General features: G+C 47.0%; 4 protein-coding genes, 1 long non-coding RNA gene and 1 pseudogene across 6 annotated transcripts; 3 read left to right on the plus strand and 3 right to left on the minus strand.

The window, feature by feature from the left end:
* Positions 1-23540: 23540 nt before the first annotated feature.
* TBX21 (T-box transcription factor 21) lies at positions 23541-36047 on the minus strand. Its single transcript, XM_070388810.1, has 6 exons — positions 35489-36047; positions 27649-27803; positions 27157-27278; positions 26410-26559; positions 26197-26258; positions 23541-25956 (listed from the first exon to the last, which is right to left on the minus strand). The coding sequence occupies exons 1-6, from the start codon at positions 35977-35979 to the stop codon at positions 25338-25340; spliced, it is 1599 nt and encodes a 532-aa protein (XP_070244911.1). The 5' UTR covers positions 35980-36047; the 3' UTR covers positions 23541-25337.
* Positions 36048-55969: 19922 nt separating this feature from the next.
* TBKBP1 (TBK1 binding protein 1) lies at positions 55970-72911 on the minus strand. Its single transcript, XM_070389754.1, is given in 11 exon segments — positions 55970-57502; positions 58508-59244; positions 59420-59538; positions 67852-67913; positions 68108-68283; positions 69280-69460; positions 70482-70586; positions 70824-70946; positions 71329-71390; positions 71393-71587; positions 71975-72911. Coding segments are annotated over 10 exon segments (1854 nt in total). The 5' UTR covers positions 71553-71587; positions 71975-72911; the 3' UTR covers positions 55970-57373.
* Positions 72675-85663, plus strand: LOC138983944 (WAS/WASL-interacting protein family member 1-like). The gene is made up of 6 exons (XM_070357321.1): positions 72675-72684; positions 72919-73490; positions 74510-74606; positions 76574-76666; positions 77200-77280; positions 85528-85663. The coding sequence occupies exons 1-3, from the start codon at positions 72675-72677 to the stop codon at positions 74540-74542; spliced, it is 615 nt and encodes a 204-aa protein (XP_070213422.1). The 3' UTR covers positions 74543-74606; positions 76574-76666; positions 77200-77280; positions 85528-85663.
* KPNB1 (karyopherin subunit beta 1) lies at positions 79611-103997 on the minus strand. The gene is made up of 22 exons (XM_070389752.1): positions 103672-103997; positions 103510-103568; positions 101269-101451; positions 98812-99012; positions 97610-97762; positions 95926-95985; positions 95276-95365; positions 94816-94926; positions 93726-93827; positions 91972-92196; positions 90891-91082; positions 89990-90120; positions 89296-89443; positions 88895-88966; positions 87562-87706; positions 86252-86334; positions 85660-85767; positions 85150-85293; positions 84933-85038; positions 84263-84377; positions 83602-83763; positions 79611-82666 (listed from the first exon to the last, which is right to left on the minus strand). Coding segments are annotated over exons 1-22 (2631 nt in total). The 5' UTR covers positions 103712-103997; the 3' UTR covers positions 79611-82665.
* Positions 103998-104160: 163 nt separating this feature from the next.
* LOC106700926 (uncharacterized) lies at positions 104161-116379 on the plus strand. 2 transcript variants are annotated; one of them, XR_011467987.1, is made up of 4 exons: positions 104400-104885; positions 107511-107654; positions 111753-111806; positions 114654-116379. It is a non-coding gene; the product is annotated as an uncharacterized lncRNA (long non-coding RNA). The 2 variants fall into 2 exon arrangements; XR_011467986.1 differs by lacking the exons at positions 104400-104885; positions 107511-107654 and adding an exon at positions 104161-104387.
* Positions 116380-116905: 526 nt separating this feature from the next.
* Positions 116906-121070, plus strand: LOC138992108 (large ribosomal subunit protein uL11-like; annotated as a pseudogene).
* The last annotated feature ends 5768 nt before the right edge of the window (positions 121071-126838 follow it).

Genomic DNA, 126838 nt, shown 5'->3' on the forward strand with positions numbered 1-126838 from the left:
CAGGTCAAGAAGCAATAGAACCAGACATGGAACAACGGACTGGTTCAAAATTGGGAAAGGAGTACATCAATGCTATTTATTGACACCTTGCTTATTTAACTTATATGCAGAGTACCTCATGTGAAATGCTGGGCTGGATGAAGCACAAGCTGGAATCAAGACTGCTGGGAGAAATATCAATAACCTCAGATATGCAGATGATACCTCCTTTATGGCAGAAAGTGAAAGGGAATTAAAGAGCCTCTTGATGAAGGTGAAAGAAGAGAGTGAAAAAGCTGGCTTAAAACAACATTGAAAAAACTAAGATCATGGCATTTGGTCCTATCACTTCTTGGAAAATAGATGGGGAAACAATGGAAACAGTGACAGACTTTATTTTCTTGGGCTCTAAAATCACTGTGGATGGTGACTGCAGCCATGAAATTAAAAGACGCTTACTCCTTGGAAGAAAAGCCATGACAAACCTTGACAGCGTATTAAGAAGCAGAGACATTATTTTGGTGACAAAGGTCCATATAGTCAAAGCTATGGTTTTCCCAGTAGTCATATATGGATGTGGGATCTGGACAATAAAAAAGGCTGAGTGCTGAATAATTGATGCCTTCGAACTGTGGTGCTGGAGAAGACTCTTGAGAATCCCTTAGACAGCAAGGAGATCAAACCAGTCAATCATAAAGGAAATCAGTCCTGAATATTCATTGGAAGGACTGATGCTGAAGCTGAAGCTCCAATACTTTGGCCACCTGATGTGAAGAACCAACTCATTGGAAAAGACCCTGATGCTAGGAAAGATGGAGGGCAGGAGGAGAAGGGGACAACATAGGATGAGATGATTGTATGGCATTACTAACTCAGTGGACATGAGTTTGAGCAAACTCTGGGAGATGATGAAGGACAGGGAAGCCTGGCGTGCTGCAGTCCATGGGGTCACAAAGACTGGGACATGACTGAGAGACTGAACAGCAACAATTGTTGAAGATATGACCCCAGACTCTGCCTAAATTTCATTTACAAAGTTGATCAAAAAGTTGATCAAAACGTTCTAGCTGGACAAGCAGACTGCGTTCTAATGTGATAGACTCTCTCTCTCTCCATATATGTAACTGTGTTATATATTATACTATATTCTACTGTATTATATACAAATATATATTTGCATGAAATGAAGGAGAAAGAAGAACAAGTTAAATGATACCATGAAAATCCAGATCCAGAAGGTGGGATACTGATCTGGCTTCTTAGAGAGTCAATAGTATGAAAGAAAAAGTGGGGGAACTCTTCCATATTAAAACATTTTTAAGAGGAATCAATCAAATGAAAGATGTTGACTCTGGGAGCAGTGCAGGCAAATCAATCATGAAATACATTTGGGGGACAAAGAGTATGGGAACTTATTAAGAATTATTGTTTATTTTGTCAGTGTGATAATGGCATTCTGGTTATGTAAGAGAGTGTTCTTGTTTTTAAGAGATGCCAACTGAAATATTTGGAGGTGAAATATCCTAATGTTCATAATTTCAAACACATATGAAAAGGAAAGATGGAAAAAATATGGGAAAATATCAATAATGGTGGAATCTGAAGCATTTGTTGTATGTTTGAATTTTTCATAGTATAACATTTTTAAAGAATAAAGCTGTTACAGAATATAGCATCCAAGAAAACTCCTTGGCCCTGGTGATATTCAAGGGCCACCTTGGAGAGTGCCCTTGATCCCTGCCAACCTGCTGTCAGTCCCACAGGCTTGATTCCCATCCAGATGAATCTCACAGTCTTCCTTTTTAAAGGGTAACCTGCTGTTCCTCCAGAGTCACAGCATCCATCCGAAATGTACACCCACTGCTTTCTCACTGACCTGCAGCACTGGGTTTCTCTGGCTGGTATTGAACAAGAGGAGCAGGCAGACCTTGGGTGTGACTCTACATTTCAGCCTACGGTTGGGGTCCTCATCACCAAGCTAAAAGTTTTCATTGCTGGCTCTCACCTTTAACTCCATGATCAGGAATTGGCTACTAGCTAAGCTTCACAAGCTTTTGCTGCTCATATGGAACCTGTACCTCAATACTTCACGAGTCCTAGGAAAGGGGCTGTCAACCTTCTGAGGAATCAGCAAATCATTTCCACAGGGGTAAATGAGCATGTGGTCTCTATCCCCTCATTCTATCCCACCCCCACACTTTTTCATCTTGCTTCCTAATCCTCTTGATATCACTTTGGGATGAACTGGATACACAACCTCCCACTATGGGAACAGAATGTGAAACATCTTTTTCATCCTCTTACTCACAATGATACAATTTGCATATTATGACTAGGGAGGGATGTCTTAATCAATGTTCTCTTAGTCCCAGAATCCTGCTCCAAACTAAAAGAAAATTGTTGTTAGCACACGGATGTGGCTCAGAGGACAAAGAAAGGAAGTTCGAGAGGACCTTGCAAGGAACTGGAGCAAGGAGATTCTTTCTCACTCACCCTTGCTCTTGCTCTCACTCCCTCTCTCATCCTTTATTTCTGTATCTCTTTGCACATCTTCTTTCGCTCCTGTATCTACCAACTGCATTCTTTGTATTTTCATATAATTGGCTGCGTTGTTGCATTGCAGTCTACACAATCTAAATCAAGCTGTACTCCAAAGTAACTAGTAATTCTCAACTCCAGTTCCTTGATGCATCAATTCCTCTTCCAACCAGCTATGATGGGAAGGCAGGATCACGCTATATAAACATGGCCTTCAGGGTCTTATCCCTGGAGGGAAGGGGTTGTGGTTAGAGTCTGCATAAAGGAGGAGTATAATCTAAAGACACATATCTAACCTTTATTGTTCAAATACTCATTTAACTTATTTGTAGCTAATAATCCTAATTAGTAAGTTGCCTCACTCAATTATCTTGCCATTTCAAGGTCCAAAAGAAAATTCCAGGGAACTATCAGCATCATCAATTAAGTAAAAGAAATCTGGTAGGAGAGACTTTTTATCCAAGGATAAGAGGAAGATAGATAACACAAAATTAAAAAGGGAAACAAATCTAATATCAGAATTTAAACTCTCAGTGAAGGCTCTAAAGAGCACGACTGAACTGTGGGAAAACTGAATCAGTGTAGTATATGATCATACTGGTTTGTGTGTTTGGATGTGATTCAACCACATATCTATGCCACAATTTCTCTTTCATCACAGAAGGATACTTGTCATACAAGAATATGAGCACAGGCAGTTATACTTTTGTAGATATTTCTTGATGCATTTCCTGTGTCCCCTTTCCCCACTTGGAGAAACCATTGGTAATCTACATATAAGTAACTCAAACAGGCTGAGCTTTGCTAAGTCTGAGAAAAGGCTAGACTAGTGTTTAGTGTAGTTTCACATCTTCAGCCCGGCAGTTACTTTTATATCCAGCTATTTAGAAGTGTTGCCATTATCAACTCTCATAAAATAACATATAAAGACGTAGCCATAACCATACACATTCACAAAGGCATTCATGTAAATTATAAGTACAGGTTCACATAGTCACAGACATGGTTTTTCCAGAGTTATGTATGGATGTGAGAATTGGATCATAAAGAAGGCTAAGCCCTGATGAACTGATGCTTTCGAGTTGTGGTTCTGGATAAGACTCTTGAGAGTCTCTTGAACTGCAAGGAGGTCAAAGCAGTCAATCCTAAAGGAAATCTACCCTGAATATTCATTGGAAGGACTGATGCTGAAGCTCCAATACTTTGGCCAACTGATGTGAAGAACTGACTCATTGGAGAAGACCTGAGGCTGGGGAAAATTGAGGGCAGGAGGAGAAGGGGACGACACAGGATGAGATGATTGGATGGCATCACTGACTCAGCCGACATGAATTTGAGCAAACTCCAGGAGATAGTGAAAGACAGGGAAGCCTGGCGTGCTGCAGTCCATGAGGTCACAAAGAGTTGGATATAACTGAGTGACTGAACAACAACAACTGAGATAAACTTGGAAATCTCAGAGTACAGAACATAAAGTTTAAAAGATGAAAATAAAGTCACAGGGAGAGAAACAGAGAGTAGAGATCAAGTCAAAGAATGACAGATGTTCCTGAAAAGCAAATACTTGCTGGATGAGAGGTAGTCAGAGACAAAATTAAATAAAACTTTCCTGATAAGGGGGATAAAAGGCCAGCTTACAAAGAGTGAAAGGTTTATAAGTTTCTATTCATACTCAATGAAGAGTATTTAGTTTAAAAACTGTATATTAGCTTTGGCCCCCAATGTGACAATGCTCCCTTAGAATGAATACTTAAAACAGAAATAACAATAACAACCTTAAATATGGAGCAGGTTGCTAACTGTCCTCTTCAGAAGCTAAAAGAGAGGAAAAAATTAAATCTGAGGAAAATAAAAGGATGTATTAATGATTAAAACAAAAGTTAGTGAACTAAAGCATAAAAAAAAGCAACAAAAATTCAGTAGAATCAAAGTTTCTTTGAGCAGATTAATACCAATTATAAACCTCTAGCCATGGGGAAAAAAAACCCCAACAATGTCAGGCATGACAGAGGGACCTCATTTCATAGCCTATTAAAAAAATTTTTTTTAGAATTAAAAACATATTTCTTGCTACTCTCTCCATTCATCTCACAATCAATTTAAAATAAATATTTAAAATTTTTAAGCAAAATGTTTTTAAAAATTTTAAAAATATTTCTCCTTTGTCAATTTTGTGATTTTCATCATTCCCTTACTCCACATCCAGCCACCTTGGGACATAAGCTCATCACCCTAGGACATGAACCCACCCACCAGTGGGCTGGCACCGACTCCAGGACCCCTGAGATACACAGCCAGCTGCACCAGGACACAGCCCTGTCAGCCAGCATGCCTGGAGCCACTGCACACGGCAGGGCCAGCCAGCCAGCCCTGCTGAGGGCTGCCTGCCAACTTGCCCACAGTAGTCAGTCCCACCGCAACAGAAAGGACTGCACAGAACACAGAAGCAGTACTACACCTTTGGTGACCAGAGGGGAGTGTGCCGCTCAGCCCCATAGGATGCCTTCTATAGGGCTCACTTCTCCAAATCCAGGAAATGTAGTCAACTTACCTAATACATAGAAATAAACAGACTTAGGCAAAATGAGGAGACAGAGGAATATGTTCCAAATGAATAAGATAAAACCTGAGACAAAGAACTAAGTGAAGTGGAGACAGGTGATCTACCCAATAAAGAGTTTAAGATGGGACTTACCTGGTGGTCCAGTGGTTAAGACCCTACATTCCCAATGCAGGGGGCCTGGGTTCAATCCCTGATCAGGGAACTAGATCCCGCATGCTGTAACTAAGAATTCACCTGCTGCAACGAAAGATCCTGCATGCTGCAACTAAAGTTCTCACACGGTGCAATGGAGATTGAAGATACCACGTGCTACAGCTAAGACCCAGTGCAATCAAATAAGTAAATAATTTTTAAATTGAAAAAAAAAAAGAGTTCAAGGTAATGATTGTAAGGATGCTCAACAAATTCAGGAAAAGAATGGATGAATGGGTGAACACAGTGAGAATTTTAACAAAGACTTGAAAAATACAAGGAGAAACCAAACAGAGCTGAAGACTACAGTAACATATAAAAAATTCCACTAGAAGAAACTGACAGTAGGTTAGGTGATACAGAGGAACAGATCAGGATACTGGAAGAGACCAGTGGAAATCACTCAAATTGAACAGAAAAAATGAAAATAAGAATTTTTTTTAAATGAAAATAGTCTAAGAGACAAATGGTATAACATCAAGTGTACTGACATTTACATTAGAGGGGTCCCAGATGGAGAAAAAAAGAGAAAACGAGGCAGAACACTTATTTGAAGAAATAATAGCTGAAAACTTCTCTAACCTAGAAAAGGAAACAAACATCTCGATCCAGAAAGCACAGAGAGTTCCAAATAAGATGAACCCAAAGAGATTTAGACCAAGACATTAAAATTAAAATGGCAAAGATTACAGGTAAAGAGAGAATCTTAAAACCATCAAAAGAAAAGCAATTAGTTATAATACATACAAGAGAATTACCGTAAGACTATCATCTGACTTTTCAGCAGAAACTTTGCAGGCTGGAGGGAGTGGCATGACATATTTCAAAGTACTAAAAGGAAAAAACTTAAACCAAGAATACTCTACATGACAAGGTTATCATCCAGATTTGAAGAGTCTAACAGACAATCAGAAACTTAAAAAGTTTAGCAGTACTAAACTGGCTTTATAAGAAATGTTAAGAAAACTTCTCTAAGTGGAAGGGAAAAGACCATAACTAAAAATATGAAAATAATGGAAGGAAAAATCTCATAGGTAAGGGCAAGCATACAGTAAAGGTAGTAGATCAACCACTTACTAAAGGACAAAAGTAGTCTAAAATCATCTATATCCACAGTAAGTAGTTAAGGGATATACAAAACAAAATGATATTTTAAAATGACATCAAAAACATTAAATGTGGTGGGGGAGGTAAAAATGCAGGGTTTTAGTATGTGATTAAAATTTTTTTTTAATTTTTTAAATTATGAAAGTATAATAACACATTTAAGGAAATTTGGAAACTACAGAACAAAATTATACATAGTTCCACTATATATTACAATTATCTTCTAAGTAGATAAATTAAAATTTTTAGTTGGAGTTTCAGTAACAAGCTTAGAATTAGTTTGAACTGAAGAGATCATCAACTTAAAATAATCATATATATATATAAAGATATGAATATTTTAAGTTGATGATGAGATGCAGCAGGGAGCCAACTCTTTGCAACCCCATGGACTGTAGCCTACCAGGCTCCTCTGTCCATGGGATTTTCCAGGCAATAGTGCTGGAGTGGATTGCCATTTCCTTCTCCAGGGGATCTTCCCGACCCAGGGATCGAACCCCGGTCTTCTGCATTGTAGACATATGCTTTACCATCTGAGCCACCAGGGAAGTCCAATATATAAAGATATGAATATATAATATATCCTAAGCCCCAAAACAAGTCTCAATATATTTAAGAAGATTTAAATCATATCATGCCAAGCATCTTTCCCACTCACAATGGCTTGAGACTAGAAATCAACCAAAGAAAAAAACTGCAAAGAAAAAGCACAAACATGGAGGCTACACAATACACTACTAAATAACCAATGGGTCACTGAAGAAATCAAAGAAGAGTTTTAAAAATACCTGCAGACAAATAAGAATGGAAACACAACAATCCAAAATCTATGGCACATGGTAAAAGCACTTCTAAGAGGGATGTTTATAATGATACAAGCCTACCTTAGATAAGAAATAAACTTTAAAAAAAAACGACCTTACCTTATGCCTAAAGGAACTAGAAAAATAAGAACAAACAAAACCCAAAGTTAGTAAAAGGAAAGAAATAAGATCAAAGCAGAAATAACATGAAATAGAGACAAAAAAAATGGTAGAAAAGATCAATGAAATAACAGCAGTTTCTTTGAAAAGATAAACAAACTGACAAGCATTTACCTAGACTCATCAAGGAAAAAAAGAGAGCGGCCCCAAATAGATAAAATCAGAAATGAAAGAGAAGTTTCATTTCAACACCACAGAAATACAAAGGATTGTAAGAGATCACTACAAACAATTATATGCCTATAAAATGGACAATCTAGAAGTAATGGATAAATTCCTAAAATAATAATCTCCCAAGACTGAGTTAAGAAGAAATAGAAAATACAAACAGACCAATTACCAGGTATGAAATAAAACATATTGAATCATTGAATAAAACATTGAATCAGTAATAAAACAACACCCAAAAAACAAAAATCCAAGACCAGACAGTTAATAAGTGAATTCTACAAAACATTTAAAGAAGAGTTAACATTTATCTTTCTCTTAGAAAAATTTGAAGAGGAAAGAATGCTTCCAGACTCACTCTATAAAGCCAGCATCACCCTGATACCATAACCAGACAAAGATACCACACACACAGGGACAAAAAAATTTACAGGCCAATATCATGTAAAAGTCCTCAACAAAATATTAACAACCTAAATTCAATGATACATTAAAAGGATCATACACCATAGTTAAATGAGATTATACACTTGGCCATGGTATATGATGCAGAAGTGGTTCAATATATGCAAACCATAGTATGATACACCACACTAACAAATTAAAGAATACAAACTATATGACCATCTCCATAGATTAAGGAAAAGCTCTTGACAATATTCAACATCCATTTATGATTAAAACTCTCAACAAAGTGGGTTCAGAGGAAACACACCTTAACATAAAAAAAAGCCATGTATGACAAATCTACAGCCAACATCAAACCTAAAGGTCAAAAGCTGAAAGCATTTTCTTTAAGATCAGGAATAAGACAAAGATGTCCACTTTTATTCAATATAGTATTAAAAGTCATAGCCTTAGCAATCAGACAATATAAAGTAATAAAAGGAATGCAAATTGTCACTGTTTGCACATGACATGATATCAAATAGAGAAAATCTTAAAGACCCCACCAAAAAAAAACTATTAGAACTAATAAATGATTTCAGTAAGGTTGCAGGATACAAGATTAATACACACAAATCTACTGTATTTTTATATATTAACAATGCACTATTAGCAAAATAAAGAAAACAACTCCACTAATAACTGCAATAAAAAGAATAAAATACCTAGGAGTAAATCTAACTTAGGAAGTAAAAGAGGGCTTCCCAAGTGGCTCAATGGGTAAAGAATCTGCTTGTAATGCAGGAGATGCAGCTTCAATCCCTGGGTTGGGAAGATCCCTTGGAAGAGGAAATGGCAGCCCACTCCAGTATTCTTGTCAGGGAAATCCCATGGACAAAGGAGCCTGCTGGGCTACAGCTCATTGGGTCAAAAAGAGTCAAACATGACTGAAGTGACTCAGCACGAGCAGGAAGTAAAAAACTTGTACTCAGACACGGATGAAAGAAACTGTACTAATAGAGAAATTATACAATGTACTAAGACACTGATGAAAGAAATTGAAGACTATACACACAAGTGGAAAGATAAATCATGTTTATGAGCTGGAAGAATTAATATTGCTAAAATGCCACTCCCCAAGGAAATCTTAGATTCAATGCAAGTCCTATCAAAATACCAATGACGTTTTTCACAGAATTAGAATAAATAATTCTAAAATTTGTATGGAAATACAAATGACACTATTGAGAAAGAAAAACAAAGTTAGAGGTATCATGCTGTCTGATTTCAAACTATATTACAAAACTACAGTAATCAAAAAAGTATGGTACTGGCACAACACACACACACATAGATCAAGGGAATAGATTTGAGAGTCCAGAAATAAACCTGCAATTATATGGCCAATTAATATATGACAAAGGAGACAAGACTATACAATGGGGAAAAGACAACCTCCTGAATAAACGGTGTTGGGAAAACTGAACATGCAAAAGAATCAAACTGGACTAATTTTTCATACCATATACAAAAACAAACTCAAAATAGGTTAAAGACTTAAATATAAAACCTAAAAACCATAAAACTCGTAGAAGAAAACATAGGCAGGGGACATACACATACCAATGGTTGATTCACGCTGATGTATGGCAGAAACTGATACAATATCATAAAACAATTATCCTTCAATTAAAAACAAATAAATTAAAATATATATATATCCAAAAAGCTTCCCCTCCACAAAAAGGAACAAGAGAACTTTTGGGGATGATGGATGTGTTCTTTATCTTGATTGTGGTAATGGTTTCATGGATATATATGTATGTCAAAACTTTACAAACTGTATAATTTAAATATGTGCCATTTATTTTACTTCAATTATATTCAATAAAGCTGTTAAGAAAAAGAAAATATAGACAGTATGCTTTTTGACATCTATCTTGGAAATGCCTTTTTGGATATGTTTTCTCAGGCAAGAGAAACAAAAGCAAAAATAAACAAATGGTACTACACCAAACTAAAAAGCTTTTGCACAGCAAAGGAAAGTATCAACAAAACAAAAAGGAAGTCTACTGAATGGGCAAAGATATTTACAAATGATATATCTGATGATACTCAAAATATGGAAAGAACTCATACAACTCAACAGCAATAAAACAGCCAATTTTAAATTTGGCAGAGATTTGAATAGACATTTTTCCAAAGAAGGCATACAAACAACCAACAGATATAAAAAGATCACTAATCATCAGAGAAATGCAAATCAAAACCACAGTGAGATACTATCTCACACATGTCAGAGTGGCTTTCATCAAAAAGACAATAAATAACAAGTGCTGGTGAGGATGTGGAGAAAAAAGAACTTGTGCACTGTTGGTGACATTGTTAATTGGTGCAGTCACTATGGAAAACAGTAGGGAGGCTCTTTTAAAAACTTTTAAAAATTGAACTTCCATAGGATTCAGCAATTTCATTTTTAGATATTTACCCAAAGAAGGCAACAACACTTATTTGAAAAGATACATGCATGCCAACTTTCATTGGAACACTATTTACAATAACCAAGATATGGGAGCAATCTAAGTGCCCATCAATAAATGAATGAATAAAGATGTGGTATATTTATGCAATGGAATATTATCTGACCATTAAAAATGAAATCTTGACATTTCTGACAACATGTATGGATCTAGAGGGTATTACGCTAAGTGAACAGTATGACAACTGAGAACTTACAGATGAACAACCTGGATTTAGAAAAGGCAGAGGAACCAGAAATCAAATTGCCAACATCTGGTGAATCACAGAAAAAGCAGGAATTTTTCAGAAAAACACCTACTTCTGCTTCATTGATTACACTAAATCCTTTGACTGTGTGGATCACAACAAACTGTGGAACATTCTTAAAGAGATGGGAATACCAGACCACCTTACCTGCATCTTGAGAAACCTGTATGCAGGACAAGAAGCAACAGTTAGAACCAGACAGTTCTAACTAGAACAATGGACTGTTCCAAATTGGGAAAGGAGTACATCAAGGCTGTATACTGTCACCCTGCTTATTTAATTTTTCTACAGAGTACATCAAAGTACAATCACAGAAAACTAACCAAACTGATCACATGGATCACAGCCCCGTCTAGGGCCACCCAAGATGGATGGGTCACGGTGGAGAGTTCTGACAAAACCTGGGCTACTGGAGAAGGGAATGGCAAACCACTTCAGTATTCTTGCCTTGAGAAGCCCATGAACAATATGAAAAAGCAAAAAGATATGACGCTGAAAGATGAACTCCCCAGGTTGGTAGATGCCCAATATGCAACTGGAAAAAAGCTCCAGATTTAACGAAGAGTCTGAGCCAAAGTGAAAATAACACCCAGTTGTGGATGTGACTAGTAAAGCCTGATGCTGTAAAGAACAATATTGCATACAAACCTGGAATGTTAGGTCCATTCAGTTCAGCTCAGTCACTCAGTCGTGTCTGACTCTTTGTGACCCCATGAACCACAGTACGCCAGGCCTCCATGTCCATCACAAGCTCTTGGAGTTTACCTAAACTCATGTCCATTGAGTCAGTGATGCCATCCAACCATCTCATCCTCTGTCATCCCCTTCTCCTCCTGCCCTCAATCTTTCCCAGCATCAGGGTCTTTTCAAATGAGTCAGCTCTTCGCATCAGGTGGCCAAAGCACTGGAGTTTCAGCTTCAACATCAGTCCTTCCAATGAACACCCAGGACTGATCTCCTTTAGGATGGACTGGTTGGATCTCCTTGCTGTCCAAGGGACTCTCAAGAGTCTTCTCCAACACCACAGTTCAAAAGCATCAATTGTTCTGCACTCAGCTTTCTTTATAGTCCAACTCTCACATCCATACATGACCACTGGAAAAACCATAGCCTTGACTAGACGGACCTTAGTGGTGGTGTTAGGTTCATGAATCAAGGTAAATTGGAAGTGGTCAGACAGGAAATGGCAAGAGTGAGCATCGACATTTTAGGAATCAGTGAACTAAAATGGACCAGAATGGGTGAATTTAATTCAGATGACCATTATATCTACTACTGTGGGCAAGAATCCCTTAGAAGAAAGGGAGTAACCTTCATAGTTAACAAGAGAGTCTGAAATGGAGTACTTGGGCACAGTCTCCAAAATGACTCAATGATCTCTGTTTCCAAGGCAAACCACTCAATATCACAGTAATCCAAGTCTATGCCCCAACCACTAACGCCAAAGAAGCTGAAGTTGAACAGTTCTATGAAGACCTACAAGACCTTCTAGAACTAACACCAAAAAAAGATGTCCTTTTCATCATAGGGGACTGGAATGCAAAAGTAGGAAGTTAAGTGATACTGGAGTAACAGGCAAGTTTGGTCTTAGAGTACAAAATGAAGCAGAGCAAAGGCTAACAGTTTTGCCAAGAGTACGCACTGGTCATAGCAAACACCCTCTTCCAACAACACAAGAGACAACTCTACACATGGATATCACCAGATGGTCAATACTGAAATCAGATTGATTATATTATTTGCAGCCAAAAATAGAAAAGCTCTATACAATCAGCAAAAACAAGACCAGTAGCTGACTGTGGCTCAGATATTGCAAAATTCAGACTTAAACTGAAGAAAGTAGGGAAAACCATTGGACCATTCAGGTATGACCTAAATCAAATCCCTTATGATTATACAGTGGAAGTGACAAATAGATTCAAGGGATTAGATCTGATGGACAGAGTATCTGAAGAACTATGTACAGGAGGCAGTGATCAAGACCATTGCCAAGAAAAATGCAAAAAGGCAAAATGGTTGTCTGAGGAGGCCTTACAAATAGCTGAGAAAAGGAGAGAAGCTAAAGATAAAGGAGAAAAGGAAAGATACACCCATCTGAATTCAGAGTTCCAAAGAATAGCAAGGAGAGATAAGAAAGTCTTCCTCAGTGATCAATGCAAAGAAATAGAGGAAAACAATAGAATGGAAAAAGACTAGAGATCTCTTCAAGAAAATTAGAGATATCAAGGGAACATTTCATGCAAAGATGGATACAATAAAGGACAGAAATAGTATGGACCTAACAGAAGCAGAAGATATTAAGAAGAGGTGGCAATAATATACAGAAGAACTATACAAAAAAGATTGGAATGACTCAGATAACCACGACGATGTGATCACTCACCTACAGCCAGACATCCTGGACTGTGAAGTCAAGTGGGCCTTGACTTCACAAGGAAGCATCACTACGAACAAAGCTAGTGGAGGTGATGGAATTCCAGTTGAGCTATTTCAAATCCTAAAAGATGATGCTGATAAAGTGCTGCACTCAACATGCCAGTGAATTTGGAAAACTCAGCAGTGGCCACAGGACTGGAAAAGGTCAGTTTTCATTCCAGTCCCAAAGAAACGCAATGCCAAAGAACGTTCAAACTACTGCACAGTTGCACTCATCTCATACATTAGCAAAGTAATGTTCAAAATTCCCCAAGCTAGGCTTCAACAGCATGTGAACCGAGAAATTCCAGATGTTCAGGCTGGATTTAGAAAAGGCAGAGGAACCAGAGATCAAATTGCCAACATCTGTTGGATCATAGAAAAAGCAAGAGAGTTCAGAAAAACATCTATTTCTGCTCTATTGATTACTCCAAAGCCTTTGACTGTGTGGACCACAACAAACTGTGGAAAATTCTTTTTTCTTCTTTTTTTTGCTACATGAATTTTTAAAAATTTAATTATTTTAATTGGAGGCTAATTACTTTAGAATATTGTAGTGGTTTTTGCCATACATTGACATGAATCAGCCAAGGGTGTACATGTGTTCACCATCCTGAACCCGCCTCCCATCTCTCCCACCATCTCATCCCTCAGGGTCATCCCAGTGCACCAGCCCTGAGCACCCTGTCTCATGCATCGAACCTGGACTGGTGATCTGTTTCACATATGATAATATACATGTTTCAATGCTATTCTGGAAAATTCTTTAGGAGATGGAAATACCAGACCAACTTACCTGCCTCCTGAGAACTCTGTATGCCGATCAAGAAGCAACAGTTAGAACTGGACATGGAACAACGACGGACTGGTTCCAAATGGGGAAAGGAGTAGGTCAAGACTGTCTATTGTCACCCTGCTTATTTAACTTATATGCAGAGTGCAGCATGAGAAACGCTGGGCTGGAATAAGCACAAGCTGGAATCAAGATTGCGGGGAGAAATATCAATAACCTTAGATATGCATATGACACCACCCTTATGGCAGAAAATGAAGAGGAACAAATGAGCCTTTTATGAAAATGAAAGAGGAGTGTGGAAAAGCTGGCTTAATACTCAACATTCAAAAAATGAAGATCATGGCATCTGGTCCCGTCACTTCATGGCAAATAGATAGGGAAACAATGGAAACATTGCAAACTTTCTTTTCTTGGGCTCCAAAATCACTGCAGATGGTGACTGCAACCATGAAATTAAAAGACTCTTGCTCCTTCGAAGAAAAACTATGACCAAACTAGACAGCATGTTATAAAACAGACATTATTTTGCTGACAAAGGTCCATCTAGTCCAAGCTATGGTTTTTCCAGTAGTCACATATGGATATGAGAGTTGGGCCATAAAGAAAGCTGAGCACTGAAGAATTGATGCTTTTGAACTGTGGTGTTAGAGAAGACCCTTGAGTGTTCCTTGGACTGCAAGGAGATCAAACCAGTCAATCATAAAGGAAATCAGTCCTGAATATTCATTGGAAGGACTGATGCTGAAGCTGAAACTCAAATAGTTTGGCCACCTGATGTGAAGAACCGACTCATTGGAAAAGACCCTGATGCTGGGAAAGATTGAAGGTGAGAGGAGAAGGGGACAACAGAGGATGAGATGGTTGGATGGCATCATCGACTCAGGAAGCATGAGTTTGAACAAGCTCCAGGAGATAGTGAAGGACAGGGAAGCCTGGCATGCTGAAGTCCATGGGTTAGCAAAGAGTCGGACATGACTGAGCAACTGAGCAACAACAGCAGCAATGCTAAGTGAAATTAGACAGAGAAAGACAATGTTACATTATCTCACTTATATGTGGAAACTAAAAGCAAAATAAACAAAATAAAACAAAGCAAAAACAGATTCAGATGCAGAGAAAAAAACAGATGGTTGCCAGAAGGGAGAGGGTAGAGAGTGGAGAAAATAGATGAAGGAGATTAAAAGGCAGAAATCTCCAATTACATATCAGACAAATCATGGAAATATACAGCACAGAAATATGGTCAATAATATTGTAATAACTTTAGGGACAGATGGTTACTAGACTTATTGTGGCCATCATTTCATAATATATGTAAATGTCAAATTGTTCTGTAGTACATCTGAAACTAACATAATATTGTACATCAACTATATTTAAATTAAATTTTTGTATTGATTACCAAAATGATAATAGAAGAATTTTCCTAATGTATGAAACCACAGAAGCAACAGAGGTAAAGGAAGCAGACAATAAATTTCAGCAAATTTTGAGAATATAGAAAATAGAGGAATCCAAGTTCAGTCGCTCAGTCATGTCCGACTCTTTGTGACACCATGGACTGCAGCATGCCAGGCCTCCCTGCCCATCACCAACTCCCAGAGTTTACCCAAACTCATGTCCATTGAGTCGGTGATGCCATCCAGCCATGTCGTCCTGTCGTCGTCTTCTCCTCCTGCCTTCAATCTTTCCCAACATCAAGGTCTTTTCCAGTGAGTCAGTTCTTCATATCAGGTGGCCAAAGTATCGGAGCTTCAGCTTCAGCATCAGTCCTTCCAACGAATATTTGGGACTGATTTCCTTTACGATTGACGGGTTTGATCTCCTTGCAGTCCAGTATCTGATTAAGCAAGATGGAGCAACAAACTGAAATGTAGCCACACCTGAAATGCCTTCAAACAAAATCAACAAGGGTGAACTGATTTACCAACCAATAACCCTTAAGAAGGGCTTCCCTGGTGGCTCAGACGGTAAAGAATCCACCTGCAATGTGGGAGACTTGGGTTCGATCCCTGGGTTGGGAAGATCCCCTGGAGGAGGGCATGGCAACCCACTCCAGTATTCTTGCCTGGAGAATCCCATGGAGAGAAGGAGCCTGGCGGGCTACAGTCCATGGCGTTGCAAGAATCAGACATGACTTAGCTACTAAACATGAACACACAAGCACTTTCATGTAAGCTTCAGTGCCTGCTTCTTTCTAAAATTATTATCTTTATAGTGCTTTGTTCTCAAACACAGTCAAGGATTACTAAATATTTGAGCAAAGCCTCCCATATGAAAAAGACAGTCTAAAATAAATAAGCAGAAAAAGAGTTTTGAAAAAAAAAAGATACATTGCAAGAGGCAAGGGGAAAAACTCCATCTTCCATAGCGATATAAAAAGATATTTTACCCATAAGAGAAATATAGGGTGCTATAAAAACATTTGGAAGACAAGAGAGAGTTTGTAGAATTCAAAACAAGATAAGAGAAAATTTAAAGTCAATAACAGAATCAGAAGATAAAGACTAGAAACTCACTTGAAATACTAATAGAAAGAAAAACGATCAAAGTTAGGAAATAAAATTAGAGAATCACCTTGGATATCTACCATATGATTAAGACATTGAGAAACGAAAAAAGAATGGATAAAAGGGAAATTTTCTAAGAATGAAGAACAGAGTCTCTGGATTGGTAAGTCTCATTGAATGCCCCAGAATAAAAGACCAAAAAAAGGCTTCCAACCAACACATATAATCTAGAATGTTCAAAACCCTGGGGATAAAGAGAGGATCCAAAAACCCAACACAAAGGATCATGAATTGAAATGGCATCAGACTTCTTCAGAGCAATACTGAAAACTGAAAGAAAATGGAAACATGCCTTGGCAATTTCGAGAGAAAATTATTCCCAACTGAGGCTTTTATATCCAGCCAAGCCACCAACCAGACATGCAAGTGAAATAAAGATGTTTTCAGACATGTTGAACTTGTTAGTTTTACCTCCTGTGCATCATAAAACTCCTTCAGAATAAAAAATGCCCTTCAGTAAAATAACAAAATAAACAATGAAATGGAAAGACGCGATCCAGGAAACAGGAGATCCAACACCAGAGAGACAAGAAAGGAGTTCTCAGACTGATGGTGAAGGAAAGATTCCAAGAGAACTAGGCACCACATGTTACTTTCCCACCCTGAGAAGAAATAGTTCCCCTTCCTCTTGTACAAGGTCTGGTCTTAACCAATAGAATGCAGTGTGAGTGACGCCGTCCCAGTCTCAGGCTTGGCTCTTAGTGGTCTGGAAGCTTCTGTCTCACTCTTTTGGAGCCCTTAGCCAAGAAATAGAACTTTATTGCTGGAAAGAAAAGTCCAGCTGCTACTTGGTGTTCCACATCTGTTGAGTGAGAGGCAACACCTGTGTAAGAAAGTTTCCCCAAGTTAGTCTGATCAGATTTGCATGGTTTAAAAGTCAAACATGACCTTACAAAGGCCATCAAGCGTGCAAGAAGGCAAACACACTATGAGTGAGGACCTGAGGAAACAACATATTTAGTCACTATCCCTACCACCACCCCCACCAAGACAGCAGATGTTGAAAATTTCAAATATAGAATACAGAATGACTGTGTACAGAATGTTTACAGAAACAAAAAAGGCAATTATAAGGAAATTATAAAACAGAAAATCATCAGGATTGTACAGATTGGAAAAAATAGAACCTATAAAAACGCAAAGTATAACTTTGAAATAAAGCAATGGAGATATAAAATACTTATGAAAAGTCTTTTGTAAACTGTGGGGAAAAAAAGCCCTCAATGGATGGGCTAATCAATCAGCATGTTTGATATAGTTGAAAGTAGACTTTAACTTAAAAATATATCCCAGTAATTTATCCAGAATTCAGCAAAGAAAGGCGAGGGGAAAATATAATAAGAGAGTGGTGTGGCATGAATAATAATAGAATAAAAATGTCTGACATCTATCTCATTGAAGTCCCAAAGGGTGAAATTAAAGAGAATGGAATGAAGCAATATTTAAGGGGATAATGAAATAATATAAATCAACTATATTTCAACTAGAAAATTATAGTTGACTGAGAACTTTCAGAACTGATGAAAACCATGAGCACACAGATCCAGGAAGCACAAAATATCCTAAATATGAGCAAGAAAAATGAATTTATAACTTGTAACATTATAGTGAATATTTTGGACATCACACATAAATAGAAGATCTAGAAAGCAGAAAGAAAAAGATGACCTATGAAAGAATAGCAATTAGAATAGCATCCGATTTCACAAACAGCTACAGAAGCTAGAAAACGGTGGAATAACTTGTATTAAATGATAAGAAGAAAATTACTAAGCATTTAAAATCATCTTCTCAGCAAACCTCATTTATTAGTGCAGGTAAAACCAAGCATTTTTATAAGAAACAAGCACATGTGGAGTTTACAAAGAGACTCTCTCTAAAAGAACATATAAAGGAGTTAGCTCAAGAAGTAGGAAAATAATCCCAGAAAAAGGTAGAAATGCTAAAAGGAAAAATGAGCAAGATGAATAGTAACATAAAAGTAAGCCCAAACAAGTACTGTCTCAGTAAAATAGTACAGGAGTCTAATCTGTGGGGAATGAAAACTACACAATGAAATGTTCAAAATCAGTAAGTTGGGGGCCAAAAGCAATAGTGAATTAGAGGGGTAAGAGCAGAGCTGGAGTGATCTAAACATGAGTTTGAGCAAACTCCGGGAAATAGTTAAGGACAGGGAAGCTTGGTGTGCTGCAGTTTGTGGGGTGGCAAAGAGTCGGGCTTGCCTGGTAGCTCAGTTGGTAAAGATTCTGCCTGCATTGCAGAAAACCCTGGTTTGATTCCTGGGTTGGGGAGATCCCCTGGAGAAGACAGGCTACCCACTCCAGTATTGTTAGAGCTTTCTTGGTGGCTCAGACAGTAAAGAATCTGTCCGCAATGCAGGAGACCTGGGTTCAATCCCTGGGTTGGGAAGATTCCATGGTGAAGGGAGTACACTTGCCTGGAGAATTCCATGGAAAGAGGAGGCTTGCAGGCTACAGTCCATTGGGTCACAAAGAGTCAAACACGACTGAGCGACTTTCACAAAGAGTCAGACATGACTTAGACTGAACAACAGTGATCTAAAATTGTTTTATTGACCAGAATGGAGGGCAGAATATCATTCAACATTAAGTTGTTAGATTAAACGTGTATCTAAAATGTCTAGAGATACCATTAAAATGAGAGAACTAGGTAACAGAAATAGCAAACCAGCATTAAGGGGAAAAGTGAAGTACATAGGGGGAAATCATTCTCCCGAAGGCAAGGAACCAGCACTTGTAATTCTGGCCAGTACAATAGGATAAGAAGAAAACATTAGAAGGATAATGATTCAAAAGGAGGGAAAGGAGAATAACATTCTCATTATTTGAAATAACCAGGTTGCCCATAGAGAAAGTAATGAATTTATAGAAAACCACTAAAAAATCATGAGCTTAGCAAGATGGCTGGATCTTATCATCAGCATACAAAAATTAATTATAATTCTACACACCAGTAACAATTAGGAAATATATATTTTTAAAAGATGCTTTTTACAGAGAAAAAAACTTAATACCTAAGACTAAATCTAATAAAAGATATTCAAATCTATACTTAGAAATTATAAAGCTTTACTGAGAGATAGATCTTAATGATGTAAATGATGTATTAGATAGATCTAAATAAACAAAGAGGGACTTTTCTGGCAGTCCACTGGCTAAGACCTTGCACTTCCACTGGAGAAGGCAAGGGTTTGATCCCTGGTTGAGGAACTAAGATCCCACTTGTTCTGTAGCATGGCCAAAAAATTTTTAAATAAATAAATAAAGGAAGGAAGAAATATTCCATGTTCTTGCATAAAAAGATAATATAAAGATATATACATATACATATTATAAAGTTCAAAACAACAAAAAGCTAAATAACATAATAATTAGATATATAAAGTGTTAATTTTAAAAAGCAAGAAAAGGATGAACATAAAATTCAAGGTTGCTGCTAGCTGCTTAGTCACTTCAGTTGTGTCCAACACTGTGCAACCCTATGGACTGTAGTCCTCCAGACTCCTCTGTCCATGGAATTCTCCAGGTAAGAGTACTAGAATGGGTTTCCATGCCCTCCTCCATGGGACCTTCCCAACCCAAGGATCAAACCCTGGTCTCCTGCCTTGCAGGCAGATTCTTTACCACTGAGCCACCAGGGAAGCCCAAAATTCAAGGTTCTGGTTATCTATAAGGAAAAGACAGGAGATAGGATGGGGTAATATATAGCTAGCTATGATGTTATTAGTGTTTTAGTCCTTAAGTTGTGTGGTGAGTTAATGTGATCATTATATTTATAAATAAATAGAAAATATTTTGAGTCCTAAAATTTGATTTTATAGGCTTCTCTGGTGGCTCAGTGGTAAAGAATCCACTTGTTAATGCAGGAGACATGGGTTGGATCCCTGATCCAGGAAGATCCCATATGCCTCAGAGCAACTAAGCCCGTGGGCCACAACCACTGAGCCTGTTCTCTAAAGCCTGGGAGCCACAACTACAGAAGCCCACAAGCCCTAGAGCCTGTGGTCTGCAACAAGAGAAGCTACTACAATGAGAAGCCCTTGAACTGCAACTTCAGAGTCGCCCCCACTCACCCCAACTAGAGAAAAGCCCATGCAGCAATGAAGATCCAGCATAGCCAAAAATAAACAAACATTTAAAATAAAATTATAAAAAGATTATTTTTAAATTTGTTAGGTTGCTGCTTAAGAGAGACATAACTACAACAAAAATGAAACTAAAACATTATCAACTAAAAAAGAAAACTTACTAAAAAAAATAAATAAAAATTTAAAAAAAGAAAAAAATATAAAAAACAAAACTTACTAGATGAAATCAAATAAAAACACAGCAAAAATTAGCAAATTAATAGAGGCTTCCCAGGTGGCGCTAGTGGTAAAGAACCCGCCTGTCAATGCAGGAGATGCGGGTTCCATCCCTGGGTTGGGAAGATCCCCTGGAGGAGGGCATGGCAATCTATTCCAGTATTTTTGCCTGGAGAATCCCATGGACAAAGAAGCCTGGTGGGCTACAGTTCATAGGGTCGCACAGAGTTGGACACAACTGAAGCAACTTAGCACACGTGCATACATACATACATATATACACACACACACACACACACACATACACACACACATCATGTGAAATGCTGGGCTGGATGAATCACAAGCTGGAATAAAGATTGCTAGGAGAAATATCAACAACCTCAGATATACAGATGACATCACTCTAATGGCAGAAGGTGAAGATAAACTGAAGAGCCTCTTGATGAGGCTGAAAGAGGAGAATGAAAAAGCTGGTTATCATAGCATCTGATCCCATCACTTCATGCACATATAAGGGGAAAAAGTGGAAGCAGTGACAGATTTTGTTTTATTGAGCTTCAAAATCACTGCAGACAGTGACGGCAGCCATGAAATTTAAAGATTTCCTTGGAAGGAAAGCTTTGACATACCTAGAGTATATTCAAAGATATCACTTTGCTGACAAAGGTCCGTATAGTCAAAGCTATGGTTTTTCCAGGAGTCACATACGGATGTGAAAGTTGGACCAAAGAGAAAGCTGAGCACCAAAGAATTGATGCTTTTGAACTGTGGTGCTGGAAAAGACTCTTGAGAGTCCCTTGGACTACAAGGAAATCAAATCAGTCAACCTTAGGAAATCAATCCTGAATATTCACTGGAAGGACTGATGCTGAAGCTGAAGCTCCAATACTTTGGTCACCTGATGCAAAGAGCTGACTCATTGGAAAAGACCTTGATGCTGGGAAAGACTGATGACAAAAGGAGAAGAGAGCTGCAGAGGATGAGATGGTTAGATAGCATCACTGACTCAATGGGCACGAATTTGAGGAAACTCTGGGAGATAGTGAAGGACAGGGAAGCCTGGTGTGCTGCAGGTCATGGGGTCACAAAGAGTCGAACATGACTTAGTGACTCAACAACAATATACATAGGGCTTCCCAGGTGGTACTGTGGTAAAGAATCTGCCTGCCAAGCAGGAGACGCAGGGGATGTGAGTTCGATCCCTGGCTCAGTAAGATCCCCTGCAGAAGGAAATGGCAACCTACTCCAGTATTCTTGCCTGGGAAACCCCATGGACAGAGGAGCCTGGTGGGCCACAGTCCTTGGGGTCGCAAGAAGTTGGACACTACTTAGGGCCTAACTCCCACCACCATATATATGTGTGATTGTGCATCCTCAGTCACGTTCAGCTCTCATATATTATGCATGGCATGTGGGGGTCTTAGCTCCCCAACCAGGGATTGAACCCAAGCCCCCTGCATTGGAAGTGTGGAGTCCTAACCACTGGATCACCAGGGTAGTCAGACTGATAAGGTAAAATGCATTACATTGACTAAAAACTCTGTGTATGTGAATTCATATATATTCAGTAAAATCAATAAATGTATTTTGGAAAATATATAATATTTGGGAAGGTTCATCTAACAGTGAAGAAATACTAGTAATGAACTTTTGTGAGTCAAATAACAAAGCATCAAAACATCTGTAACCAGACTTCTAGAAGAAGACAGAAGACTATGACCTGATCACAACTCCTTTCACTTCATGTCTGACAAAGCAAACCAAAACCATTTAAAAAGAGTGAGGGAGAAAATTCTTGTAACTACCCACCAGAGTTCCCAAGAAAAGAAATAAGCTCAGCTTAATATCATTAACTCCAAAGAGTGAGAAGCAAGGGGTAGGGCAAGTGGAGAATTAATCTGGATTCACAGAGTGCAGTATGGCTGACTTCCTCATGTCATTTTAAAAAGATGCACTTCCAAATCCAAAGAAGATGGAACCAAGTATATGACTGTCTCCTTATCTTTTCCTTCTTCTGACTGATGATGAAAATTACCTCTGGGCAGAAACCAGTAAAAGAGTCAATGTGAACTATGAAACAAGCAAAATTTTCCAGGCTCTAAACAGAACTGGAACAACACCCCAAAGCCTGTAACATTGTTCCCACATTAGAATTGGGTATACTCTGGACTGGGGTGAGGCAAATATAGTAACTCTGACCTTTTACTGTTTCCCATAAGCTCCTTTTTTAACCTTTGCATGCTCTTTAAGGAAATATTTCTCATCTTGAAGGAAGACTTATTTTGAGTTCAGCAATTCTCTTCACTCATTTGAGAGTTTGGGAGGTCTTGATGGTTTGCTTGGTGGGTTATTATCATTATCATTAACTTCTGTTAATGAAAATTCAATAGTTTTCATTAAGAAAAAAAAGCATTTTCAGTATGATTCCAATATCATAAATATATTTCTGTCTATCCAATTCATCTATTGTTGGTGATAATTATTCATGGGTGGTAAGATTTAAGATAATTTATTGTTGTCTTCATACTTTTCTATAATGCTTTAATTCTTTAAAAGAAGCATGTATCATTTTACAACCACAACTCAGTACGTGTGCAAGGAGAGAGAAAACCAGCTAGAGGATGATAATATTGACAATGACAATAGTTTACACCTTGAGGGCTTACTACTTTTCTGGCACTGTTCTAAACTCATTACATACACTGCTGCTGCTGCTGCTAAGTCGCATCAGTCGTGTCCAACTCTGTGCGACCCCATAGATGGAAGCCCACCAGGCTCCCCTGTCCCTGGGATTCTCCAGGCAAGAACACTGGAGTGGGTTGCCCTTTCCTTCTCCAATGCATGAAAGTGAAAAGTGAAAGTGAAGTTGCTCAGCCGTGTCCAACTTAGCGACCCCATGGACTGCAGCCCACCAGGCTCCTCCGTCCATGTCTTGAGGGCTTACTATTTTTCTGGCACTGTTCTAAACTCATTACATATACTAGGTTGTATAAAATGAAACTGCCAATATTTGGCTGTTCTTGACCTACGAAAACAGCAATTTCATGTGGTCCTATTTACGTTTACTCCTCAATCTTTGAACAATCCCAAGATGAAGATGGAGATCCCAAGCTGCCAGAAGTGCACAGAAAAATCAAGTGTCATCTTTTTCTGCAGAGCCCCCATCCTCTGGTCTTGCCCTCGCACCCTGCTCTACAGTCAGGGTATCCCAAGGTACCTTAAGAGGTGGCATCAGCCGTCAACCTGAGCACCAAGGCAGGACATGTAGAATTGCTCTAATTCAGTTTATCTCCTGAATGAAATCACCTCTAGTTTCTAGGAGGGTCTTCGGAATTTCAAGTTCTGTTCTAGAGCAGAGAGAACAGTTCGGATACAGCTGCAGTTCCCAGTAGAGTCCCCACCTGTGTCCCCCCACCCAGGTACCAAAGCAGGACACGCTTGACAGTTTTGCGTTTATTTCCAGAAAGTGATGAAGACAAAAGTACTATATCTGGACACCACTCTCTGTACAATAAATAGCCTCCCCTGTTCCCCAAAAAAGAAAAATGCATCCTTACATACAACCCCCTGTCCCCTTGGCAAGTCAGTGCTTCCTTTTTAAAATAAAAAAAATTATTTTATTTATTTATTTTTGGCTGTGCTGGGTCTTCAATGCTGTGCGGAGCTTTTCTCTACTTGCGGGGCTACTCTCTAGCTGTGGTATGTGGGTTTCTCGTTGAGGAGGCGTCTTTTGTTTCAGAGCACAGGCTCTAGGGCTCGCTGGCTTCAGTAGTTGCGGCACATGGGCTCAGTATTTTCAGCTCCCGGGCTCCAGAACACAGGCTCAATAGTTGCGGTGCACGGGCTTAGTTGCTCCATGGCATATGGGATCTTCCTGGATCAAGGATTAAACCCATGTCTTCTGCACTGTCAGGCAGATTCTTCACCACCGAGCCACTTGGGAAATATCAAGACTTTGCTTCTTGAGTCATGCACAATCCCCACCCCCTTGCCAGCCCCTTCCCCGGGACTCCACTGAGGGTGGGGCTCAGGCCAGTTGTTCAAAGTCACTCGGGTCCTCTCCCTGACCCTGGCTAGCTGACTTACAAAATCCACATGTCTTTATTTCCATATCAGGGATTAACACACACACAAATGGAAATGCTGACAGTTACTCTACAGAGTGAGAGATCTGAGTCTCCAGCCGGGCCATCCCACTTGACCCTGATACCCCCACCCCCAACCCCAACCCGCAGAAGAGAGGAAGCTCTTTTGTGTCCCAGACCTTCCGTGGTCCATTTTATGTTCTCCAGCTGGGAACCCACAGCCAGAAGCAGCACCAGGTATATGACTGTAGTTGGGGCAGAGGAAGGGGCAGAGGACAGTCCTCGCAGGTTTCCCTGTGGGCCAGGAGACAGCAGGTGAACCTCAGAATCCTTCTTGGCCACCCTCTTCCTCAACCAACTACAAAAGGCTGGGGACAGAAAAGGCTGGGGACGGCTCAGTCCTGAGTTTACGTTCTTCCTGTTCCTTTCACGTCATCTGCTCAGTTGGGAAAATAGTTATAAAACTGGGCTTCAGTGTCCTTATCGAAAGGAGAAGGGGCCCCCGCAGGGGAGGAGCTGTCACCACTGGAAGGATAGGGGGACACACGCCTCCTCTTAGAGTCTCCTTCGCCCAGTCCCGAGTTGCTGGACTCTGGCCGCAGTGGGGTGATATCAGTCCACAGGGAGGGGGAGCCCTGCTCTTCTGGCCCCCGCCCCTCTGAGGCTCCAGGGCCAGGTTCCATGGGCAGAGTTCGCATGGAGCGGAACCAGTTGGCTGGGCCCACCTTGGGAGGGTACTGGGGGGCCACAGGCCAGCCCGCTCCAGGTGCCAGGACTTCCTGGCTTCGGTAGTAGGACATGGTGGGCCCGGGCGCGGAGGGCAGGAATGCAGGCTTCATGCTGACAGCTCGAAACTCGGCCTCATAGCTGTGGTCCCGGGGGGCTCCCAGCCAGTAAGTCTGGGGAACCACATCCTTGGCCTGGCCAGGAAGGTCGGGGTAGAAACGGCTGGAGACGGGATACTGGTTGGGGAAGAGAGGAGAATAATGGTCTCCCCCAAGCAGTTGACAGTTGGGTCCAGGCGGGGAGGGGACGCTGGTGTCAACGGATGCATACATGCTTTAAAAAAAAAACAGGGGGCAAAAGACAGGGGGTCATGAGTAGAACTGGTCAGTTAGGAGCCTGCCTGCTGCACGACCCTCCCCATACCTCCTTCCTGACCTGCCCGCTGCCTTTTGCACCCACCGCACACTTCCCCACCGCAGAGGCAGAGAGGGGACTGAGCACTTGTCTGGAGTCCCAGTCCCAGACAGACAAGGAAGGCCTCTGCCAACACGAGCTGAACCCAGGGGCACTTACGACTCAAAGTTCTCCCGGAATCCTTTGGCAAAAGGGTTATTATCAATTTTCAGCTGAGTAATCTAGAGAGAAGGGAAACAGAGTCATCTGAGTGCCGAGTCTGAGGCTGAGGAACTTCCAAATTCACTCCCAAGAAGTCAAGGGGCCCTGTTCTTCCCTTCTTCCCACCCAGCCCACTCAGGCTCAGCCTACCCTCGCCCAGGCAGCCCTCACCTCAGCATTCTGGTAGGCGGTCACGGCGATGAACTGGGTTTCTTGGAAAGTGAAGACGTGCGTGTTGCAGGCCGCCTCCGGCTCTCCATCGTTGACTTCGACAATGTGCAGCCGGGGCTGGTATTTATGGAGGGACTGAAGCACGATCATCTGAGGGGGGTGAGACGGCTGTGAGCGTGGGAGGAGGGAGTGCAAAGGAACCCTCCCCTCCCCCACCCCACCTATGGTCCACCCTATGGCCAAGCCACAAACGGCCCTGAAGTCATCGTGACCATTCTTCTGCCCTGCCAACATGTAACTTCTCCTAAGTCTCCAACCTCCGTCCTGAACCTCCTCAGGGCACCAGTGCTATTCTCTTGCCTCCTTTCCTATCTCCAGATGTCCACTGTGACCAAAGTATTAGCACAAACAGGGCTTCTCAGGGAATAAGGGCACCTTTAATAGGCTTGTTCAACTCAAAGAAACTCTGCACCCGCTCCCTAAGACCACCAGTACTGACTCTGTACCCAATACTAGCGAGCACAGCCGGGATTTGGTGAAGAAACCCCCAGGCTGGGTTGGCCCACGTTGGCCTGAATGTGACCCCTGTCTGCCTTGAGATTCAGCTTCCTCTCAAAGTGGGTGGAAAAGAACCAGAGTCAGAGAGGGAGAGAAGTCACTCTCATAGAACAGAATCAGCCTGCAGGACCCACTGTGGCCTCAGGGACAGGGAAAGGTGGGGGGCTTTCCCGAGGGGAGGCGTCCCACCTGGGTCGCATTGTTGGAAGCCCCCTTGTTGTTCGTGAGCTTTAGTTTCCCGAATGACACCTCCTGGCGCATCCAGTGGGCTCCGGTGTTGGGGGAATCTGGATGGACATACTGGCGGTTCCCTGTGGACAGTTAATTTTTTTGGCATGCAGCCCCTGGGACCAGGTCCCTGGTCATGTGGGGCTTCCTTTGCCTGTTCCGAGAGGCACGGCAAGAAGGAAGGAGGGGGAGGACAGCGGGGGCAGGATGGGGGAGGTGTGGGCAGAGGACCGAGCTGAAGACAGGATAGAGCAAAGTAGAAGAGATGACAGAATGAAAGTGAGAAGTGGGAGGGGAAGGGATGGGGTTGGGTGGAGTGGATGGGGTGGGGTGGAACTAGAGAACTAAATCCTAGGAGTCAGAGGCAGGGGGTTGGGGGTTCCTCTTGGCTCCACCAGGGGGCGCACAGTCTTAGAGAAAAATCATGCCCCCGGTTCCCAAGGAGGCACGTACCTGGCATGCTGCCCTCGGCCTTTCCACATTGCACCCACTTGCCGCTCTGATAACGCCAGTGGTGCTGGTCCACCAAGACCACGTCCACATACATCCGGTAATGGCTGTTGGGCTCCAGGCCAGCCACAGTAAATGACAGGAATGGGAACATCCGCCTGGGGAGAACAGAGAGACCCACCAATATCATCAGTCCCCAGTCCCCCAGACTGGTGTGCTGGAGCCGGCTCCCGTCCTCACCAGAGCCAGCTGGGGAAGTCCAGGAAGTCTGCCAGCCAGGTGTTAGACAGCAACAATTAAAAATTAAATCAGGACTTCCCTGGTGGTCCAGTGGTTAAGAATCCACCTGCCAATGCAGGGGACGTGGTTCGATCCCTGGTCGGGGAAGATTCCACATGCCGTAGGGTAATTAAGCCCATGAGCCACAACTATTAAGTCCTTCGAGCTCTAGAGCCTGAGCTCCACAACAAGGGAAGTCATTGCAATGAGAAGCTGCTTACCGAAATTAGAGAAGCAGTCCCCGCTGGTGGCAACTAGAGAAAGCCCGTGCAGCAATGAAGACCCAGCACAATCAAAAATAAATATCAATAAAAATTAAATCATATAAACTGCCATGAAGTATATTACAAGTCAAGGTAATAAATACTCAAAAAAATCACTTCTCAATATTTTTTACTACACTCTACTATTATCTCTGCTCTTGAGATTGTTTATCGGTATAGTGGAGATATACTAGGTAATATTTGCCGCCTCACGTCTCTTCCCAACTCCAAGTTCAGTGATAACATGTGGGCAGCTTGCAAGCAGCCATTATAGGGGTATTTACCATGGAAATCAGCAAACACTAGGAAGCAGGGCTTTTAAAATTTTTTTTCTTTTTTTTTATATGAAACTTTTAGTATTTTATTCATTTTCATAGTTTTACAGTATTAGTAAAACTAATGACCATTATAAATAAGTATAAAATGGAAGTTGATGAAAAAATAACCCCAAGTCTTCCTTGACTCCCACCCTCCCACCAAAAAACTAGCTAGTATATGGCAAATATCCTTTTCACATATTATCTTTAGGCATATATTCACTTTGTAGTGGTGGATGGTTTAGTCACTAAGTCGTGTCTGACTCTTGTGATCCCATGGACTGTAGCCTGCCAGGCTCCTCTGTCCATGGTGTTTTCCAGGCAAGATTACTGGAGTGGGTTGCCATTTCCTTCTTCATAAAATTTTTTTTCTTTTTGAGTGTCAGTTGCTAACATTAGCTGCACACCCGTCTCTAGCCTTAGTTTGCTCCCTGGAGGGGAGCAAAGCCACAAGCCAGCCCCAGCACAGGCTGTTCCTAGTAGGTCTTCATCTCTGAGTTCCCCGAACCCTGGTCTGGCCTCAGACTGTCATCCATCCTCTCGCTGCTGCTCTCACGGTGCTAACACACACCTAGCCCCAGAGCGGACACCCGCAGGCTTTCCCTACCCCGTCCTCCTGGGCCTGACGTCTGCAGTGCCACCTGCTCCAGGCCTGGGTCTTCAGAGAAGTAGCTGAAGTCCTAGCCTGAGCTTTCTATCCACCTGGATGAGGGACTCTATTGAGCACAGTTCTCGTGATCAAAGTCCTGGTTCCCAGGAAAAGTGGAGGAAGTTGGATTTGGGATGCTGTGCTATTGTGCTGAGTAACAGATTCAGAGGACTAAGCACTGCCGTACACAACCATCTCCATCACCTCCACCATCACCACCCCATCACCAACATCACTACAACCAGCACCTCCAGCATCACCATCACCATTACTACCACCACTACGATCATTACCTCCACTATCACTCCCCCATCCCCAACACCACATCAGTACAACCAGCACCTCCACCACCACCACCATCATTACAACCAATACCTCCACTATCAACATCACCATTACTACAACCAACACCTCCACCATCACCAGCATCACTATAAGGAACACCTCAATGATCACAACTCCCATCACCACCATCACTACAACCAGCACCTCTACCATCACCACCGCCTCTCCGGCTTAGCCTGTCTCTTCTAACTCAAGGAGGAAGAGCAGACTTTTTAAGATGGCAGAGTCAAACCCTCATCAGAATTGCTTTTCATTCCCACACACACTTCTCTCCTCCTCCTACAAGAAGCCCTGCAGGGTGGGAAGAAAGGCACTGGTCCATGAGTCAGGAAACCTGGGGGATTGAGTTCCAGGGGCCAAAGAACACTTGCAGGTGGATCCCAGTCTACAGTCCATGGGATCGCAAAGAACTGGACACAACTGAGCATGCACGTTCATGCGCGTGCACACACACACACACACACACACACACAGTCCCCAGAGGGTCCTAGAGCAACATCTCTAATAACCTTGGAAAGATCTCCCGGGAGAGTACTGTCACATTCCTGCCTTCCCCAGACTCTCCTGGGCTGAGAAAAAAGAGATTTACTGGCCCTATGGCCTTGGATAAGTTAATTCCTAAACCAAACCTCACTTTCTTCACCTATAAATGGAGATAACAATTCCTGTCCATTTTTCCTCTCAGAGCCGTTAAGAAGTTTGAAAGATGTGCGACTCAGCTCACTGTCTCCCCTTTCCCACCCTCATCCCACCTTCTCCCAGGCCCAGAGTGATCAAAACACTCTGGCCTGGCTGAAGAACCCCAAGCAAGAGTCCAGAGTTCCGGTTTGAGGCCTTGGGTCCCAGGAGCTTAGCGTGCCAGTCAACTGGAGAAATCAAAGTTAGGGATGAGGCTTTGAGCAATCGAGAGTGAGAGAATATTTTCAACCCATCGCTACCACTAACTCATTTTGCAACAGTGGTCAGGTCATTCATGCCTCCTATATTGTACCCAGTTCCTATCCAGACATGTAGTAATAAAGAGAGAGAAGGGAACTTATTCATTGTGCCTCTACTTATGCAGCAGCCAGTTCACTGAAAAAGTCCTTTGAGGTACAACATGTTTTTTTTCCAATTTTATATCTGAAGAAAATGAGGCTCAGAGAAGTTTGGTGATGGCTTCTTGGTGGAAGCACAGAGCTGGAGTCTCCCGATGGCGGGCACATGCTATAGTCTCCACCGTCTCCTCCTGCTTCTTACTAGTAGAGGGAAAAGCAGGAGACACAAGAAGACTGGGGCAGGGTAGGGGAGAGGGAGAGGAGAAGGGAGGTCTCAACTTCACCCTAAAAATCTAGACTCACCACCAGCTGGGATTCCAAAATAGCCCTTGATTTACATGACGCTTTGCTGGGAAGGAAAAGGGAGTCTGGTGCCAATCTGAGGCCCTAGAAAAGACAGCTCACCACTCCTTAAGGACCATCCACCTTGAAATGATTCGCCGAGTCATTGTACCCCTTCCCCATCCTGAACACTTCCGACAATGCTCCAATTCGCAGTTATTAGGCACAAATGTAAAGGAGATGGTTTTTATCAGTCTGGGCTTCCCTGGTGGCTCAGACGGTAAAGAATCTGCCTGCAATGCAAGAGAGTTGGGTTTGATTCCCCGCTCGAGAAGATCCCCTGGAGAAGGAAACGGCAACCCACTCCAGTATTCTTGCCTGGAAAATCCCATAAACAGAGGAGCCTGGTGGGCTACAGTTCATGGGGTTGCAAAGAGTTGGACATGACTGAATGACTAACACTTTTATCAGGCATGTTCCCAAAATGTTTCAAAATTGATAATACCTAATTGCTATTGAACCTGCAGGATAATCGGTCCTTTCCTCCACTATCTGTGGGGGTGTAAATTGAAACCACTTTTGAGGAGGGTTTTTTTTTTTTTTTTTTGGCCATGCTCCACGGGGAGTGGGGATTTTCCCCAACCAGGGATCAAACCCCCATGATCCCTGCAGTGGAAGTTTGGAGTCTTAACTACTGGACTGCCAGGGAAGTCTGAGGAGCATCTTCCGGCAATGTCTTTAGGGATCCAAATGCAAAACGCACCTGAGCATCAAGGGAGGGCCTCCTCCCACTAACCTCGGATCCATTGAACAGAAATCAGATGGCCACCAGCAAACAGGGGAAGAGAAAAAGCAAAACCATTTTCACCTATCCCATGAGAAATGAAGCCCATCGGCCCAAATTAAAGCAGGCTTAAAGCTAAAAATACTTTTTAAAGATCTAAAAAGTTCTTGGAGTTGGAATATAGAGAAGAGAACACCAAAGGGCTGAGGCCTGCGATCAAGGATAATGCGGGACTGAAATTGTTTTACCAAGCCCTAACCTCGCACATACATACACAAATACAAATAGAGCTGCTTAACAACGGAGTTATCTTAATTATAATAATCAACTAATCACACCCAGAAAAGTGGGGATTGCCGGCAATTACTGCACACCCACACACCCACACACAGAGACAGCCGCCTAGCTCTTCCTCTGCTGAGAATGTCTACCATTGACTATCAGACAGGCTGCCTCCCAGAAACAACACGAGGCCGGGCAACATGAGTGCGCTTATCAGACCACAAACTCACAAACTTGAACTCCAAACCCTCCAGTCGGCCAGTCCATCTTCCTATTGTCCATTTCCCCTCCCAGTCCCATCTGAGCCGCCTGGATCAGTCTCTGGACCCCAGAACCACCCCCCAGCCCTCTCCCCATCCCATTCCTGCCGTGGAGGAGCGCATGACTGTGTGTCCAGTCCACACTGCGGGGTGGGTCTAGGGTGGGTAGGAGAGGAAGAATCTGGGAGGGAGGGAGTGAGTCAGCCCCAAGGCGAAAGGCTACAGGGCTGTGGGTGGGCCTGCTGGAAGGATTTTTCAAAAAGGAAGAAAGTCGTGGGTGATGTGGTGGTGACTGACAGATCACTGGAAACCATGGAGGGACAAGCCAGTCTGCCAGGGCAGGAGGACAGAAAGGGAGCTGTTTTCTGAGCCCGTCTTACTTTTCAGAAGCCAGTAGCAGAAGGAAATGGCCGCCGACTTCCCAGATCACTGGAGCCTAAGTTCACAGACCCGGGTGTCGAACTGGGGGCCGCGTGTCCTCGGTCTCCTCCACCCCACCCTGGGGCCCCTGAGGCCCGATCCAAGAGGAGGCCTCAAGGGAAATGGTGAGAGGCCACTGTCCCCTTCCAACAGCTCCAACCCACAAAGTGTCCGAAGCAGTCCGTCAGGACGGATTGAAAGCGTGAGGATTGCAAAACTGGAGCTCGCGCAAGCATACAAAACAATCAGGGAAATTTTATGATATTTAAGAATTTCTTTTCAGGTTTGCTAATGGTATTGCGTTTCTTTTTAAAAACCCATTTTTAGAGGTGCATAGATAACTACTTAAGGATGAAGTAATACAGTGTCTAGGATTTACTTACTAATTACGCTATCACTAACATAGTTTCAGACCAGAGGTATGGACGTTAACAGAGAAAGGAAAAGCAGAAACAGGATTGGACTAGTATCCACAGCTAGGTAATGGGTAGATGGAGATCTGTTACATGTTTCTCTTCAGTTTTGTATATATTGGAATTTTTCATAATAAAGGAAATTAAGTGTGTGGGTTTAAATAAAAGAGAGACAACAAGGGACTTCCCTGGTGATTCAGTAGGTAAGACTCCAAGCTGCCTAGGCAGGGGGCTCAGGTTCAATCCCTAGTTAGGGAACTAAGATCCCACACGCTGCACACGAGTGCAGGACAGCCAAAACATAAAAAATTAAAATTAAAAAAAATGAAAGAGAGACAACACAACTGTCAAGGAGGATTATTCAGCAGGAATGTAAAGGAAAGAGGAGGTTATAGATGTAAAGGAGACAACCAGTACAGCAATATGGACTGCACCATACCCTAAGACCCACAGCCAGTCCTGCACCCCCAGATCCCTGAAGTTCTGCTGAAGCTCTGTCCACCCCAGCCCTCAAGACTGGAGGGGCAGGGGCCTGGCCACAAGTCTGTGGGGAGACCCCAGCAGGCCCCGGGGAGGGAAGCTTCCTGACCACTCAACGGAGTGGAGGCTTGAGTTTGGGTCTGCCGTGTGACCAAGCGAAACCCATCAGCCCCCCGCGCCTCAGCGCCCTCAGCTGCAGACGGGGAGGCTGCTTGGCCTACCTAGCGCAGTGAAATAATGGAAGTGAAAGCACGATGAATGCATCGAGGCCTTCGGACAGTGTTGGTGGCTGTTTTTACTCCTGGTCTTGGGGGAGCAGAGAAAGAAACACAGGCACATACCATCTGGGAGCTGGTGCCAGTTCTGCCAGCAATGGATGTGCTATGTGACCTCAGAAAAGTCTCTTTTACTGTCTCTAGGTCCATTTCCCTGCATGTCCAGGAAGAAGACAGAACAGGATCTTCTGGGTTCCCTCCAATTTAGACATGACAGCCTAGAAGCCTGGGCTGTGCCTAGGTGTACCCAGAAGGAGGCTAGGGTTGGGGGAGCAGAGAGGAATTACCAAATGGCCTAGAAGATGAAGGCCAGGCCATAAAAGAAAATGCCATCTTTCCTGGGTTCATCCCTGAGAAAGAACAGTTCAGCAACTTGAAGCCCATTGTGATTGGTGGACAGGTCCCTCAATCCCAAGCCATCCCACAGAAATCATTCATCAGGACGGAAAAATGTTCCAGCAATGCCCAGATATTCAGTCTACCCTGAGAGATCTAGTTCTATGGCTCAGGCTCCCCTGAGCCCAGTGCATACAGGGTAGGGTTTGGGGCCGAGGGTGCTGCTTGAATGAATGTCAACCCTCTGGCCCAGCATGGCCTCTCCCCTCTCCCTTCCCGAGCCCCACACTTCCTATCTGCTCTTCAACACCTCTCGGGTCCACTGATGACACAGTCACTCCACACAGAGGCCCTCAGTAGTTCTCTAGCCACACAAACCCCCCTTGGGAAGGGTGGCTGCACACTCTCACCCACCAGACACAGTCAGGGCCCACTCAGAGTGGAGTTTGCTACACAAATAACACACAAGCTGCAAGTTTCTCTTTCTTTCCCCACGTAGGAGACTCTCTCCGGAAGCAGCACCCTTGGCCCCAAAACTCTACCCTGCACGCACTGGGCTCAGGGGAGCCTGAGCCACGGAACCAGGGGTTCCCCAGGGTGGACTGAATGTCTGAATCAGGGTAGGGTAGGCTTTCGGGGACAGGCCTTGAAGTGTCCAGAGAGTAGGACCGGCTGCCAGCTGGGACCCTTGAGGTAGCTTCACCTGCTCAGGCCCATTGACATCTGTGCCCTCAGGCAGGGACCGTGTGGGGAAGGAATCTGTGTCCTCTCCCACTCTACCATCTCCCTCCCCCCACCACACGCACACACCAGACACATGATCTCAAAGTAACTACCGGAAAGGAAACTTGGCGACTATGTCTCCATGTCACCAAATCCCAGTTTTACACGTCTCCCTCCCCCAGAGCTGACCTGTATACAACAGCAGCAAGGGCGCTGGGAGAGGTGGGCACAGAGAGCCCCTGAGATGAGGGCTGGTTTGTTGCCCGCTCCACTGCAAGACTCTGCCGTCCCCTCGGTTTCCCAGCACGTAGGGGCGAAGAGGTGCCCTGCTCTGTCAGACCCACAGCTCACACTCCCCCTGCGCCCTGGGTGTCCCCCACTCAGGCAGAGAGCGGCACACTAGTGCCTGGGGAAACCATAGGCACCCTCGCCCTAAACCAGGACCATGGCTCCCTGTGTCTCTCTCCTTCATCACTCATGGGTTTTGGTTTGCGCCTGTCGGTGCAATGTCTTGAGAGTAAACAACCCCCAGACTGTCCCCACCTCAACTCCCTCCTTCCCCTCAAGGCCTGAGCCAAAGCTGTGAGGGACACGGAGACACTAGCAAAGTCTCGACAGAAAAAAAAGCGCGTCTCGGTCAGGGCAGGCAGGACGAAGGGGCTCCCATCGCTCGGCGCTCCGGCGCGCGCCTCACTCACCGTCCCTGCTTGGTGATGATCATCTCCGTCTGGTGCTGATTAAACTTGGACCACAACAGGTGGTTGTTGAGCGCAACTCTCAGCTTCCCGGACACCTCCAGCCCCGGAGGCAGTATATAATCCTCGCGCGGCCCCGGGTAGAGTGTGGCGCGCGGGTCCGGAGCCGAGTAGGCGTCCCCGGGCTGGTAGCCCTCGGCGCCCGGCGTCGGCGGGAAGGGCTCGCTCGCCCCGGGGAAGCCGGCGGCCTGGGGCCGGGGCGGGTAGGAGTAGGCTCCGAGGTAGCGGCCTGGCGGGGCGGGCACCAGGGCGCCCCCGGCGTAGGGCGCCCCCAGGCTGGCACCCCCGCGACGGTCGGTCGCGTCCTGCGCGCCCGGCTCCGGGTAGTAGTAGCGGTTCTGCGGGTCGGCGCCTGGCGCCCGGCCCTCGTCGCTCGCCGGCATCGGCTCGGTGCCCGTTAGCATGTCTCCGCAGCCTAGCTCCACGATGCCCATCCGGGGCGGGCTGGCACCTTCCCGCGGGCCGTCGAGGACCGGCCCCTCTCCGCGCGGGGGCGGGCGCGGGGGTCGGCTGGGCAGAAGTGGGCGGGGGGCGGGGCGGGGGCCCTGGGGCTGGGGGAGGGGCGGGGCCCCACCGGAGCCCGGGCTCGGACGCCTGGGTCCTGCGCCCGCGTTTGGCGGGCGCGCGGCAGCTCCCGGGCTCCCTCTCCAGCGGGCCGCTGTCACTAGCGTCGCGGCGCCTTTGCTGTGGCTTTATGAAGCTCTCTCGGTCACCACCCCCCCCACCACCCCGCCACTTCGGCCCCGCCCCGCCTCACCCCGCCCCTCCTGGCTAATAACTCGGCAAATTCTACACGGTTGGTGAGGACTGTAGGGCCCCCACCGTGCAGAGCAGCGAGTCTCCGGTGCGCCTTGTAGTTCACGCTCAAAGACTTTATGCTTTATGGGAGAGTCAACCCCTCCACGTGAAGCGCCAGACTATTTCTCTCCTCTGGACCCTCGTGGAAATTCCACCCGTCCTTGAAGCTTCAACTCAAAGGCTCCCTCCTACGGGAAGCCTTCGGTGATGACCCAGATGGGCTTACTCGCAGGCTCCGAGCTGCTTCGTCCATGGCCATGTGACAGATGTTCACTGATACTCGCTATGTGCCCAGGCTCCGTGCTGAGTGGCTTTGTGTGAAGTGTTGCGCTCTTCCTCTTTGCCAGAGGCCCAAGGGGGCTGTGTCCCATGAATCTGCTCCTTCAGCCCTAGGGCAGACATGGGATCTGGTGGGCAGCAAGAAGAGTTCCATTAAGCGAACTGCACAGCAGCAGCTGAGGGTTTGCGTGTGGGTGTGTCAGCCATGAGCACTGGAAGCAGCAGTGGGCTGCCAGTGCTCAGAGTCCCAGGACTGGCTCTGACCACCACTCAGGTAAATGTGATCTGGGCAAGTCACTGCCTTTGCCTGAAAGTCAGCCTCAAGTCCCCTAGGCTAGAGAAAACAAACTGATGCATTTTTCAGAGGGCCTGTGAGCCTTACATGAGAGGGGACACCTGGGAGGCACTTTACAGTCTATTATTATACCTGGATGGAAAAGCAGCTTTGAACAGACCCAGAGCCGGCTGACAGGAAGGAAACCCACCACATGTTCTGAAGGGCTGCCTTGGTGGTAGGACTCTGGGGGCTTGTCTTTCTCTGTTTTCCTTTTCTGTTGACTAATGTAGTTATATTCCTTTTATGATGATTGTTTTTCCCCAGATTGAAAATATCTTCATTAGGAGTTTTCCTGTGAATAAAGATAAAACACACTCATATAGAAAATTTAAGCAGTACAAAGAAGTAAAAATAGGACTGTATATATCACTCCAAATTCCATCCCCCAGAGGCAAATAGGATTACAATTTTGCTGAACACCCCAGACATCATTCCTTGCACACCCCCTCTTGGTTTGTCTTATGCACACACACACACACACACACACACCATACATACATATATACACGCTTTGTAATGTTTTTTCACTCAACAAGGTGTAATGGAATTTTTCACATGTCAACATATAAAGATTTACATTTGTAAGAGTGTTTTGAAAAATACCCTAACATTTTCATCATGTTAAAGGTTAACCTCTTCTCTCTCCCCTTCCACCTGAGCCCTCCTCAGTTCTCCCGTGGGAGCTGGCCCCATCTCTGCATCCCTGTCCCAACTCAACAGGGCTTCAGCCTCAGGGGCCCATGGGGACTCTCTGCTCCCAACTAGAGCTGAACCAAGAGGCAGGTTGGCAGGTGAAGGCAAAGCTGGGGACCCCAGGAGGCGGGTATGATCCAGGGAGTGGGGAGGAAAGAGCCTGAGCACATCCTCTGAGCACGGAGGCCAGCACACCGCAGCACCAGAACCCGGGACCGGCCTCCTCCTGGCCCATTACCCACCTTCTCCATCCTTACGGAAGGGGGAAGTTTCTGCCTGCTGTTCCATGTGGGCTGCATTGCTTGAAAGACAGGGTGATCTTGAGACCCTTGGCTACTTTTGGGGAAACATGAAAGATTTTAGTAAGTCTTCCTTGAATGACTGGTTTCCCCAGGAGACATGAGGCTGTGGAATGCTGATACCTCTTCTGGGAGACATTCTCGCTAAGTGCTTGGCTGTGGAGGGCCAAGTGGGGCCCTGTTCCTCCCTGTCTCTCCCCCTCCTCCTCTCCATGCTCATCCTCGGGTGAAGTGATCCATCCCCCTACCCCTGAACAGAAGAACCTAAGCCCCTGCCCAGCTTTGGGCAGGGATTATGAATCTCAGAATCAGGTGGACCTGGGGACATGTTGAAAAGGGTGGCAGGAGGCAGTCTTTGTGTAACCTGATGAACTGTTAGAGGGTCTTACAACCCGGTTCATCAACCCCAGGTTCCTCACTCACTCCCTCCAATTCCTTCCACCCAAAAAAGAAAGTGCCTGTGAAAAGTGGGGGCTGAGTAGCCCTGGTGTCACCACTGCCAGTCCCGCCTCTCTGCCAGCTTGGGTGAGAAGAAGAACCCTGGCAGTGACACCTCCTCCTCCCCTCGCCACCTCATCCTCTTCCCAGGACCGAGGACTGGAGAGGTGGGGGAGGTGGAGTAGGATACAGGGCCCCTTGGGATCCGCTCACTTCCACTGCTGCTCATCCCAGCCCCTCTCTCATGAATCTACCCACTGATCATCCAGAAGGCTGGTCTGGGTAGGGCAGGAGCAAAGGACAGGGTATGTCTCCAGGATGGGAGAGACACTGTCTCCAACAAACATCAAACGTCACAAGACAGGCTGGATGGGAAATGTGGGAAAATGAACAACTTACCAAACTCTCACACCCCACTTGTGGCAGAACCAGGGCTAGAACCCCCATCTCTTGATTCCTGATCCAGTGCTCTTCCCACAAGAGTGTTGCCTTCCCATTTTGAGGGAGAACAATCGTAATAAATGAACAGTCGTATGATCACATCAGAAAAGGTTTGGAAAACAGAAAAGTAAATTGCCCCATATCTCACCAACCTGGACAGTGGTTTTCTTCACCCTGTTCTGCCTGTATACAAGGCTTCTTTTCAAGCCATTTCCTGTCAAGACTCAAAAAGGAGCTTGGCTCCTCTGATGCCACATAGCACCTGCCATGACTATGCATCACAGGTGGTGCCTGGACGCTTTACAATGTGAATTCCTCAGACCTACCTCTGCAGATTCTGATTCCCGGGTCTGTGGCTGGTTCTCCAGTATCTGTCCAGGTGATGCTGGGCCCCCCCGGAGTCCATGCATCCCACTCTCAGGCCCACTCCCGTTTTGCCATTCTACCTCCAAATCACATCCCAACCTGAGAAAGCCTGTGCCCTGACCCTGCTTGTTGTGTGCCCCTCGGCACCTGGAAGACTGTGTGATGGTCGAGGATGGCCGCTACAGGCATTGAGCACATTTTCTTATCAAAGTGCCAGGACCAGGCAATTCCTAACCTCAGAATCTGACCATCACCTGTGTCCTCTCCTTACAAGGTGTGGCTACTTAGCACTCCCAGGACCTGGAAGGCTCTTGAATGGGCTCATGCTGCATGGTGCCAGGGTAGGGTGCTGAACGGCCCACGGGGCAGTCACAGGGGGTGGCTGTTGGTAGAGACCTAGCATATTAGGACACTAGGATTTCTGCCTCCACCCTGCTGGGCGTAACCTGAGAGGCTGTGAGAGGGTAGATGAGTGAAGCAGGGAGGGCAGCATGCTGAAGAAGAGGCAGGACAGGAACAGGGGAGAGCACAGTGAGAGGGGGCTGGGCTGGGTTTCTGAGAGAGGCAGAGATGGAGCAGGACAGGGACCACAAAGTCTGAAACCCAGAGCATGACTCCATGAGAAAGTCTCAGGCCAGGAGAGGGAGATCTGAAAAGAAGACAGGCCCAGGAGAGAGACTTGTGGCAACGGAAATGGTGTTAACTGACTTAGAGCCCCGATTCCAACTGGCTGTGTGGTCTGTTCAAGGATCTTCACCTCCCTGGCTTCCTCATCAGTAAATGGAGCTAAAAGACTTTCTGTCAGGATGACCAGGTCTCAAGTGAGGTGTGAGGCAGCGTGAAGGCCATGGGGTTCTGCCCCGAGGCCAGAGCAGAGCAGAGGCACCAGCTGTGCTAAAGTGCCTCCTCCCCTCCTCCTCCAAACTGCCTGCAGTTCCCTTCCCTCCCCTGGCATCCACTGCTTCCCCACAAAAGGCCTTTCAAATCCAGACCTCAGTCTCCACTAGGGCCATGGGCCCAAAGAGAACCTCTCTGTAAGATCCCATCCCAGGAAGGACAGTCTTCCCCTCCAGACACCCATACACCATTCCCTGGAAACCAGGACAGGCCAGACCCCAGGGACTCAGGGTCACAGAGATAAATTAGGCTCAGCCTCTGCCTCCAAAGAACTCCTAGCGAGGTGACCTTGGGATCGGAGTTCTCGAGCCCCTCAGTGCATTTGCTCTTCAGATGCAGGCTTGAAGCATTCCAGCCCGTGCACATACGATGAACAGCACCCGTGTGTGAGCAAGCACATGCACACACACAAACACACAGCAACACTAGACACATCCCTGCAGCCTCACCCCCTTCTCGTGTTCCACACGCAGCCTCCCTGAGCTCCTTGGGCATCTGCTCTGCTCACCCGCACCTGTTCTGAACCTCCTCCCGCTCTGGGCCCAGACTGCCAGTCCTTCAGATAGCATGGCCGGAACCATCAGATTAACAGCCAGGGAGGGCAGAAGGGGAGTAACAAGCACCTGTAGAAGCCCTTCCCCATGACAGCTGCGGGAGTTCCGAGTCCCCAGCACCCAGCACCAAGTGATCAGTGTGGGCTCAACACTGATCAAGGTCAAGGGCTCTGGGTTCTAACTTCCAGGCTGGTTCCCCTTCCCCACCCCCTACACCCTGCAAGGCTGGGAAGCCTTACCCTCTAGCTCCAGGCCACACCGGGTTCTCCTGTATTTCAGGCCTCCCCTGGGGGCATCCTATCTTGGATCAGCTCTTCTGTCTCTAACTGCTGTCACCCGGGGCCCCAGCTCTTCACACTAGACCCACACCCCCACACACACACCCCCACAGAGCACCCCACCTCCACTGCATTCCCAGGCTAGGGTTCCTGCCCCCTCTTGAAGGGACCTCAAGATGTTGGGTGCTTGAGCAACATCTTGGGGCATACCAGGCTATGAGTGGGCAGTCCTGAGCTTCAGGGAGGCCCTGGGGAGAGAGTGTGTCCCTCCCCTTCCTGGGGAATCTCAGCAGACAGGCCCTTAATCTCAGGCAGGAAGCAGAGTCCGGTTACCAGGAGTTGGGGTTGGGGGGGATACCCAGGGCTTTGGTTAAAGGGAGCTGGTGCTGGGGGGGGTGCAGACAAGAAAGAGCCAAGTAGTGGGATGCGGGCCAGGGGTTAACCCCTCCACAGCCAGGCTCCTCTCTGCTCCCCATCTTGTGCCTTTGGAGACCGTACAATCCCTTGGCACTGTCAGGCCTCTGCCAGGCCAGGCCTCTGGAAGGCCACTCCCCAGGGCCTCTGGCCACAGGACAGCCAAACAGCCCCTGCCTGGCCCCTTGCTCTCCAAGGCTCTCGCCTGGCTTCCTGTGAGCCGTATGTATCCCTGTTTGCCCGTGACCCTATTGGTCTCTCAGGGCCTCTGAGTCTCTGAGTTTCTTCTCTGCTATATCTATCTGATTCTGGGTCTCTTGGGGTCCCCTGTGTTCCTGCCTGGCTGGCCCTGTTTTCTTCACACCCACCCCTAGCTCTGGGATCTGTAAAGTCTTGGGGTGCTTGTCCTGAGAATAGTTTCCTTGTCACTCTCGTGGTGTCCGTCCATCTGCTTACTCCAGGGCTGAATTTGCAAACACCTCTGTATCTCCACGTCTCTGTCAGTGCCTTGAGGTCTCTCTAGGTCTCAGTGTACCTGCTGCACGTCAGTCTGTCTGTCTGGGACTGGGCCCCCATCTGCGAGTCTGCTCTGGGCCTGTCTCTGGCCCGAGGCCCTTTGGCTTGTCCATCTGGTTAACACTGTGGGGGTGGGGACTAGATGAGGCAGACTTAGGGGCTGGACCTGGGATGGACCAGAGAGAAAGGGAAAAGGGGGGCACAGGTGGTAGTAGGGGGAGGAGGTGAGGGGACAAACCCCATTCTTGAACGTTGCCTGAAGCCAGGCTGGAGCCTGCTGAAAAACCAGGCTGAAAAACCCGGCCAGTGGACAAGGGAGAGAGAGACTTGGCAGGGACCCTTCTGGTGTGGGACGAGGGTAGAGATGCACAGAAACTGAGACAGATGTTAGGTGAGGAAGACTCAGAAAGAAATGGAAAGGCAGAAGGGTTCTGACCACAGCTCCCCCACTAACTCCCGATGACCTCGGGCTAGGTGCTTTCCCTATTGTGCCTCACTTTTCTGCTCTGTAAAATGAAACAGTCAGTAGAGCCCATCCTCTCGAGCCAGGGGGAGGCAGAAGACTTCCCTAAACCCAGGGCAAGAGACTGGTTGCCCTTGTCTGTTCCCTGAGGGGTCTCCCAAGGTCCCTTCCAATACCAACATCCTCTGTGTCTGTCCCTCTGCTCCAGCAGGACAGAGAGGGGAATGTGGGTGAGATAGCAGGAAGGACTTCCTGCTGCACAGCGGGAGGGTGAGGATTCTCCTCCCAGCGGTCCTGGGGCCCCTCTGTTGGGGCTGAGGGTGGAGGGACAGGGAGGGGTTGGGGGCTCAGCAGCTGGGTAATTAGCCCTGGCTCTCAGGCCCTGGGGGAGGGGCTGGCTGGACTGAGAAACCAACGCAAAGTGACAGGGGCAGTTTTGACACGCGGTGGAGCTGACGGGCCCAGGGGGCCAAGGCTTTGGTTTGTTGGGCGGGGGATCCCATCAGATGATTAAAAAATAGGTCAGAGGGAAGAAGCCGCAGCCGGCATTGGGTCCGTAGTGAGAATGCCATGCATCTTCCCCAGGGCTGCAGGCCAAAATGGGGTGGGGGGGCGGCGCTGAGGACTGTTTGCAGGGGTGGGAGTGCTGGGAGTGGGGACAAGGAGGCTGCAGGCCCAGCAATGGCCCTCTGTCTCCCTCATCCCTGTCTCACGGGGACACTCTGAAGTCCTACCTGCAGTCTGCCTTCTGGCCTTCCTGCTGCATGTGGTCTTCCTCCTCAAAGGCAGGAAGATAGAGCTCTTCCTCTGTTTGGCCCTACCACACGCACTATATATATATACACATCCTATTCCAGAAACACTAAGACCACTGCCCACTTTGGAAGTCCTCCTTACCCTCTGCCTGTCCTTACCCTCTGCCTGTCCTTACCCTCTGCTCTGTCCCCCTCTGCAAAAGCAGCTTGCTGACTTATCCCTCATTTCTTGCCCATCTGAACAAATTCATTTACCACTGTGCTCTTTGTTCTTGCCAACTCTGCATCCTGCTTGGGGTCCACTTTGGCCCTCTAGCCTATTCTCATGGCTTTCTTTTCTCTCCTTTCCTCCTTCTCAACTCCATGAAACCTAACAGTGGCTTGGGAATGGCATAAGGAGGGAGCAGGGAGGAGTGAGGTAGGAGACCCAGGAACCCGGGACAGGTTCATCTTCCATCATTTCACCGGCAAAGGCTGAGTGACCAAGTCTGGACTGTATAATACAAAGCCCTGAGACACCTTGGAGCACTCCCTCTGTTTAAGCAGTTTAGAGTCACCTCCTACCTCATCCACTTAAGGCTGAGAAGTTGTCTGCCCACAGCCCTTTATACTGCAGCTCAGTCTCATTTCCCTTTCTGAGGTCCCCCAACTTGGAGATCTTGGAAAGATTAGCACCCGCAACTTGGGAGGAGAGCTGAGGCCTTGGCCCTCTGTGCTGTGCTCCATTCTCCTAAATCCCAGGCACAGGCAGAAATCCAGCAGCCAGCCAGCGGAAGTCCGGGGAGAGGAACAGAGCAGGCAGGAGCAGAGTCATCTCCAGCTGAGTGGACACCTGGGTCCCAGCCACTGCAATGGAGGGCACCCAAGGCCATGTTGGCACGGAAATGGATTGGCTACGTCTGACCTTGAGTTTAACCCCACTTACGATACCAGACGCAGATCTGCTCTGACACAGTAGTCTGAGATTCCCCCGGGAGCCTGTTGGCTGCTGCCCACCCTCCTCAGTTACCCAGGAAGTGTCACAAGGCATCCTGCTAACATCTTTCTACCAGAGCCATGGGCAGCTGGAAGCCCCTGGACCCTCATCTCCAAACACAGGGGTCGTGAAGCTGGTGTGACTGCTTTTAGCCTGCCCACCTCATGCCTGCCTCCATTTCTTTCCAACCACTGGCACCAGAACCTGACATGTTCTCTGGGTTGGGGAGTGATGGCTATGGCTAGGCAAGTTCTCAGCAACTGGACCAATGGCTGGGGATTGAGATACTGGGCCCATGGTCTTTGCATTTCACACACACACACATACATACACACACACGTGCACAATGACCCAGAATCACCACCCAAGGCTCAGGGCCCCAGGAATGAACTGTGTACCAGGGTCCTCGGGCTCCCGCTCTTGTGGACATAACTGCTTTTGTGCTTTTGAGTCCAGTTTGTGCTTTGTCTCGTCTATTTATGCCCAGCAAGTTGGAAATTGGAAAAACCCAAGTTCTTCCTGATGATCCCACTGCTGCTTGGGGGCACAGAGAGTGAAAAAAGAGAACATGCTCAGGCAATTCACACTCTTGATTTCATTAAGCTCCACAACACCGCAGGTCAGTGGGGCAGGGATCACTGTACCCATTTTGCAGACAGGAAAACAGAGGCATAGAGAGGTTAAGTACCTTGTGGGTGACCCCACACTGAACCCTTATGCTTGCACAGTGCCCTTCCCATGACCTCACCTGTAAAGAGGATACTATCGTTCTTCATTTTACAGATGAGGAAACTGATGCTCAGAGGGTGATTTGATTTCCCTAGGCTCTCAGCTATTTTTATCCCCTATCCTTCTCTGCTCACAAGGATCCTACTCAAACAACTCTGGCTCAGAGTCCTTTCCTCCCTCTGGAGAAAGGCAAGACCTTAGGGCCACCCCAGGTCACCCCCAGTGTGTGTTTCTCTGTCTTTGGGAAATCATTTCTAGTGTCCTATCTGATGACCTGCAGAACAGAGCTCCATCACTCAGCAAAGCCCATCCCACTTATGGGGCAAGGACTGAGAGCAGGACTGAGGAACTAAAGGGCCAGGGACTGGCTCAGCCACACAGCCCAGGCCAGGCTGGGCATGGCAGCAGTAGAGGAAATCAGGTCCAGATGGAAGAAGCCAGAAGTTCTGATTTCCAGGCGCAGGTTTCTAGAGGCGGGAGCAGGGACCTTCCTCACTTTTCTGAACTCCCAGCCCCTGAACACCGGGCCCACTGCCACACATCCAAGCCGTTTGGTGATTCTGTCTGAGTGGGGAGGAGGCCTGGGCAGCTCTTAGAGATGGGAGGAGGGCGCCACTGCCTGCCAGGCAGTGCTGCCTCCCACTCTCTGCCCACTCCGAGGTTCATCACACCTCAGCTCTGCCCTTCTGCTAATAGAATCTGTGCTCACTTTTCATCTTGCTTCTTACCTGGAGACGTGAGAAGCAAGGCCACTGTGGCATGTGCCCCCATGAGTGGGGCACAGAGCTGGCTGGAGCTGACAGTTGCTCCACCCCTCTCCATGCCTCCTGGATGGCCTGGGATTCTGGGAACCCCTTTAAGCCGCTGCTGTAGCTTCAGTAGCTCTGGGACAGCAAGTGGGGCTTAAGAGCTCCTATTCTTGGCTAGGAGGGAGGAGGGGGCTTCCTCTGACAGCTCATGTGGGGAAATCGTGGGCCTCAGACTCTTCTCCAGATCTAGACCCCCTGAAACGCCCCACCCTTCCTTAACAAACCCAGGGAAGCCTTCCAAAAAGATCAACCGAGACAGTCCTTTCCTCCCCTACACTGTAAGTTCTTCCTCGAGTCTAACTGTGACCCCTTGCAGAGGGGTGGAAGGGGGCAGAGATGAATCGCAGTTTCTTATAAACCTGGTGGCTTCTTGTTCCCCGACGACAATATAGCGGACGAGATCTGTGGTTCTGGCTCTGAGTCAGGCCCCATCACCCGGGCGTCCCCTGTGCCACCTCGCTCCGCCCCGCCCCAGACTGGAAAATCAGGCTCATGCCTCTGCCCGAGTCAGTGCTTCCCCTGCTTCCCCTCACGATCTCGCTTTCCCCTAAAGGGAGGTATTTCCTCGAAGCTGGGAAAAGTCAAGGGGGCAGAGACCTCGCCAGTTACCGGGAGGCAGGAGGCGGACGGTGGGCATGGGGCATGGGGCGGGGGTGGGGCTACCCTGCCTTCCTGTCCCTCCCCTCCCCTCCCCTCATTCAGCCCAGCTTCTCCGTCCTGCTCTTCTAGCTAGTCGGATGTGTGTGTGAGTGCAAGAGCATGGTATGTGTGTGTATGCACACTTAATGCACTTGTACAGCTGGTATTGGGGGTGGGCTCCTTAATCCCCAAGGGTGAGCGTGGGGTGAAGGAGGGGAGATGTCATGCCACTGGTGTGTCTGTGAGTGACACAGGGTTTTTCCACATGTATGTTATTCACATGTTCCTTGTCCACCATGTACTTTCCAGACCTCCCAGAATCACAAGTCTGGTCCATATGGACCCCACTGCTTGCAGCCTGGGTATTAACCATATTCCCTCCCTCTCCTTAAGTGAGAAGCCTGCCCTCCTTGAGCTTCCCCAAAGGATGAGGTATTCAGGGATTCAGTGAGGAGGTAGGCCCCTCCCTTCGCAGAAAAACGGATCCTTCTTGGTCCCACCAGGGATCCCCAGTCCTTAGCTGGTCCCGACAGGTGACAGCTAGGTCCTGCAGACCTTCAACCTTTCCACCTAGTCAGAGGCTCAAAGAGACACGAAGCTCATGAACCCGGATGAGGGCAGGATGAGTTTGGAGAAATTGAATCCCGGGGAGGGGGCAGTTAGAAAAGTCTGAGTCGGCAATCTAGGACTCACGTGCGTCCACCCGCAGGCCGGGGGCGGGGCGGGGAGAAGGAGGGAGTGAAACAGGAAGAGAGATGGAGAGACAGAGAATGAAAGCCGGAGAGAGAAACTGAGACAGTGGACAGTCAGAAAGAGATCGAAGGGCCGAACTGGGGCGGGGGGCGGGGCACTGGGAGCAGAACTGCGGCGGGGACCGTGGGCGCTTCGGCAGCAGGGGTCAAGGAAAGGGTTGCCTTTTCTTTTTCACGGGCATCACAGATGCACAAGCGGTCAGCGCGGAAAGAATGCAAGTCTTTCTTGTCAAGAAGGGGAAATCGAGGCTTAGTGATAGAGTCACTTAAACCTGCTTTCCAGATCGAGTTCTTTTTTTTTTTTTTTCGAAGCCCAAATGGGTTTCTGGAGGATACTCAGGCTCAGCCGGCATTTCCCACATTCTTTGTGGTGAGGCTGGGGGTGGGTGGCAAGGGGGGAGGGGTGGCAAGGGGGAAGGAGACTGGAGATTAGTCTTGACACGGATTTGCATGGCAAGCACACTTCTTCCTCTGAGATGTTACAGATCAATAAAAATAGCAAAACTTTCGAAAGGATGCTTTACACCACTTTACAAAACACAACATTGAGAGGAGGGAATGCAACCTCCTCCTTTGGTGCAGGAAGGAGGAGGTCAGCAAAGGGGCCAAGAGTGTCAACATCCAAAAGAAAGACAGCAACTCTGTTACCCACACACCTCCAGCCCACACACAGGATGACCTGGATTGTCTCTTCCTGACTCTGAGAAGGATGGAGAGTTAGGCCCTGTCAAACTCCAGACCATCAAACTCCAGATGGCACTGACTAGGGGCTAGGCATTCCCATTTCAGCCCGGCTTCTCCCATCTGCAGCACCCTGCCTGAAAGACCACCAGCAGAACTTGGCGCAGAGAGTGGAGGGGACTATCTGCAGGTCACACAGCCACCTGAGGGAGGTGGGAGAACGCCAACTGAGGACTCTGGTCCCAGCCCCAGCACCCAGGCCCTGCCCATGGGACCCACTGTGGCCAGTCATACCTGCAGCAGCATCTTGGCTCTTGGCTCCCTTGAGAATAGGAACTGGAATCCCAGGCTGGTTGAAGGGAGACTTGCTGGGGACCTAGTGGCCTCACCCTCAGCCCCTGTCTTCTCTCAGCTGCTGCGTGAGGCAGCCCAGGGATAACAGCTCCCTCCACCCGGTGATCACCCGAGACCTCGGGCCCACAGTCACGCTGGATACAGTGACTACAGCCATGCCACCTGGGAGCTCAGCTTCCAGCAAAAACCTCCAAAAGAAACCACTTTTCCAAGTTTGCCTCTGAAAATCTTGGGGGCTCATAGAAGGGGCTTACAACCCCCTTAGTCATCCTAGGAAGCCAAGCTGAATAGCAGTGACTGATATTCACCCAACCACAAGCCAATTTTGTGGTTTCAATTGTTTTCAGAAGGAGCAGCAGTGCAGTGGCAGGAGGCCTGGGTGGAGGAGTGGGCTGCCTGCTGGACCCCAGCCCCTGTCTGGGGCACTGATGGGGCAGAGTGGGGGCACTCTACTCTGCCTTGGCACAACTCAGTCCAAGCCCAGGAAGGCACAGAACTGCCCCCACCTCACAGATTCACAGGGCAAGGGTTCATAACAACCAGGAATACCGCCCTCCCCCATCTTCTCCACGTCCCCCCAGCAACTTGACTGGTCAGGCTGGCTGCTTCCTGGATCCAAGGTGAACCCTTTTTTTTCTTTCCTTTTTGTTTCATTTTGTTTTTCTTTCCTTTCCTTTTCCTTCCTTCTCTCTTCTTTCTTCTTTCCTTCCTTCCTTTTTCCCTTCCCTTCCTTCTTCCCTCCCTCTCTCTTCTGTCTCCCTCCCCTTTTCCTCTAATATGTGTGTGTGAGGCAGGAATAGTTCAGGAGCCATAGCAAAGTGAACAGAGGCTGCTGGAAGGTTCCCGCAAATGAATATGGCCTGCCAGGCTGCAGATCCAAACCTATGGATGCCCAGACCCAGCCTGCACCTCCTTGGGCTGTGGCACTCACTGCTTCCCCTCATCCAACCTCAAACCACATCTGATCACTTCCTTCATGAGCTGGGAAAAGATCTGGATTAGCAATAAGGGAGTAGATTTTAGAGGAATCTCAGCAATATAGAATGCCAAAATGTCAGAGCCAAGAGGGAAATTAAAACCATCCGGTTCAGTCCCTTCCTTTTTTTTTCCTAATTGGGGAGCAAAAACTCTGAGAAGTGATGCAACATTTCCAGAGCTTGAGTCGAACGAGAGGTCCTTCCTCACTGTCAGAACAGGCTCTGGGCACCTCCAGCCACTGCCCCACAGGGTGCAAACTTTCTCCCTTCTCAGCTTTTAATATGATCAACTCCTGGTCCTGATGACCAGGGAGAAGAATCAGGCAACGAGGGGTTGGCCAGAAGCAAGGGGACAGATGCAGATCAGAAGCAGCTGGGCACAGAGATTTCGCGCTTCCCTGAGAACATGCAGCATTTCCTTGCCCTCTTCCTCCAGGAAGCCTGCCTGAATTACCTTTGGTGGGTGGGGGGACCATCACCCTCCACACTTGGGACAGGAAGTGAGGTCTGCACAGGAGCAGGGGGGTTGTGTGTGGGAGAAGCTAGGGAAGGGGAGGCCCCCCAACGGGGAAAGAAGCTGCCCTAATGAGTCACTGCTGCCCAGGTGCAGCACTCCTGGGGGCTGCCCATCTGTAGCTAAGATTTATCATGTGATTTCTACAAAGGATTGTGGAGTGGTGGGCTGGAGCTGGCTGCACCAGCTCGCAGGAGGTGATTGTGTGGGTCTCTCCCCAGTGCTCAGCGCCATCCCAGTGGCAGCTCAAGCTGGAGGGCTGCTTGTTGAACATGCACCGGCACACCACTGGGCATTGGGGTCAACTGCAAAGCCCAGAGCATGCGCATGTGTTAGTGGACACTGTTCCCGGGGTCCGCATGGGTCATGTGCGAATGCATGGCAGTGCATGTCCATGTCCCCGTGGCACCTGGGATATATTGTGTGGCACCGTGGTCCTGTGAGACTCTGTGTGCATGCGTGTTGGGAGAAGCATGACTGCAGATGGGTGTCACTGGGAGCCTCGTAAGTGAGGAAGGGTGTGTGTGTGTGTGCAGTTGGGTCTTTGGAAGAGGGTGTATCTGGGGCTATGTGTGACGGGGTGAGCCTGGAGGACCAGCATGGGGAAGAGACCCATGTGCGCCGACTGTAGGGGACTAGCCGCGCCTGAGATCAGAGACACGCAAATCCCTGAGCTCAGAGACCCCCTGTGCCAAGTCCTGCTCAGGCCCCACTCTGTCCTCAGGCTTAACCACCTGCCATGCCCAGAGGGAGTGGAATGCCAGGGGAGGCAGGGGGCTCTCTGATCCCCCAGGTGAGCTCTCTGCGTGTGCTGGGCACACCATAAAGGCCAGCACCAGGGGGCACTCTCCCCTTCCCTGCCCCTCACCCATGCTTCTGGGTGACCTATCTCCACACCATCTCCTCCTCCCCCACCTCCCATCCACAGATTGCTTTTGCTGTCGGGGGTGAGGGTAAGAGAGTTCAGCTCCTGCGACACTCACAAGGTCATGGGCCCCAGGAAGGGGGAAGGACCTGATGATCATTCAGTTGGCCCCATCCATCTACTCATTGTGGGCTGAAAGCCTGGACTGGGCATCCCTCTGGAGCAGGGGGCCCCGGACAGAATAATAACACAGGCTCCTGCATCCCCGTGCCCCTCTTCTGACCGCCCCCAGCTCCTCTGCCCCAGGGAGTTTGGCTGCACAATCCCATCTCCCCCACCCCGGCCAAGAAGTCCTGCAGGCCTCCTACCCCAGGCACAGGGGAAGCAGCCTGTTCACCATGGCTGCTTTCCTCTCCTCTCGTTCCCTCCCTGGTCTGCAAAGGCCAGAAGAAGAAGAGCATGTTGCTCGGACAGTGGGAGAGGGACCAAGATGAGAGACGGCTTTCACACCTGTGATCTTCTCACTCCAGTCCCTCACCTTGTCTGGTGTGGGGCCATATGTCTTCTGATGCCTGAACCCACGCTCATCCCTCCTCTCTGGGGCCTTCAGGCCCCGCCCTGGAAGTGGGTCATTCCTCTCTTCTATCTGCCTCCGGCCTGCACTACCTCGATGCCGGCCCGAACTCCCAGCCTCCGAGGGATAGAGGGATTCACCGTGGAAAACATTCAGGGCACTGGTTCCCTCGGTTCCTCTAGGAAATGTGTCTTCATAGGAAGTTCTTCCTAAAGTCTAACTTAACGGTCCTTCTGCTGCGGCCGTGCCCAGCATCTTCCCATCTTGGGCAATCTTGCTCCTTTAGCTGAAGCTGCGCTCTCAGGCAGTAAAAAAGTCAAGGCTCCAAAAACGAAAACAAAAGTCTCCCCTTGTCCCCAGAGCTCTCTACACGCCCTGCTGACACAGAAACCCGCAGGGCATTGGAGCCTTCATCCCAAAATGAGTCAGGGCCCCTCAGAGAGGTTGATCTGGGGCACAGGAATTTCCCTTCATGCCAAGCAAGGCTCTACTTGACACCGACCCCTGTCCAGCCTCCTTGGTTCAAAGGGGCAAGATAGGGGCTTCCACCCAGAGGGGCTGGGCCTCTTGTGGGTGAACCCAGCTGGCCCTGGAAGGGGCCTCTGCCCTGGTCTCTTTTAACACCAGATTCACTCCCTGTTTGCTGCTAGAAGGGGATCTGTGCCGAGCTCCTAAGTACAGAGCTGGAGGCGAGAAGTGTGCAGGCCCCCTGAGCAGTCTGCAGTGCCTGCCCCACCCCGGGCCCCACTGTACCTGCCATGTTTTCATTCCAAGGCAGGAATGGAAATAGAAGCATCTCCCTAGGTCTGAGGACCCAGGGGACCCTCAGGCAGGTGCCAAGAAGCCAGCTGCAAATCTTCAAGCTCATTCTTTCTCCTCCTGTGCTCAAAGGAGCAAGATTTCCCAGTGGGGAGGGAAGTGCTGGGTGGGGGTGGGAGCCGGGAAGGGGTTCCAAGGCCAGTGAAGACGGCTGGCCCTGGCCGGGAGAGGGGAGAGTGCAGGCAGCGGGTGGTCCCGCTGACCCCTGTGGAAGCTGGCATACTCCCCCTCCTGCCCCCTGCACTGCATATATTCTCTCCCTCCAAAATAGCATCTCTGGAGGGGGAGTGGGGGTAGTTCTCAGCTCATCCTTCACTCCTTCTCGCAGTGTGTTCACAGCTCTTGCGGCTGTCTCTCGCGACCTGGTTTCCCTGCCAGGCCCTTCTGTTCTGCTTCCACCCTCACTGTGGGCTCTTCCAGGTCCCAGGACCCTTTGGCGGAGGGTCCCATATCCCTCTACTTGGCCCGTCCGTTCACCGTTCACCATCTCCCGCCTCCAAGCTGTGACTGCCGCATCCTTCCCTGCCCTCTCCGGGACAGAAGTAAATTCAATGCATGTCAACTGGGCACCAAGTGTGTTCGTGGGGGGTCTGTGTGGTAGACCCTGGGGCAGTGGAGAAGTAAGTCAAAATAACAGTCCTGGCCCTTTTCTCCAAGGATCGCAGAGGACAGAGAGCTGACAATTGGCAATACCTCCAAGTAAAGGTGGACAGAGGCCTCTTCCAATGGAGCTGGGTGTGCCCGCTCCCTCCCACCTTATGACCCTAGGGCCAGGGTAACACCTCTGGTCTACCTCTCACCATTTCTAGAATCTACTCACAAGCTCCCTTGCTAGTGTTGGGATTATTTCTCAGGCAGAATGTTCTCTCGAGGTTGGCAGGAGACGTCTGGGCCCTGCTCTGGGAAACGCCTAGTCTGAGAGGGGAGGCAGGACGCACTGAAGAGAACAACGCAGCTGGGCAGAGCTGGGGTCAGCACAGCTGTGTGAGGGGCTCCAGGGAGAGGGTTCTCAGAGGAAAGGAGGGAGGTGGTGTGGGCTCCCAAGAAAGGGGCCAGGCTGGGGTGCTTGGGGCCAAGGGAGGGGGGTGGCTGGGACGGGGTGACTGCCCAATCTGCGGAGGGAACAGCAAATATAAGTACATTTCCCCACCAGGGGCCGGCGAATGATGGGAGGGGGTGGCTGCCCTCTTGCCCTCAGCACTGGGAGTGTTGGAGCAAGGAAAGAGAACCTCAAAGGTCCCCCCAGGGAATCACCTTCCCCCTTGTTATTTCTGGCTCCATTTTCTTGGTCAAGAAGGGTGTCAGTGGTAATGCAAATGAGGAGGTGTTGGAGGTGCTGGCCGACACCCATCCTGTCCCCCTCCCAGCCCTCCTCTGCCCTCCCTTCCCCTAGGCCTGCACTCACAGCGGATTGGAACATAGGCCGGGCACGCCTGGGGCCTTTGCCCTCAGCTGAGTCGGCATGGAGGGGCAGGGTGACGCTGCGGGTTCTAGGGGCCTCTGCCTCTGCCACAAGGACAGGGAAGCTACCACGAGGGCCTTCAGCGGATGCCCACAGGCCTTCCCCTACCTCAACCCCTCCCGCCCTCAGTCCTGCCAGGCCCCCTTGGGTTATTAACATCTGCATAGACAGTCAATGCCTCAAACCAGGCTGCCAATAGGAAGGGCACAGCCCGGAGTCCTGTCCGCAGCACCCCCTTAACCAGGGCCCTCTGCAGAGGTCCATTAGATTTCAAAAGGCACTGAGGCAACCGGGAGGCACAGCTCTGAGTGCCAGAAATTTCTCTGGACTGAATCAACAGAGAGATTAGAGGAGGGGCAGGAACAGGATCATACTGGATCTCTCACGGTTCCCCTGAATGCGGTCTCTGCCCAGACTCCTGGTTCAACCCCTTCTCAGTAAGGACCGCCTCGCCCCGGGTGGTTCATCGCTGTGTCTAACCTCCATTCTTCCTGCAGTAGCCAAAGTGGCTCTGTTCTTTGCCCTGGCTAAGGGAGAAATGGGACTGGGGGAGCAAGCAACCCTGTCAAGATATCACTGACTGAAACCCCCACCCCTCTCTGTTCCTCCTCATTAGTCCTAATCAGCGGGGTGTGGTGTTTCTCATTAACACGGCTGACTCACCCACACACCCCTCCCATTTGCTAGCGATCAGCTTCCCACCCCCCCAACCCCCCCATCCCCCGCCTCTCACATACACACACACCAGCAGCAGCAGCTTCTGATAGAAGCTCTTAATTCCTCAGCTGATCGCCTGGCACAGCTTCTACAGGGACCCAGGAGAGGGGCGGGGTGGCTGTAGGCTGGTAGCTCTGGCGGAGGAAATCAAAGATGAGGCCGGGAGGCCCACAGGGCAGCTGGTGGATGAAGGAGAGACAGAGGGCAGTGGGGCTGAAGCTGGGATGTTGGGTGCCGGCCTTTCCTCGGGCACTTGGAGGTGAGGCCACAGATGGCTTGGAGTCTGTGACTCCTCCCTGCCACTGACCCCCTCCTCCCCAAGTCCAGCTCCCGTCTGTGCTGGTGAAAGTGAGTGGGTTCCCAGGTGTCATCTCCAGCCTCCATAGGGTCTTCCCCCGCTTTGCTCCTGTGCAAGTTGTCCCACCCTCCTCACCTCTCCAGGAGCCCAGAGATCCAGACCCCTCTGCCTCCCACTCTCTCAGGCCCTGGGGTCCCTGAATTACTCCCATAGAGTAACGAGTGTCCTCATGTCTGATCGCAGCCCAGATCCCATTGGGAAGAGAAGTATGAGTGTTGGCAGGGCTCCCCAGCCCCTAGTCCTCTCCTTTGGGCAGCCATTAAGTTAAAGGCTGCACGTCTAGAGGAACTGGGCTGGGGAAACACTAGCTTTTTCTTCCTTCCTCCCCTTCCCTTCCAGCCTCAAGCAGCTTCCCGTCCTGCATCTGAGCCCTTTCCCACGTCCCTAGAGATGGAGGAGACATGTTGCTGGAATCCGCACCTGACGTTGCCATACTCACCCCAGCCCCGTGACAGGAGTGTCCAGGTTGTGGGTAGCTGGGTTTCCTCACCCCTTCAGACATATGCCCAAGGACCAGGTGAGGTTACACAAGCCATGCCCCCACACAGCTCATTTCCAGGTCATCCTTTGCCCTTCTTTTCAATGGCTGGCATTTCTCTTTGCTTTGTGTCTTTTTACCACCCCTAATTTTCTCGTGTCCTTCTAGCAAATGCTTCCAGGGATCCAAACAAAACCCAGATACCTGGGTGCTGCCTTCATCCATGGCAGAAAGAAAACCTCTTCCATGAAGTGGGAGAAATCAGGGGAACTCATGTGCCAGAGATTCCAGAACCCTCTCTCACAGGGCTTGTAAGAAGCCATGTCCCATGGGGATGTCTGTTCTTGCCTTCCCTGGCAGTCAGGACTTGGCTGCAGATGAAATCAGGGTTGGATAAGCTTTTAGCAGCTATAGTTGTCAACTGCAACAGAGGAGCAGGGAAGTCTCCCTGTGGGGGCTGCACATTGGCACGGAACGGGGAGGGATGTAAACCCCAGGTCTGGAGCTGGACCTTGGGTCTTCAGTGAGCAATGGCTCCTGCCTTTTGCTTTCAAGTGAATCCTTGGCCAAAAAGTGTCACATGGAAATGAAAGGCACCAAGATTTGATGAGTAAGTAGCTCAGGCCCTTTCCGCAGACAAGAGGGCACGGCCCAAGCTGGGGCAGAAGTCACGGGTTCACGACCTGGCTCTGACCTCCCAGGCTATGGTACTTTTCAAGGCAGCCGCTGAGCCGCTCCCCGCTCTCTGACCCACAAGGACATGGAACCCAAATAAATGTTCCTTCCTTTTTGAGGCTCCAGTCTGGTTCCTGGCATGAGAAATCATTTGATGAAAAAGAAAAAAACAGTGCTACGGGTAAACGAATCCTCAGGCTACAGAACCTCTACCTGCCAGACCTGCTGGGAGGGAAAATTCACGAGTCCCTGACACCTGCTCAGGGCTGGTCACGAAGACGCCCTCTGCTGCTCCCCATCTGTTCCAAATAAAGTCCACATCACAAGTCACCTGTAGCCACTCGCATGCCTGCGTCTCCAGAACCACCTGGGAACATGAGGGCCCTAAGCATCCCCTACTTGCCCTCCTGTGGTTGTGGTTACTTGAGACAGTTTCCAAGACCTTCCGCCTATAAGGGTTCGTTCTCTCCCTCCCCCAGCCACAGAGAGCACAGACCAAGAGCAGATGGAACAGGTAAGTTTTATTTGGACTTTCAACTTGTTCAGAGAGCTCAGGGGCCCCACCTCCCCTTTCCAGTCCCCCTTCCCTGTTTCCCCTCCCTAGGGGGACACTCAAGGTACAATGCCATGTGTCCCTGGAGTCCTCGACCCCTTGCCCGCCCCGACACACCCCCACCCTCCCCTGCACTGAGGAGGAGGGGAGGGGTGTGAGGAGTTGGGGGACCTGGAAGCGTTGGATCAGAATGGTACATGCACTGACAGCAGCACCCACTGCCCCCGCCCGGGCTGAGGCCTGGGAGAGGCTTGCAGTGGAGGAGAGTGGATTCATCGTGGGGCAGCAGGCTCTTGCCTGGGAAGCTCCCCACCTCAGCCCTGGGGACCCCCTGGCCTCCTGCTTACCCGTCCTTCTGAGGGTACGACTCTGAGGTAGATTTCACAGAGGGAATGTGGGTCGCTGGGGTGTGGGAAGGGGGTTAGCTCTTTTGAAGTTGATCTCCACAGCACCCTGGGCCCATCCTCAGGTTCTGGCCTGGGAGGCTGGGCTGATGACATCCACCCAGCTATCAGAGGCTGAGTCACACCTGGGCTCCAGGGCACCTGTGGTGTCGGGGCTTGAGTGGGGTCAGGTTGGGGGGACGCATCTGCCTTAACAACCTGCGCCTTGATGCTGGGGGCTCCAGAAGAAGGGCATGGGCCTGGGAGGCAGACACAGATGGTTCACCGGCCTGAGGGTCATGGTGCCTCAGGGCAGACTCTTGGGGCCAGATGCTCCGAGTCCTTTAGGGTCCTCCCTCTCCTCTCCCACCCTCCCTATTCCCCAGGGTGGGCTGAGGGGGAAAACAGGGCTGGCCTGCAGGGAACGGCAAGAAACAAGATGCCTCCTTCCCCCATTGGGGGGGCCCATGCCACGAGCTCCAACCTGGCCAGGGGATGGAGGAACCGGCATCAGTGTGCAGGGCAGGCTCTGGGACCCCACAGGGAGGCACTCCCGGGACAGAGCACAGCCTGAGAAAGGTGGCCATCTGGGTAGGGGCTGGGGGAGCTTCTGGAGTCTTCTGATACCCTCCTCTCTCCCAGGCCCAAGCACTAGACACCTTCTTGGATTCAACTGTTTGAGAACAGAAAGGCAGAAGGAGAGGCTGGGTAGGATACGCCCCTCCCCATCCCAGCCCTTCCCACCTCCCCAGCAGTAGCCAGGGAGCTGGGGAGAGCCTTGGCTGACCTCCCAGGAAGAGTCAGGGCTGAGTGGTGCCTGGACCAGGGAAGACGGCACACACATTGACTCAGTAGCTAGTGGAGGTATCTGGGGGTCGCAAGGGGCAGGGGCCCCCCACGAGATTCATGCAGCATTCAAAGTGAGTGAGTGTTTGGGGGTGATGGGAGAAGGAGGAGAAACTGCCAGTGGGTGGGGGGAGGCACCCTAGATCTTGCTGTTCTCCAGGTGGGAGTCAATGTGTTTGATGAGGGCATCATCTGGGTACCCGACTGGGAAACCCAGCTGGCAGAGGGGGCAGCTGAGAATATCGGAGCCCACTGTCTCCATCAGCAGCTGTGGGGAGAGAAAGGAGTTGTTTATGGTCCACATCCATCCTTCACAGTCCCCACTTTCCAGCTTGCCCTTTCCTAGGACTCAAGACAGGGAGCGCTGTGGCATGAGAAGGCGTCTGGGCACTTCTCCTACATCACCCCCTTCCTCCCCCTCCCTAACCACTTTCCACCAGTTAAGCACCCACTCTCCCAATCCTGGGCATGGTGTCCCCAGGTGGTGCTGAACAGGGAGGTAGGTATGCTCAGCCTGCCAGGATATCTGCAGCAATGAGGGGAGCCAAGACCCAGACATGCCCTCAGAATTACTCGGACACAGCTCCCTGGTAACTCAGAGCAACGGATAACCCTAACAATGTACAGCCCCGAAATAATTTTGTCTGACTCTGGAATGTATTTTGGTCCTTCCAGGTGGCAAGGGTTGGCTCTGACATCCAGGAAACTCACTATTTCTGTGAAACGATACAGCCCTGAGAAACGGTTGTCTTCTAGACAGACAGAAAAGGGCAGGGGCTCTGAGGCCTGATAAACAGAACTGAATGAGCAGGGCTGTCCCTGTCGGGACCCAAGACCAGTGTCAGCATGGCCTCCACCACCAATTAATAGATGTTTACTATTGGGCCAGGCACTGTGCAGAGTGCTTTGGGTTCACCGCCTCCCTCTTGAGAATTCTCTAATGGAATCAGATAATAAGTCATTGTCCTCATTTTCCAGATGAGAAAACTGAGGGCCGAAGAAGATAAAGAAGCTGCCCGAGGTCCCAAAGCTATTAAGTGTTGAAGTCCAGAATCAAAGCAAGGACTGTTGCTCTAAAGACTGGATCTTTAACCATGAAACTGAACAAGTTTTAGAGTGTGGTCCCAATTCAAGCCAAGAAAACGCCACTGGAGAGAGAGGGGGACGCGCCGTCCGGGGGAGGAGCGTGGAGTCAAAGGAAGGTAGCCCCGCCCATCATTCGGTGCGAAGCCGAGGGCGGGGCTCCCGGGTCGACTGGCCAGAGTGCACTTACGTTAATGGACGGCCAGGACTGCGCGTGCTCGGCGTGGGCATAGGCGGTGGCGGCCGGTGACTCGGGGACCGGGAAGCCCGCGCAGAACGAGGCGCAGCGGATGGCGCCAGCCTCCGGGCTGGGCGGACTGGCGGGCACGGCCCACTCCTCCTCCTCCGACGGCTGCTTCTCGAAGCGCAGGCGGATGCCCTCGAAGGCGCGCCGCGGACTGAGGGGCCGGCCGGGGCCGTAGAGCTCGCCGCCGTAGGCCCGCGGCTTGGGCAGCGTGGCCGCCTCGGCTTGCAGCCAGGGCGGGGAGGCGCCCGCGTAGCCCGCGCCCTCCGCCATCTCTGAGTAGCTGCGCCGGCCCTGGAAGCCAGCCTTCACGTGGTGGCTGGGCGGCTTGGCGTAGGCTCGCTCGGCCAGCGTCCTCTCCCCGGGCGGCGGGGGCGGCGGAGGCCGGGGCTGCGGGGCCGGGCAGGTGGGGGGCCCGGGGGAGCGGCGCTGCGGGCTGGGGGACTGACACGGCGGCGGCACCGGCGAGCGCCGCTGCGGGACGGGCGACGGACAGGAGGGCGAGGCCGGAGAGCGGCGCTGCTGGGGCGAGGGGCAGGGGGGCCCAGGGGACCGGCGCTGGGGGACAGGGGACTGGCACGGGGGGCACGGGGGGCATGGGGGCGCCGCGCGGGCCGGCGGGGAGTGCGAGGGGCACTGGGGGGCCGGGGAGTGGCGCTGCGACAGCGGCGAGTGCCTCTGGCCTAGAAGAGAAGCGGAACACGTCAGGTGACAGGGGTGAGGATAGAGGACGTCAGGACTGGGGAGCCCAGGCCTTGCCAGCCACCAGTGCCCACCCACTCTCCTCCCGAGTGGAACAGGCCGGGGCACCGGGGAAGGAAGTGGAGGGCGGCCACTGCTGCCCTCTGGTCCTCTCACCGCCACTCCGGGCCTGCTCCTGCAGCAGCGTCCTCAGAATCCTCCCCTGCAGCGAACTCAGCTCCCGAAGCCGGCCCAGCTCCTCTGTCAGCTCCGTGTAAGCCAGCGCCAAATTCACCCTGAAGGACACCCAGTCACCCGGGTCAAGGCTTGACCACAGCCTGCCCTGACCCTGAGGTCAGAGGGCAGAGAGTGGGTAAGAGGAGAAGGGAAGTGGGTTTACTGTCACAGCTGTGGAGGAAGAACGGCCTCTGCCCTGGCATCTGGCCCTCCCCTCCCAGACCCTCCTACCCCCACTGCAGAAATTCTCTTGGGCATTAAGGGCCACCTCAAAGGGGAACCTCTTCCAGGGGGTTCCCTACACCTTACCTGGGGCTAGGGCAGTGGTTCCCAAGACAATGGGTGGGGGCTGGAGCGCTCAGTGATTTCAAGGGCTCCCTGAATCTGTGTATTCACTGAGCACTGTCTGTGGCCTGAACACATCTCATACAGGTATGTGTGAATGTGTTTCTAATCTGTGCAGAAACTGTGGTGACAAAACACAGATTCATCCAAAAGCTGCACTGAATTTATAGTAGCTTTTGTTGCTATGAGTTTTCTCAAAGTACTCATACTAATAGTGAAGTACAATCTGCGTATGGGGGCGGGGGCCAGAGGAGTTCTCACCTTTGGAAGATTAGAGACCGCTGTTGCACAGCCTATGAAGAGCCCCATTCTGTAAGTGAAGACATGGCCTCCTGGCTTGGCAGAGGTGCCGACTGATACACTTGAACCCAAGTACGCCTAGGTCCACTGCTTTGCTCCTTTCAGCCTTGCACCTCCCAGGACCACCAGGGAGCCCTTTACCTGGAGATCTCTGTGAACAGCTATTGTGCCCAGCACACCTCCAGGGGGCACCACTCACGTTAAGCACCTAACAAGTTGCCTTCTTCTGGAACTTCACTTGGAGTTCCTCAGACACAGAGATTATCATCACTGTGTTCGTATTCCCAGCATCTTGTCCAGGATCTGGTACCCGGTAGCTGTTCAGTAAGTCAATATTGAATTGAGCCTCTTTTATCATTTTTCTTTCTTGTTCCCTTTTTTTTTTTCCTCTTTTTTGCCAGGCCATGCAGCATACAAGATCTTAGTTCCCTGGCCAAGAATTGAACCTGTGCCTCTTACTGTGGAAGTGTGGAATCTTAACCACTGGACCACCAGGGAAGTCCCGCTTCCCTTTTTTCCCTCCCACTTCCTGCTCAGGCCTCCAGGGCACCCACCCTCATGGAGCTGGAACAGACTCAGCAAAGACTTCAACCACTTCCTTTTCTCTCCCTTTCTCTTTGGGTCCCTTTGACCCAGAATTGCTGAATGAAAGTTACCATTCTCAGCACTGCCCCTCCTCTCTCTCCCACCCTAGCCTGCACACCTCCAGGGAGCCCATCCTGACATCACAGGAGACTGTGCCATGGCCTTGGGTCACCGCCTTCATCTCTGATCTGGGCCTGGACAGAGCCTGGGAGGCAGGGGATATTGTTTCCCCAGATCTTGCCCCCTCACCCAATCCAGAAGGGACTCTGAACTTTGTGGAAGTTGGAGCTGGAGGGGAAATGGCAGAGAGAAGCTTGGCCACTCCAGAGGGATTTTGTCTCGGGGAGGCGGGGGGCGGGGGGGTTGCCCCAGTAGCTGGGAAGCAAGGAGAGGGCCGTGCTCTCATCTCATGGTAACGGGACATGTAAGAGAGGATACATGTGAATGGGAGGGAGCAAAGGGAGGTGTGAGACCAGTGTGATGAGTGAGGAACAGGGTGAGTGAGTGAGTGAGTGGGTGTGTGTGAGTGTGTGTGTGTGTGTCTGACCAACCCCGGAGAAGAGGACGGGAAGTCGTGAGGTTAGGGCTTCAGAGGGCAGGAAAAGCCGAGGTGCAGCGGATAGATGGTGACTGAACTCCCTCGCTCTCGCCTTGTTCTCTTACTAATCCTGGGGCAGAGCTGGGTGGAGGGGGAGCCCTCCCACAACAAAGCTATTTTTAACTCATCTGGGCCAAAGCCAAATTACTGCAAACAGGCTGGGATTCTGGGGAACAACCCCATTTCTTAGGGAGGGAGAGTGCCCTCTACCAGTCTGATGGTGGACAGGAACAGAGGGAAGGAGTCCTTTGGGGAGCCTTTGCCAAGGTGCTGCAGCCTCTGTCCCATCTTATCTCAGCCCTTGGGTGTCCTATGTCCCCCACCCTCCTCCTCTAGCACAGGTCTATGGGAAGGAATGGTATCACCTTCATCAGACTGAAAGGTCCAGTCTATGGCCCATAGTAAATTGGGGACTTCCCAGTGGAAGGCTCCCCACTTCAAACCAAGGGGATCTGAGGGTAAGAGCTGCATCTCTTCCCTCAGACTGGGGGCCTTCCAGACAATCATGCTAACCCCCCAGTGGTGAGGGCAGGAGGGGGCTCTGGGTAGGGCACAGATGGAACATCCCCTCTGACCGAGCAGCCAGTTTCTCTCCCCATCTGCTTTCACTGCGTATCTCAGGTGACAGATACAGGTCGTCGCCTTCACACCCTGCCTCAGAGATCTCACCTGCCACACTCAGTTGCCAGGCCCCATCTCTCCTCTTCCTGCCTTCCTCCCCTTGTCAGGAGCTACCCCAGTTTCCAGCCCCGAGTTCCTGGCACCCTCCTCGCAGCAAAATAGACAAGGCAGCAGGAAAAGGAAGGGAGAAGGCTCTAGCCCAGGACGCCCAGCCCCTCCTCCAGCTCTGCCCCCGCCCCTGCCCCGCTGCCCCGTGTCCTGCAGGAGCTCCAGGCAGCCCTCGAAACTGCCTCTGAGACCCTGGGCAAGGTTAGGGGGACCAGACCTGATGCTCCAAGGCGCTGTGAGACCTTCTTCCTGCATTGGGTGACTACCTACCTCAAGATTCGCAGGCCCGGGCTGCTAAGTACGCTAACGACCCGAATGACTCACGTTAGAAAACACTGCCAATTCAGTGGAAAAAAAATCTCAACTTCACAACACAACCAACAGTTGCATGCGTGCACCTGAATATACATTCCGCTTCCTGGCCCACACCTGAGTGCTATTTTCCACCATCACGGCTGTTTGGGAAGGCTGGGTCAGGTGAACAGCAGCAGATGCCTGCATCTGGGTGCTTCCTCATTGCTTAAATTATGGAGGAGAAGTTCCGTCTGAGTCTCTCAGAACTTGGGAAGCATCCAGAAAAGAATCATAATCTGTATGAGCCCTTATCAGAGGCCAGGCATTGTGCTAAGAACTTAATCTTCAGGACAACCCTGCAGTGTTGGCCGGCTTGTTACCTCCATGTTACAGATGAGAAAACAGAAGCTTACAGAGGTTAAGTCAGTTGACCAAAGTCATAAAGCCTAGTAATAGTGGAGTTGCTGGAATGGGAGCTCTGGTCTCCAGGACGCTGAAGTCGAGGCTACTGACTACTCAGCTATCAACTGCCTTCCAAAAGGATCAGGGAAGGGGGAAAGGATAGGTGGGAAGGCAGCAGAAGGCTAAGAGGAGGAGAAAGAGGCTGGGGACGTCCAAAGTGGCCTGGGATCCCTGAGCATCACCAGCCCTGCCCGGGGAGGGGAGAGCAAGGTGCTCGTCACGTGTGGAAGTGGAAGAACAGAGTTTATATTAAGAGGCCAGCTGAAGGTCACAGAGCAGCAGTGGCACAAAGCAGAGACTCAAACAGGCTCTTGGCACCTCAGCCTGCTGAGCTGGCACCTTTGGAGAAGCCAGAGTGCAAATGGCAGTGCTGGCAGGCAAGAGGGCTCCGAGCCCCTGTACACGATTCCACCCTCTGTTGGCTTATCCTTTCATTCTTTCTTTCCACAAATAATTCAGGGAGTTCAAAAACTCATGTGGAAACAATCATCTTCACTGTTATTGATAAAGCAACAGAGATGAGAAAGGTTAGAGACCTAAGCATCTGCCTCTGTAGAAGGCCTCTTTCTGCCCCAAACCAGCTGGGAGACACACGGGCTTCTGAGTGCAGTGTCTTCCTGGTTCACTGGGTGCCCTGTGATGCGCTGGAGCCTCCAGGAGGATGCAGATGTGGCAGGGTCAAGATTCAGGCTAGCACTGGGTCATGGGATTAGAACTAGGGACGGGCTCGAGGTCAGGATTAAGGCTGGAGTCAGGGTCTGATAAGATCATCTTCCGTCAGGACTAGAGACTGAGTTGGGGTCAGGATGAGGGATAGGGGTTACAGACAGGGATGGGATCAGGATCAGAGGTGGTCATGTGGTCAGAATCCCTGACTGACATAATCAGGAGGAAAACAGAAATTCAGCATTCCCAGCTCCTCCATCCTTGTCCACAGCTGCCCCCGCTGCCCCCCAGCCACCTCACCCTTGCGGGGGCATTTAAGGACCAAACTTTCCACTACCCACAGGCACACCCAGCACTAGTCTTCCCGCCTGGCCTGACCCTCAGGGAGGGGACCACAGGCACCGGGCCGTGGAGCGGACTTGAGGTTGCGGGCTGGGGAGGAGGAAGTCGCTTGCAACAACCCAGCGATCTACCACTTCCTTTCAGGCGCCTTGAGCCCCTTCACTCTCCTCGACCAGCTATGACTTGCGGTCCACAGAGCCCGGCTCTTCATGGCAGCCCCTGCCACGCTTCCAGCTCAGCCAGATCTTTGTGTCTAGAAAGCCTCCCCAGACGCAGCTAATGGAGCAGTTTCACAGCAGGGTTGGAATCAGAGTCCTCCTCCAGGCTGGGGGCCCACAGATCCCAGTTTGCCCAGGGCTGTCCTGGTTGACAGGAGTCACCTGGCAGAATTATTAATAGGCCCTCCTTTCACTTTCAAAAGTGATCAGTCAACAAATCGGGCTGCTCCTCGTGTAAGGACCTCCGACCTGTACAAGAATTTGAACCATAAAAATACCACAGAAGTGCTATTACCCCATCGTTTCAGGACCTGCTTGGTATTTGCACTTAGTTTCTCTGATTTGCTCAGGGGACAGCACTGTCACATGGTTTTTGGTGAGACTCAAATGAGATTTTACAGGTAAACTGCCTCGCACGGTGTCTGCTGGAATGAGGACTCGGGGAAACGCCTTGGAGATGGGAGGTGAAAAGGGGAAACCAGTTTTGATCCATTTAAGGAGATACCAGCTCAATGAGTTTGGTTTGAATGAGGGGAGGATGTGGTGTTCCTCATCGAGGGAGAGAGCGTGGGTAAGAGCTGCTCTCTGCCTCCCTGGCAGGGAGAGGGTCAGAGGTGGTTCAAAGCCCACCAACCCCTCAGACCACAGTTAGGTGGGCATGGTGGGCCCCCGACTTCAGAACCCCTCCCCACCCTTGGGGAGCCCCGAGGCTGCAAGTGCTCAGGGCTTCAGTCCTGTGGGCCGGGCGTCCGGGCTGAAGGAAATTTGAAAGAAAGGAAGTAGGGAGGGTGAGAAGCGTGAAGGGGGAGGCCCTGGGCCCGCTGGCTCTGGGGCATGAGACTGAGCTCAGGGTACACGGGGGTCTCCGACTTCCGTCCTGACCCCCCTACACTGCCCTTGACCTCTGTGCAGAGTTTCCATCCTCTCTCTCTGAGTTCACACTTCTCCCCTACCACTAACCGCAAGCCCACGCAGAGGCTTGTGGGCGGAGAGAGGGGTGGGGGGGGGTGGGCGGAAAAGCACCCAGGCTGCAAGCTTGAGCCCCCCATGTTGGGGAAAAAGGCCTGTAGTTTTCCCCCTCATCGCTCATACTGAACCCCCATCTTCTCACAGGTGCTCCCCTCGTGGATGAGCCCCCTCCTTCACTGGTCCTGCACCCCCTCACTGAGCCCCTTCTAGAAGCCCCCTCTCCACAGTCGCCCTTCCACCCTCAGTGCTAGCCACACCCCCAGGAAGGCCGCACTCAGGACCTGAGACCCTGAGTAGGCCAGAGGAGGGGCCATGGGTCTGCACTTCTCGCTTGGCTGGGACCCTTCTGGTCTCCGCTCCCATCTCTTCCTTCATTATTGCCTTTAGCCCGTGGTCACTGAAGGCCGGTCACCTTCAGTGGCCCTTCCCCTGGGCACTGACCACCAGACGCTGCGCTGACCAAATGGCCGGGAAATCTTGCCCCGAGGTCAGATTTGGAGGGTGGCGATCTGGTCTGGGTGCCCATTGTCAGAGGAACACTGACGATGGTCTTGTGAACCAGGGGTTGGGATAGGGGAGACTGGAAACCTTGGGGCTGGGCCTGCCTCCAGGCCTGGCCCCTCAGCACCGGGTGGCCTCACAGAGGGGAGCTAATAGAGGCAGCGGCAGTGCGGGGAAGGCTATGTGAACAGCCAGGACTCCCACGGTAAACGTGACGACCACCCTGGAGGCATCTACGCCAAGGAGGGGAGCACCTCTTGGGATACAATGAGTTCCCACGGAGGCGTGGGCTGGACTCAGGAACCTCGGTGGCCCTCTCTTCCACCTTCACACCTCCATCCAGATAACCCACCTCGGCTATCCTCTCCTGGAAGGCCCACATGTAAAATTCCCACGCACCTGAAGGGTCAGGCAGAAGTAGAAGGAGGGGCTGGCGCGGGGAAAGGAGCTCAGAGCACGTGACAGAGGCCTCCCCAGGTGGGAGGACAGGGGAGGGAGCACTCGGGAAGCAGCTTATTACTAAAAGGAGCTGAGCTTATAAGAAAATAAAACTACCGGGGGAGTGAGGACTTCCTCTGAGAATTAACTCTTGCCAAGCTGGGGCTGTCCAGAGATGCTTGGCCTGAAAGGAACTGTCAAGCTGGGCAGGCAGGGCCTGGCTGGCTCCAGGGGCAGACGTCCGGGAGGCCGTGAGGCAGAGTCCAAACCATGGAGACCCGGGGGAGGAGCTGGAGGTCACCTCTGGTAGGACCAGCCCGGAGCAGAGCCCAGCTCCCTCTGGCTAAGGGACAGGGTGAGCATAGGTGCCCTGTAGGGGGGAGGAACAGGGGCTGTTCTGGCCAGGATGAGTGGCATGGATGGCACGACCTCCAGAGGCATCTGTGGGAGGGAGTCTCTCTTTCCCACTCACTTGGCCCCTGGGGACGTGCCACCTCTTCTCGGCCTCCCCCACATCACCTTCCTCTCACATCCCTCAGCAGTGATGGACCGCTGAGCCTGTGAGGGAAACCTGGGGCCAGCGAGGTGAAATCAGCAGAGCTGAGCCACTCAGCATCCCAGGAGGGGTCCCTGAGATCCGAAGCCTGGAGTTCAGACTCCAGCCAAAAAAAAAATCCTCTCTCTGGGTTCAACCTATTGAGGGAGGCTTCTCTACTGGTCTTCTGGGAGGGAGGTGGATTCAGTGAGCCATAAAGGGAGCTACAGTGTGACTTTAGGGGCAAGCTAGGATTCTAGAACACGTGTGTGTATGTGTGTTTTCCGGGTCTGGGCATACAGGCTAGGACAGGCTCTGAGCGCCAGCCACAAGCTAGGGTGGACCCTCTCTGCAGAGGCCCCTAACAGTGAGGAGTCCCACCCATTAGTCCCACAAACTAGGTTCTCACTCCCCAGCTATCACAGCTCCACCCAGGTCCTCACCCCAGGGTGCAGGGGGAGGTGAGCGTACCCCTGACTGACCAGAAGCAGGGAGGAAGGTGAGGAGGCCCAGGGGGTCCCAGAGCCGGGTGTGTGTGTGCTGGAGGGTCGGCTCCTGCCCTCTCCAGGCCTCAGTCTTCCCCACCAATGAAAGGAGGGAGTCTGCATCATACTCCTCATCTTGTAGGGGGAAGGCTTAGGCGGAAGGAGGTTTGTGCTCTATTTCTCAGAAAGTGGGAGAGGAGGAGTTCGGGTGCGGATGTGAGAGGCACCAGGCTCACTGCTGCCAGGCTGCGTGCACCCTCTCCCTGGCTGCCCAGTGCTGCCCCAGAGGCCCCGCTACTCGGCGCCCTGCTGACACAGCGCCCTTCCCACCTACTGCTGCTTCTCTTTAATGGCAGGATCCCCAAGGATCACCCCAGCCTAATATGTTCTAATTCCTGAGTTGCTGCTGCAGGAACTCAAGGAAGTCTGTCCTCTCCTAAGTCTTAGCTTTATCTCTCCTGAGGTAGGAAACAAGATACCACAATCCTGAAAGAGACCATCATCTCCTTCCTCCTCGTCAGGGAGGAGCTGGTTAACCCAACTGGCTGGGCCTTGTTACTGGGATAGCAAATGAGTCCCAGAGAGACCAAAACTCACCAGAGGACACAACACAGCAGCAAAGCTGCCGAGAAAGTCTCTCTCAACCCGACACCTCGACAAGACACAGGCCTGGTGCCAGAGAAAGCAAAGGGAACCTCCTAGAACCTGAGCATGCCAGAACCTCGCCTCCTTCCCTGTGAAAGACGCAGAGCCACACAAGCAACCCAAAACACAGCCCTGACTGCTTGGAAGAGAGGTTCCCCCAAACAATGTGGAGGGGGAGGAGTGAACCAAAGAGGGAACCTGGAAAATGCCACCCCCTGGGTTGCAGAGGTTAAGAGGAAGAGGATTACAAAGCGACTTACTGATCATCCCCAACTCTTTTCACCCACGCCATGTCCCGCTCCGACTGGTTGGAGGCTAGATCCTAAGGGAAAGATGGAGCAGTCAGACCCCAACCTCACTGGCCTGGACCTCCCTTCTTTACCATTCCCAGGGCGGGTCTGTACTCAGTGAGGAAACCCCAGATCTCTGTAAGAGTTCTTTCCAGCAGCTCCCAGCACTCCACAGAGCTCCACAGGTGCCAGAGCAGGGGCCTGGGGTTGGTGCCCCCGCTTTTACCTGGGCCCGGGTCTCCTGCAGCTGCTTCAGCTCCCCCTGCAGCCGCTCACACTCGGCCTGGAGCTGCTCCTCCCGAAGCTGAGCCCCTCGGGCCTCTCCCTGGGCAGCCTCCAGAGCCTCTTCCAGCCGCCGCCGCTCCAGCTCACTCATACTCGGCGTGGCGCCTGGCCAGCCTGCTGCAGAGGAAAGGACAATGTCACGCTGGAACCAGCTGCTGGGTACCCTCCACCCACTCCCAGATTAACACAAAGTGAAACAGGTGAAAACTGCAGCATGAGGGTTCCAAGAGAGACAGCCAGACGGCAGCCACCCCAGGATGACAGATAAACCTCTACTGAGAGCAGAGGGCAACGATGGGCTGAGTTGCATTTTCTAACCTTCCTGGAGGTCAGGGGAGAGACAAAATGGGCTTTGGAAGAGTTTCCCTGGTCGGACTCTCGTCCGCAAGCATCCTTAGGGGCCTCTCCTAATCGCAACCGAAGACAAGCAGGGGGACTCTGGGTGGGGCCGCCCTCTGCTGGCATATATAGGAGTTGCAGGAGGAGGCTGTGAATGAAGGATTTAAGGGCGAGATGTCAGTTGGGAGAAGCTGGAGTAATAACGTGAGGTGAGGGCACAGTTGGTTAAGGAGGGATGAGGTGATTATGGGAGAAATTTAAGACAGTATAAGTTGAGCGCCGAAGAACTGATGCTTTTGAACTGTGGCGTTGGAGAAGATTCTTGAGAGAGTCCCTTGGACTCCAAGGAGCTCAAACCAGTCAATCTTAAAGGAAATCAGTCCTGAATATTCACTGGAAGGACTGATGCTGAAGCTGAAGCTCTAATACTTTGGCCACCTGATGCAAGAACGATTCATTGGAAAAGCCCCTCATGCTAGGAAAGACTGAAGGCAGGAGAAGAAGGGGACAACAAGAGGATGAGATGGTTGGATGGCATCACCAACTCGAAGGACATGAGTCTGAGCAAGCTCTGGGAGACGGTGAAGGACAGGGAAGCCTGGTATACTGTAGTCCATGGGGTCACAAAGAGTCGGACACAACTGAGTAACTGAACTGAATTGAATGCGGCGTTGACTAACAATCTGAAACCCTGGAGGTGTCCAATAGGGTTGAAATGGGGGGCTGGCTGAGGGGACTTTGGAGTATGGAAATCAGGGGTCACTGAGAGCTCACCGTGACTCAAGCTGGATCCCCCTCTCAGTGCCAAGTAGTGAAGGTCCAGATCAGCACAGGGCGGGGCAGGGGCGGGCGGGGGGCTCAGGCTGGGAAAGTCTACATCCCGGAGGCCTTGCTGCTGCCGCAGCTGCTGCTCCAAACCACAGATCTGCCGCAGGTGAGTCTCCACCAGGGCCCGCTATAGCGGGAGAAAAGAGGGTGAGGGTCTGCACGAGGCCAGGGCACCCCAATGGGCTCCCTAAACCCAGGACTTCCCCACGTCTGGGTATCCATCACCCCTCTAAACTGAGCGGAGGCCCCAGGTCACATATCCCAACTCCACTCTCCAAGTGGCCATGAGTACAAGGTCCCTCCCATCAACTGCAATGCAGATGTTTCTGCCCCTTGCAAGGTCACAGTTAATGCCTCTTCCCTGTCTCTAACACAGAGAAACACTTCTAAAAACACTCAGCCCCCTGTCTGTACACTGCCACCCCCTCAAGAGCATAAAAGCTTCCATGTGTATATGTGACGTAACTACTCTGGGCTTTGTGTACCTCATCTGTAATATGGGGCTAACCACACCTACCTCTGAGGTCAGTTTGTTACAAGGATTAAAATCAGTAAATATACCTGAAGAGATAAGAATTATGCCTGGCACACAGGTAAGTGCCATGTAAATACGGTTAAGTCAAAGCATTTTTACATGAATGTCCCATAACAGCTCAGCAAGGTTGTTATTATTTGCCCCACTTCTCAGAGGCAGGACAGAGGCTAAGTGACTTGACCCAGGTCATAGCTAGGAGTCAGTAAGAGACCACGTCTCCTGATTGACACCTGCCCACTTGCTCACCTGCATGGCCATACTGTGACGTAGAATCACACACAGGCCAAGGCCCATCCCAGCAGTCACAAACACCTCCAGTCCCCTCTGCCCTCACCCATACAGCCTTCCAGCACAGTGCTATAGGCAGAGGGTCAACCCAGCATGAGACCCAAACATACACACAGACTCACAGTGTTCTACAGGGCTACTCACATAGTCATCTTCTGTCACTGCATAGTCAGGATGTACACAGAGCTGCTCACAACTTGCATGACACCCACAACCCCACTCACCAGACGTGGACACTCACAGACAGACATGAACACGCGGAGTGCATACCACAAGCACACAGCCAAGGTCACACCCTCAAGCACCCAGGCTCCTTGGACCTCACCATCTCCCCCAGCTCCGTCTCCAGGTCACTCTTCTCTACGCAGAGCTTCTCGTAAGCCTGGATCATCTCCCCAAGCTGTTCTTCCTGCTCCTTGTTTTTCTGCAACTGGATGAGGCACAGAGAGGGTAGAGGGCAGCCAGAGTCAGGCCTACCTTGACTTGAGGGCAGAGCAGCACCCTGTGCCTCCCACCCCCACTGCCAGCACCCAGTGGAGGGGCAGGCGGACTTGAAGCTGGTACTGTGGAGGACCATGGCCATCTATGATCAAAGAGACGGAAGGCCAGAGGCTGGGGTTGGGGATTATCAGAGGTGGATTGGAACAAAGACTGGGGGAGGGCTCACCTCATGCTGGAACTGGTTGAGCCGTTGCTGCAGGCTGACTTTCTCCACCTCCAGCAGGGAACCATCCTTGATTTCATATAGAGAGAAACCGTGCTCCTCCCCAAAGTCACTGATCAGTGGGTACTGCAAATGAGGTAGGCCCTCAGAAGAGCTTCAGCCTAGCTGTGTCCCCATCCCATAACCTGACTCAGAGTTCTAGCCTCTCCCTCCCAGTTCCAGTGGGATCTGTTCATCCTAATTCCCATGGCCCAGGAAGCGGTTCCCACCAACCAGATCTTTTTTAGATCTAAGGTCTAGTGCTCCTAAGAGGATCCCTCCCGATCCCTTCCTGATTGGTGCTGGGCTCTCCGGAGTCCCCATCCATCTAGAGCAGCCACAACCCTCACGAGGGATCCTCGAGTGCCCAAGACCCCTCTTTCAGATCCCTGGAGTCTCTGCTGGATCTCCAGCAGCCCCCTCCCCTGCCACACATACAGTCAGACCCCCATCACACCCAGGTTCTGACCTTAATCTCGTAGACTTTGAGGCGGCGGCGGAGGGTGGCATTCTCCCTCTCCAGGCCCCCAGCCTCTCCTTGATGTCTCCGTAGGCTGTGATCAGGGCAAAGTGGGAGGCAGAGCACATGTCCTCTCCCAGCGAGGGGTCTCCAGGGGCATCCAGCCACACCTCACTGGGCCCCAGGGCCTCCTGGGTCAGGATGCTGATGTCATCCTCAAACATGGACTCCATGGCAAGGGCCTGGGCCACAGCCCGCCCTGGGCCTCCTGGGAGAGCAGGAGCAACGGTGGGGAGGGGGCCCAGAGCTTGTCCCAACACCCCTTGTCCTGGCCTGAGGAGCTCTATGGCCAGCTGAGATGCAGCCTGGTCCTGCCCCTGTGTCTCACAGCTCCCTCCCAGACCCATCTTCTCTTCTCTGCTGCCCTGGGGAAGGGGCTGGGACCAGAAGCAAGTAAGACTTGCGGGGGACAGAGGGAGCGGTGACAAATAGGGACAAGTAAGCGAAGCCAGAAGCAGAGAAGGACTCTTTCTGGAACTCAGGGAGACCTGTGGACAGGAGAGCGCTGCCTTCCCAGCACAGGGGGCCCAGATGAGGCCTGCCTTGACTTGCTCCTCAGCCCCCTCCCCACCCCAGGCCTCACTTCCCCAAATACCTCTCTGACAAGCTCCTCATGCCAGGCCTCAGGCACCCCTGGCTCCTCCCTAAGGAAGGCCCGGTGCTTCTGGGAGGGTCAGCCCCACCACTGTCAGCACATCCTCTGCTGGGCCCCCGCCCAACTTCCTCCTGTAGGATCCCAGAGTTCAGGAAAAGGAAGCGCCTCCCCAACTCACACTGGGTTTGTGGCAACCCTCCAGGCCCTCCTCACCCCTGACCAGGGACCCACAGGAAGTCCTCGGCTGTGTCTGAGGGAACACAGAGGGGAAAGGGGCTCTGGGAGAGGCCTCGGGGCTCAGGTGAAGAGGGCAGACAAAGAACTCCTAAGCCCAGCCTGTGTGCCTGCACACAGGGAAGTGGGGAGCCCTGGGAGGGGACAGGAATGACTCAGGGCTCCCGAAAGAGTAGGCGAGGGGGGGCGTGTGTACTTCTCCTGGCCCTGTTTATGAATGTGTGTCTGTGGCTGGCATGTGTGGGGGGAGTGTGTGTGTCTGTGAATGAGTGTAGGTGTGTCATAGTCAATGAGCGCCTTAAGCGGGGATGCAGGCGGGGGTCGGATGTTGGGAGAAGTGACCGGGAGGCCGTGAGTGTTTGTGTGTGCACGCGTGCGTGAGCGTGTGTGAAGGGTGGGCACGTTCGGGGCCGTGTGTCACGTGAGGCACTATGGGAATGTCCGAGGTGTGCGCGCGCGCCGGAGCATGTGTGCGCGTAAGACAGGGGGCTCCCGAGGTGTGAATTGAGGCAGTGGGGTCCGCGACCTCCCAAAGCCGGGCAGCAAAAGCCTTGGATGGAGAGGGCTCGGGCCCAGGCCCCAACACCGCCCCGCATTAAGTGCCAGGGAAACGCGTGTGACCGGGTCTGAGTAAGAAGTGTGTGCGCGTGTTTGTAGGGCTGGCCCCACCTTTAACCCTCTCCTCTCCAAGCCTATCCCCTCTCCCCCAGCTCCGCTCACCAGCGCTCACCACACCCCCGACCCCCGGCCGGCCACCTCGAGCCCAACCCCACGAGCTGGGGCTCTGCCGCCTGGGGGATCGCGACCCGCGTTTGCTTCCTCTGCATTCTCTCCCTTCGGCCCAGCGGCCCCGCGCGAGCGCGACGACAGGCGGATGAGGAAGGGGTGCCTCCTCGGCCCGGGCCCCTTCTGCGGCCCCTTTAAGAGCCGCCCTTTAAACCCCTTTTGCTCGGCCGACAGAAATTGTCGCCCCTCCCCTCTCAGAGGCCGAGACCAGGCAGCCCCCTCCCCCACTGCCGCCGAGCCCCGGGCCCCTAGTCCACCTCCCGGGGCCGGGGAAGGGGCTTCGGAAGCGGTGCGGCCTGAGAAGCGGCAGAGGAGGGGGGAAAAAGAGAATGCGAACGGCCGACGCCGGACCCTTCCCCTCCCTGCTACCCTGGACCAGCTGCGGGCCAACCTCCTCTCCAGCCCACCCCGCGACCCCCGGGGGCCGACCCTAGGCGCCGCTCCCCTCCCCCCGCCCAGCCCTGCCGGGACTCACAGCTGCTGCCGGTTCCTGCTGGTAATCGCAGCTTACCCCCTCCGCCTGCTCCCTCCCCAGACGGGCACCGGTGCCCCCACCCCCCTGGCACCGCGCTCCGCTCTCGCCCTGTCGCCGCCGCCGGGTCTCTCCCCACCCCCCACCCCTCCCCCCAGCCCCCCCTCCCTCGCTCCCGCCCCGCTCCTCCTCCGCCGCCGCCGCCGCCGCCGCCTCCTCCTCCTCCTCCTCCTCCCCGGCTGCTCCGGGTTTCTCTGGCTGGGAAGGCGCCACGGACCCCGCCGCGGCCACCACCACGTGGCGAGGGGCGGCCGGCCCCCGCCGTGCGGCCCAGCCTGGCTGCGCGCCCGGCGCCCACCGGCTCCCTGCCGCGCGGCCCGCGCTCCGCGCCCCCTCCCCGACGCCTCCCCACGCAGTGTGGCGTGGCGGGTGTGTGGGGGCGTCTGCGGACAGCGTAGGGACTCGGGTGGTGCGTTGGGATTTGCTTTGAGGATGTATATTTTATGGGAAAGTGAGATTCTTTATTGGATTGTTTTGGTCTTTGCTCTTTTGAGAAGGAAAACATTAGACCTACTCTTCATTGCTCTTCGGGGAGGGGGCATTGTTCTGATAATAAATACAGTAACCGTAGGGTTCAGTCAGATTAGAGTTAAATCAGTAACTTTGGAAATGAGAATGAACTGAAGAGAGACAAGTTTATTAGGAAGGAGAACAGCTTCCCTCTCTCACACACAACCCCCTCCCCCAACACACAGAGGCACCCACAGGCCAGCGAAATGAACAAACAGATTTCACCCTTTCCACAAAGAGTACTTGAGCACCTGCCAAACTGCTGGGCAGGAGTCACAAGTTTTTGTCCCTTCCCCACTGTGTGACCTTAGGCAAGTTACTTAACCCCTCTGAATTAAATTGTCGATAATTCCTGACCTGGACAACTGTAGAAGAGGAATGGGGATAGGAACTAAAGGTGATCTGTGACTTGTCTCCTCTCGAGTGTTAAAATCTTTTTGGTTATTCCCTGATGGATTAAAAAACGTGGGCAGAGGCATGATCAGCCTGGCTGCAGTACGGAATGATCTGGGAAATTCTGGAGGACTCTGGCTAACTCCTGACAAGCCAACCCTGGAAGCAGGGTATAGGGTAAGTCAGGGGCTTTGGATGGGTTCAGTATTTAGCTTGAAGCCTCACATCTGGAGAGAAGGTTCAGGCTGCTGGGAACCTGAGCCTACGTTTTTGGCTACTGGAGGAAGAGGTGGTGAATGTGGAAAGGACAGGAAAAAAGGTTTCTTGCTTGCTGTGAGCTTTGAGAAGCAGCAGCAGCAGCTCCCATTTTGCCCCACTGTAGGGAGAAGAGTGGACTGAAGGGTGAACTCCTCCCAGAAGAGCCAGCAGAGGCTCTGTACTCCTTCCTTTCAAAGAAAGGGATTCTGACTGGCTTTCTACCTCCTTTGCTGCTGTTTTCCCTTCCAGTCTCTCCTGCTAGGCTTTTACAGTCCAGAACACTGGCTCTTTTCTGAGCCATGTGCGACAATCTACCTGCCCTTTAGATATGAAGGCTACCCAGCTGGGACCCCACTAATCCAGACTGTACAGGTTCTCTTCCAAAACTCTTAGAAGACCAGGCAAAAGACTGGAGGCTGGGCTTAAATGTAGTCGGTTGCCTGAGGTCTTAATGACCATGCACTGGGCCATTAGCTGGACCTGAAACTGACTGGCAGACCTCTCACTGGAAAGGGTAATGGGCCCAGGTATAGTCTAAGCACACACTCTACAGGATTAGTTGTCAGCTCCTGATGCTTCTGAGCTGGTCAAGGTTCAGCCCTGAGTCACGTGGCAGGGCCAGCCCAGTGATTTATCTGGGATTCTAAGCAGTTGGTAGCAAAAGCCCAACAGATATTATGCCTGGTTCAGGTGCCCCCAAAATACCTCCTTGGAATCTAGACCTAATTTCATAGCATCCCCCCATTTCTGGCTCTGTTGTTTGTATTGGACAGACACTGAGAACAGGAACTGCATTTTATCCGTCCTTATCCCCAGCTGCCCTGATAGTACCTGCTCACTGTACACTTATTCAAGGATTTCTTGAACACCTGTTGTCTCTCCTACCCTCATGGAACTTATGTTCTAGTAGAGGAGTCAGATGGGAAAAAAAATTTAATAAATGAAACAATTATAAATTGTGATAAAGAGTAAGAAGACACAAGGGGCAACAATAAAGAATAATTTTTTGGGGGGTGGGAATCTGCTTTAGATAAAGTAGTCAGAGAAGGTCCTCTGATGAGGTAATGTTTAAGCTAAACTTTAAAGGGTAGGAAGGAGTGTTCCTGGTTGAATAAGTGGGTGAAGTTGTGTGACTTTGGATGTTACCTCTCTCACCTGAGAAAACTGGTGATTGGTCTGAATCCCTTCTAAGAACCCATATTATCAGGGTTCATCATGATAGAGACAGAAAAAGGTAAAACCCAAGGTCCTGGGGAAAGTGGGGGGTGAGAGGAAAGGCGGGAATGTGGTGGATGGCTGAGTTACTGATGGGAGAGACAGAAGCAGGGCCCAAGTCACCCCAACATGTTTTCTCCTTGGAAATCAGGGTGGGGACTGTCTCCCACTCCCAGGACTCTTGCTCTGGAGAAACACTATTTTTCCTGTCCCATTCTTCCCTGAAATGGAGGCGGTGGTGTTAGCAGCTGGCAAAAAGATTGAATCAAAATAAAATGCAGATGACTCAAATAGAATCAGGCAGGCAGAAAAATTGATTAGACACATGTGACAATGCTGGATTCGGTTGCCACCTTAGCCCTCCCGTTCTAGACCCTAGATTAGGGTTTGCTCCAGAACCATCCTGGGATTCCAACTGTAGCTGATAGTCTTCCATCATATCAGGGGTTTGTTTGCACAGTGGTGCCAAGACTCATTCCTTCACCGGATCCCCGTTTCTGTGGAGGTAACATACATCCTCCAATCAAATCTGCAAGGTTTGGGTGCAAAGTTTATAACTATTTTGTGCTTCATATTTTTCACAACTATGTGCATTTCTGCTGTCTCCCAATTAAAAATTAGTCTATAGGCATACCTTGTTTTATTGTACTTCATTTTATTGCACTTCCCAGATACTGTTTTTCACAAATTGGAAGTCTGTGGCAACCCTGCATCGATCAAGTGTATTGGCACCAATTTTCCCACAGCGTTATTTTTAAATGAAGGTACGTACATTCTTTTTCAGACATATTGCTGTTGCACACTTAATTGACTACAGTATAATGTAACTTTTATGCACAGGGAAACCAAAAAATTGGTATGACTTCGTTTATCAAGATGATCGTCTCTTTATCAGGACGGTCTATTAACAGAATCCACAATACCGTTGAGGGAGGTATACCTCTACTGAATTTTTGAATACTATGTGCTGTCCAGCAGACGTGAGCTCCATGGGAAGGAGGTTTTATTTGCTTCATTCACCACTGTATCCCTGGAGCCTGGCACATAATTCAGTGATAGTTATTGATCAGTTAATTAATGCATGTTGAGATCCTGTGCTTAGAACTTTCTATTTTCCTTCATTGGGATCCCTATTTTGCAGACGAGGAGTCTCCCGATCAGAAAAGAAGAATTTGCACAAGGTTATACTCTAAGGACTTAGAATATTTCGAAGGGCAGGGCTCAGAAAGTAGGAGGCATTGCTCATTGGAATGAAGAGCTAATTCACAGGAAGCCATTTCTTAATTCTTTTCTTCAGGATGGTGACAGGCTGCCCCTCTGCATCCAGAGCTCAGGCCCGGCTCCAAAGCTGAGACGTACTTTGCTTTCAAACAAGAAGGTATGTTCCATACCAAGAGTTAAGCTCAGGAACTTACGGCCTAGGAGCACTTGGGAGAGGGAACAGCTCAGGCCTCCTACCCAGGCTGCACTGCCCATGATTGGCTGATGGCACAGGGGTAATTCAGAGGTGGAATGCACTTTCGGGCCACCATGCACCAATATCCACCCTGCTCCCCGGCCCTGGTTCCCCAAAGCTTCTATCTCAGAGGGCAAGTGAAACAGAGAAGTACAGGGAGAAGGTTCAAACTCCAGCTGGGAGTAAAGTTGGCTTTAGGAAGTATGTCACACACCTCCTGCCTCCATCCTTGAGCTGAGGTTGACAGTTGACAAATGGTTCACAGTGGACCTCAGAATCAAGGCAAAATGACTTCATCGTTTAATTCCGAAACCCCTTCATCCATGTCTCTCCCTGCTTGTTACCTGTAAGCTTGCTGGGAGCAGTGGCTCATCTGCTTATTCTTGAGCCGCGCACAGCAGTCTGCAACAGTCCAGCGGGACAAGCGCAGCATGGGGAGTCAGCACTGCTTCGCTTACCAGTCTTTGGGCAAGGTTCTTGCCCCTTCTGCACTTCTTTTCTCCTCTGTGAACTGGGACTAAAATGGTGTCTTTGTTATAGGGTTGATGAGGGTTACTTGTATTAGTTTATTTAAGATGCTTATTACAAGCCTGGCATCTTGTTAAGTGCGTAAAATGAACACTGTATGACTAACTATTGACTAATCCTGCTCCCATTTCTCTAACCCAAGGTTGAGAGGCTAGCCTGAAGTCATCCAGCAAATGAGGGTAAGAGCCAGAAGCCCAAGCCTCTGCCCTTCAAAGGCTAAGTGATGCCATTTCAGAGACTCCCTCAGTCATTAGTTCAACAAATATTTATAAAGGTCTACTATACTTCAGACACTGCCCTAGGCTGAGGAAAACAGTCAAGGTCACCAGATTTGGGAGCCTTCATTATAGTTGGCAAATCTGGCAATAAATAAGCAACAGATGTACCTTTACACAGTGCTGTGAAGGAAACGGATGGCCTATCTTAAATACATACAGTATGGGTCCTTGTTTTATATCACTAAGATGGACAGGATCGTCTAGGACAAATCAGAGAAAAGCTTGCCTTTTGGCATCTGACTGGCCAGGGTTTGAACTCTAGCTCCATTGTGACCTTGGTCTGATAAATTACCCTTTCTGCCCCTCAAGCCTGTATATTCTCCCATACAGCATTCTGCTAAGGTTGTGAGAATTAAGGTATAATAAAACATAAAATCTCAGCGTTTACAATTTTTCACACCAGAGAGGTCAGGCTGGAATCCTTGACGAGGCCAGGTGCAACTAACCTTGTACTTTTATGTCCTTTCTCAGTGTTAGTTGAGAAGGGAGTTCAATAGGAATGGGGAATTATCTGGAGGACTGTTGGGAAGATCCTTCAGGGACGCAGCTCCTCCTCATTATATAATGAACAGATACCATTCTTTGCTCCAAGTATACTTTCAATGGAGAAATGTTCTTGCCATCACTCAAAATTTAATGCAGTCTAGTAAGAATTACAAGTTACCCTCTAAAACCCAGTAATCTCCAAAGTTGGGTACAGAAAAAAAATATTAGAACTCCTACTTATATTTATTTTTCATATGATTGCTTTTTAATGTTTTTGTGTCTTATGATCACACAATGTACAGGTACAGTAGCACAGGCATATCATCTATCAACACATAGGGTGTGCATGGTCAAAACTTTCTTACTGACGGGTGTGCGGTCAGAAATGGTGAAAGGCCACGTGGAGGCTAAGGTAGGAAACGAAGGTCAGCCCTCATTTTACTCGCCCAACATAAAGTAAGAAAGTGCACTTTTCCATAAAGTAGCCTGCAGGCATCTCACTGCACTAATAAACCGCAGGGTGAAAGAAAGGACCGTTTCTTAATCTCAAGTTAGTGTTCTTTCCTCTGTAAGTTTCGGGTCTAGGGGGGCAGAGGTGGGGAAAGAGTGTAAGCAGAAATTAAGTACACGCTGCAAACTAAAAAATCCAACTTTTGGATAAGCCATTAGACAGACCAGATCATTAGCCTGAAAAGTATGCACAAGACAGGACAGGCTCCAGCAGTTTCAGATTTCTCTGGACAGGAAACCTCCTCCACGTAGTTCTTTCTCACTGCCTCATTTGTAGCAAACTGTTCCTCACTCATTTCCCACTGTACTACAGTAGAGCTTGTCCTTAGATGTGGCCTTCCTCTCCCCAACTCACACATCTATCACCATACATACCAGCTTCTTTCAAACAGCTCATTTCACCTCCAAAAAGGTGACACCATCTAGAACCAAAAATGAAGCAGCAAAATGTTGAAAATAAAAATAAAGCGGACTTTATTTAGAAGATAAAGGTGGTGGTATCAGTTTTGGTTAATGAAGTTGGGCTCAAGTGTTTTAACAGGTCTTTTACTGCCATCACAGACTGGCATGCCAAGGGCATTCTGAATGCCAATTACAGATTGAAGTTGTCTAAAAATCCAAGATGCTATCAAAAGCTGATGGAGTTTGAATTTTTCTTCAACTTGGACCAACACACTTTTATATAAGAGTGACTAGATTACTTGGTTCTGAAAATGAAACTACTACACTGAGCAATTCCCCTCCTCCACAAGTCCCTAAGGCAATGTTGCAGTTGCCTCTGACAGCCAAAATCTCAACATTTCAACAGAAGGGAGCTGGGAGGAACTGGGGAAATGAAAAGCAAAATTAATAAATGTAATTGTAATTGATACAGGCAGCTGCCACTTGTGGCAAACCAAAGCCTAGTCTGATGCCATTTTCTTCACATTTCACTGACATCTTACCAGACAGTAATGACATTCTTGAAGGAATGTGCCAAGACTAGAGTGGGGAAGGCCCAGACAGTGAGTGGACAGAATGCATTTTGCATCCAGTTGCCTTAGGTGTTACAGTTGATTAAGGACAAATACCCAGTGGGAAGACCTACTAGCCAAAGGTAACTAGAAAAGAGGAGGATAATAAATGCATAACCAGTGCAAAGAAAACTGCGAGGCACCAAGACCACAAACCAACCAGCCCACTTTCCTCCTCTCCATCACTGAACGGATCTGGGAGAAAGCATTAGTAACAGCACTTGTCAACTGCTTCCCTGGAACAAAACATGACAAAACACACGGAAGGTTTTGTTTTCGTTATGGTTCTCGGTGTACTTTATTCTCCTGCTGTCTAGCTAAGCAGCCCACACAGGACAGAAATGGGTAGCACTGAGGAATGATCAGATTTTTTTTCTCCCCAATATTCCTGCCCCCTCCCTAAGCCCTGACCAACCCTTATCAGGAATGGTTAGTAGATCATCCTTTCCCTCAAGGAACAACTAAAATTTAAACAAGGCATTAGAAGGCCAGGTCTCTTCATAGGGCTTAGGAGCTGGTGTGAGCTTTTTATTCACAATGGAGCATCTTTCCTTCAGACACCTGGATTTTTTTTTTTTTTTTTGTACACTGGTTCATAGATCGGCACTTGACTTTGAACCTGGCACCAAAAGGCACAATATCTGATACCCTGTACAAGAGCTATTAGAGATGCTGCCATATGGATGGGCTAAACTGAGCCAATCCCACTTATGAATGGAAGGCCTGAACAGGGAGTTGGCAGAGAGAAAAAAATGTAAGCCCGTATTTTTTGCTAGAATGGAAGTAAAAGTGGGAAGTTAAGGTCTTATTTTTTAATCCTCCAAATACCAGGAAGCAATTTAAAATCTTCCTTGGTGCTTTTGAAAGCAGCATATTCAAAACGCCAGCAAAAACTCCTAATAATTGCAAAACCAAAAGGGGATCAAAGCTCACCGACATCCCTCCTTATTGCTGAAAGAGGCTAAAACCAAAATTCAAGGTGCCCTGTTCCTTTGTAAAAGGGAAAAAAATTGTCTGATTTATCATTATCATAGCACATCACACTTTAAACAAAAATATTAAAGCGTGTGACCAGGGTAATGTTTTGACACCATTTTATTAATCTTCAACTTCAGTGGAAAAATATAACCTTTTCAAGTGCCATTTTCATCACAAGAGTTCTAATGTATATATGTGTGTGTGTATATATACACACACACATATGTATTCTTTTGATCACTTGGTTTTGATGTGCAGCAAGAGACCAATACCTCATTATAATCAATCAAATAAATGAGAACAGAAGGCCAAGCAGTTTCCAAATGGTTATTTTATCAGATTGTTTATAAACATTAAATTTATCCTTGTTTGCAATCCAAAATAGTTACCTGAAGTTTGCTGTTTGTATGTGTTTTGTTTTTAGTCTGTTTTCTAAACTCTTTGGCACAATTTTCTGGGGGCGTTCAGACTACCACAATACACGTCAGGAGGGAACTTTTCTTTTGTGCTGCCAATTCTGAGTATTTAAATTTTGGTTTGTTTGGGTTGTGGCTTTCTTTTGAAGTCTGCATTCTTTATTTGTAACAATGTATTTTTATTTTTTCTATATCCTCTAACTCCAGAGTTTGTTTTTTCTCCCCCCACCCCCCCCCCACTTCTACATTCACAGTTGAACCATATTATTAGGAAAGGCGCCTTGATGAAAAGATCAGGATGGGAGCTCTGACCATTCGTCAGTGTTTTCCCTAAAATTAAAAAAAAAGAAAAAGAAAAAAACCCAAAAAACAAAACCTAAAGAGCGTCTTTCCTTTTTTTTTCTTCTCTTACATCTCTTGTGCTGCATCAGTAGACCGAACTTCAGTTAGTTTTATGAAATGCAACATCTAACCCCTTTTTTTTTTCTGGGAAAAGGAAACTGCAATGACTTGAAGTTGAGAATGTGGATACCGCCTCATTCACACACACTCATTCTCAGACTGTAAAGAATCCCGCACCCTCCTTTTAGCCGGCACGCATACAGTACCAGTACCGTGTGGCAAAGGTACACCAAAGGTGGGCTTGAGGCTCAGGCTCCATCTTTCTCATCAGTAGCAAAGGCCAGGCTGCCTTTTACAACAAAGCACCACAGCTGAACCCAGTCCCTCCTCCTCTCCCAAACTAGTCATTCCACTCGGCACTGGCCAAAAGACAGAAAAGCTAGTTCTAGCCTCTCCTGGGAAGAGAGCTTCCTTTTTTATAAGCAAGTAAATCCACTGTTTTTCTCTTTTCCAAGATGGCCGACGTTATGGTTTTCTAGGAAGTCAGTGCTTACTTAGCTCACTAACAGCACTGCTGTTGGTGGCTGCAGCTGCTGCTGTGGCAGGATTTTCAATATGGTGTGTTTTCAAGCCTCACTCACTCATTCTCTCATTTCCCAAACATTCAGCATCCGTGCACACTCCTCACTTCCGGGTTTTTCAAAAGATTGGAGATTTCCAGTGGGGGTCTCAGGTTATCATCCCAATGGTAACAGATCTAAAAACAGATGGAAAAAAGGTCAATTTTTGAGATTGCATATAGCCAATAGAGCCAAACATCTCACTGATTCCTACAGTTAAGTGCTCAAAGACCTGAAGTGAATGTCAACTTTTCAAGCACTGATTATATTTTTATTAGTTCCCTAATATGCCATCTACCTGCTTTCATTAGCACTTACAAAGGGTGGGAAACTATAAAGATAAAACTCAAAATGGCCAATTTTACTGAGATATGTGTGTGTGTGCTAAGTCACTTCAGTCGTGTCTGACTCTGTGACCCCATGGACTGTAGCCCACCAGGCTACTCTGTCCATGGAATTCTCCAGGCAAGAATACTGGAGTGGGTTGCCATGCCCTCCTCCAGGGGGTCTTCCCAACTTAGGGATCGAACCCATATCCTTAGCGTCTCCTGCATGCAGGTGGGTTCTTTACCACTAGTGCCACCCGGGAAGCCCTGAGATCTGCGATGTAAGATAACTGAGTATCTGAGGGAAAAACAAAGCTATATTTCAAAGCAGAGGTCAGACAACTCCAACTTTGGATATCTTTTGTAAAAGAAAGCCATGTCTAAAAGCACTTCAGTAAAGAAAGAAAAGAACATGAGGAAAGAAATAGCAGAAAAAAAAAAGATTTACGGGAAAAGGCTATTATCGATGACTTTATTAAGGTTCCAAAATGATTTGGGGACTTCACTGAATTCTAGTCATATAAATTCTGTCCTTTATCACCAAATACTTGGCTCAAAGAAAGATGGGCTGCCTGACCCTTCCACTAGTTCAAGGCTGAGGAACAAAGTCCTGGCTCAGAAGCACTTATATGGGAAATAATACAAAACAAAACACCAAAAGATAGTCCTTGTCAGGAAAGCCTAAAGAAAATGTACCTCCTCCCCAAGAAAGCACAAGAAAGAGGGCAGTGGAAACAAGCTCTTACCAAGCTTGGTTCTTCAGTTTCCTCAGTTCTTTTGTTGCCCATGTAGCAAGGGTTTTCGCTTTGTTAGTCTTCGATCTCCGTCCTTCAGTTAACAGTTCATGGATCATTGGCCTAGCTTCTACTAATTTCAGTACATCCTTCCCAAATGCTGTACACAAGTCCCTGTGCAAAATAAACACACCTAAAAATGAGCTCTTGGCCCGACAACAAGATCATGTTTAGAACCATCCAAAACTAGCTATAGGTTTCTTGGTATTTACCTACTTTTTAAAGCCAGAAGAAATTTTCAACATAAGTAAGTCTAATACCTGCCCTCAACAGATTACAAAAATGAGATGTAAAAAAAGAATAGAATGACCTTACCCAAGGTTCCACAGCTAATTCATGGTAAAATCAGAACTAGACTCCAAGTCTTTGAGCTCCTCAAAACCAATGTTCTGTCTTCTAATGATGCCTCAGAAACCCTCAGTAGAGGAGGCCAAACAGAGGTAATTTGTTGACCAACATCAGAATATGAGATGGACATAGATCTGATGTTGCTTCTATACTTCTTTGAGAGCTCACTTCTTAGAGTTTGGTGGGAGAAATTATTCTTTTTAACATGTCTTCTCATTTTCTGTGAGAAATTCTATTCAGCTATCAGAAGCAGGGTATAACCTACCCTATCAGTCCAGCAGCACAAGCTACTACTCCGTCTGTATGATCCTCATCTCCAGCAATGTGGTCAATGAAAGACAGAATAAATTCTACTCGGGGCTGTACCAGCATCACATCCGCTATAAAAGAAAGAGAAGGTCTAATGAGGTTGCCCTCCACCTGGCAGGCATACACCCTGTTTCAAAATTCCCAAATACCCTACCCCCATCATGGAGGCTTTGGTCCAGAGAACTAGTCGTACACAGTTACACCAAACTATTTTTCCTCATTCTTCAAGTCAACAGACGAGGTAGATACTCCTTAACAAACACAAGTATGTATACATATATGTAGAAGGACAAGTGGAATCTTTCCTTTAAGCCTATGATATCAGAAGTGTGAGGTACAACATTTCCCCAGTCAATAACAAAAAACATCAGGTGACAGAGGAAATCTAATCCCCCAATCCTTCAATTCAGATGACTGGATGGGGGGAGGGGCAGCATGCTGAGGAAGCAGTGGTCAGAACTAAAAGTCTATAACCTCCCCCAAAGCTACTCTCTTCATTAGAGCACTGTTCCTCCTCCCCTTCTTTTAAGCAGTAAGTGCTAGTTTACAAGTAAGCCATGCAATGAACACACAGTCCATCTGGCTAACTGCACACTAGACTAAGTCAACTGGAATGTATACTCAACGGTGTACGTTCTCCTGGTCTCCCTTCAATCCCTGGACAATTCCGGTATAGGCTTCCAAGCAGCCTTCCCGTAGCTCATTCAGATAATCCACCATGTCATAGTCTGACTGCAAGAGAAAAAGAACAGAATCACTGTATTTGATGGTCTTTGGTTGTACATTTGTCAAAAGTCCCGCTCCTCCAATCAGGGCTGGATTTAGAGATACCTTTAAGCTTACCTTGTCCACTTGGGCCTGGGAGGCCTGCTGAAGAGTATTCAAAACAACCTCTAGGTATTTTTTAAACTCTCCACCAATAGCAAGGGCAATATCACCAAACACTGACAGAATCTGTGGCTTCACAGACCTGTGGACATTTTCATTCTGACAAGGAGGAAAAAAAAACAGTTCTGTCCAAAGACTCAAAGAGCTTTTTTTTAACAATAAGCAACTAATATATTGGGTATAGACCTGTAAGTGACATACACAAAAATCAGCAGTGGTCATCTCTAGATAGAGGGAGAGATTATAATATTTACTTTTCCTTTGCACTTAACAGGTTCCCACCTGCGCCTCTCAGGTTCCATACATTGAGCATGCATTCCTTTATTTCCTTAGGTTAAAATCATCTTGTGAAAATGAACAACTCCCTTCATAAGCCCACAGCCAACATTCTGGAACATACCAAACTCTCTGTCACAGATCTTGATGTTTAATCATCTTTCTAAGATTGTGTGTATAGACACTCACCCCCAAGTTCTCCAGTAAGAGCTGCATCACCTCATCACAGAAAGGTAAGATGTTGGATTGCAGGGCACGGCATAAGTCTCCCACTAAGCCCACAGCCGCCAAACAAACCTGCGAAGAATCAAGTCGATCATCTCTGAAACAGAAAAGGCTGCCTGCAGGGGTAAGGCATGATTTTTACCTAGTTACTGATCCTTTACCACATGAACCTAGAGTCAAAGAAGGAAAGACCCTTCTTCCCTGAGCTTAGTTCATTTTAACAACCAATATGGCAGAAAGAGAACTAGGGTTATTTAAACTACCATTAAGAAAGGACAAAAAAGACAATATTCACCAGAGATGGTGGTGGCAGAGACAGGTGGTTTATTGAAAACAAACCCTTTCTGAGGGTGCTAGTCTGGTATGTCTAATATCCAGTTTCTTACTGACTACTTTTAGTTCAGACACTTATGGCAACAAAGTAGCTCAACCCTGATACATGGGATGACACATGGGGAAGCGCCACCTGGGTTACAGGATCCAGATTTCTGCACTGTAATGCCTACTAGGTATAAATGAAGACATAAACATATTATTTTTGAAAAGCACAGCTTACCTGGTACTCAGCGTAATTTTTCAATCCAATGCCCAAGAAGGGTTTAAAGGCCTCCATGTACTTTAGGAATTCACCACCCAACACTGTAAAAAAACCCAATCTATTAGCACCACAGGATCACAGAAGTGAGCAAAAATAACCATCTTAGCGCTCCCAAAATGTACGCACTCCAGTCAAAAGGCTGGGTAAAATGCAAGTTAAATAGCAATTTTATCATAAAGACATTATTGCTATCTTGGACAAGCCAAATTCATTACTGCTGGAGATAATGCCAAATCTCCAGAGTGAGATTTCACTCTGGCTGAACTACAAAGTGGTATGGCTCTCAAGGAATGTCAAGGTTAATTATGAATTGGCTGAGTTAGTGATACTGACTTCCACTTCTTCATCTGATTGTAACATGAACTCTTTGGAAGCCAGTTTGTTTTTTTGGCCTCACCATGTGGCTTGTGGGATTTCAGTTCCCTGACCAAGGATTGAACATGGGCCACGGCAGTGAAAGCACCAAATCCTAACCACTAGGCCACGAGGGGTTCCCAGAAGCCAGCTTAATAAAACAGGATCTTTAAGCAATTCTATCAAGGACTTATGTAACAAGCCAGTCAGAAAAGCTGTCTGGGTTTCATATTCAATTCAGCTACTCTGGGAACAAAAATTAACTTCTGCACCCTGCCAGGGTGGTCACAAGGGGCCAGACGGACTGGACATAGGCTCCTTATGCTAGAAATGAGTCTGCCTTAATAATACACCTTATAGACCACCACTGAAGATGCACTCCTGGTTTCTGAAGTCAGATATGGTTTCCCCAAAGCAATTCTGAATAGTTAAGATATGTAACAATCAGAAAATCAATTAATTCCTAGAACTCAGTGTTTCACTCCATTCCATACTAGGCACCATATTGTCTCAACCTAGATCCAAAGCATTAAAACCCAAACCAGAAGGTACCAAGTGCCAGAAAAGAAAACATAAACCTTTGCTCCTCCATCCTTTACAGGCATCAAGGCTCAATAAAGCAAGTGAAGTTTCAGGGGGAAAAGGAACCCGAGGAACATGAGGTAGATAACAGTTCCCTCTACCCACCAAAGAGCTGCCAGCCTGACTTGCAAATTGGCTCCCATTCACTTCAGGGAGAGTGGCAAGGCAGTTATACACAAATTTATACTTATGTTCAATCCAACTTTGAACTGACTCGATACCACGTAAGTGAAAAGACAGGACTATGCTTTTTGCAGTCAAAAATTCTTCACGGCTACTGAAACTCTCTTGCATTCTAAAGAAATTTTCTTGCCTGATTGTGGCTCACTGACCTTCCACCAATGTGCTAACTGCCATTAGGGCATCCTCTTGCACTCCCCCAGACCCAGCTGTGCTTTGGAACATCCTTAACAGGGAGGCCATGACCACATCAGAGATCTGCAAAGCATCTTGATGTTGCACCTTCCGGAGAACATTCTGTAAAATGAATAAAAGTTCAGAATCTGTTGATTCCAAACCCTCCAAACAGCACACCATACTGTGTCTTTTTTTTTTTTTTAATCAGTTAAGTCTCTAGAACTTTTTTGGGGAGAAAAGCTGTTTTTGCTCTGAAGTTTTGAAAGTGCAAATCAACTGCAAGAAAACATACATCTAAATAACTCATCTATTTCCCAATTCAGAACAAACACAGAGGATCTTCCATCACGTGATAAATCTGCCTCCATATTTAGCTGTATTGAAATGGCAGTTAAATTATTTCAGCTTTGAAGGACATGTCATATGCAAATTGCTACTCATAAAACAATAAAGCAACCCTTTCTATGGCCTAACCCATTTACAGATTGTGGTCAACAAAGTCTTGATAAAGCCAATCTGATTTTTCCCAATTCAACATTCCTCAAACCTCCCTCCTTACCCTTTGTTTCAACTAATGTCACTGGATCAGGAAAGACCTGTTAACAGTCATGTTTTAAAAAATTAAGTCTGGCGTAAGGAGACTTAAGGAGAAGGGAGTCATAGGTAAGATGATCTAGTTAGCATCACTCAATTCTATAACCTAGTACCTGCCCTAAGCACTAGACAAGTTCCAAGGTTTCCCTATTCTTAGGTAAAAAAGGGAGTAACTCTTCAGCCATGCCATCACACTGGAGTAACATTTTCCCAGTCTCTCCTCAGAAAAAAAAGTCTAGTGTGATTATCAGTAAATTATACATTTATAATCTGTATAGTACAATTATAATACAGTTTCCAATAGCAGTTGCTTCAAAAGATGATGGCAAAAACACAAGGCTCTGTTTTTAGCTCAGTGAACCATAGCTGGGAACCAAATCTGACCAGGCTACTTGAACAACCTGATGAAAACCAAAACGAAAGGCTGTTAATACAAAAAACTTCATGTTTGGGAGGACCATCACAAATGGGAGGAGTTTCCTTTCCTACATTGTACAAAAGGTAAATTGCATTGTATTGTACAAAAGGCAAATTTTACGGACAGACAAGAAAAGGAAAATGGGAAACTCTCCTAATCGGACGAATGTCTTTTGAGAAGCGCCTCTGACCATCACCACCCACAACATCATCTTCAGAGTTCTGTGTGTGCGTGAACTTGTCATCCTGAGACACAATCTTTCCCTGGTGCTATGAAGTGATAAGGCACCATCATACCTGAAGAGTTGCGCAGAGTAAAGACTGAAGGTCATTGAACTGGATCCTATCCGATGTGCTCTGGATATGTGACTACAAAGAAAAGAAGATCGTGTTCTGAATAAACACCTTCTAAAAGGCTCTAAACGCCCTCCCAAAAATGTTTCCATTTTTGGTGGATAAATAATCTCTACTAGTTCTAATGGAAAGTAAATAAAAAACTTATGTATATATATGGTGTAACACATATATGAATAAACTGTAGCAAGCAATGCAATTGGAAGTTGCAACATTTTTTGTATGAGCCTTATGTCTTTCTAACAACGTATATACTTAAACACTGAAAACAAGAGAACAGTCTTGAAAATAGAGCTATGTGTAAAGTACCACACCCTTCCCATCAGGAAGGTGTTCAGTCTCACCTCCATCTGGAGCACCTGTTGCAGTCGTTCCATGATGACCAGAGTAGTTTTCTGAACCGCAGGGTAACAATCCTTGGCACTGTTTTTCACAATTTCCATTAGCGATTCATATGCAGAACTCCTCAGGTTGTTCTGGTGTCCATCAGGTCTATAAGGAACACAGCAAAAAACCCTCAAAGTCTTAACTGAGAAAGGACAGAGAGTCATTCTTATGTAGACATTATCTCACTGAAAATAACCCCAAAACCAATATGGCTGCACACCTGATCTGATTTTGGCAAACAATACAGCCTGGAACCAAAATTTCAATCTCTGAGCCAATGATTATGTTCAATACAGTTTCCAGACCTGATAATTAGAATGGCCCTTTTAGGAAGGGGCTAAAATTATATGAAAAATAGTCAAAAATGTTGAAGAACCCATGTGGACAATAGAGTAGTTTGCACAAAAAGCTATGAAAAAGATATCTTGGGAATTCCCTGGTGGACCAGTGGTTAGGACTCCACGCTCTCACTGCCAAGGGCTCAGGTTCAATCCCTGGTTGGGGAACTAAAATCCCATAAGCCAGGCAGTGAAGCACCAGGATTCTTTTCATTTCTCCTATCGCAATGTTTTTATATTAGACAGCCCACAAAAAGAGTGTTAAAGGAGTTGGATGCAAAAACACCACTCATTTCTGTATAGTATCAGTTACCTGTCTGTGGTCTCTAAGAGCTTCTGAACTATGAGTTCAAAAGAAGAAGATAAGCAATAGGTAGCTGGTTCTTCCTGATCATCAGCTACATCTGCAGCTTCATAAGCAGCTTCAGCCAGACTGGAGAAAGCCTTAAACCCAGACAGAGTAAATATTAAATTAGTCCCGAAAAGAACCCCATTCCAGGATCACCTCATTTTCCCTTAATACCCTGGGCAGTGTTACTTTTCAACTGATTTAAGAATAAATCAATGGCAGTGAATCTTTAATTCTTCCTGTCAAGGTCATCTCAAGACAACATCTGTAAGTATCCTTAAAATTAAATAAATGTATCTATATTTATATTTTATTTCTCCTGCCCACAGGAGAAACATTCTCTAAACAGTACAGTATTCTCACCTACCATGAATGCCTGTCACTTCATTTCTTCTCTTTCCACTCACAGAAAGCCTTTCAACCCCACTCCTTCCTTATTTGAACTTCCTCCCCCAAATCCCAAAGTTCCCTAGCGAATTATACTCAGCCTATACTGACTCAGCACTTGGGCCGCCTACCTTCCTTCCCTCAAGCCCCCTTCTCAGCAATGGTACTTTTCGTAGCCAGCAACTCTCTACCTTAAAATTTCTTGTCCCCAAGCCACTGAAGAAAAGAAAGAAAACCAAGTCCAGAGAGTTTTCCCACTGGGTTAGCATGACTGTTCTAAACCAGTCACCATGAGTCAACAGCTCCCTCTGGGTCATGCAGCTTACATCTCCCCCACATTTTAATTGATGAAATTAGGAAGGAGATGCTATTCAAAAGAGCCTTCTAGTGAGGTAGATCCATTTCTCTCCCACACCTCCTACTTCCTTGCCAATGGCTTAGTCAAGCTCCTTATCTCAACAGGAAGAAAATGCCTCACCCAGCACACATTTGAAGCCACTCTGGGTTCAGCACTGAGGCCCTCAATCAGACACTGCAGCAGGGGAGTCAAGTAGACATCATTGATGGCGGCTTCAGGGAGCAGTTCACAGATTCTGCCCACTGTCCATGCGGTTGTATCTCGAACAACCACACTGGGGTCTTTCATTAATTCTATTAAGGTGGGCATAGCCTGTAAACATAACAGTTATTGGCAAAGCAAAACAAATATAGCCTGTAAACATAACAGTTATTGGCAAAGCAAAACAAAGATTGAAATTCATGCTGACCAACACCTCAGAAGAGGAAATACTGATGGATGGGTTTTAACTCAGTTATCAAAACAGTTTTGTCATTTTATAAGATATGCTTGTCAAATATTCAACAATATAACAAAAACTGGAAACACAGAAAGTCCCTCTCTCTTCATCAAATCTCAGTACAGTTTTATTAAGACTTTGGTATGAATACGTTCTGCCATCTTTACTGAATTATTCAGGCAGAGATCCCAGGATGCAGCTGAAATGGCATTTAGCTATTCCTGAAAGGTTGCGTTCTATATACTAAACAACTAAAATGCACTCTTGTGTCACTTGCTGTAGCAAAATAAATAACAAAACTTTCATTAAGATTTTTCATTACATGTCATTTTGTCCTGAGGACTGAATACTCACATCATCAAAAACCATGGAAAATTATTTGTGTTATAATATTTAGTGAAGAAAAAAGAAACCAACAAAAAACAAGTTGTAAAAGCATTCATACAGTTAAGACCTCCATTCTAGTACACACACATAGAAAAAACCTTCAAGGATAAATACAAGGCATTAATAATGTTATCCTTGGGCAAGAGAATTAAAGGTAACCTTTTTGGGGGCCTTTTCTCCATTTTTCAAGTCATATGGTTTTTGTAATAAAAGTTAAGTAAGAAATACATTTTATGCCTCACTGACAGCAAATAGCTATCTAGAAGTGACTTTTGTGGAAGACTATTTACAGCTTTGTTCTTAAAGACAAATCTTCAAGTAAAAGGTTAAACAATAAATGTCCCATTTTCCACCCCTACGCTCCCTCAGCTTCACCTGTATAACTAGTGGTTTGAGTTGATTGGGCTCTGGTCCTTCCAAGATGCAGCCAAAAGCCATCACTGCTGCATCCCGGTACCGCCAGTCAGGGTTCTTGATGTGTTCTTTGATGAAGGGAAGGACATGTGGGACAATGTCATCTTCACAGCAGGTGGCCAGAAGCATGAGGCACACCCCTGCGGCTTTGCAGGGGTTCCAGTCGTCATCGTCGTCATTTTCATCCTGGTGAAAGAATGTGGCGGTAGTTCAGTTCTTGATCAAAGAAGCTCATCAACTCAAAAGGTCCTCTGATTATAGTACTCCCAATTATCATTACAGCTTAAGCTTTGGGGAAGTAAATAAAATAGAAAACCTTCCTATCTTTATCTCCTCCACAAAAACTCGTCAACACAACCTCTGTTAAACAAGATGCAGACAGAGGGAAGGTTATTTCTCACGACTATACAACAAGACGAACAAATTCCCACTACATGGAATACAGATGCAATTTCAAATACATCGAGTAAAAGGCAGAACAGAAGAAAGCTAAATGACTAGTAATATAAAGCTCAAAATCAGTCAAGACCTATGGAGATAAAGGTGAGGGAAGAGGAAGAAGGCATTGGTAGGCAGAGCCTTCTGGTATGCCAGTAATTGTTATATTTCAAAAATTAAAAAAAGATTACATTTGAAAAAAAAAAAAAAGATTACATTTGGATCTCCCTTGAAACTGGAAATCAAGGTGTTTTTTATTGTGGCCATTCACACCAGAGTAATTTAAGACAATTATACTTATCCAGTGTCGGAAAATTACATACCTAAAGAATGGTTTGTTCCCAAATGAGAAGCACAGCAAAAATATATAAAAGCAAAAATACTAAGATCAAAAGATAAAAATATCAACTGTAAAACTGAAAGATGAGATGAAACTTTAAGGGCACACCCTGTCCATTTCAAAGGAATATATCTCTACTTATCTTTTGAGACTGCTATATTAAGAGTCATGAAATTCCCTAAAAACAAATTATATTCCTGTATACACAGAAATTTTGCAGTGCTCAGTTACAGCATTATTTCCTCAGAGCACTGCCAGCTCTTTGGTACAGTTCACATGTACCAGAACAGGTGAAGTGACAGAATCTTTCTAAACACCATACCAAAACAAAAGGAACACCATAAAGCCAAAAAGGAACACCAGAAACTAAGAACACTTCTTAGAAGGTAACTTCTCAGGGCGTCCCTGGTGGCCCAGTGGTTAAGAACCTACCTTGTAATGCAGGGGACACCCTTCAATCCCTGGTCCGGGGAGATCCCACGGGCTGTGGGGCAACCTAGCCCATGCGCTACAACAAGGGCAGCACCCTAGAGCCCACGTGCCCTAGAGCCTGTGCTCCGCAACAAGGGAAGGCACTGCAGTGAGAAGCCAGCTCACCAAAACTAGAGAGTAGCCGCACTCTCCACAACTAGAGAAAGCCTGCGCGCAGCAACAAAGACCCAGCAGAGCCAAAAATAAATAGTTTTTTAAAAAACAGATACTTTCTCTATTTACTCATTAAACCCACATTCTTCATGAAGTCTTGTTACTTTTATCTGGTCAAACTACTCAGAGCCTAAAGGACCTTAGAGATCCAGTTCAGCTCTTTGAAGTCATGGATAACAGAACATCAAGTTGTTTCAGAATTGTGGAGCTCCTTCATGCCAACTGTTCCACAGCAAACCAACCACTACCACGGCTTCACAGTTCACTTGACTAGATTTGGAGGGTAACTCACCTGTTTAGTTAGTGTCTGTGTGAGGATTGGAACCAGGTACTGTAGTGCTCCCTTGGCATAAAATTTGCTGGTGTGCTCAGGGGGCCGTCCTTGTTCTGCTGCCTGAAGAGAAACATAGCAAATTCGGATGGCAGCAAACAAACGATGAAGGTGTACCATATAAAGGCACACAGCGAGAGCTGCCCACGGGTCTGCACAGAGACACAGGGCCACGGAGACTGCCCTGGCGGTCCAGTGGTTAAGGCTCCACGCTTCCACTGTAGGTGGCATGGGTTCCATCCCTGGTTAGGGAAGATCCTGCATGCCTTGAGGTGCGCTCCATCCCCCCGCCAAGACATGTGAAGCACATGGTAACATGCAGTGTGAGTGGTCTTTGGAGGCATTCATTTTGTCTAGCTACTTCAGTGAGATTCTTTTAGGCCATACATAGAATGGACTTTAAAGGATCAAGGCAATCTTAAGAATTACATTCTTTTCGGATTCATTTCAATATTTGGCAAAACTAATACAATATTGTAAAGTTTAAAAATAAAATAAAATAAAATAAATAAATTCAAAAAAAAATAAAAAGAATTATTCTTTTTTCACTAATTGACCTTTGGATAAAGAGATGCACTAAGCTCCCATAAGGAGGCCAAAAGTAAGACGGTGCTTTCTGAAGGACATAAAGACAATTAACGTTGGAAACAAAGCCAGAATTTTAATTTGCAAGTGCAGAACTAACCCCTTTCTCCATATCTAATTTCTTCACCAGAGTTGGTAAGCTATCAATTATACATCCCATCCTTGCATTAGGACTTCCAAAAGAAAATAATTCAGCATCAGATAGCATCTGGTTAAAATATGACTGCCTGCTGCCCCCTTGTGTTCACAGGACTAATATTTACAACAAATCCCAACTGGTAAAAATAGATGCCTCATGGCTTTGGCTAGTGAAAAAAAACAAACCCAAAATCTCTACAAATGGAGATACCTTCTAACCCCAGTCAGAATAAAGCTCTCCCAGAGGAGAAAAGTAACATCCACCAAAAAGATAAGTCCCAAAACCCAGTCAGAATAACAGCTCCCACCACATCAACCCTCAGCTCACCTCTGAAGCTTCAATGGCCAAATCCATTTCCTCATCGCAGACGTTGGACCAGAATTCTATCCCTTGTAGGGCCACCTCATCAATGTCACTTTTCATTGCTTCAATTGTGATCTTAAGAGAGAAAACAAGATACCCCAGGTTCCAAATAAGTGCTGGTTCAAGTTCGACCCCTCCTACAACCACAGATATTCAAGTTTCAAAAATGTAGATTTATGAAAGCTAGGTCTGAAATGAAAGGCAGGAAGAAGAAACAGAGTTTTAAAATACACTCTTTTTATGAGTACAAAGTTAGCACAAGTTTTCTTGGCACACTGCTGATGAACTCAAATCTAATACTCAAGGAATTTCCTTGATTTCACAACATTAAATAAAAAATTACAGAACCAACAGAACAGCATCTAAGAATAAGGGGCTTTTGCAATTAGCTATATGGTCAACTGCATAAAACAGAAGTACTTACTGCAAAAAGAGCAGGACCCATATATGTCTCCATGTATTGATAATATAAGGACATTATCTTCACCAGATTCTGTAAGGCAGCCACTCGTACCTGTGCAAACATCAAATTAAACCGTTTACTTCTTAGTTTAATAACAATGCAATCTGACAAAGGTAAATGAGTAACTGCTTCACTTAAGTGGGTCAATAATCTATAGGGTCAACTGATGCATATTTGGGTAATATCTTCCTCTCCTTCTTTTTTACTTTAAAGGTGTCTGTGGAACCCTTGGCAGGACTACTCACTATTGCCCTCAGACTGGATGTTACTTCCACCTGCTTCAAGGGTCAAGGTTTAGGTTCCTGAAGTAGAAAAGCTGTTTCAAAGGCTATAACAGAAAACGGGCCCTTGAACCCTACAGCAATTAAGTAGCAAGGCTGATCACAAACCATTTCTCCCTTAAATCTTTTTTAAGAGGATGGCAACTTCCATCATGTTAGCTTTCCAAAGACTATTCTTCCCTCTTCTCCAACATATTGAATAAAAATTCTTTTATTAATAAAAGTATTAGTCAAACGCTATTTCTGAAGTCACCAGATTCCAATATTTCAAACTACTATGCTAGAGTGAGCATTTCCTAGGAAAGATAGAAGACATGACCTCACACTTACCCTCGTATCTGGACACTGTGTGGCTTCACAGACTACCTGCATAATAAAGTGCCTTTCGGACTGCAGAAGAACAAAAATAAAGAGAATTAGAAGTTTGCAGGTTTTCCTGGACACAGCAATGGGACTATGAGGACTCTAGTGTTTGTCCTGGTGTCTACTATTTGACCTGCCCTCTAAGGAGGTCCCTAATCGTTTAATCCCTCAAATGATCTTCACTAAAACAAGACTTGAAGAAGGAAGCAGATAAGAAAATGTAGGTCACAGGATTTAAATAAAGATGGTTAAAACAAAAAAAAATCATACATCAGGAAAATTCCTTTCCTTGCATTTAAAAGAGAATTCTTAATTTAAACAAACCCAGATCAAATATGGTAAAATATAGAAGACTAATGAATTTTGTTTGCTACCATCCTCTTTTGATATCTACAAGGAAAAACCCAGTTTTCCAAGCAATTAGAACTGCAGTTTGCTTTGGTTTCTTAGACATCCCAACTTTGTCCAATCTAAGGCCCCCCCAAAAAACCAGAAAGCCCAACTAAAGAGTTAAGAAATATACATAATGCTTTCAGACCATATCATCCAGCAATTCCACTTCTGGATAATATATCCAAAAGAACAGAAAACAACTTCTCAAAGACATATTTGTATACCCATACATATGGCAGCACTATTCACAATAACCAGAAGGCAGAAGGAAGCAAACCAAATGCCCATCAACAAACAAATACAATGGAATATTATTCAGTTTTAAAAAGGATATTCTGACACATGCTGTAATAGGAATGAGCCCAAGACATAATGCTAAATGAAATGAGCCAGTCACAAAGACAAATCAAATCCTGTATGACTCTGCTAATATAAATTATCTATAGTAAACAGACTCATAGGAACAGAAAAGTAGAAAAGTTGGTTGCCTGTGACTGGAAAGGGGAAAACAGGGAATTAACACGTTTCAGTTTTGAAAGATGAAAAAAGTTCTGGAGATTGGCTGCAAAACAACGTGCACACACTGAACACTACTGAGCTATACATTTAAAAACAGTTAAGATGGTCAACTTAATTTTATTGTACATTTTAACACAACTAAAAATAAATAATAGAGGGAAATCAGTTCAGTTCAGTCGCTCAGTTGTGTCCGACTCTTTGCGACCCCAAGAATCGCAGCACGCCAGGCTTCCCTGCCCATCACCAACTCCCGGAGTTCACTCAAACTCACATCCATCGAGTTGGTGATGCCATCCAGCCATCTCATCCTCTGTCGTCCCCTTCTCCTCCTGCCCCCAATCCCTCCCAGCATCAGAGTCTTTTCCAATGAGTCAGCTCTTCAAAATAGAATTTATATATTAATTTCCAAAAGCACCTTCCTATGGAAGTACGAAACAGCCTAATTTCCATAATTAAAAAAAAGAACAAACCCCAAGCATACTCACACTTTGGACTACAAAAGGGAAAACCTAAGCCTAGAAACATTTTAGATCACATTATTCCCAAAAGCCAAAGAGAAATGGCAAACACCTACTCCATGGCCATGTTTCACAAAACACAAATCTTAACTAGACTAGAAATAAATACTTCTAAACAAGATAGTACTTTCTGAATCATAACCTTAAAACAACACAAAACTTTCATTTAATTCCCCTGCCTCATCCTCTGAACCTATACTTTTTAATCAAAAGACACTTACCTCTTTGTCAAAGTTTGCTTTGGTGAACTCCAGTGAGTTCAGGAGTGCATTAGTAGCTGCTAGCTTCACATTATTACTAGGCTCTTCTTTCCTCATCCCCTGGATTATGGCAGTCAGAATCTCATTGGATTTATCCTGTAGCTGCTCTGGGTCCTGAAACAAGCAGAAGTGCAGTGAATATAATAATTGAGCTCATGACTAATCAGCAGTCCTTCTATTCAAGAGAGTATCATGAGACTTTCTCTGATTTTTCCCCAAACATTTCCATTTAAGGACAAACTACCTACAAAATATCCCAGGGTTTGATAGTCCAAACTTGAACTGGAACAAGTTAAACTCATCAACTTCATCTCCTGACTTCTTAGCATAATGACTCTGGGCATGAGGCAATGCTGGCTCCCCCGCCCACCGTTCTGTGCACGTGGAGATGGCAGTGTGGTGTTTCTTCCAGGCCATCTGTACCAACTGAAGTAAAGCTTCAGAACATGAGGACCAAGGATCAACACCTGGGCACATCTACGGAGTCAGGTGCTGTGGACTCCTTTGCTTCATCAGATCTGTATATCAAAACTGATACCAATGGAGAAGGAAATGGCAACCCACTTCAGTATTCCTGCCTGGAGAATCCTACGGACAGAGGAGCCTGGCGGGCTACAGCCCATGGGATCGCAAGAGTCGGACACGACTTAGCATCTAAACCAAATAAAATCTGAAGAAATAGAAAAAAAAACAAAAAACAAAAAAAACCCGATACCAGAAGTGGTAATCTCAGCAGCAAGAGTCCTAGAAGTGCTGCATTTAACATACTGTGTCATGGCTCCAGTGGTTAAACCAGTAACAGCAAAAGCTGGCAAACTGTTTCTGTAAAATAGTCATCGAAAAAGTAACACGGCATCCCTGCTACATTGAGGATGTTCAGAAAGGGATTAGGTCAAGGAGAGGAAGCAGATTCTATGCCTTTCCAAACAGGGATTTTCATCTTGAATTTGTGACCCTTAAAAGTCTCTTTCCTTTAGGGCATGATTAGCAATATGAGGATAAATTAACTATCCAAATATAGAAGTCTAACAAATAGCCCTACTTTCAAAACACATTGCAGTAGCTTGTTTTTTTTTTTTTCATGATGATAAAGAATAATTCTAATACCATGCATGTTACAACTAGAGGGAATCAGCAGTACATAAGTTAGATACAGTACTTACTATATCTTGGCAAATGTAACCAATAGCTTCCAATGTCGACTCTTTCATGTGCTCTGTGCTGTTGGGGTTTGTGACATTGGCCACCAGCTGAGGAATGAGTTCTGGCCACTGGTTCACTGGGATCTCTGCACAAGCAATACCAGCCACACACTGCGAGGCAGAACTAGGCCGGTACGTTTCTGTGCCCAAAGTCTGCAAAACCTGTGCGGGGGCACACACACACAAAGACAGAAGATATCAATTCGTAATACTATTGAAAACATTGTGCCTACCAGCACACATCTTCTATCAGTCTCTGAACTATCTTTAATATAGCAAAGCAGGAAAAGGCATACATAGCATAGGCCAACTGCTGGGAATGAAGCTGGCCTCAACACCAAGAGCAGCAGCATCAGCATTGCCCCAGAGCCTAGAAATGAAACCAACCACCCCCTATTTCCAAATAGAATCTCCAAAGCCAGAGACCTCACCTCAATTTTCAACACAAGGTAAGAAAGTAGCAAAGGCACAAGTATAGACAAAGAATGAAGCCACAATGACCCAGAGTTAATCATTACCATGATCAGCTAATTCAGTCAATGAACTCACTAAGACTCACCAGTCCACTCAAAAAGGCAAACAGTTAACTGTTCCTGGCATGAACACAGGACAAAGAGTAGCTGCCAGACATTCAGGCCAGCTCTGCTGACTGGGTCAGGTCACTTAGTATCCTGCTTTGTAGCTAATAATAATGAACTCCCTCCTATCTTTCCCCCTTACATGGTATATCATCAGCTCAGAAACAGTCTGACTGATTGTAAATGAAGGTTTTGCTCTCTAGGCCTACCAGAGCTAGACTGGACTTTAACAAAATCTGTGTGTCAAAGACATGGGTAGGGAGCAGGAATGAGATGAACTGTCCAAAAGGGCAGGGGGTGAACAGGTATTAATCCAAGTCAGACTAAGAAATCATTAGGTGCCTTCACATTGTATTGCACCAGCTCCTAGTACATATGGAACGCATACTGAATCCCAGTCTCTGTGTTTATCTTTTCTCCTTTAAGTTGCTTCCAAAAGACCATTATTAATATTACCTCAGGTGATTTAAAAACTAAATGTCTAACTCTTGAGTACTAAAAGTTATTTAACCAAGGGTAACCCTAATGGTAATACTCAATTATCAGAAATAAGAGGAGTAAGAAATTAGCTCTCAACTCTGTCCAAGACCCAGATTTCAAAAAAAGAAATAACCACCAGCACTGAGAGTATTACCAGATGTGCTATGAAAAGGAAAAAAAGCCCTAAATAACTGCTATTACCTTTCATGCACAAAAGCTCAATAATGCTGATAGAAATTCTTACTCAAAATTTAAAAAAAATTCTGGGGTTAAGATTGATGTGCCCCACCCCCAATTACAGTTCTGATCATGTCTTCTCCCATTTACTACTGTGTAATTTGAGGAGAATGAGAAATTGAATAGTAAATATCAAGATTTCCAGTCATTAATGGGATGAACTTCATTGATATCAAATTACTGAGAAGAAGATTAAAATGTTATTGTATAAGCAAACTCAAGTGGATAGAAATAGCTATACATATTCCAAAGAAGATTCAAAATAAGTTGGCTTTTGTAACCCAGTTTTTTGTCATCAGTTCCTCCATGCAAGACTGGAGAAAGAGGTACATAATTAGAAACAAGTTACTGCTGCAAAGGGCACTAATTTACCTAATGCTGACACCCAGAACCAGGAAACAGAAAATATGATATGCAGAACCATGACCAGCACAAGTACAGACGCAGGAATCCTCCCAATGGCTTCCCATCAAATAGCAGGGCCCATCTGACTGCACAGATTCTTGACTTACTACTCTTTGCACCTTATTCATGTAAGACAGGCCACTAAAGATCTAATTTTTAAAAAGCATATATATACATATATTCTGATACTCTGCTGTGGCAAGAATTATGGATTTCTAATTCAACAAAAAACTCAAAAGAACCCCATAATGCACAGACAGCAACAAGGGACATTCAATTTTCCTTAAAAAAAACAAAACAAAACACCCATTTGCTAACTCTTTTAAACACTGACAAAAAGCCAGATACTTCTAAAAGTTTCTCATAATTTGCTAAATAGATAAAAACAAGATTAAAGTCATAACCTTATTTCATAAACTCTTTGGGCTTGAAAGGCCCAAGAGATCATTTAATTCCCTTCCTGACCACACAGTGCCATGCCTAACCCACCAAACATTGAGAATTATCTACAGTAGATGTTCAAGAAAAGCTCCATGCTAGTTAACTAAGGAAGAATCACTTGGAAAAAGACTGTATGAGAAAGACTTAAATACAACTTTCATCTTCAAATTTAAGTCCCCCAATCAATTATTACACTGTCAGCCCTATCCCAAGTAGATGACAAAAGAACCCACATTCCCTAGGCTAATATGACCAAAGGGAGATGAAAGTTACTTACATAATTCTTGACTTCCCGTCGAGCATTAGCATCAATAGCTAGCCACCTCTGCTGATATTGTGCCTTAATATCTGGATCTTTAGATGTCAAAGAGTTCTTGATTTGTAGACCAGCTGCAACTCTGGCAACTTGACTGTTTCCTGGATTTGCCAGCACTCTGGACAGTTCCACAAGGAAAGTGGGCTGTTAAGAGATGTGAATAAAATACCTCTTAGGAATTTCACCAACTGAGAATAGCACCAAAAAAACTGGGGAAAACCTAAAAATTTTAGGACATAACATAATGTCTCAGGAAAATGCCAAAATATTTACTTCAAGATTCCTAAAAAAACATTACTTGGTACATAAGGAAGTCATCCATCTTCTCACACAGACTCAGCACTTAACAAGGAGTTACAGCTTAGTGCCCAAATCTTCACATTAGATCCCCCAGAATTAAAACAAGTTTGACAAACTGGTAGTCAGAGGATTCTTCTACATGCCTAGAATAGTATCTGGTACCTCAGTAAATTATACTTATTAACTTAATATGTTATGATAGGGTAGAAAGTAAAGTTGTTTAATTTAGATTTTAAAAAACCTTAGCCCAAAAAGAATGGTATTCAAGGGTAGCTTTTGATCCCATGAAAGCATGCATAAGAGAGGGAAGTACTTCTAAATCTAAAACAGACTTAGGAGGCTTATCTTTAGTTTTAAGTGCTTCAGCAAGAGGATAACAATGTAAAACATATATATAAGGAAAAAGCAATAACAAATATTTAAAAATAGGGGGCAACTGAAAGGATAAAAATGTCAAAGGAAAATGACTTTATGGTTACCACACTAAAGGTTCCTATTCATTTTGGTCTTGAGTTGTTTAAACACAGTGGATTTTTAAATCCACTCAACCTTTTGTACTGCAGAGGTCCCCAAAACTACTCCTTTGGTTTAAGTATCTTAATACACATTACTCTTCCCCACAAAAAGCTTTCTCCAATGGAAAAGTTAACAGGAAAACCCAAAAGCAGACAGTTTCTTACCACTAACAAGTTCCTTAATCACAGTGGAAGATAATTCTTAAAACTTTCATTAATTAAAGAATGTTAGAAACGTTGGGAACAAGACAAAATAAATGTTAGAAATAAGAAAAGGCTTCTTGCAAATTTAGCAAAACCAGAAAACAGAAATATATATACCAAAGGTTTCATACTAGTGGATAAAAATCTTTTCTATGCAAAGTTAAGGATAAAAAGATGAGCAACAAAAACTAGCATACACAAGGGGGGGGAACCCACAAAACACAAAAAAGCCTCGCTTGTATAAAATATAAATACTCCTTGTCACTGTTTTTGCTTGTGTTATTTTACATAGATAACACAAAAGAACACATCTGGTTACAGTGTTATTTACCTTAAACCATGTCTAGTATCACTGAGCCTTTTCTCTGCTCCCCATCCCCCCAGCAGGAGGGAATACACTGGCACACAGGCTGTTTCAACCAATCCATCTAACAATTCTTATAGAGAGGTCCAGTCTCTAGTGGGCTTAACATTCATTTTTCCCTGTACCCCTTAAATTCGAAAATATGATAAACGAGGAACTTTCCTCTGTGATTTCCTCTGGAAACAGGCCCGATCTCAAGGATGGGCCTCAGCCTGTTATCTGGGTGCAGATTTAGTCTCTACTGATTGAGGGGAAGGGGGGACCTGGGAGAGGAATAACCAGTCAAGAAAGGGAGAAACATTGCCGGAATGGGTTAAGAGGCATTCAGGTGCAGGCCTGGCCATGAACATAGATCAAGGGAGACTGGAAAGGTAGAGCTCTGCAAGTACGTAGAAAATCATAGGGGCCAAGGGACAGGAAGGAGAGAGCCGGTCCTGATCCGAACAGGGCGGGCAGCGGGGCTCGGAGCTTCCACATGGCCCCTAGGCCCGGCTCCCCCACCCCCACCCTTGCTGAACACGCAGCGCGGCGCAACCTAACTTCCCCTCCCTCCCTTTTTCTCCCTCCTGCTGCACCGCCGCCCTCAGGCCGCGCGCCGATTGGGCGGCAGTCACCCCGGCGCGCCGCGCCATTGGCTAGATGCCGGGGCCCGGGGCGGGACACACCCACCGGCTTCCCGATGGCGGGGTTAGGTTGGACCGGGGGGGGGGGACGGGATGGGGCGGGGTGGGTTCCCGAGGCCTGGGCCTCCGGGAGGGCGGGAAGGCCCGCACGCAGGGGATGGGGAGACGGGATGGGGGACCGTGGGGTGGCACGCACCAGGTTCTCCACGGCCGCACGCTCCAGGAACTTCTGCGCCGCTTCCAGTTCCAGCCGATCTGGGGGGAAAGAAAGTGGGAAAAGGGCCAGGGTCAGAGGGGCCAGGGTTTCCCCTCCCCCCACCCAATCACCTCAGCCCGACCCCCGGCCCCCGCGTCCTACCAGGAGACACGGTCTTCTCGAGGATGGTGATCAGCTCCATGGCGAAGGTGGTGGCGGCAGCGACTCCTCCTAAGACGACGGCCCGGCCTCTCGGGCGGCGGCTCTTAACTGGGGATGGGGGTTGGGGGTCGGGTGGGAAGGGAGGGTGGGGTGGGGGGCGGGGGTCACCACAAGCCCATTCACCGGCTCCCTCTTGGTAGTCGCTCCAGCTCCCCTTCCTTCCTCCTTTCCTTCCTCCCTCTTCCTAATTTGCTGCTGGCGGCGGCGGCAGCTGCTCCTCTGACGGCGGGGGAGGGACCCCGGGGGCAGCTCAGAGCGCGGCTGGTGCTCGGGTGGCGGAGGGAGAAAGAAGGGAAGGGAGGCGGTAAGTGAACGGCGGCTCGCAGGGAGGGAGAGAGAGGGAGGGAGGAAGGCGGAGGGATATTCGGCCGGACCTCTCCGCGGCGGCACCGCGCTCCATGTCGATTGGTTGCCGCCGTGGCCACGCGGAATCCCCAATTGGCCAGGCGGTCAGCGTTGAAGGGCCGCCCTGCGCCCATTTGCCCGCTGGTTTCAAGGCCCGGGGTTGGCTGGGCGGGCAGCAGAATGGGGCGCGCGGATTGGCCGAGAGGAGGGACATTGGGGTGAGGCCGGCTAGAGCCGGCCACTGATTGGATTGGCCTGCTAAAGGCCTTGAGCTCGGGCCGGCTGGCCGCTGGGAGGAGGATGGACCGAAGGTAAGACTCCGGACCCGCGTGATTGGCTGGGATACTAGACGTTGATAGGATAAGGCACCCGACAAAACTGGGGAGAGGAGTTAGGGGTCGGGGCCGCGGAAAGGCGGGAGTCGACCCACCGCTTTAGAAGCCTGGCGCGGGGCACGACGGGACGCCCCCGGAAAGAGGCGGAGCCGTGTCCAGGCTGCGGTTGAGAAAGCGGCGTCACTCGGAGGGGCGTGTTGAGGGTTTCGCGGGCTCGAGCGGGGGAGGGGGGACCGTTAAAGCCCTGCACCGCGCCCACAGGAAGCTGCTTTAATGGCTAGGCCTACTTGGTACCAGGCTCTCTGCTGGGAAGGACCTTGAAGACCGTGCGGTTCAACTTGCAATTTGCTGATGTGGAAACTGAAGCCCAGAGAGGGTATGCAACCTGTCCAAGGTTACTCAGCCGATTAGTCGCCTGATTGGGACTGGATTCGAGCACGAACTGTCCTTATCCTTACAGGCCACTCCAAGGAGGTGAATGCTAATACCGTCCCTTTAGACCTACTTCTAGATTGAGGCCTGTGCTGTTACAAGGTCAAGCTTAACGTGGGTTAGATATTGGGATTCCTCCTAGATCCGCATCCATAGCTATCAGGTACTTGAAGGAATAGAAATGTTTCATCCTGCGAAGGTGCTCCTATTGTAAAGTTCTGGTTCCGTGAACCAGAAAGAATGTGTGTACAGGCATAAAGTTCTTAGCCTTTTTTAGTTACAGCCCTGAAAGAAACTAATGAAAACTTTTCCCTAGCAAAATGCACATAAAGAAAAGGTGCGTACAGTTTCTTGACTTCCTTTACATTGGTGTTGAGGCTCTGGGTGAAGAATTTCCTGAATTGTTACATTTGCACCGTTTTGGCCTAGGGTTAATTGGATGTAGCTAGCTTATAGAGCTCTTTACCATATAACTTGAGCCTGTGGGATAATTTCCCCTACTGTAGCCATACTAGGAAAACCTAAGAGCAACACCGTCCTTGCTGAGAAGTTCCAGCCAAGAGTTAGGACGTTTCCTGCTAGCCTAGCGGTTAGAATTAAATGCTTTCACTGCCACGGCCTGGGTTCAATCCTGGTCGGGAGAACTGGACACTCCACAGGCGGTGTAGGGCAGCCAAAAAAGAATCAGGAAAATTAGCTAGCTACCTTTAACCCTTAAGAATGAAGAAGAGGTCTTTCTCTGCCAGAAATAACACATTTCTGCAACTGGAAGTATGGGGACACCTCCCTTACCCATCCTGTGACTAGTTAATTTCTGATGATTTAGCAGTCCTGATCTCAGCCTTTTGCTTCATCAATCAGCTGATGCAGAACTGCCCTGTGGGTGTAACTTTATTAGGAATCAGTGAAGGTTAAGTGAGATGACATCTGTGAAAACCTTTGAGTTGTCTTTGTGAGGATTACCCATGTTACAAATGATCCACAGTTCTGTTCCGCGGACTTTTTCCTGGCCTTTTACCAGTTTGCCCCTCTGCTCAGCATCAGTCATGATTCATGATACTACCAGTGAGGGCAAACGGATTTTCAGGTAGCTGGAATAAAATGCCAAGAAGATAAATGTTTTGTAGCAAAGTTCCAGTCAAACATAAGACCCTTAACATAACCAGCTGATTTTTTTGTTGAACTAAGATAGGTGCTATGTAGTCCCTGTCAAAAGCACTCAGCACTGTCATGCATTCAGCAGATTTACTGAGGCACTTAGCACTCATTTACTGCCTGAGTTCATGAACCACCTCTGCCACTTCTTAGCTTGTGTGATTTACTTTGCTTATATGTAAAATGGGGCTAATAATTGTACCTGCTTCATAGAGCTTTTGGGAGGTCTTAGTGGGTTGGTAAGTCCTAGGATCACTGCCAGCATAATATATGTTATATATACATTAGCTATTGTTTATTTAGTGTGTATTTTGTAGTAAGCAAGTGGTTCTTGGTCCTTGGCCTGTTAGGAAAGGCCTATTAGTTTAATCAGTTAATCTCATAAATAAATGTAAAGTTGTGAAAGTGAGAGATAATCAAAGAATGACCCAGCCAGGAGGCTCAAGGAAAGAAAGTTCACCTGAGAAAGGGAAGAGAGTTACTCAGATGAAGAAGGGAGGAACTCTGTGTGCAAACACCCTGTAGTGGGAGGGAGCTTGGGGATTATAAGGAGCTGCAAGAAGGCCAGTATGCCCAAAATATCGGAACAGGGGATGGCGACAAAGCTAGTGTGCAGAGTAGGGGAAGACCATCTGAGACCCTTGAATGCCATGCAGATGCTTTTGTCTATATCCTAAGACCAAAGGCAGCTACTCAAAGGTTTTAAAAAGGTTGGTGATTGTAATGTAGAAGAGCAGATGCAAGGAAACCAATTAGAATGCCATTGTAATAATCCTGATACAAGATGTTACTTGTAAAATGGAGAAGGGTGGAAATAATAGTGGAAATAGAAATGGTACTGAACTTGGAAACTGATTGAAGATTTCTGGGTGGTGATGCCACATGCAGTGTTAATCAAGTAGGAGGAATTGGCGGCAGTGTGGTTTAGTAGAATGTGGAGAGGTCCACAGGCGCTTCAGGTTATACCTCTTGAGCTCTGAATGGAGTACATGGGTTTTAATAGGCTATTCTCTATAACTTTTTGAATATCAGGAATATTCATATCCAATAAACAAATTCTGAAATGAAAGAGAGAAACTGGATTTCAGTCTTACTCTTCCACTTCCTGCTGTCTAATTTTGAGCAAGTTACTTAATTCCTTAGACCTGTGAAATGGGAGACTGGCACACCACTGGCTGGACTGAGCATGAATGGGAGCTGTGGAGTGCTCGGTGCAAGTATCTCATCCTGGAATATGTTCACCAACATGTGTTAAACAAGTGAATTGGTGAATGGATGGGATCAGATGGCACTCCAGGCTCAGTCTCCCCACTAACCCATAGAGCTTATATGTGAGGCGACTGGCTGCGAAGGGAGAAGCTGTCAGACTGTGACCTGATGCCTTTTCCTCCTAAGCAAAGCTGGCTGACCTCAGAGGGGCACATGCATCATATCCTTTCGGCCCTTGAGAAGTGACGGTCTAGCTTTGTTAAAGGCACTTTATAACATGTTACACTTCATCCTCTCTTCCAGCGTTCTCCACACTAGCACCCATGTGTACCGTTGGACTGATCGAGGCAGCTGTATCTCTTCGTCCTTCAGAAGTGCTCTCTGTCCTAGGCCTGTGCCTGCTTGGCGTTCCCTCCTCATCTCTCCCAGTCCTCAAGTCACGCACAAGTTTGTGTCTTTGACCATTCATTCCAATACATGAATTTCTTAGATGTACCCCGCACCTCCCAGGTTATTTCAGGTGTGACATGGGGATGTGATGTCCATAAGAAATGTGCAAACCAGATGTGGTCGTGGAGCTAAAATATCAGAGGAGGAGGAGAATTTTTTTCTGGCTTATGAGAATACTTAGTAGACAAAGGGTCTTTGAGCTGAACCTTGAAGGATTGGAGAACTTCATAAATAGATTGCAATGAAGCCTTCTCTAAGATAGTGCACATTTATATCTTCCCTTATTAACTGTGATCTTGGAAATGCTTATTTGATGCCTCTGTGTCTCAGTTTTCTCATCTGTAAAATGGGGATAATAGTTTTAGCCAGGGTTGGCTTATGGGTGTGAGACCTGTACAGTCACACGTGTGCCTAGAAATGTTGGCCCCTCACTATGGTTTAATGCTCCCCTGTCACCATGTTGAAATTCTTAATAATTTTTTAACGAGGGACCCTGCAGATTGTGTCCTGATCTTGCTTTATAGGATTATTGCAAAGTCCTAAGAAGTTTAATACTTGTGAATTTCTTAGAACAGTGAGGGCCTGGCATATGATGAGGTTTCAGTAAGCGCTAGCTGTTACTGTTACTATTATCCTCTGAACTCTTGTAACAATATACCTCACAGTGTACCTTATAATTTTTTAGCATATAAATAACCAACAGAGGGCTTCCCTGGTGGTCCAGTGGCTAAGAATCTGCCTTGCAATGCAGGGGACACTGGTTTGATCCCTGGTTCAGGAGGATCCCATGTGCTGAGGGGCAGCTAAGCCTGTGTGCCACAACTACCAAGCCTAGGCTCTGGAGTGCTCCAGCCACAACTGCTGAAGCCCATGTGCATAGAACCCGTGCTTCTCAACAGACAACAAGAGAAGCTGTCGCATCGAGAAACTTGCACACTGCAACTGGAGAATAGCCCCCCGCTCACCACAATTTGAGAAAAGCCTGTGCATGCCAGTGAAGACCTAGCACAGCCGTAAATAAAAGTAAATATTTTTAAAAGTAAATAATCAGCAGGGATTTGGGGGGGGGGCAGGCGGGGGTGGGGGGGAGCGAAATCTTCCCTGATCTGGGATCAAACCTGTGCCCTCTGCAGCAGAACTGTGGAGTCTTCACTACTGGACCACCAGGGGACTCCAACCACCAACAGATACTTTCCAGTGCCTGTTCTATAACGGTACTGGATGGGTCACAGAGATGAATAGGACAGTATTTCCTCCACTAGTTGATGGAATAAGGCATGTATGTTAAGCATACCTAGTTAGTAATAAGTAATATGTCATATGATGAGTATAGAAATTTTTAAAAATAGATTTTTGGGTTCCACCTTCAGAGAATCTTATTAGTAGCTCTGGTATGGGACTTAAGAATCAGTTCCCCAGGTGATATTTTTTGGGGGGGTAGCGTAAGGGGAACTGTGTTGGGTCGTCCTTGTGGCATGCAGGCTTTTCTGTAATTGTGGCATTTGGGGGCTTTTCTCTAGATAACAGCATGCAGGCTTATCACCCGCAGCATGTGGATCTTGGTTCCCCACTCAAGATCAAACCTGTGTCCCCTCCCTACATTAGAAGGTGGATTCTTAACCATTGGACCATCAGGGAAGACCCTTCCCAGATGCTTTTAATGAATAGTCAAGTTTTGAAGCATGGGCACTAACGCCAAGGAGGTGATGGTGGAGTAGAGGCAGAAAGCTTGGCACTGGAGTTGGTCAGGCTGGGGTTCACCTTCTACCGTCTACTAGTTTTGTTACTTTGCGTAGTTACTTAGCTTCTCAGTTTCCTCATTTGTATACATTAAAAACATTACTTTAAAGATGAAGTTTTAGGGACTTCCTTGGTGATTCAGTGGCTAAGACTGAGCACTGGGAGCTCAGAGTCTAGTGCACGGAGCTATTAATAGATTCCACAAGTTCATATGCGGAAACTAAAGATCCTGCATGCCCGGTGCAGCCAAATAAATATTTTTAAATAAGTAAAGTTTAAATTTTAAAATGGTTGAAAAATCTGAGCATATAGTGGACACTTAATTATGTGCTTTTTCCTTTAGAAGTGGGGAGATGGTATCCCAGGAAGAAGCAGTCACAGAGGACTTCCTGGAGGAGAGGATAATCCACCTCCATAAAAGCAGTATGGTTTTGATGGGGAGAAAGTGTGATTACACACTTTAGCAATAGCCAAGATATTAGGTGAATATTAGAGGAATGCTAAGTCACAAAATAATTGATGGGATTTACTGACTGATTAAATAGGAGAGAGAATGCAAGGCGAATCCTCAGTCTTCAGCCTTAAGTATTTTTGAGAGTAGTCACTTTAAAAACAAGATCCTATATGGGAGCCAAGTTGGCGCAGGAAGGTGGGGTAGAGGATGGCGGAGGGGTCATGTATCCAGTTTCAGAAATATTTAGTCTTTAAGGTCATAAGGGGACAACCAAGGGAAACTACATTCTCTCTCTTTCTTTCTGTCTCTGTCTCTGTCTCTATCGCGCGCACACACACACCTGGGCCCGTGGTATTGGAAGCACAAAGTCCTAACCTCTGGGCCGCCAGGTGATTCCCAGAGACTGTATATTCTTGATTGGGATCTGGGAGAAAGGCTGGAGCTTGGGAAATAAGTTAGAAATCAATAGATCAGAAACAATCATCGAGCTCCCAAGAATAAGTTATGTCTTGGAGGACATAGGAAACAAAAGCAATAAAGAGATCTGGGGACTGGAAATGGTGTTAAAAACTAGTGGGCACTAAATGTGAGAGGGAGAAGAGAAGGAACAGCAGAAGTAGAAAAAGAATGGGGAGGGGAGTGTCCTTAGCTGTGGTGATCTGAATGTCTTCTCTAAAGGATGTCCAGATGCTATCCCTGGAGCCCAGGAAAATGCTACTTTACCTGGTAGGAGGTACTTTGCAGCTGTGGTTAATTGTGGGAACTGGATTGTCTCAGTGGACCCACTGTAATCACAATCCTTAGAAGAAGGAGATAGGAGGATGAGTGTCAGAAAAGGAGATGTGATGGCAGAGGTAAAGGCCTGAGTGATGTGGGGCCGTGAGCCAGGGAATGTCAGCAGCCTCTGAAAGCTGGAGGAAGCAAGGAACAGATTCTCCCTAGAGCTTCCCAAAAGAAAACAGTTCTTTTTTAAAAAGTCTTTATTGAATGTGTTACAGTATTGCTTTTATTTTACCTTTTGGCTTTTTGACTGCCAGGGTTGAGGGATCTGAGCTCCCCCACCCCCTGCACTGGCAGGTGAAATGTTAATCACTCGAGCACCAGCAGCCCCAGGAACACAAATCTGCTGACTCACTGAACCTTCTTTCAGCACTGGAAAAGAATGAATTTGTGTTGCTGTAAGCCGCTAAGTTTGTAATTTGTTACAGCAGTGATAGGAACCTAATGCAGGGGCTAACGGAAGACAACCTGAATTCCCAGCAGTGACGGAGTGGTTAAATAAGTTACAGTACATTACTGTGGTGGACTATTGTAACTGTAGTTAGCCATGAAAAAGTATGCCATTAAAGATCATCTAATAATATGGGCAATGTTCATAATAGATTGCTAAGTACAGAAAGCAAGTAAAAATATTGTAGCTATTTATGTGAAAAATTCAAGAGGTACACTTCAGAGTTAACACATTTTTTGCACTGAACGTAGGCATGGTATACCTCAGTAAAAAAAGTTCTGCAAGTATTATATAGATGTCCTGTTTTGTTCCAAGAAGAGAAGTGTATTAAACCTGTATTAAACCAGTGTATCTGAATAGGAAAAAGACTGAGACTGTATAAACCATATGTTAATAATGGCTAACTCTGGTTGGCAGATTACAGATGATTTTTATATTCATTTTTTATTTCTGTGAATTCCAGTTTTTCTTCAGTGAACAGGTATTATTTTTGTGATGAAAAATTAGTTTTTAAAAATCAAGGAAAATGGGTAGGGGGAAAGTCTGAAGAAAGATTTGTATGCTCAAGGGCAAGGGCCCTGGAACGCCTGGCACAACCAGGCCACTATCAACAATTTTCTGCAAAATAGGTGATTTAAAAAAAAAATTGTATCCCTTCCACCCCCAACAGAAAGGGATTCAATCCTGGGGACGAAGAAGGAAGAACAAAGGCAGGAATATAGAGGTAAAAGCTTCCTGGATCCTGAGCCGGGGCCTCCGAGAGATGGTGGGACGTAGAGCAGACTGTCTCCAGGAAGTAGAGCCTTGCCCTTGCCCTCTCCTGTGCTGACCAGAGAGTGAGCCTGGAGACAGACCACACACCCTCAGCTGCTTTCTCCTTTCATTTTCAGTCCTCCATTATTTCCTTCCTGTTTTTTTTATAACTATTTCTGTATGACTGTGCTGGGACTTTCTCTAGTTGCAGTGAGCAGAGGCTACTCCTCATTGCGGTGCACGGGCTTCTTATGGTGGTAGCTTCCCTTGTTGCAGAGTATGGGCTCTGGGTGATGGGTTTCAGTAGTTGCGGTTCCCAGGCTCCAGAGCATGGGCTCAATAGTTGTGGCGCACAGGCTTAGTTGCCCGGCAGCCTGTGGGATCTTCCCAGGCCAGGGGTCTCCTGCATTGGCAGGCAGTTCTTTACCGCTGAGCCACTAGGGGAGACTCCTTTGTTCTTTTCTTAGTTATCAAAATAATACATGCTTCTCAATGGAGAAATTTGAAAAGGCATGAAGAGTTAAGCAGAAATCACCTGTAATCCCAAATTATAATACCAGTGAAATATTGGCGTATTTCTCAACATAGTTCAGTTTTAAATGAAAATCAAAGTATTACTATGTAACATTTTTGTAAACCCTGCTCCTCCCCCCAAAAAAGTACTTCTGAGAATTTTTAATTGCTTGATATCATTGTCAAATTGTGTTAAAAAGTAGTATATGAACTAAACATATTTGAACTGACTCGAATTGGGTTTTCATGCTTGGAATGCAGATGGAGGGGTAAGTAAAGGCTTTTAATGTTGACTTAAGCTTTTTACAAATGTACCAATAAAATAAGGTAAAAATTGAAAATCACTCAGTATGCCCAGTGAATCACAAACCCTGAGGCTCACTGAGGCTGCTCCTGGCCAGGTGTTACAGGGAATCCTGTGTTCTGGGCCAGCACCCTTCTAATGTTCTGTTCTTTTTTTCTTTATTTGGTTGAGTACATACTCAATTTTGATTATATGCTTCATTGTTTTAAGAAAAGGCGAACTGTCTTGTGTGTCTCCTTTATTCTTACAGGTTTCTGATACCAGATGTGTGGGAGTCTCCCTGCCCCCGCCCACCCCCCCCAGCAATTCTCTGACAATGAGGGTCAATTTAACTCAGTTCTGACGCTGTCTACCTGGAGATAGAGTCAGCTCCCTCAGGTTAAGGGTGCGCTACTTCCCAGGTGGCGCAGTGATAAAGAATCTGCCTGTCACTACAGGAGACGCAGGAGACATGGGTTCAATTGCCTGGTCAGGAAAATCCCCTGGAGTAGGAATGGCAATCTACTCCAGTATTCATGGGCAGAGTGGGAAATTCTGCGGACAGAGGAGCCTGGCGGGCTGCAGTCCATGGGGTCACAAGGAGTCAAGACACGACTGAGCACAGCACAGCAACTCACGAGATCACCTCCTACTTCAAATGTTGATCATAAGTAGTAGGCCCCCAGGTTACCCACAACTTCTGACTTGGCTACAAATCTGAGACTTCCATGACCCCTCCTTGGGATCTCTAAATTTGCTGGAGAGACTCACAGAACTCAGGGCAACACTTAAATTTACCAGTGCATTAAAGGATATGATAAAGGATACAGATGGGGCTTCCCTAGTGGTTCACAGGTTCAATCCCTGATCCTGGAAGATCCCACATGCCGCAGAAGACCCTACATCCTACATCCCACCTAAGCCCCTGCACCACAACTGTTGAGCCTGTGATCTAGAGTGGGGGAACCACAACTCTGTTGCAAACCTGTGGTCTGCAACACGAGAAGCCACTGAAATGAGAAGCCCTGGCAACCACACCTAGAGTAGCCCTCACTCTCTGCAAACTAGAGAAAAGCCCATGCAACAACAAAGACCCAGCACAGCAAAACTAAATAAAATTATTTTTTTAGGAACTTCCCTGGTGGTCCAGTGGCTAAGACTCCATGCTTCCAATGCAGGGCCCAGGTTCTACCCTGCGTCAGGGAACTAGATCCCCATGCCGCAGCTGAAGGTAGTACACGCCACGACTAAGACCCAGTGCAGCGAAATGAATTAAAAAAAAATTTTTTTAAAGGATACAGATTAAGAGATCCATACATAGGGGGAGGTCTGGGAGGGTCTGAACACAGGAGCTGTTAGAGTGTATTCACTTCTCTGGAAGCTCCCAAACCCCTTACTATTAGGATTTTTATAGGGGCTTCCTCATGTAGACCGCGCTTCGCTGATAGCTCAGTTGGTAAAGAATCCACCTGCAATCCAGGAGACCCTGATTCAATTCCTGGGTCAGGAAGATCCGCTGGAGAAGGGATAGTCTACCCATTCCAGTATTCTGGCCTGGAGAGTTCCATGAACTGTATAGTCCGTGGAATCACAGAGAGTCGTACACAACTGAGCAACTTTCACGTAGACATGATCAACTGTTAACTCCATTTCCATCCCCTCTCCCCTATTTAGAGAAGTTGAAGGTAAGAGGCAGGGCTGAAAATTCCGAGCTTCTAATTATGTTTTGGTCTTTCTGGTGACCAGTCACCATCCAGGAGCCCATCCAGAACAAAAAATGTTCCCAATGTAAGCACTTTACATTTACAAGGGTTTTCAGGATCCCTGCGTCAGGGGTGGAGTATAGTATCTTTTGTCCTCTATTAGACTATAACTAAAGGTTTATCAACCTTGGAGCCATTAATATTTTGGGCCAAATAATTCTCTGTTGTGGGGGTGCGGTCTTGTGCACTGCAGGATCTTTTAGCTAACTTAGAGTATTGCACCCCCGTCCCCATCTCTGACCATCAGATATCTCTCCAGGGCTTCCCCGGTAACTCAGTGGTAAAGAATCCACCTGTCAGTACAGGAGACATGGGTTTGATCCTGGTCCTGGAGGATCCCACATGCCACGGGACGGACAACTGGGTGCATGAGCCACATTTACTGAGCCAGCACTGTAGAGCCCGTGAGCAGCAACTACTGAACCCCAGTTCCACAACAAGAGAAAACCACGATAATGAGAAGCCCAAGCACCGCAACCAGAGAGTAGCCCCCACTTGCCGCAACTGGAGAAGACGCAGCAACGAAGACTCAGCACAACCATAAATAAATAAAATCTTGAAATGTCTGCAGACCTTGCTAATTGTCCCCTGGTAGCAAAAATTGCTCTCCTACCCCCGCAGTTGTGAACCACTGCTCCTTGACATCTAATAAATGCCTGTATTCCATATAGTTTATCGTCCAAACAGTATCATTGCCTCATGAGGGTAATAGCTAATCTTTATATAAAGCCTTTGCTCTTTGTAGTATTCTAAGATCATTACATGTATTAACTCATTTAATCTTCAGAACAACCCTGTGAGGTAGGAACTGTTATTCCCTTTTTACAGTCAAGAAAGCAAGACTCAAAAGTAGTTTGGTTAATTGCTCAAGGTCACCCACCTGCAAAGTAACATCTGGGATTTGCCTACCCAGGCAGTGCAGCTGCAGATTCTGGACTCAAACCATTTTGCTATCTACTGCTTTTAAATACAAAAGAAACTAACTTAAAAAAAAGCCAAGCGTTCTGCCTGCAGAATTTGCATAGGCGAACACAAGCTAAAAATAAAATTCCTATTTTGCCTTTTTCACTAAACATAGCAAAGCATTTGCCATGTTGCTAAAATCTGATAAATTATTTGAATGGCTGCATCATATTCTGTCAGGAAGATAGACAATAACGTGACCAGTCCTTTCTTATTGGGCATTGTGGTCTTTGCTGATACTTCATTTGAAACATTATAGTCAATTTTTAAAGTATAACTTGCAAGCAATAAAGTGCATCCGTTTTAAGGGTATGGCTTGAAAAGTTTTGACAAATGTTGGAACCAGCACAAGATACAGGACATTTTCATCACCTTTGTTCCTCTCTCTAGTGGTGTGATGAAGCTGACTGGTACCCTAGTACCAGATCAGGAGAACCAATTTTATGTGCATCTCTTCTCAGGTCTACATTTAGTGATATCACATTCAGATCAAATCAGTCGCTCAGTCGTGTCCGACTCTTTGCGACCCCATGAATTGCAGCATGCCAGCCCTCCCTGTCCATCACCGTCTCCCGGAGTGCACTGAGACTCAGGTCCATCGAGTCAGTGATGCCATCCAGCCATCTCGTCCTCTGTTGTCCCCTTCTCCTCCTGCCCCCAATCCCTCCCAGCATCAGAGTCTTTTCCAATGAGTCAACTCTTCGCATAAGGTGGCCAAAGTACTGGAGTTTCAGCTTTAGCATCATTCCTTCCAAAGAAATCCCAGGGCTGATCTTCAGAATGGACTGGTTGGATCTCCTTGCAGTCCAAGGAATTCTCAAGAGTCTTCTCCAACACCACAGTTCAAAAGCATCAATTCTTCGGCACTCAGCCTTCTTCACATTCCAACTCTATATAGTTTCAGTCTTTTCATTTTTAAAAAAGCTAGGAACTTTTAAAAATCAGCCTTCTTCACAATCCAACTCTCACATCCATACGTGACCACAGGAAGAACCATAGCCTTGACTAGACGAACCTTTGTTGGCAAAGTAATGTCTCTGCTTTTGAATATGCTATCTAGGTTGGTGATAACTTTCCTTCCAAGGAGTAAGCGTCTTTTAATTTCATGGCTGCAGTCACCATCTGCAGTGATTTTGGAGCCCAGAAAAATAAAGTCTGACGCTGTTTCCACTGTTTCCCCATCTATTTCCCATGAAGTGGTGGCACCGGATGCCATGATCTTCGTTTTCTGAATGTTGAGCTTTAAGCCAACTTTTTCACTCTCCACTTTGACTTTCATCAAAAGGCTTTTGAGTTCCACTTTTGAGCTACTAATGATATCACATTAGTAGCTCAAAAGTGGCCATGATGGGAATATTTACACCACAGAAATTGGTAGAGTGCCACAAATCAGGGCTTTAACATTTTTTTTTTAGAACCAGTTTACCTGGTTCTAAATTGTGCCTCTTTGCAGTCAACTCTCCCATCTTCAACCACAGTCTGCTTTCTGGCATCTTTTGCATTTTTATAGACTTCTTTAAATGAAATCGTGCAGCACGTACTCCTGTGCCTACCTTCTTTTGCTCAACTTTTTTCTTATTTTGGGGATTCATCAGCATTGTGGCACATAGCAACAGTTCATTCCTTTCTATTGTGTTCCATTATATGGATATAGAACTTGGCCAGAAACTTTGTTGTGGTTTCCGCAAGAAACAGCAGGTGAGACAGGGTAACACAGGCTTAGGATTGGCTAGTTTAATGATTGCAGTGGACCTTAGGGCATAGGAACTGGCTTTAGTTGTCTGGTATCTGGCCCTGGGGTGACTAGAACAAAGGAATAGTGACTTTAATTGTGAGCTTGATGAATTAGGTGGTTTGGAGTAAGGGTTTTGGATTGGCAGAATGACTTACTATCTGAGAATTGGTTAGCATTCAGAGGGGCAGTCTGTCCTAGGCTGGAAAGGCCCCAAGATGTCAAAGCATCAGTAAATACAGAAAAAATGTAAAACCATGATTAATACACCTTGAAAGGTGTATTATCTGAACTCAGGGATGCTAAGCACAGCTGAAACACAACTGCATAGCGTATAGTGAAACCTGGCCCCTTTGCCACACTTGGCCCTAAGATTCTCCTAACCAGATTAATACTCTTCAGTCAGTATATTGGATCCTTTGGGAAAACTGATCATCTCATGAAGAAATACCTGCAGATATTGTATTAGTCTCCTGTTGTTCAGTCACTCAGTCATGTCTGACTCTGTGATCCCGTGGACTGCAGCACTCCAGGCTTCCCTGTCCACCATCTCCTGGAGTTTGCTCAAACTCATGTCCATTGAGTCAGTGATGCCATCCAACCACCTCATCCTCTGTCGTCCCCTTCTCCTTCTGCCTTCAATCTTCAGTGCTCAACCTTCTAGCTCTCACATCCATACACGGCTACAGGAAAAATCATAGCTCTGACTATACGGCCTTTGTAGGCAAAGTAATGTCTCTCCTTGTTAATACACTGTCTAGGTTTGTCCTGCTTTCCTTCCAAGGAGCATGCATCTTTTAATTTCATGACTGCAGTCACCATCCACAGTGATTTTGGAACCCAAGAAAATAAAGTCTGTCACTGTTCCTATTGTTTCCCCATCTATTTGCCATGAAGTGATGGAACTAGATGCCATGATCTTAGTTTTTTGAATGCTGAATTTTAAGCCAGCTTTTTCACTCCTGTTTCACCTTCATTAGGAGGCTCTCTAATTCCTCTTCACTTTCTGCCTTTAGGCTGGTGTCATCTGCATATCTGAGGTTACTGATAATTTTCTCCCAGAAATCTTGATTCCAACTTGTGCTTTAGTCTCCTAAGGGTGCTATAACAAAATCTTGGTAGCTTAAAACCAAAGAAATTTATTCTCTCTCAGTTCTGGAAGTCAGAAGTCCAAAATCAATCAAGTCTGAAAACGTGCCAGGGTCATGTTCCCTCCAGAGGCTCTAGGGAGCGTTTCTTTCGTTGCCTCTTCCAGATTTTGGTGGCTCTAGGCATTCCTTGGGTGGCGGCAGCATCACTCCAGTCTGCCTCCATCTTTGCCTAACTTTCTCCTCTCTCTCTCTTCTGGGTGTCTCCTATAGACACTTGTTACTGGGTTTAGGGCCCACCCAGAGTATCCAAGGTGGTCTTAAAATCCTTAATTGCAAAGACTCTTTTTTTCCAAATGAAGTCACATTCACAGAGTATGGGGATTAGGATGTGGATATGTCTTTTGGGGAACCACTGTTCAGCCACTGTAAGAGCTGAGAGTCCAAAGTGAAAGTCAGCTCACTGCAGTAAGGTCCAGCAACTGAGAAGCCCTGTCTCATGAACACAGTGTCCAGAAAGTTTTAGTGCCTCAGATGAAAATGGGAATGGATGTCAAGGATCACCAGATAGTTGAAGAAAGTCTCTAACATGAAAGACAAAGACCAAACAAATAAGAACAAAGGAACTTGGAGAATATAGAAACAGCACAGAGACCACAACAAAACAAAATATAACTTAAAAGATGATAAATGTTCTCAGATATGGAGATGTTGTTACATCCATGAAATAAAAACATGGGTAGTAAAAAATTAGGAAAAAAATTAGGGAATAAAACACCTTAAAAATTTGATAACCAATAACTGCAATCAAGGAGTTACAGGACTTTCATGGTGGTCCAATGGCTAAGACTGTGCTCCCAGTGTAGGGGGCCCAGGTTCAACTTCTAGTCAGGGAACTGGATCCCACATGCAATAGTTGAGATCCCACCTGCTGCAACTAAGACCTGGGGCTAATAAATACTAAAAAAAAAACACCCCAAACCCACAAAGGGTTAAAAGATAAAATTGAGAAGATACCCTTTAAAAAAAAAATCTGAGTGAAACAACTGACAAAGGATTAATCTCCAAAATATATAAGCAGGTCATGCAACTCAATACCAGAAAAACAAATAACCCAATCAAAAAGTGGATAGAAGACCTAAACAGACATTTCTCCAAAGACATACAGATGGCTAATAAACACATGAAAAGATGCTCAACATCATTAGAGAAATGCAAATTAAAACTATAATTAGGTATCATGTCACATTGGTGATAATGGCCATGATCAAAAAACCTACAAACAATAACTTTCGGCTTTTGGCTCAGAGGAGGCAAAGGTGCAACTTTCTTTGGTCCTCCCGGATCCGGGTTCATCCGACACCAGCTGCCTCCACCATGTTATTTAAGTGCGACCCCAACGAGATCAAAGCTGTATACCTGAAGTGCACTGGTGGGGAAGTCGGTGCCCCCAAGATGGGTCCCCTGGGCCTGTCTCCAAAAAAGGTCGGTGATGACATCACCAAGGCAACTGGTGATTGGAAGGGTCTGAGGATTACAGTGAAACTGACCATTCAGACAGGCCCAGATTGAGGCGGTACCTTCTGTTTCTGCCCTGATCATCAAAGCCCTCAAGGAACCACCAAGAGACAGAAGGAAGCAGAAAAACATTAAGCACAGTGGAAACATCACTTTTGATGATATCATCAACATTGCCCAGCATATGCGGCATCAGTCTCTAGCTAGAGAACTTTCTGGAACCATTATAGAGATCCTGGGGACTGCCCAGTCTATGGACTGCAGTGTTGCTGGCCGCCACCTCATGACATCATAGATAACATCGATAGTGGTGCAGTGGAGTGTCCAGCTAGTTAAGAACGGCAAAGGAAAAAGAAAAATAAAGGATTATTTGACAACCAAAAAAAAAGTCTACAAACAATAAATGCTGGAGACTGTGGAGAAGAGGGACCCTTTTGCACTATTGGTGGGAATGCAAATTTATACAGTCACTAACTCGGATAGTAAAGCGTCTTCCTGCAATGCGGGAGACCTGGGTTCGATCCCTGGGTCAGGAAGATCCCCTGGAGAAGGAAACAGCAACCCAGTCCTGTATTCTTGCCTGGAAAATTCCATAGACTGAGGAGACTGGTAGGCTACAGTCCATGGGGTTGCAAAGAGTCAGACACGACTGAGTGATTTCACTTTCACAGAGAATAATATGGAGATTCTGTAAAAAAAAAAAAAAAAAAAACTAGCAGTAAAAGTATATGATTCAGCAATCCCTCTACTGGGCATATACCCTGAGGAAACCACAAGTGAAAAAGACATATGTGCCTGGTGTTCATTGCAGTACTATTTACAATAGCTAGGACATGAAATAAATAAGTTAAATGAGCAGGGTGACAATATACAGCCTTGATGCACTTCTTTCCCAATTTAGAACCCGTCTGTTGTTCCATGTATGACTGAGTGACTGAACTGAACTGAAGACATAAAAGCAATCTAGATGTCCTTTGACAGATGAATGGATAAAGAAGTTGTGGTACATATACACAAGGAAATATTACTTAGCTAAAAAAGGAATGCATTTGAGTTGGTTCTGATGAAGTGGACAAACTTAGAGCCTATTATACAGAGTGCAGTAAGTCAGAGAAAAACATCATATATTAACATATTATATATGGAATCTAGAAAGATAGTACTGGTAAACCTTTTGCAGGGCAGCAGTGGAGACATGGAGAACAGAGCTGTAGATGTGGGGAAGAAGAGGCTGGGACGAATGGGGAGAGTAGCATGGGAACATATGCATTGTAAACATATGATTGTAACATATGTAAACATATCATTGTAAACATATGATATGTAAAGTAGATAGCTAGTGGGCATTGGATGACTCCGGGAGCTCAAACCAATGCTCGGTGACAACCTAGAGGAGTGGGATGAGGTGGGAGGGAAGTTCAAGAGGGAAGGGACATACATATACCTGTGGCTGATTCATATTGATGTATGGCAGAAACACAGTATTGTAAAGGACTTATCCTTATATTAAATAAAGACAAAAAAGCTGGGGAATTCCCTGGCAGTCCAGTAGTTAGGACACTTTCACTACCAAGGGCCCGAGTTTGATCCCTTGTTGGGGAACTAAGATCCTACAAGCTGCACAATGTGTCCAAAGGGGAAAAAAAAAAAAGCTGGAAAATGGGCATGAAAGGTTTTTTAAAACTGGAAATAACCCACAAGGGTTAACATTCATCTTAGGAGTTACAGAGAAATAGAGCAGATGTATGAAAAGTGGAGGGAAAGCAATCATCAAAGGGATAATTCAAGAAATCAAGTCAGGGGACTTTCCTAAGAGTCCAGTGGTTAAGAATCCACCTTCCAATGCAGAGGGCATGGGTTCCATCCCTGCTCGGGGAACAAAGATTCCACATGCCATGGGGTAACTAACCCTGAGTGCCTGCCACAACTACAGAGCCCATGTTTCCTGGAGCCTGTGTGCCACAACTGAGACCTGACACAGCTGAAAAAGGAAAATTAAAAGTCAAATCAGGACTGAATGAATTATATCTCCAGAATGAGAAGCCCACTGAGTGCCCAACATCAGTCAGTTCAGTCATTCAGCCATGTCTGACTCTGCGATCCCATGGACTGCACCCTGCCAGGCTTCCTTGTCCATTACTATCTCCCAGAGTTTGCTCAAACTCAAGTCCATTGAGCCAGTGATGCCATCCAACCATCTCATCCTCTGTTGCCCTCTTCTTCTCCTGCCCTCAATCTTTCCCAGCACCAGGGTCTTTTCCAATGAGTCGGCTCTTTGTATCAGGTAGCCAATGCATTGGAGCTTCAGCTTTAGCATCAATCCTTCCAGTGAATATTCAGGGTTGATTTCCTTTAGGATTGACTGGTTTGGTCTCTTTGCAGTCCAAAAGACTCTCAAGAGTCTTCTCCAGCACCACAGTTCGAAGGCATCAGTTCTTTGGCGCTCAGCCTTTTTTTATTGTCCAGCTCTCACATCTGTACATGACTACTGGAAAAATCATTGCTTTGAATATACGGACCTTTGTGAGCAAAGTGATGTCAACAGTGGATGGAAAAGAAATCAGATATTTCAGCTTGTTGAGTAAATAGAGAAAGGTTACTAAAACCTTCTGAGGGAAAAAGCATTCAAACAACAGTTTTCAGAATGGTACCATGCTTCCTGTCAGGCATTCTGGAAGACAGCAGAGGAATGCTTTCGAATTATTTATGACCTATAACTTTATGAATTAGTCAAATTGTTAATTCAGTAATGTAAGCATGTTTTTAGACATGCGAAATCTTAAAAAATTTTACTTCCTACCTATGTACCCCTTCTCAGGAAACGACTGGAGGATGTGGTATGCCAAAATGAGACAATAAATCAAGAAACAAGAAGACATGTGATCCTGGAAACAGGATATTCAACAGAGGTGAGAAGTGAAGAGAATTCTCACGATAATGATGAAATCCTAGGGTGACATAACCTGGCTGCAGGCCTTCCAGAGTAATCAGTCAGCACTGGGGCAGGAGGACAGAAGGCCCCAGAAGGGATGTCTCCAAGAAATTAGATGAAATTAACATAGAAAATATCTACACTTTTGGTGATGGTAGAAAAAATTCATTCTAGGGACCTGGAAATCTAAGTGTGCACCCCCCAATTTTTTTTTTTTTAATTAATGATTAACTCCAGGAAAAAAATATTTTAAAAAACTGAAAACCAAAGCTTAATCACAATAGACTGGCTTGGCTGTGGATAATATTTATGGAGACGTAATTGTGTCAACAGAGTATGGAGGCTGGTCTCCATCAACCCGCACACTTCAGGCTTTCTTCCTTGTAGATTGCAGTCCAGCCAGCAGGAGTGCTCTTTGTTCCAGCTGTCTGGGGCTTCTTTTGTTTAAATGGGAATCAAGTTGATTAAATGCAATTAATATCAGTACATTAATAAACTAATTAAAGAATTAAAATATCAGTTAAGTGCATCTAAGCAAAAGGCTATGGACGAAAGTATACATGCACACACATTTTTTTTTTTTTTTACACTAAACACCTGGAAAAGATTATCTAGATTTAAACTTGTGCTCTAATTTGAGACTGTTGATTTACCCAAACAACAGGTCATAATGTATGTCCAACCTTCATCCCATTAATAGGGAATCAAGTTGTGTATATTTGAATCTATGTTAGACTGACCTGTGACACATGGTAAATTTTTTTCTAGTTCTGTTTTAATTTTTTCCACTAGACTGTGAGTAGTTTGAGGGCAGGCTCTTGTTCTCTCCTCTGTAAGGTTCTGGCACTTAATACAGACCTTGGGGTTTTTTTCCTTAACCTACGATTAAGTCACCACAGAGACCATGGTTTGAGTTGATGAGCACGTCTAATATTTGCAGAGCATTCAGTTGTTCACCCTGCACTGTCGCATCTGTCTGCCCCACACCGAGGCTGGTGTTTTTATTATTCTCTCTTCTCCCCTCTCATTTTTTGGAAGAGGACCTGAGTTCCAGAGAGTGCCTTCCCTAAGGTCACAGAAGTCAGTGTTGGACCCCCTAGCAGAACTCAGATCTCTAATGATGCATTAAAAAAACACTTAAAAAATATGGTTTAAATTATCATCAACCATTTTTAAGTGTATAGTTCAGTAGTGTTAAGTATAGTCACATGGTTGTGGGTTATGGCTCTCTAGAACTTACTCATCTTGCAAAACTGAAATTCTATATCCATTGAACAGCTGTCTACTTTCCCCTCACCCATCCCTGCCCCTGGCAACCCCCATTCTACTCTGTGTCTCTATGAATTTGGGCACTCTAGATACCTTCTGTAAGGGAGTCACACAGTGTGTGTCTCTTTGTGATTGGCTCATCTCACTTAGCATATGCCCTCGAGGTTCATCCATTTCCTCCCTTGAGGCCAAACAATATGTTGTATGTAGCACATTTTATTTATCCATTCATCCATCAGTGGACACCTGGGTGCTTCCATCTCTTAGCTATTGTAAGTAATGCTTCTATGAGCATGGGTGTATTTATATCTCTTTGAGATCTTGCTTTTAGTTCTTTTGGATATATATTGGAAGAGGGATTCCAGTAAGACATTTTTAAAATTCTTCATCTCATTACAAAAATGATTTGAGGACTTCCCTGGTGGTCCAGTGGTTAATCTACCTGCCAGTGCAGGGGACATGGGTTCAGTCTCTGGTCCAGGAAGATCCCACATGCCTTGGAGTAATTAAGCCTGTGGGCCACTACTACTGAGCCCAAGCTCTGGAGTCCATGCTCTGCAACAAGAGAAGCCCCTGCAGTGCCCACACACTGCAACTAGAGAAAGCCCACAGGCATCAGTGAAGACCTAGCCCAGTCAAAATTAAATACATAAGTGAGTGAACACATACAATTTCAAAAAATGATTCGAGGCCATTGTCTCAGCACCTTCTTAAGTATATATATATATATATATATATTTTTTTTTTTTTTTAAAGGTTCTGAATTTTGAATGAATGAAAAAAGGGCCAGAGAGGAGACAACAGAAAGGAGTGGCCTAACAGAAGTCTAGTGGGATCAAGTTTTTTATCTTTACCCTGGGGAAGTAGCTGCAAATAATTAAGACCCACCAGCGGTAGACTGGAGTGGCCATGGCATTTTTTTCTCATCTACACTAAGATCTCCAAAACATTCTCAAAGTTGCATCCAAACAGAATAAGCCCTGTGCATATGAAAGAGTCACAAAGGGGGGATTCCATATTCATGATGCCTGGTGTGTATGGGGGTAGGTATACAAACTCATATTCTGGAACTGTCATGGGACCTTCATAAAAGATCTAGTCAGAGTAGGGACAGAGGTAGAGTGTGTTGGTCAGAAGACTCTGCTCATCTCCAAAGACTGAAGTCAGATCTGATTTTTCAAGAAAAGCTGGATACAACTGAAACTTAACACTGTAAATCAACTATATTCCAATAAAAATTTTTTTTAAAGGGAAAAGCTACAAATCTGAACTTTGATGTGCAATCTGACTTTTAAAAACTGGCATTAAAATTTTCAAAAAGTTTTAAAGATATTCTGAACGTCAAAGACAAAAATGCAAGTTTGCAACCTCTGGTGTGTGGTAGTGTGGAGCACTGATGATATTGACCTCTGGGGAAGAATTAAGTCTGGTTTGGTTGACCAGATCAAATGCTACACTTGCAGAAACTCTGCCCTTCTATTGTTGGATAGAACTTAATGTGCTGCAGGCAGAGAGGAAATGGCCTAAAATGAACCATTAAGTTCTCCTGGTAGCATATCTGTGCCGGTCAGATAGGAGAGCTCCCGGTTTTGCATCGTTTCTATGATATTCAGTTGTGCCTACTTCACAGAACCATTGTAAAAGTAAAACGTCACAGAATTGGAAAGGTGTCAAATTTTTTGTAAAATGTAATGCAGGTGCTAACTGGGATAATTATCTTGCCACGAAGAGCTCAGAAAAGTGTAATGTTTTGGGAACAGTGACAGCTTCCACAAAAGCTGACCTAGGAAGGAGATACTGGGAGCCAGCTCTGGCTGGAAGAAATGAAGAGGAAAGAATGTGTCAGCCATTATGCTCTGGTGGGTCTGAGAAGGAGGCAGAATACTGATCTTTTCTGCAAGTGGTGTTGGGGAGTCAGTGTGGAGTTGAGAAACACACATGGCCATAAATGGTGTGATCCTGCTCCAAAGAGCTGAGCTAACGCCTGGGTTTCATGAACCTCACACTGCAAGTTTCAACTAAAATAAACTTCTGACCTTTCTGTCAGTTCCCTAGAATAAGTCAGAGTTTTATACTCTATAGACTGTTTCAGGGACTTCCCTGGCTATCCAGTGGTCAAGACTCTTGATTTCACTGTGGAGAGGCACAGGTTCGATCCCTGATCCAGGAGCTAAGATCCTGCAAGTTGCACAGCATGGCTGGGGAGGTGGGGTGGGAATGACTGCCTCATGTTCCCATTTAGAAGATTTGTACTGTTACTTCTATTACTTGAGAAAGCAGCCCTGCTTATTATTACTACTAATGATATTGCAATGTTAGTAACATTCCTATCATGCTTTGTAACTTACAAAGACCTGTCACTTGCGTTTTTCTCATCTTGTTTCCTGGTAGCTCTGAGATTATTATTTCTCACTTTACGATAAGGAAACTGATGGTTTCCCATTGTCCTTTAGTTGAAGTTTAGAATCTTCAATGTGGCCTAAGTCCCACCCTAGCCTGGGCCTTCCCTACCTCTCCAGAGCCTCTTTCACCACCTTCCCAGGAACTCTCTTTGTTCTAGCTGTTCTGGGTTTCTTTTGGTTCTTTCAATAGGTCAGGTTCTCTCCAGCCACAGGCCTGGCATCGCATGTGCTGTTTCTTCCATCTAGAACACTCTTCCCTGTCCTCTTTGCCTGGCTAGCATCTTTTGAGTCTCAGTTTAACAACATTTCTTCATGGGAGTCTTTCCTAAACATTGAGGCTATGTGAACTTGCCAGTAACATCCCTTGTACCATCCAGCACTTCCCATTCCAAGACTCATTCAGGACTTCCTTGGTGGCTCAGTGGTGAAGAATCCACCTGCCAATGCAAGAGATGTGGGTTCAATCCCTGATCCAAGATCCCACATGCTGTAGGGCAACTAAGCCCCATGTGTCACAGCTACTAAGCTCATGCTCTATAG

The sequence above is a fragment of the Bos mutus genome, chromosome 19 (assembly GCF_027580195.1).
Source record: "Bos mutus isolate GX-2022 chromosome 19, NWIPB_WYAK_1.1, whole genome shotgun sequence".
Taxonomy (NCBI): Eukaryota; Metazoa; Chordata; class Mammalia; order Artiodactyla; family Bovidae; genus Bos; species Bos mutus.

Bases quoted from the DNA above. Each gene is read 5' to 3' on its own strand.
- TBX21 (XM_070388810.1), bottom strand. From the start codon at position 35,979: ATGGGCATCGTGGAGCTAGGCTGCGGAGACATGCTAACGGGCACCGAG. The intron at 27,279-27,648 runs GTACGTGCCTCC...AACTGTCCACAG, and splicing joins GGCCGAGGGCAGCATGCCAG to GGAACCGCCAGTATGTCCAT. The intron at 25,957-26,196 runs GTAAGTGCCCCT...TTTTTTTTAAAG, and splicing joins TTCCGGGAGAACTTTGAGTC to CATGTATGCATCCGTTGACA.
- LOC138983944 (XM_070357321.1), top strand. The intron at 73,491-74,509 runs GTAATCGCAGCT...AAACGTGGGCAG, and splicing joins GCTGCTGCCGGTTCCTGCTG to AGGCATGATCAGCCTGGCTG.
- KPNB1 (XM_070389752.1), bottom strand. From the start codon at position 103,711: ATGGAGCTGATCACCATCCTCGAGAAGACCGTGTCTCCTG. The intron at 95,986-97,609 runs GTAAGTGTCTTT...GTTCTTCTGCAG, and splicing joins AAGCAAACTTTGACAAAGAG to TCCGAAAGGCACTTTATTAT. The intron at 93,828-94,815 runs GTGAGCTGAGGG...GTTTCTCTTCAG, and splicing joins TGGCCATTGAAGCTTCAGAG to GCAGCAGAACAAGGACGGCC.